Source organism: Canis lupus, chromosome 23 (assembly GCF_048164855.1).
Source record: "Canis lupus baileyi chromosome 23, mCanLup2.hap1, whole genome shotgun sequence".
NCBI lineage: Eukaryota > Metazoa > Chordata > Mammalia > Carnivora > Canidae > Canis > Canis lupus.
In genome coordinates this window covers 2,772,826-2,917,004 of record NC_132860.1, presented here as the reverse complement: position 1 = coordinate 2,917,004, position 144,179 = coordinate 2,772,826, and the positions used below count along the sequence as shown (strand labels likewise).

Here is a 144,179-nt window from a genome sequence, read left to right as displayed (position 1 = left end):
AGCGAGCCCGACGTGGGGCTCGATCCCAGGACCCCTGGATCATGACCTGAGCTGAAGGCAGACACGTACCCGACTGAGCCGCCCGGAAGCCCCAGAGTAACTTGAGATTTACCAAAAAAATTGCAAAACCATAGTCCTGAGTTTTCCCATATACGTCTCGCCAGCCTTCCCTTAGCTATAACCGTAGAATATTTATACAACCCTTTATAAACATTTGTGTAGCCACGACATATATCAAAACTAAGAAATTAACACTGCTACAACACGATCAACTACACTGTAGATGGTCTTCGGGTTCCTGTTCCAGGATCCAATCCAGAGTACTTTGTTGCATTTAGTTTTTTCCATGGGTTCAATCTCGGCCTTTCCTTGTCTTTTTGTAACTTCGACTTGTTTTGAAGAGCGGTGATTAGCTGTTTTTGTACCATGTCTCTCCATTCCAGTTTGCCTGATGTTTTCTCAAGATCAGACCGAGGTTACGGGTTTGAGGGAAGACTCCAGAGGTCAAGTTGCCGTTTCAGTTGCATCACATCAGAAGCTTCTATCAACCCACGGTATTACCCTTGACTTGGTTCAGGGGCTGCCTGCCAGGTTTCTCTATATTCTCTTCCCTACAAGTGAGGCACTAAGGACGGCCTGCAGTTAATGGGACAGGAATTAACCCCCACCTCGGGGATTCGAGAATACAAAATATTTACAGCTATGGGAAAACCACTACAGCAGTGAATGGCTGTTTGGAGGGGAGACGGTTTGAATTTGAAACTATGCAAATACTCTGTTTTCCGTTAGAAAAATGCCTTTGGCATTCGTCAGGGGGATCCTGCCTGTAGCAGTTACTACCGTGGTGTTTTGGTTTTTTTTTTTTTTTTTTAAGATTTTATTTATGTATTCATGAGAGACACACAGAGAGGCAGAGACACAGGCAGAGGGAGAAGCAGGCTCCCTGCGGGGAGCCTGACACGGGACTCGATCCCAGGACCCCAGGATCACACCCTGGGCTGAAGGCAGACACTCAACCGCTGGGCCACCCAGGCGTCGTGGTGTTTTAATGGTGATTTCTACAGATTTCTATTTCCTTCCTTCCTTGTAGATAAGATTTGTCCCTCTCCACCCTGTACCTTTATTAACTTATTTATTAAACCTGTTATGGACATGAATCTATGGATATTTATTTTATTTTTTTAGATCACAGTCTAATGACTTCCATTTATTTTGTTACTCAAATTGTTCCAGCTTTGGCCAATGGCAGCTTCTTCTGGTTGGCCCCTTTGTCCTTATGACATGCCTTCATCCCATCTGCCCCCATCTTTACTTTCTGATACTCTAAAGACACTCCGGGCTCATCTTGTATCCTTCCTGCCCTAGTCCTAAAAACAATCAGCCATTTCTCCAGGGAATCCTGGCTCCTTTTATTGAAGACTAGTATTAAGAAAACAAGATCTTGGGTGTGCTTGCTGCTACTGGGTGCCATTGCTTCTCAGCCTTCCCAAGGAACAGAGCTGGGAAATATGTACACCACAGTAACCACTGTAAATATCCATGTTTTTATCTAAACATAAATATTTAGATATAACCTACTTATGTTGATTTATTCATATTATTTATTTCCTATTCTTATAGGTAACCCTAGCTCCCGCCCCATCCCATGTATTTGTCACTTGTTTTTCTCATAAATAAAGAACCTGGCACCTGATTCTTACCATCTACAATATATTTACATGTTTGTTCAACCCTAGAAAACATGAAAAATGGTGTTGGGAGTTGCTAAACTGTACCCCTAAGAGAAATAAATTTACCAGTGGTTTTGTACAGTTCTCTCTGCCTTTATCCTTACAGAATCTAGCCAAAACACTATTTTCCCTAGTTATTTGGGTCAATTCCTTTCTGTCCCATCCCCTTCAGAGAGACTATGCCCTATGTTTGTAATATAGTTAGGTTCATTTGTCACAGTCTGCATTTCATCCTGAATTCCCTGGCATCCTGTGTGTTTTCTGTAGGCAGTAAAAGCTACTCTTGTGGTAAACAATTCTATGAGTTTTGAGAAATGTATACGGTTATGTAATTCAACACCACAGGACCATACGGACCAGGCCCATCATCCTAAAAATCTCATTGTGCAGTGGGGGCAGCATTTTCAATGACATATTCAGACTCATACCCCTTTAAAAATCCAATATACAATTGACTAAAATAATCATTTCTAGACTAATATTTTTCACACTCTTTTTACTTTTTTTATCCAAAGTTCATGTTCCACTTTAAGAAAGCACTATTATTTATCAAACTCTAAAATTCTCTCTTGAGTAGATATCTAGTTCCCATTATCAACATGTACGAGTCAACCAAAGTACATGTTGTATCCCAGGGCAACTTCCCAATGTGTCCACTTCCATTCTCCATCTAGTTATTGTGAAAACATTTCTCTCTCCTTTTCCAAGATTTTATTTATTTGAGAGAGAGATGGAGTAAGAGTGAAAGCACAAAGTGGGGGGAGAGCCACAAGCAGACTCCCCCCTGAGCAGGGAGCTCGATGTGGGGCTCCGTCCCAGGACCCTGAGATCATGACCTGAGCTGAAGTCAGACACTTAACTGACTGAGCCACAGAGGGAACTCCCCGTTATTGTGGCATTTCTAAGAAAAGCAGAAAAAAATAGGTACAAAAAAACCTTCCATAATATAAGTCACAAATTTAGGATTTTTAAAAATTGTCCAATGCTTTGAATTTTCCATGTCACTGCAATCCTATTGGACTGAGATTGGCAAAGGTTGGCTGTAACTCTGCTCCCTTTCCCATAAAAATTTAAACAATTTTTCTATTTCTGCAAGCCAGAATATTTTCATTGCCTCTCTAAGATCTTTAATTTGAAAAGGGAATAAACGAGGGTGAGTCATTTAAAAGAAGTGGAAGTCAGAAGCCAGACAGGTGGAAATGAGCTAAGTCATGATCACTGGTTAAAATTCACAAGGAGGCCTTTTCAAAAGCCAAAGCACAGTGGCTAGCAAGCCTAAGTGAGTGACATGGTTAGTCAACAGACAGGAATCCAGGAAAATGGGCAATCTGCATACTGGGCAGTCTGGGGAGCGCCTAAGAATACCTCTACTCAGTCTAGTGCTCCTTAGAACGGTAAAGCAAAACAGAATTTCTAAGGCCCCTACAGGTTCAGTGCAGCTAAGATTTGAGCAGGGGGAAATAGTTCTTAATCCTCAAGCATCACCCATCCTCATCACCCAAGCAAGCCTTGGGACCTACAGCAGAACAATGTGTGCTACCGTGAGGGTCCCTGGAGAAGCTTGAGTAGCAACAGCTTGGGTCGGGTAATAGAACTATGAAAAATTGTATATAAAACTGTATATGGGGGGACCCTGGGTGGCTCAGCAGTTTAGTGCCTGCAGCTCAGGGCGTGATCCTGGAGACCCGGGATCGAGTCCCACATCGGGCTCCCTGCGTGGAGCCTGCTTCTCCCTCTGCCTGCGTCTCTGCCTCTCTGTGTTTCTCATGAATCAATAAATAAATATTTAAGAAAAAAAAACTGTATATGTATGTGCGCTTATATGCATTTTTCTGAGGACAGAGTGAGTAGATTTTATTCAATTGTCTTCCGGGTCCCAAAAAACAGGAAAGAGCTACTTAATTTTAGGTTCTGGCTGGAGGGATAAATTTGTCCAGTCTGATTTCTTGGAGGTTCAAATTCTTCCTCAGTGGATATTGCTTCCTAAGAGCAGGTATCTCATCCGAAAGGAACTTTATGGAACCACTGCTGTCTGAGCCTCTCTGAGTACTAGCCCCACAGCCACTTCCTGCTTCTTAAAATACTCCTTTCTCTGTTTTTTATAAGACCACATTGCTTTTCCTTCTGGAAATCTTCTGTCTCCTGAACTGGCATCTGTTAATCGCTTCATGCTTTCTGAGCAGGTGTTGCCCAATGATGGGTCACCTGTCCTTTGTCTTCTATCTCTTTCCCTTGGAGGCTTCCTCCCTTCTTTTCTGTTAATTTCTCCAGCATGTACTATAATTTTGTATTCCCAAAATATGCTGGGATATTTCCATTTGGATAAATAGCACCCTCTTCCAATTTATTAAATGTAAAACAAAACCTTTGTGATTGAACAAAATTACCTTTAAAAGTCCCTTCAAATGATTCTAGTTTCTGTTAATCATAATGCACTGCTCCAAATTATGTGGATTCAAAAATCTCAGAGTAAATGAAATCAAAGAATTAGAAAACTGTAATTCTAGAGAAAGAGAACAGTGAACCTAGATCCCTTAAAACAGCTAACACCAGTACAACACTGCAAAATTAATAAAACGAGTACACAGCGTCCTTGATAATGAAAGGAGGGTCCCAGGCTGGCTGGAGCAGTGAGTCAGAGAAGGCTTTGCGGAGGTAACCACAGAGTTGAGACTTACTGGTTGCTTTTAAAAACTTCAAGTTAGTTTAAAAGGGAAAGCGCTGCAGAAGAAGGTAAAAGGGGAGGCATTCCAGAAATGGGGGGAAGAAAAAAAAGCAAAGGCATAAAAGATGGGAACAACATGGTTTATACCACGAATTTTCAGAAGTTGGGAACATACGTACTCAGTAACAAGGCGAAAGATGAGATCAGGGAGGTAGAACCAGATCCAAAGGTGGTCTTGTGTTCCGTATTAGGGGTTAAGCCCTTTAGCAGGAGATCACACATCAGGAATGGGGGAGGGGGGAGAAAAAGGGGGAGGGAGAAAAAGTGTTTTCCAAGTTGCCCAGTCTATGAGGCTTTCTCCAATGTTCAGACACTCCTCCCCCAGGGGGAACGTAACATATCCGAATAGGTTGAAAACCACCATGTCTAGTACGCTCTGAGGACGTGTGTTATGCTGGTGGATGCTGTGGAGGCAGGAGGAAGCAAGGGTTCAGGAGTAGTACCTCAGATATGAGGGGCCGTGGAGCAGAATAGGGACATAGTAAGAGCTGCATTTCTGGGAAGTCAATAGGTTCTGTGGATGGAAGAGATGAGCACAGAGACTAAGTAGGAAGCTGGTCAAGTCATTCATCCAAGTGAGGAAGACTAGGGCCGTGGTAGGTGGGATGGAGAGAAGTCAGATTTGAAAATATTTGAGACACTGGTTTCCAAAGTTATCTGGAGTCATTTGAAAAGCTTAAAAAACAAACAAACTTGTGATTTAATTGATCTTGATGTGGCCTGGCCTTTGAAATTTTTTAAAGATCCCCACGTGATTCTGAAGTGCAGACCTGTAGGGGGAATCACCGGCGTGGGGGATGAAAGCAGCAGAACTCAGTTGCTGATTGGCTGGAGTTGAAAATGTGGGAGGAGGATGTCCAGGATGCATGAAGCCCATGTCTCCAGCACCGGACAACACCGTCAGGTGTATCTCGGTGCAGCATTACGTGTTCCTCTTCAATCATCTTGTGACAAATACTTGAGGGAAACATGAACCGGGCAGGTCATAAAGCTTCACAACACGGGCTATAGAAGTGCAGGGAAGTGTGGAGGCCACGGAAATGGGCCTGTCAGATTTATCATCAGAAGCACAAGTGACCAAGGGCCCCAGATACTGTGCTCTGCGTCTGCCTCCGAGTTCTAACCAAGGCCGCTCTTCCCAGCCAATGACAGCAGCAGAGGCTCTGGGCCAGGTCACAACTACAAGAGGTGGGCTCTCTGAGGGGCAGCGGGGTTGGGGGCCTCACTGGCGCTGCACTCTTCTTAGAACTTCGCTGCTCCTAAGCCTCTTCCTACCAGCCTTCCTTCCTTCTGTCCCCCACATGTGGGTCAGACCTACACCATGGTCTGACGGCTCTCCCCGCTCCTGGCTCCCTCCCCGTACGCCTCTCAGGCTACCACTCAAGCAATCTCTTGCATGACTAATCCTGTCTTGGTGTCTGTTTCTCGTGGGATCCAAACTAACATACAAGGTTTTAACTTTTTTAAAAATTAGTTTTCCTATTTGATTCTTATGAAATATGGGAAACAACTCCCTGTAATTTCAGCCAAAGATAAATTAAATGAGCTTCCAAGAAGCATACTAGCAAAACTTCAAATTCAAAGCCCACATATGCCTGAATTTCCCTCATCAAATTCATATGGAAGATTTCTGCACAATCTTAACAAAGAGACCCATTACATTAAAAGCACCCCAAAAGCATACACCTTACCTGAAAATGCTACTGCTACTTTCAAAGGCCAGATGTTTTAAGAAAAAAATTACAAACTGGCATCACAACGAAGAAAACACAACAGTAGCATGAGTTAGTAATTCTCCTTAATTGTACCACTGGTTGGAAAATATGTATCCTCATGTCATCTACTGCCAGGAAGTAAAATATTACTTCCATTATCAAAAAATACACAAGACGATATATAAAGCGTCTTCTATGTGTCACACATTGTGTACCGGGCACTTTATTTACATGGTATGTTAATCTTTGCAACCATCATCTGGACAAAGTATTATTGGGTCCATCTTTTAGAAGAATAAACTGAGGCTAGGGAGGTCTCAGACACCTGTCTCGTTCCCACAGCAGAGGGAGCAGAGCACATACACAAACTCCGGGAGTCTGCTGCTCCCGAGCAAGGCTGCCTCCTGGCCTGGGCCAGAGGAAGGCTTCCTCAAGTCAGTCGTTTTTGTCACACTCTAAGAGGGAGAGGATGTTGCCCTCATCATCCTCACTAGGTGTAAGCAGTGACCAAGTCCTCATTTCACAAATGCAAACATGAACTACATAGAATAACAGAAACAGTGCAGGAAGGGACTGTCACGATCATCTAGTCTCGTCTTCTTTCGACAGCTAAATAACGGGGTGCCTGGTGGCTCCGTTGGTTAGGCATACGATTCTTGGTCTTAGCTTAGGACTTGATCTTGGGGTTGTGAGTTCAACCCCACACCAGGCTCTGCACTGGGCTCCATGCTGGGCATGGAGTCTACTTAGAAAAAAAAAAAAAATCTAATCTGGTCAGCTAAATAAATTGGTGAGAATTTCCTCTATTTTATTAAGAAACATACACCTTTTAAGATTTGTCTCTTAGATTTACCTCTGTGGGCACTGTGCATCTCAGCCCACACCAGTAGAGGAAAGCCCTGGGCTGAGAGTCGTAGACAGGCCCCTAGACAGTGGTTTTGGTAAATTTATTCAAACTAGAGTTGAAAACATTCCGCTCCCACACCACCAAAGAGAAACAAAGATTGCTTGCATCTCCCTCTGGCCCTCAGGTGGTTCCCAGGACCATGAAGCTGGTGGGAAGGGAGAGGCTCCTCCTTTTTTTCCAAGTTCCTGTGCTAGTTCCATCAGCTTAGGGCAGGTGAGTGAGAAAGGAAAAGCAGGAGGCTCTGGTTTCTGGGGGGAAAAAAAGGGCAGTGCTCCTTGCCAACTTTTTTCTCCTGCACATAAAATACAACTTTCTCCCTATTGACAGATAATTGAGTATTTTCCCTTCTCAAGTGTTCCTACGCCCTTCCAATTTTAGGGAGAAAATTCAAGACACTACTGCCCTTTCTGAAAAATTTTCTCTCTCAGGCAGACTGCCATTATCAACAGTAGGTAAATATTCACTGCAAAGTAACTTCGTCTGTTTTATTTCTTCTCAAGCCAACATATTAATTTAATTTAGAATACTAATGGGCACGGTAAACACTTGAATATTATTTGGTATGTTTCTCTTTTTTTTGAGTAAAGAAAAATTAGTTTTTAGTTTAAGTCATAAAGTGCAATTTGCTAGTATAATATAAACTACTCTATACTTTGTTCTTCATCTGGGTCCTGGGTATCACACTAAGCAAATCAGTGAGAGTCCAACCTGTGAATTGCTAATTAGATCACTAGCAGTTTATTTTTTAAATAAAGTCCCATATTTAAATAAATAGACCCTGAAGCCATAGATGGTGTGTTCTTAATCATCAAATTTCAAGGTTTACTTTCCCATGGAATATTTATGATTTGTCTATAGAAATGACTAAGATTCTAGAAATTTCCCTTGTAACTCTATAGAGTATGTCAATGTATAAAAGCCATCTGAAAGGCCCTCTGATGTTCAAAAGCCGTCATATTACCTATCAGTGGTCTTCCCTGTTCTAGGCCCATTCTTTCCTCTCCAGCCTCCAAAATGATTAAATGCTAAGTGTCGTTTATTCAGGGCTCAAAACTGGGTCTCAGCTTAATCAATTCTATTTGAAAGCATTTCCTGACCCCCCCCCCCATAAAAAAAAAAGTTAACTTCCTCCTCATGTGCCCCATAGCTCATGCTTTACCATAGGTCCTGGTTTACCTCTATCCTCACTAGAATGTAAGCTCTAACGGATCAAAGATCAGCTCAGTCTTGTTGATCACTCCATCCCCAGAATCTAGCACCACGCTACAAATTCAATAAATATGAATGGAATACTCAAAGAGAAGGCTTCCCTCATTCCATCTGAACCCTTATGTAGCACTTGATATTATGGAAAACATCTGTGCTCCCTTCCCTAAAGTTCCCTCCCCGGTGGGAGTACGGTCCTCTCATCCCCTTCCAACCTTTCCTATTGCTCTTCCAATGGCTTCTTTCCTACTGCCTTACCTTTATGTGGGCTCCCTACATTCCAGCCTAGTCCATCTTCTCCCTGCCAGCAATGATAGGCACTTAATAAATTTGTGTGGAATGAATGAATGAATGAATGCCATGCTTCAAACTCTCGTGGGGAAATGTTATCCATCTCCGTGGCTTCCATAATTATGTTAAACTGAGGAGATCTAAATATCTATCCCCAAACTAAATTTCTCACCTGGGCAACAAACCTGTGTCTCCACAAGAACCCTTATGTCAATATGCTCACAACTAAACTTAGGATTTCCAATTAAAAAGATTAATTAAAATACAATTACCCCTGTTCCCTCTCCAACCTCTGCTAAAATGACAGCAAAGGAGTTTCTTTTAGAAAAAAGAAAAGGTACAGATCCACAAGAGCAAGGCGAACAGAAGAGAATACAATAGTTAACTGAAGGTTTCAATGCATTGTTGGAAGACAGGAAGTGGATGGAGGTGAAATAACCAAGTTAGGACGGTATGGATGTGGCATTTTTTAAAAATCACCTCTAAGAATACTAATAATGGTTGCATTTTTTGCTTCTTTTTAAATTGGCTCTGTTTCCTCCAGGGGCCTTTTTTCCTGTTCTCTTTTACTGTTTAAAGGTTTCTAAAAGCTAAAATAGATCCTGGGGTGGGGGAGAGGGCGGGGGGTGGGGGGAGAACGGATTCAGCCTCCAGAAGCTGCACTAGGAGAGCTCATGCCCTAGCTGGGCTGAAACACCCTGAAGTGATAGTTTACATAATGAACAATGATACACAGAGCTGCCTTCCAAACTCTACTCAGGAAAACTGGCAGCTGGCTTATATCCCCAGGAAGATTAGAAGATTCTTCTCTTAGAAACTGAATAGCCTGAGGAGAAGACTTCCAAGTATTTGGAGGTTTCCTCAACAACAAATAAAATCCACCATCAACAAGCCCTGCCTGTGCCCACACAGCTTCCACTCAGCCTTTTTAATGCCCTATTCTTAAGTTTGAACAGACAGGGATTGATAGTATGAACATAAATGTCAGACAGGGATTAACAAACATCTGAGGACTAAAAAAGAGAATATGAAGGGGGAAAAAAAGCACCCGATGGAAACACAGCCAATTAAGAAGGGGAAAAAAATGGAACTAATGTCCTTGGAGATGAGAAAGATATTACATCCATAAAATAAGTATAGGATGCTATGAAAAAGGAATAAATGGAAGAAAGCATGCTTGGAATTTAAAATGAGGTAGCTATAAAAAACTTATATAAGAACTAGAAGATGACATCAAAGACATCTCGATCCCTCCCCTGGGGGCACAGAGATTCAAGCAGAAAAAAAAAAAAAAAGGTTAGAGAATCGATTCAAAAACACTAATAACTGCCTAAACAAACTGCAGAAAAAAGTAACAGAGAATGTTGTGGGGAGGAAATTATCGAGGAAAAAAAACAAGTAAATATCCCCCCAGAGCTCAGGATCGTGAAGGTAGTGTGAAGTGAGGCAAAAGAGTTTTCTATCAAAAAATTTTTAGTACTATTTGATTTTTTTTTTTTTTTTGAGAGAGAGAGAGAGGAGGTGGAGGGGCAGAGGGAGAGAACCTTCAAGCAGATTCCCCGCTAAGCACAGAGATTCCCCGCGCTCCACCCTGAGATCATGACCTGAGCCAAAATCAAGAGTCGGACATTTAACAGACTGAGCCACCTGGGCGCCCCAGTGCTATTTGATTTTTGCACCATGTGTATATATTACCCTCATTATCAAGTTAGTAGAAGGAAAAAAAAAAATCCTCCATTTCTTACCCCTACATCTGTCCTACTTTTCCGTATTCCCTTTCTCCACTAATACTATCAACATCAGTTAGCTCTGAAACAACCCTTTCCAGTTCTACTTTGGATAGATTTTTCATACGTTCCCCCTCTCTATCCCTACTGTCCTTATCTGATCTTGCCACCTGTCCCGGGACTGGCTCCACAATACCATTACTAATGTCCCTCTACACCCTGCCCACCCCACCCACCCTGCCAAAGCCATCCTGCTATTGCCATGCTTTTAGCAGCTTCGCATGCCTGCAGTGGGGGCCTGACATTGCTCTCTCTTTACAGTCCCCCAGGTTCAGGGCATACCTCAAGGCTTGGAGGCAGTGGGTGGGTGTTTGCCCTACCTACCCGGATCCCCACTGCCACTTTCAAACCACTTTATCTCCTAACCACTTCGAAACTCCCAGTTCTTCTGACCGTCACCTGACCACACAACCCAATACTGCTCTTTCTGACTGTCATAAGGCTAAGTCACCCTAGTTACTGAAATCCTAGCACCCAGCTCACCATCTTCTACTACTACCGTCATAATTCTTGGCAATTTGAATATCCATATAAAAAAGTCTTCCCAAATCCTTGCCTGTCAGGTTGGTTTTTTTGTTGTTTTTTTTTTATCTTCTCAATTCCATCAATATATTTCATCTGGGCCACCCACTGCTGTGGTCATAGCCAGGATCCTGTCACACCATCATCTGACCACAACGCCTACCACTCCAACTTCCCTCAAGCGCCTCCAACCCCGCATTCTGCAGGAGCACTGGGAACAGTCATCAACCGAAAACCTCTTCCTCACTATCCTCAATCCATGGTTAAATACCATGTTTCAGTGCTATAATCACTCCTTGGAAAACATTCTTTAAATGCATTGTTCTGTTCTCCCTCCCATCCTACTTGCCCTACTTGTCCAACCCTAATAAATAAAGCCTCACTCTGCTCCTAATCCCAAGTAGCTAAATTATCCTCAGAAACAGAGTAAAACATGACAGAGTCCTGCTCATTGGTCCCATTTTGCCAAACAACATCGCCCATCATCTCATTATTTTCTCTGGTACGTTTGCTTTCCTCCTGGCAAGAGGCTCATTCTCTTGACCTCTCCCTCTTCTCTCCTACCTGCAGTAACTTCTTCTATCCCTCTACTTGCCTCCCTTTCACACTTCACTGAGAACCCAGTGCGACAAGAACTACGTCTCTCATCCTCCTACCACCAATGCTACGAATCCAGCTACACCTGAACCCACGTACTGTGTTTTCTCCTGTCAACATGGAGGAAACTTCCTTCCACTTAAGAACTTAAGTTCCATTTAAGAACTACATTCCTAAAACCATCCTTGATCTCTCCTAACTCTTCAAGTCCCCTCTTTTACCTGGATCATCAACATCAGCACAGAAGCATGTTTAATATCATCGATCTTAAGCAAAACAAACAAACAATGTCCTTGACCTATGCCCTCGGCCAGGTTCCATCCCATTTATCTCCTCTCCACCAAAACTTCTCCCAAGAGCTGTCTTCACGTATAGTCTCCACATTCTCATTCAATGGAAGTATTTATTGAATCAATTTGAAGAAAATGAAAACAGTATTCACTCTTTACTTTTAGCAGACGGGTAAATGAAAGCATGTCCCAGGCTCTGACGAGTTAACTTACTGTCGGGATGTCCTCAGCCAAGACCAGTATGTTAACCGAAGTCAATTATTATGCAAATCAATTATCACTATAGAAAAAGAATATTGGTACATCTTATCAGAATTATCATACGAAAAACAAACTAACCTGCATTTTTAGGTACTTCCACTTATTATTTTGTAATCCTGTGATAAGTTTCTAAATTGGATAAGATACTGAAAACTGAAAAAAAAACTGAGGCATCTTCCAGGTAAGTAGACATAAAGAAAGGACTCACAGACCCAGGTCTGCAAGACCTATGTTCTTTCTATCGGAACATGATTTTGTGGGTATTATCTAGCTATTTCAGAGCAATTCCAATCAAAGCGAAAGAAGTCAGAGATATTTTCAAAACCTCAGCAGAGATTTCAAATGTTACGCTTCTAATGCCTAAAATATCAAGTATCCTGACATCAAGAAAAATGGATTTATGGGATCCCTGGGTGGCGCAGCGGTTTGGCGCCTGCCTTTGGCCCAGGGCGTGATCCTGGAGACCCGGGATCGAATCCCACGTCGGGCTCCCGATGCATGGAGCCTGCTTCTCCCTCTGCCTATGTCTCTGCCTCTCTCTCTCTCTCTCTCTTTGACTATCATAAATAAATAAAAATTTTTAAAAAATGGATTTAGGTTAAAAACACTAACCTCCTGGTAATCAGGTAAACTGAAGTATTTGATTAATAAAATGGGATTTTAATAATAAATGGGTTTGGTAGTCAAAATCTTTTTACAACAGATCTTTGGAGTAGAAAACAGGACATCACATGTCCATAAGATCAAGATTCTGCAAGCGTCCAAATTCTGCAGCGTACACAGATGCTTTTTACTCTTACCTCTACGTCTCCCCCAGCTACTTCTTGCCGTGTGTCCATGAGTATGGTCAGCCTCACAACCATTTGGAAAATCCCTGCTTATCTTTTACCAGCTCAAATGTCACCTCCTCTTTGTAAACTTTCTTAATCCCTTCACAGGCTGAACTATCTCTCCTCTATGTTCCCAGATGAAACTTTGAACTTGGCTTTAAGGAGTATAATATCACAGCACTTAGTCTGACACAGGTTTTCCTGACTAGGCTGTAAATGATGACTGAATTAAAGAAATATGCCATTTAAATTCCTAAATCAAAACGCAAAACATCTGTCACAGAGTAAACGTTCAATTAGAGTACTCCCTCCCTTATCTGTGGGGATATGTTCCAAGACCCCTCCCCTAGTGGATTCCTGAAACCACAGATAGTACCAAACCCCATATATACCTATATATCCATACCTATGATGACGTTTAACTCATATATTAAGCACACTAAGAGATTAACGACAATTCAGAACAATTACAATATACTATACTAAGTTATGTGAATGTGGTCTCTCTCTCAAAATACTCATTGTACCGTACTTACCCTTCTTTGAGACTGTGGTTGACCACAGCTTAACTAAAACCACGGAAATCAAAACTGCAGATAAGAGGGGACTACTGTAATACTGGGTAAACTACTGATTGAACAAAGTCTTATTAGAATTAGAGTTATAGTTACAAGTTATCTAAATGACTTAATCAACTGTGTGAAATTAAAGATTTCTTAAATGTAACACACATCGAAAACCCCCAGGAATTCAGGCCTATGTATGCTTTGTTTTTAATACACGAGTTTATCACTAGCCTGGCTAATTGTACATTCTCCCTACACAGGTAAATTTGTTCAAGTAGAATGATCACCTAGAAATATCGCTGTGTCTGAGAGGTTCTGAGGATGGTCAGGCCTCTAAATCTCACCAATATTCTGACCCAATGAACCCTACTGACTCCTCCTAAACTGTTCTTTGCTTAGAAGTGGATTTTCCTAGATCTCTGATGACATGAATACCCTTCAAAGAACCTACTGTTGTTTATGTTGGTCAACACCACTGTACATTCATCACCAGAAGCCTAACAGATGACCAATTTAGCAGAAACATGGAATATGCTCTAAATAGGAATCACTTCTAAATGAACTTACTGAACTTTGTATTGTCACAACAAATCTTCTTTTCTTGACGGTTCCTAAAAAAAGATAAAAACTTGTAAAATTTAGTAAAAAGTGCTGAACGCTATTTTACTAATGTTTTGAACTACTTTACTTATGTATTTACTAATAAGATCTGTTTCAATAAAATCTCACTTAATCTTTAACATTAAAAAATAATGTACTAGGGGATCCCTGGGTGGCTCAGCAGTTTGGCGCCTGCCTTTGGCCCAGTGCGCAATCCTGGAGTCCTGGGATCGAGTCCCACGTCAGGCTCCCGGCATGGAGCCTGCTTCTCCCTCCTCCTGTGTCTCTGCCTCTCTCTCTCTCTCTGTCTATCATAAATAAAAATAAATAAATAACTCTTAAAAATTTTTAAAAAATAATGTACTGATCTTAATTTCAAAAATTTAACACCTAATTATAATTAATGTATGTGTTGTACAAAGTGTAGCAAAATATTAGTAGTGTCTCAAGATTGCTATCTAAGATCCAGAGCATATAAAATTTCCCTTTCAAGAACTCAAAAAAAAATTAAAAAAAATAAATAAATAAAAATAAAAAAAAGAACTCAACCTTATTTCCTTGTTATAAAACATGCCTCTAGTTATTTGAAAATATTTACAGAGGAAAAAATACACCAAAAGTTATCAACAAAGACTGTTATTGATTACTCTAGGAATCTAACCCATTTAAATACTTCTAAGAGTTATCTTGGTGATACAGTTTGGAAATGCTTGTTTGAACAATTTAAGCTTAATCTTACTATGCTCGTAAACATAAACACAGAATACGAAAGAACACAACACAAACTGTTGGTTTTATTGGTATTACAGTGTAGTTTTAATACAAGCGAAATATAAACACAACAGTTAGATATTCAGTCGTTTATCCTGTGAAACAAAATGTCAAGATCAACGTTGAAGCACTTATAAAAATGAAAATGTATAAAACACCTTCTTCAATTAACTCTAAGGACAACATATACAAATGCAAAATGTGAAAGTGTCAATAATCACATCAAATGTGGAGCTGTTGACTGAGGAGTCAAAAATGATTCTACTTTTAAAATTAAATAGCTCCAGGTAAAAGCATGTAATGTCCTACACCCACTATCTCTGTATTCTGCATAGAGTTCCAAGGCAAAGATTGCTTCTGGCTTTCTGAGCCACCAGAGACGACGATGACCTGTGTGGCTGACTTATCACAGGCCTTTTAGTCTTCTTTCCCGATAGGTCCTTAGCTTCTTTGGAAGGAGGCATATGAATGGGTTTCCATGGAATTGGATTATAAAAGGCTGGTTCTGGATAAGAATTTCCACTGTAAAAATCTAAAATTATTAAAAAGAACAAAACAAACCAGAAATAACTCCTTGAGATCAAATAAACTATTTTTAAATTCCTAGAAAAATGTTACAGTATCAAAACAGCAAAAACATCACTGACAAGCCAATTTAATACAATTAAAATTTGAACTCTACAATAGGTTCAAACAAGTAACATTTTTCAAAGACAGCAAGTATTGCAGTAAAAATTAAAATATAAATAACTAAGAAAGTCCAAAGAGTGCTGTAAAATCTACATAAATAAAAAATAGAAAAATTTTACTAAGAAATTACTTTTAGAACCCTTAAACTGATCAAAATCTTCATTTTCTTAACTCAGTCTGGGAAACCAGATTGCATACTAGTTTTCCCTCATCAGACACTGAACTTTAGAGAAAAAAAAGCTATGATGTATATATAGCTAAAGTGAATCAAAACTCTTATTCAGAATCACTGAAATATTATATTACTATCACTCAATCAGATTTCAAAGTACCACTGTAATTTTGATTATTAAGAGCCGTAAAGCACTTGCAGACAAATGTTTACTTGAACAAAATATTAAAGTGGAAAAAAGTTAATAAAATAATCCATTACTGTAACAAACAACTTCTAACCGATATATATTATATATATTCCCACCTGAAGTTCTAACTTTACTATCCAATTGGTTGGTTAAAATCACTACTTACTCCTTTTTTCAAACAGAAAAAGAGACAGAAACAAGCAGACCATGTCTAGTGCCTAGTAGCTGTAATGGATGGCTTTTGTGACACGTAGGAGCGGCCTAAACCCTGACAGCAGGAATGTGTCGTTCCGACACTGGCAACCCACTTTGACTGCATAGATATGTCAACACACACTTCACCAAGACGGTCAAAACAAAGTCTGGAATATGTTCTATTGTGTGAACAGAACAGAATGGGAGTATTTTTAATAATAAATCACTTAAACAAGTGAAGGCAGCTGTCAGCAAGGTATGAGCTTCCAACATGAAGTACAAAGAAAAACATGCACTGCCATTTATAATCAGAGCGAGCCTAAAGGCCAACCAGTTCTGTGTGGGGTTCATGTGCTGCCTAGTATTCCATCCTGCAAAAGGAATGTGCCAAAGACACTGATTGGAAGCTCTGGCTCAGAGACAGTTAGAAGAAGGGGAAGAAAAATGACCTCTTAAATATATCCTCATTAAAGCTTCAAAAACCAAAAATGTAAGAAAGTTTTATGTGTTTCTTAAAGTTAGAAATCATTACTTTACAGTTTTGCAACTACTGCCTATAAAATCAGATTTATAAGAGAATAACAAAAAAGTTTGTAGTATTTCTATAGAAACATAGTATGCTATAATCTTCCAGAAAATAGTAATTTGAAAGAAAAATGATTTTTACACATTTCTATTTCTGTCAAAAGGAAACATAATGTACAATATTTGCTCCTGCAAGCCATATTTATGTAAGCCACATAACATAACAACCAACCTGTAAGTTTTCCATTGGCATAACCATAGCTCTTTGCAGCTGGACGAGGTTTATTTTTTGCATTTTCCAACCATTCCTTAAACTTTTTCTCTGCTATTTCCTTTTTTTCCTGTAATTCAGCTTGCCGTTGTTTTTCTTTTTCCTTAAAATGACAAGACCAAAGAACTTCTAGTGGTGTTCTGTAGCTAAAAATTCTATTCATATTCTACTGACTCTTTTCCCCAAGAGCTTCCCACCCCAATGGCTTACTGATCATAAATATTAAATCTTATTTCTATAATTTGATAGTAAAATTTAACATGATCAGGGATGTGATCTAAAAATGATTATTTCTAAACAGTAAGCCATCAGACCCAAGAAGAAAAAAGCAATTTGCTATTTTAAAATAGAACAGTAATTTACAATAAATAAGACTTTTGTAAAAGTGCATCAAAAAATATTTAAAAGCATAAACGATGAAAAAAAGTTTGAACCTGACTGAAAATACATCAACAGGCTTGTTAATATTTCTCAACCTAAGAAAACCACAAATGCATATTCATTTCTGAAACTTACACATAGTATAAATAAGTAGGAATAGCTTCACATATTTATTTCTGTGCTAAGGTGGTGCAAATTTTCTATTGGAAACTTTCTATACAATATAGTTGGCACATATGAACACCAGAGCCATACATTCCCATTGTCCACTTTAGTAAAAATACCTTTTCTTTCTTCTTTTTCTCACATTCTTGAGCATTTTTCTTCTTTAGCCATTCTTGATATTTTTCTTTTGCCTTTTCTTGTAAATGTTCTTTCTCCAATTCTTTTGCTGCTTTTTCCTCCATTTCCTTATTAATTTTTTGTTCTCTTTCTTTTCTTTGCTGAAATAAAAATGAATAAATTTTAATTGGAGTCTGTAATAATGCTCATATAAGCAAGGAGTGCTATATGCAGTAATTTTCTAAGTTTCAGTTATTTCTTAAAATAGGTGGTTAACACAGTGGTTGACACAATGTGGGCTTATGAAAATATATAAAACATACCTGTAATCCCCTGGTCAATTTTAGTCTAGTAGCTCAGCTAGAAGTTTCTTCATGATAGTAACAAAGACCCTGCTCACCAAAGTATACTCGGAGCCTGTGACAGTGCTACGTAAACAGTAGTTGCTCAATAAAGATTTGCTGATTAGTGAACAGAAATCACAACCTGTTAGAGTGTTCTGAATCTGGTGTTTTTTAGTAATGTTTACCTTTACTCTAAAATAGCTGCCATATATGTACATTTCCTGACAGTTTGCCAATACAAATGCTTAGATAAAATCTTCACTATCTGTAAGCTACAGAGGACAAAAAAATAACATTTTGGACCATTAAACACTGTTATAAGGGCACATACAGTCAAATCTCTAGCTACATAATTCTTATACATCTTACCCAGGCCAGAGCTTGGCAAACTATGGTCCACAGACCTGCATTTGTAAGTAAAGTTTTATTGAAACATGGCCACACCCATTTATTATACATTTGTTGTCTATGGCTGTTTTTGCACTACAATAGCAAAACTGAGTAGCTACAACAGCGACTGTATGGCCTGGAAAGACAACTATTTATCTGGCCCTTTACAGAAAAAAATTGACTATGACTCAATTTTTTTTTTTTTCCTTTTCATTCTGAAGATAACTTACCGACCCACCTACATTCTAAACCAATGACATGGCCTACTCTCTTTATCAAAGGTTTAGAAAATAATCTGTAAGGCATAACTGTATGCAATACAAATGCCAGATTCATTACCCTTCACAAGCAAAAGATACATGAGCAAAGAAAAAAATTCTTCCTTTGAAAGCATCTTATAGAATAATACGAGCAATTCAATTAACACCCAAGTAACAAACATCAGTTACATAGAATATATGTCAGGGGGGCCGTACAAGAAAGACAGGTCTTAAAATTCAAAGCCCAGAGTGCCTGGGTGGCTCAGTTGGCTGAACAACCAACTCTTGGTTTCAGCTCAGATCACGATCTCAGGATCATGGGCCCTCAGGGTCATGGAGCTCACGTGGGCTCCTCAAATAAATATATAAATCTTAAAAAAAAAAAAAAAGAAAGAAAATCAAGCCTGAGTCATTCCCTGAGATACTATGTGTACTTCTGTCTTGCTGGGCTGTCAACAGCTACAAAAAGGAATCCTTCCTTGCTGAAAATCTAATTTCCATTGAAACAATACTGGATTTTAAGTACTTCATACTGTCAGAAAAGTTACAAGATTAAAAAGGATGTCACAGCATATGTCATTCACTCTGACTCACGAGACTCCTCCACAACCTCACCAACAAGCAGTCATCCCTATGCTGTCTTCAATTGTAACAGCTAATATTTATTGAGTGCGGACTCTTCCTGTTACTTTTCCATATACTTTATACATATGTACTGTGTCAATTCTTGCAACCACAGTATGAGGTAGGCACTGTTATATTCTCGACTTACAAATGAGGAAATGAGGCACAATGAAGTCATTTGCCTAAAGTCATACAGATGGTAAGTGGCAGATCACATGCAGATATTGAAATGAATGTTAAAAATAATTTTACGTCAATTAATTTGATTTAAATGAAATGTCAAAATTCCTTAAAATATCATTTTCCAAAACTGATTCAAAAAGAAAACAGAGTACGTACAAATAACTCAGAATTTAAAACTTTCCCACACAGAAAACCCCAGCCTCTAATACCTTCACTGCCAGATTCCATTGCACACTTAAGGAAGAAATAATACCAATTACTACACAAAGAATTTCAGAAAATAAAGAAAAAGGGAGCACACCCAGACTCGTTTTAAGAGCCTAGTATTACTCTGATATCAAAACCAGGCATGGAAGTCATAATTTACGATGAGGAATAAGGCAAGATAACTGTTCTCATCATCAAAAACATGAAATTCTTACAGATACATTTAACAAGAGATGTATAATAGCATTGTACCTTGAAAACTAAAAAACATTACTGAGAGAAATTAATGATGACCTCAACAAATAGAAAGAAAAATGATGTTTATAGATTTAGAATTTGGTATTATCAAGATGGCCATTTTCCCCCAAATGATCTATATTTTTAATGAAATCACAATACTGTCAGGCACTATTAAAGCAAACATGATCAGAGAAACTCATAAGCTGATTCTAAATCGTATAGGGAAAGATACAGAGTAACTAAAAACAATTTTGAAAAAGAAGAAAAAAGGTAGAAGATTTATACTGATTAGAATAATTATAAATTCAATAATTATAAAGCTATAGTAACAGGCTCCTGTGGTACTGGCTCAGGATTAGATCAAAGGGAGAGAATAGAGTCAGAAACAGACCCATGCTTATATGGTCAATTGATTTTAAACAAAAGTGCCAAGGTAATTAAATGGGGAAAAGATTATCTTTTCAACAAATAGTGTTAGAACAATTGGACCTCCATACACAAAAGAATGAACCTTGACCCTTAACTCATACCACACATTAAAATGAACTCAATTACACACACAGGTAAAAACTAAAGTTACACAAATCCCCAAAGAAAACAATGGAGAATATTTATAAATGCTTGATGAAGGCAAATGTTTCTTAACTAGGACACAAAACCCACAAGCTATATAAAATGTTTTTAAATATGGAACTTTATCAAAATTTAAGACTTCTCTTAAAAAAATACCATTAAGGAAAATTAAATGGGAAGAAATACTTGCAATACATACATGTGACAGGAAAAGAATATATAATCATACAACTTATAAAAAAGACATACAATCTTTCCACAAAATGGGAAAAACTTAAGCATAAAACAAAACAAAAACAGGAAAAGTGATTGTAGACATGGTTGACAGTGTTATAGACTGAATTGTGTCCCCCCAAATTTTTATGTTGAGGTTTTAACCTTCAAAGTGACTATATTTGGAGACAAGACCTTTAAAGAGTTAATGAAGGAGATTAAAGTCAGAAGGGCAGAGCCCTAATTCCATGGGATTGGTGTCCTTATAAGAAGAAGAAGAGGGATCCCTGGGTGGCGCAGCGGTTTGGCGCCTGCCTTTGGCCCAGGGCGCGATCCTGGAGACCCGGGATCGAATCCCACGTCACGCTCCCGGTGCGTGGAGCCTGCTTCTCCCTCTGCCTGTGTCTCTGCCTCTCTCTCTCTCTCTCTCTCTGTGACTATCATAAATAAGTTTAAAAAAAAAAAAAAAAGAAGAAGAAGAGACATCGGGGATATTCATGTTGAGAAAAGGGCATGTGAGGGTATGGAGAGAAGGAATCTTGCAAGTCAAGGAGAGGGGCCTCAGGAGAAACCTTCACTGATAACCTGCATTTTAGACTTCCGGCCTCCAGAACTGGAAGAAAATAAATTTCTGTTGTTTAAGTCACCCAGACTGTGGTATTTTGTTATGGCAGCCCTGGTAGACTAATACAGTTAAGCTTATGAAAGATGCTAAATATCCTTAGATCTCAGGGAAACGACAATTAGAACAATGACATACTACCACATGTTTACTAGAATTACTTAAATGAAAAAGACAGACAACACCAAGTTGGGCAAGGATGTGGTGCAACTGCAACTTTCCTACCACAGTCCCGAAAATATAAAATGACACAAGCACATTAAAAAACAGTTTGGCAATTTCTTTTGAATATACTCACCATACAACTTGGCAATTCAGGGCCTAAGTATTTACCCAAGAGATGAAAACAAATATCCACACAAAGGCTTATACATAAGTGGTCAGAAAATTTTATTCATAATAACCCAAAACTGGAAACAACCCATTTTTCCATCAATTGGTAAATGGATATATAATTTGTGGTACTGCACAGAATAGAGTACTACTCAACAATAAAAAGGTACAATCTTAATAGTAGGACATTTTAAAAACAAAAGAGGCCCAATGCAGAAGAAGATATATATTCTACAATTCCATTTATATGAAATTCTGGAAAAGGCAAATCTATAATCTAAGGGACAGAAAACAGACTAATGGTTTCCTTGTAGCTGGGGCTAGTTGGAGGTGCGGGGCAGGTGGTTATATGCAAAGGGGCACAAGGGAACTTTTTGGAGAGACGGGAATATTCTATTATCTTGAGTGTGGTGCTGTTTATTATACAGGTACGTAAGTTTGTCAAACCTCATCCAACTTAAGATGGGTTTATTTTATTGTATGTAAATTACAGCTCAATGAAGTTTCTTTTAAACATCAATCAAAAGGACTTTCTGTAGAATCTAAACTAGAAAAGAGAACATGGAATGCCTTTAGTTAGCTAAAGGAGAACAGAGCAGGCACTCAGAGGGATGCACGAGGAGAGAGCAGCCCACTGCTAAGTGACTTCAGATTTTCTGGCACTCCAGCGCTAGACCACAGAGCACAACAATAAATCTTCCCTTTTTTAAGATGGGCCCCCCAGAGAACCTTTGTTTCTTGCAACTAAAGGAAACAAACAAAATGACTGGCTACTTAAAGTTTCTAACTTCTACTTTGGTTCCTTCAGTATTATCTGGAAAGTGCTGAATGCATGAATGATGCCTGGATAATAGTGTTATCATATGCTTTATTGATCTGAACTAATTTTTTGTACTAAAAAGTCAGTTCCATCTTTTGAGAATTAAAAGTAATTTTATTTCTAAATATTTTTTAAAACAATGAAGGTAAATAAGGCCCTTTTACAACACGTGTGATATGGCCACACAAATGTAAGAGTACCAGATGAGCCATTTATTTGAAAAGGATTTAACAATTTAGTGTCGTATTAGAAGAAACTAACTTTGCTAATAGATAACATAAATTCTTTTTGTCTGATTTTTTGATAGAACACAGCAAAAATGACTTCAAGAAAATTATGCCACAGATATAACTAAAATGTGAATGAAGCTTGAGGCAGTGGAGGACCACACACCAAGAAATGTAAACAGAGATGCCAGACGGGACGAGAAGAACCAGGAGAGCAGTCTTTACAAAGAGAGGTAAATCTAAGACTGCATAGGAAATCTGATAGGCCTAAAAGGAAAAAAAAGGACAGAGTAATCAATTATTCCTTAACTTGCACAAGAGTTCTACAGAATAAATAAATTTAATTTCTCAGAGCTTATTTTTGAACCATTCTCATACTTATGGAATTTTGCTTTCAATAATTGGTGATTTATGTCAGGACAAGCCATTTCCCTCCAAAAGAAAAAAAAAATTCTTTCTCAAATAACTCGATTAGATCTACTGACACTAATTAAAATAGAGACTATATCATCTCTCAGCAGTATCTTACATTCTTAGACAAACAACAACTATATTTGACTGGCATGGTAAAATGAGCTTAATGGAGCCAGAAGATAAGAGAAGCTTTTAGAGGAGAGAGGATACTACTCTGTACATGTAAAACTGTTTAGTTTTATGGCTACAGACTGCACAAAATATCACACAGACTTTGCAAATAGTCACACTGACTTAATCGGATTTGGGCACTGATTCACAAAGGACTTTCTTGTTGTATTATGGAATGAAGCAAACTTAAAAATAATAATAATTTACTTCTTAAATAAAGAACATTTATGGTATAACACACAGACATCCAGCCAATTTCCTTCTTACAACAGCTGAATGACAAAAGCTATGCCATCTTCAACCTACTGAAATTATTGACGAGTACTCTTATTAATCCCACTGAGCATTACATTCAACAATAGTTAAGGACAATTAGAATTAAAAATTTAAAATCCATATAAAATTGAATCAAATAATAAAAACAATACCATTCTAAATATGTGAAAATCATAATAGAAAACAGACAAAAAATAGGTATTTTCAAAATTTCTAATTTGTGATCCAGTAAAAGAATGTATTAAAAATGAAAGATGAGGCATCCCAGGTGGCTCAGTGGTTTAGCGCTGCCTTCAGCCCAGGGCGTGATCCTGGAGACCTGGGGATTGAGTCCCACGTCAGGCATCCTGCAGGGAGCCTGCTTCTCCCTCTGCCTATGTCTCTGCCTCTCTCTCCCTCTCTCTTTCTGTGTCTCTCATGAATAAATAAGTAAAATCTTAAAAAAAAAAAAAAAAAAAACCTGAAAGAGAAAAGATTTATTCATTCATTCCAATAACAAATGCTTACTGTATTACAAAGCATGATGCTAGATCCTATAATAGATAAAAAGTAACATAAAAAATAATTCCTGGGATGCCTGAGTGGCTCAGAGGTTGAGCGTTGCCTTTGGCTCAGGTCATAACCTTGGAGTCCTGGGATCGAGTCCTGCATCGGGCTCCCTGCAGGGAGCCTGCATCTCCTTCCGCCTATGTCTCTGACTCTCTCTGTCTCTCAGGAATAAATAAAAATCTTTAAAAAATAAAAATAAATAATTCCTACCCTTAAGTCTTAAAATTACAAGGAAGCAAGGACATATGCATAACCCAAAATAGCAACAAAATATATACAAAATACAAAGTGATATAAATTGAACAAGGATTCAGAGAAGGAAAGATTTTCTATTTCTAGCATGTGATCAGTGAATGATTCATGTAGGATATACTTTGAGTAGGATAATAAAGGGAAAGGTAGGGTGGGGGATATGAAGAGATTCCATGCTGATGAAGTATAATATAAAAAGATAAGGAGGTGAGAAACAGAAGTGTTCTCAAGATTTCTCATGAATACATATCCTTGGGGGGTGGGGAGCACAGTCTATTGCTTGAGATTTCTCTGAAATCTACCGTGTTCTTAAAAATAATATAAAATTTATATTCTATCTCCACTAAATATCTATGCCTGCTTTAACATGAAAATAATATTGTTCCTCCCCCAAATTTCCAGTATAAATAAGATGAGCCATGATTATCCTATGTTTGCTTTCAAAAGAATTCTGGTACAAAGCAATGAAGGGAACCACGGATGGAAGAAGATATGGCTCAGAGAGCAGAGAGTGGTGGATCTTTAACCAGCACGCTAGAATTGTTAAAACATTATTCAGAGGGATTTAGGGAATCATAAAAAAATATATTTTGAATTGGGGAATGATATTCAACTTTTTCAGCAAGATGAGTCTGGCGAAGCCACAGAGGATGGCTTCGTTCACTCAACACGTATTTTCGGGCATCTGTTATGTCGGGCACTGATCTAGCTGCTGGAGAACTGAATAACAGGGACAAAAATCTCTGGTCTTAGGGAGCTTACATCAAGTATGGGGAAATAAACAGTAAATAAGTTGAAAGATGTAACCAGACCAGACAGGAAGAGATTGGAAACAGCAGAGTGGTGACTATAAAGGAAATGAGGGGTGAAGGGAGGTCACAAACAATAGAATAACTCTGATGATGCCTGGCTAATTGATATGAGTCATACTATAGCAGAAATCAAAGGAGAATAGATAAAAATGGATAAGTGTTATAGATTTGCAGGCTCGGAGGTGTCTGCCAACCTAAGATGCGGAACTCTAAGACTCCAGGAAGTCAGGCCTCGAGATACAGACTCATGACTACCTGCTGCAAGATACAAGGAAGCCACATGAGGGGAAAGGGAGAGAAGCAGAGAACAAAGGGTAAAGACAGAGATCTCATAAATGTCCACGAAGGTAGGGGGCAAAAATATCAGGCCAAAGAATCTGACAGATTCTTCAAAAACCTAGGTTATGAGGAGGTAATGAAAAAAAAAGACTTTGCAAAAGAGCTGTCAGTATGTGGGTCCTTACCTGTTTGTTCTTTTTCTGAACCCATTCCTTGTGCTTTTCTTCAGCAATTGCCTTTCTTTTTTCACGTTCTTCCATTTCTTTTCTTTTTTCTAGCTGTTGATTTAATTCCTACGGATTTTTATTCAAATAAAGGCAGCATTTAATAGAAGTACTAAAATCACATATCAAAAACAAGGCTGACATTAACCAAATTAAACAAGAATATAATTTCCTTTATAGAAAATACACCATTAGTAACAATAACTTAAGTAAGTAGCCTATGATGAAAAGAAAGCATTGGTAAAAACTATAAGTCATTTTTTAGAAATGCAAATAATTGCTTGGCAGCAAAACACTAGTTTCTTAGACTAAACTTCAGCTAAATTACCCTCATTGAAATCAACTTTCCCACACATAAATTTTGGCATCATTGTACGCTATTGGCAGAAGCTCAAGAGAACTGCAACTTTTTTAGTTATAAAAAGTTTCTAGATCTTAATGCAGATAAAGGATCGGAATTAAATAATCCCTAAATTAAAATTTTGATTCAGATTTAACCAAAGAAATGTAAAGAAGTGATTCCATTTTCTTAAGGAAAAAAAAAAAAAAAAGAATCCAGATTTTTCTTCACTGATTTTATAGCTGCTGGAGTGTAAAACAAAACCACATTCATATCCCAGATTATTTAACTGCCTTGCTGTCACTCGAATCTACACGTTTGGGCATTTCCTCAGGAGAAAGAATGTAGAAGGTATAGCCAAATAAAACTTTGAGCTGAATGCCACCACTCTGTCACTCATCAGTTAAATTACTGCATTAGTTGAGAATGCTGTTCAAACTAGACTCCTAGGACTCCACTGCCATAATTACTGGTTATTTTTCTTCTCCCTCCTTAGATACTAATAATCGGAAACTTTTATTTATCTTTCGGTGGACCTCACTCCTCCCCATCCCTCCCTTTCCCAAAGACCTCCCCACCTGAGCATGGGTGCTAGTGGGAAGGCCAATTTTTCAACTCTCAGACAATTCCAGTTTGTTAAATGAAATGAAGATAAAACCTGACACCGAGAACATATCTTTTAGACTTCAGAACAACTGGTCGTGGGACACCTGTCCTCCGCGACCTCTCATCCTAAAATCCTGCTGCACAGAAAATAGCTGCCCTCACTCATTCAGAGAGTCTTCCAACTTTTAAACGCTGTATACTCCTCACCCCCCCACACACAGAGTAAAACATCCATCTGGGTTTTAAAGGGATTCCTCATGACCTCTGCAGAGGCCGTGCCTTGCTCATTCACTCCACGCTTTTTCGATGCAGCTCCTGCTGTAAAGATGGCAAGCACAGATACAGATGCCATTCCAGGTGTCACGGATCTACTGTGACTCTGAAGGCACCACATTGGGAGGGGCTGTGCATACCACCTCAGGAAAGGGAAAGGGAAAGGGAGGGGAGGGAAGAGAAGATGAGAGGAGAAGCAGTGTGGACCAGGGCAGTCAGAAATGCGTACCATTAGAGAGACACAACGAGGAGATGCTGGGACTAGGTGGGGCGGCGGGGTGACGGCTAGAAGACGAGAGTGCAGGACCAACCAGATTGGTAAAGGTCCTTCGAGACAGGCAGAGGAAACTGAGGACCATAAGGCTGGGACACAGGGCCAAGGGGAGGATTCTGAACGTGTAAAGGCTGCAGATGCATCGGAAGGAGTGGACCGGGAGGCTGGCGCGGTGGAGGAGCTGCGAGGGGCAGAAGAGCTGAGGACTGTGTGACAGGCCGGACACAGATCCGACAACTACAGACCCAAAGTTTTCAAAACCAGTCTTATTTTCAAGGAAAGTAATTGTTTAAACATACAACTTACAGTGACTGATTGTATCTATGTACCCTTTTAAGATTCCTCACATAACTAAATTCAAAAATCAGGGGGAGAAAAAGCAGACGTTGTGTCCCAACCTTTAGTTGACACAAGAATTAAAGATGAGGGCAGCCCGGGTGGCTCGGCGGTTTAGCACCGCCATTGGCCCGGGGCGTGATCCTGGAGACCCGGGATCGAGTCCCACGTCGGGCTCCCTGCGTGGAGCCTGCTTCCCCCTCTGCCTGTGTCTCTGCCTCTCTCTCTCTCTCTATCTCTCACGAATAAATAAATAAAATCTTTAGAAAAAAAATTAAAGATGAAAGGTGAAAAGTACCTGGAAAATGCAAAGCAGACCCAAACTGTGCTCTACTCTCATGATGTCTGTTCAGGGAACTTGCTACCCCAGAACACACATCCCTTTCTGAGACACAACCTCGCTCCCAAACACACACAAGGCTGCCCCTCTCAGAATCCCGCCAGAATGCCCCCACCTGTTTACCACCAGGGCACACACCTCCTCTGGACACAACAGGGTCCTCTCCCCCTGGGGCTCCTACCATGTCTTCTGGGAGACCACTGAGTTTCAACATGATTATAGCAATTTTCCCACACAGTGAACATTTGGTTGTGGAAAACCAAAATCCAAAGAGGATTTTAAACAATACATTTTTATTTCAATAGCTTTTGCTGACTTTCAAAGACCTTTTTACCACTAAGGGTAACAATCAGGAAAAGTGGCAGTTTTGAGTTTCACCAACTCTAAATCCTGACCTATTTCTTTGTTGAAGGCTGATGAGTAAAATGGTCATAGGCACATGGGGGGGGGGGGGGAGACAAAAGCACCTGGGTTATTCACAAACTACCTCATATTTTGTAATTTAGAACAGACTTTATTAAAATGTTAAAGCAAATGTTAAAAATTAGAATTAAACCAAAGGTTATAGAGAATTTACAGGATTCTGCTAAAGAATTTTTTTATAATAAAAATTTAAATATAGAATGTAAATGATCTATAAAACCGATATGCTAGTTTTTCATGATACTAATGTTCAACATTTACTATATTTTTCAACATCAGTTACAAATGTAAAAAATTTCGTAAGCAGGTAATTTTGTGTCTACATGTCTGCTGCTGAAATAGAATTTATGAGAAGAGATGATCTTTTTAATGAGTCAATTATCCTTTAAACTTCCCTTTAAGTTTTCAAGGAAGAAAATAAGACCACCGGGGTAAGTTTGAAATTGAATACAAAGTCTGACCCATTTATTTCTACAATAGATCTTGATATTATGGGGGGGGGGATAAAAAACCCACAAGCACTTATTACATTAAAAGTTGAAAGAACCAGGACCCAGTCCCAGCTTTGCCATAAAATGAAACATTGGCAAAGTTACTTTCTGGCCCTCAATAGGAATCTGAGATGAACTGTTTCTGTGGTGAATAATCTAGGCTTTTAATGATAGGATCTGTAAACAAATTAAAGAATGCAGTAAATTAGAACAGAAAAATAAGAAAAGCATCACTTAGAAAATAGAACAAGGAAAAGGCATGAAAAATGTGCCTACCACAACAGCACAAAATAAACTTACAAAGTAAGTAGCTGGCCTATATGTTATGATATCCCTGGCGTGACTGATACACTAAGATTTATTCTAAAATATTTTTAATTGCTTTAGAGTTAAGTAATGAGATAGCCATAAGAAATTTCAAACTGCAAAATACATGAAGAGATTTTAATCTTTCAACTAATTATACTCTGCTACATGCTTAATCATTGTGATAGGGACTTTACATTCATTATTCTAATCTGTTCTCCAAACATAGCTTCAGTAGTTATTATTACCATCTGCTTTAACGTGTGACAACAATGAACTTTCATTGAATGTTTCCTATACACTAGGCTATATCCTTACGTTCACTTAGCCCTCATGACAACACTAGGAGGTGAATATTATTCTTCTCCCTCTCATTGATAAAGAAGTTGAGGCACAGCTAGGTTAAGCATATGCCCAAGATCCAAGTTTTGAATCCAGGAAGCTCAAGCATTTCTGCTTTTAGCCACTTCACAATTGCCTAACATCTGGTTTATAGATAAAGAGCCTGGGGCTCAGAGAAGTTGGGTAACTTTCTCAAGGTCACAGAATGGCAAGGATAACTTCAGCCTTCTTCTGTGTGACTCCAAAGCCCAGACTCCCTTATGAATTTTTTGTAATTTAATTAACTTTTTATTGTATGCCGACTCTAAAAATGACTTAAAGTGGTCCTCTTATCCTTATTATAACAAGTGAATTCTAGTGAGGTTAGAGATAAAGCTAACTACAATAAACTGAACTCCACTTTATCCATGGCTCACTGTATCAGTGTTTTCCAAACTGTAAGTCTAAAGCCAATTTAGTTGGGACACCTGGGGGGCTCAGCAGTTAAGCGCCTGCCTTCCGCCCAGGGAGTGATCCTGCAGTCTCAGGATCGGGATCGAGTCCCACATGGTGCTCCCTGCAGGGAGCCTGCTTCTCCCTCTGCCTGTGTCTCCACCTCTCTCTCTCTCTCTCTCTCTCTTTCTCTGTGTCTCTCATGAATAAATAAATAAATCTTTAAAAAAAAATAAAACCAATTTAGTGGGTTATGATTGGCCTTTAAAAACAAAACATAAAAGGAAAGAAAGAATAGCATACCAGGTTTTGCACAAAATTAAGACATTTCAGATACGTACATGTATGGATTTGTGTGTGACATGAAACAAAGCAGATTTTTCACCATGAACAAAATGTTTTGAAAGCTACTACACTAAATAATGTAATTGGTAATGTTGAAACTTGAGGCTAAGATAGGAGTCTGGGGTCTCAATAATACACACTAATTCTGAAAATAAAAAACCTTCAAGAAGGCTATGAATAACAATGATATCAGTAACAACACTAATAAAACACCACCAGTCACCATATTTCGTCTCATTTAAACCTCACAAAAATCCTGTGACATAGGTATTATTTTTATTCTTATTATACAGAAAGGAAATTGAAGCAAAAAAGCTTACACAAGCCTGCCTGGCATCAAATCTTAAGGTCTTTCTCAAGCCCTGTGCCCTTCCAAAGGAAAGGAGTTCTGTGCACTTTTCCAGGAACATATTTTTTTAGAATGCAAATATCATGCAATAAGGGAAATAGAATGCACTGACTTCTACAATCATTTGAATCATGCCAAGCCTCCTAAATATGTGACTGCCTATCTGGTTCAAAATCCATCCCAGAAATAACTAGTTTCAAAACTGATATGAAAAATTTATTTCAAGGAAGATCATGAATGGCAAGGCTTTTAGATCTAAGGATTTTTATGGCAACATAATTACTAACAGATTAACTTAAATATATGAAAATAGGGAACCAATTAACTATATTCTAATATACATCTGATACATTTTTAAAAGGTTCTATTTATTTAATTGAGAGGGAGGGAGAGAGAGTGCGGGGGGAGTGTGGGGGGAGGGGCAGAGAAAGAGGGAGAGGGAAAGAGTCTCAAGCTTACTCTACTCCCAGTAAGGAAGCGTGATGTGAGGCTCCATCCCGCAACCCTGAGATCAGGACCTGAGCCGAAATCAAGAGTCGGACACTTAACCGACCAGGCCACTCAGGCACCCTCTATCTAATACATTTAAAATATATTTTAATAGTCTTAGCCAGCCACTCAGAAATAATGTTGTAAAAATATTTAATGATATAGAAATATATTAACAGTGTTACAGGCAGGAAAAAGTTACCAAAAAGTTTGATCCTTGTTTCATTAGAAATAAGACCTACTCCTCACCATTCAAATCTACTTGGTTCCTGTGATCAGATAGGAAGAATTCAGAGAGTGAGTCTGGATACTAGGGGACGCCAAATCATCCCAATCTACTCAGTTGCTAGGTTCCCAACAGTAAATATAAGAGTTAAAAAAATGAAGGATTCATGTGATAATGTATCTCACACTACTTTTTGAGTTTCGAGAGTGAGAGTTCAGAGACAATCACAAACACAGAGATGTCCATCAGCGAGACACAGCGGCACAGAGAACTGAAAAACCCTGAAAGCCCAGCAGATTCCCATCCCCCCACACTCACCCGCTCTAGGGCTCAGCCTCTGAGTAATATGGGGGTAGATTCCAGTCTCTATTTCAACTTTGGTTTCTCTTTCTTAGGAATTTTACCAAGTAAATATAGTTGCATTTACTTTAGTTAAATATACATATGGTGAAGCTCCATTTTATGTGTCTTCGTATAACGTTTATAGATGTTTTTTAATATACACAAAAGAAAATCTGGAAGGAAGCCTATATGCAATAATAGTAACCATTTTTATCTTTAGGTGGTGAAATCAGAGATTCTAATGTTCTTAATTATGCTTAGTTGTATTTCCCAAATGTGCTTACAGTGAACATATGTTATTTCTACTAGAGGAGTTATTAAAATGGATCTAGCAAACTAATACAAACAAATGGAAAAATTTTGTTTTGAGGGATAATAACATTAACATTTTAATTCTGACAGCAGCTCTAATATGTGAACTCATAAATTAAGCAAAAAAGGATTCTGCCTAGTTTTACCTCCAGTGCCTTCTGTTGCAGACGGTCACGTTCTTCTTTTTCTTTGCCAACAAACCACACTTCCCATGGTGTCAGGCGGCTCTCTGGTAGGTGCACCTGTTTCTGTTCTTCTTGATTATCTTCTGATTCAACCACACTATTCCAAAACAGGGGACACAAAGCATTTGTACTCAAAACTCTTTGGCTTCACAGTCAAAATCACTTAACCAGGCAGCAAAAGCAAAATTTAATAACAGATTTACAATACTGTGATTTTTATAAATGCATATGTATGAATTATACACAAACATACACTTGGAAAATCATAAACAGGAAGTCCAATATTTGAATTGGTTTATCTATCAAACTGCCTTGGAATTCCTTCATCTTCTAAAATCACATTACTTAAAAAGTCATTGGGATAACTCACACCCAGTCCATTTGCCTCAATGACAATAATTTTTTATTCTTAAAAATTTCTTGTCTGGACAACTAATTACAACGCATGATCCTAATCATACCCTGGAGCAGACTTTTCCCTTTTCCTCAAATAAATAGTTCAGGGGGAAAAAAAGAATATATATATATATATATATATATATATATATACACACAGAATAATAAAGCAAATATGTTAACAATTAAGGATTCTGGGTGAAGGGTGAACAAAAATTCCATTTTTTTTAAGATTTTATTTTTAAGTAATCTCTACACCCAGCGTGGGGCTCAAACCCCGAGATTAAGAGCGCCATGCTCTGCGGACTGAGCCAGCCAGGTGCCCCAGAAATTCTCAACTTTTCTGTAAGTTTTAAATGGTCTTGAAATAAAGTCACAAAAAAATTTATGGCTCTTGTATTTTAATGTTTTAGTTGACTGCCTTTCGCCAATTCTTCAGACACGGGGTCCACGACTCCCCGTTTCTGTTCCCTCATCTCCACTATGCACCTGCTGGTTGTCGCTTCTGGGCACGCGGATAACCACTCACTCAAGCTCAGGAGAAGGGCGGGTGCGGGGAGATACTGGGCCTCAGCCAGACACACAAGCCTCATAAAACTGAGCAAAAGCAGAACCATTAGGACCCAAGAAAAGAAAGGTTGTTCAGGGCCCAAGGTAGCTCTAAAGACTAGGTGTTTATAAACTCAGCTCCTCTGCCTCTTTAACATTCCTGCTTCAGGCAACCAACAGCCTTTCCCACTGCTCGGCATGACTTTTCCTACCTCGTAGCTTCAGCTTAGTCACTTTCTTTTGCTGCTCTTTCTCCACCCATCCATGTCCTTCTGCAACTTCTATTCCGGTGGAAAGGGGACACTGTCGATGTGTTGTTTCTCGCAGGTATCTTCCCTTCCCCAGACTTTATCTGCTCCCCCTGTCTCAACAACTATCACCAGGTGCTGATGATCAGTCATTCCAGGGCAGCTCTTTCTCCCTGAGCTCTAAACTTATTTCCAACTGCTTGATAGACAGCTCCACTTAAATATCAACCAGTGACAACTGAGCCTAATCATCTTCTACCCCCTACCCACTACCTTGTCCACCAAGAAAAATTTTACTCTTCCTCTTATAACCCTACATCAGTGAAGAGTACCCATACCCACCCAGCTAGCCGTGCCAGAAACCCAGCCCTGCGACTCCTCCGGTGCCCTCTCCACTTTGACTCCCCCTACCACCCACGGCCACATGACTACTAGTCGGGTCTCTTCTACTTCTTTCCATTTTCTCAAGCCATTCTCCTCATCTCCAACCTTACAACCACTGTCTGGACGTAACTGGCCTTTCTTCCTGTTTCAAGCCATTTTCCACAACTGTTGCCACATCCACCTTTCAAATGCATCCTTCTATCATGTCACTCTCTACCTCAAAGTTCTTCTGTGGCTCCTCTGCCCACAAGATGAAGCCTAAACCCCACGGCCTGACACCCACGAATTAGCTGCTGCCTATTTTCCCGGCTTCTTCCTATGCCACTGGCTGATCTGGACTATTTCAGTTTTGTTGAACTTAAGCAGACTGATGAAGGGCCATGCCCTCCGCAGCTTTGTCTAAAACTGAACTGCTTCGACCTCCTTATGTATCCGTGCGAGAACTTAGGTTTGGGAGTAAAACATTCAGGGTAAATCCTTACATGCTTCCTCCTGGCTAAGTCCATTTCTAAACCTAGTTGGGCCTCTGTTGTCACCTGTAATAATGGTGTAGCAGCGGAGGCTACCTCACAGGCAGTACTGCACAAGACAATCTACGCTAAAGTACGCAGAGGGATTCTGGGCACTTAGTAAGCATCTGACACACGTCATTTAGTAGGAGGAGGAGGACGATGGCTAATTGCTATTCTCCCTTCCAGATTCAACTCAGGCATTAATCTTTATTGCCTCACAGTAAAACTCTGCAAAAAAAATCTGGACTAAGTGCCTCAGTCTTTCCATAGTTTGTTCATCTCTGCCATAGGCTTTGAATCTGTACAAACAGAAAGCATGTTTTAACTCATTTTTTTATTTCAAGAGCCTAGCTTAGGGCCTAGAATATATTAACCTCCTAAAAAATATTTGTTGAAAGAACGTAAGTGTTTTATGTTTTTTTTTTTTTTTCAAATGACCTTTTAGGGGCACCTGAGCGGCTCAGTTGGTTAAGTGTCTGCCTCCTGCTCAGGTCATGATCTCGAGGTCCTGGGATCAAGCCCGGCTTTGGGCTCCCTGCTCAGCTGGGAGTTGTTTCTCCCTCTCTCTCTGCCCCTCCTCTCTCCCTCTCTAATAAATAAACAAAATCTTTAGAAAATGACATTTAAAAATTTAAAAAAAGATTTCATATATTTATTTGACAGAATTAAAGAGAGTGCAAGCAGGGGGACCAGCTGGCAGAAGAAGAGGGAGAAAGTGGCTCGATTCGGGGCTCAATCCCAGGACCCTGAGATCATGAACTGAGCCGAAGGCAGAAGCTTAACCAGCTGAGCCACCCAGGCATCCCTAAAAAACGACATTTTAAATATTAGACTCCTTAACATTTTTAACAAATGACAACATATACACAACCAAACGTATAGCATATACACTACAGCTCTAGCCATAATCAAGAGAGGCTTGATAAGCAGCTTTTTATGACTAAGATACTTATTAAAGCACGGTCTTCCTAATGGATACAGTGATATAAAAACCAGGAGAGAGCTGAATAAACAGAAGGCCCAAGGCATATTATAAAAGACTCTAGGAAAATACTTGTCATCCCCTCTGAAGTCAACGGTGAGCTTCGTCTCCGTCCTTTCCGACACACCTGAAGGTCCATGCATCCTCTCAGCATGGCTCTATGTGCACCTCAAACACCCGGAGCTCACATCACCATGAGCCCCTGATGCCTGCCTGCGTCTGTCTTTGTGGCAGATGAAGAGCGCACAGAAGGCGTAAAGTCCCACACGGCTCTGCATGTATTCCCGGTCCCCGGAGAGCACGCTCACCACCGGGGACTGGGACTAGGACTGCAGCCGAGGCCGCTGGCCGCCTCCTCTCATCATGCCCCAACCGTCCAGGGCGCCAACTAAAGGTGAGAGGAAGGGAGGGCCACTGAGGAAATTCTGTGAATGTGGATCTTCCCTGCAAGGAAATGCTAGGTTTCGTGAAGCACCTGGAGACAACGGCTGCATGTATCTGTTCTCCAGGAGCAGGAAGGACCCAGGCATCTGCACTCGCTGCACAGAAGGCCGGTCACTCCTTCACTCTTTCCGGGCTGCATCCTACCTGTTCCCTTGGATTCACAGCGGATGACCCGGGATAAGGCAGTGGTGAGGAAGGCAGCCTGAGCCCTGGGATGCCACCAGCTTACTGGGCGACAGACAGTGAGACCAGAAATCTGTTTGGCTCTTCTCCTGAGCTCTGTCTGGTTAGGGCTTTGGCTCCTGGAAGCTCATGCAAGGTCTCGGCGGCTGAGCTGTGGTTTTGACAGCCATCGTGCCAGGGACTGATAGCTCAGCAGGGTCCAGGCTGCTCAGTCCTGTTGGTCGGGCTCAGGAGGTATGTTCCAAAGCCTTAAAATAATTCTAAGAATCTTTGGGACCAACTTGATCCTGAAGAATGCCTGTGAAGACCCACATGAAAATGGACTCCCGCAGCCCCATCATCGAGCTCTCCTACCAGGCTGATCAGAGGCCTGTTGCTGTTGCTACAACAAGTCCGGCCGGTGGCTTGCGTGGTTACCCCTACCGACCTCCATTCCCATCAAGGGACCTACTTTTACTTTTCACTGTTAAGAGGCTCCCTGCTGTCGCTGAGTCGCTTCACATGGCTCTGGCCACTCGCTCCGGGTAGGAACGCTTGGCACCGGAGGCGCTATGTTGCTGCTTGCACACGCAGCCCGGGCTCTGCGCTCCGTACGTCTGTGGTCTCCTGTCCTGTGCCTTGCACCGCGGGACAGTCAGAAACCCGGCACTGCGCGGATGCCTTCCGGAGGTGGCGAAGGAGTCCCGGGCACTAGGGACCTACCTTACCAGGCCCCGCTCCGAAAGCCACTCCCGCAGGGGCAGCCCTGGTTCTCACGTCTCCGTACCCAGGCCCGGGCATGGAGCGCGGGGAGGAGAGGGGGCAGGGTCAGCAGGCCTCACTGCTAGGCCCGGCCCTGCTAGAACCAGCCACGTGTTGGGGGCAGCCCGGGGCGAGGAGCAGCAGGCACCCGCAGGTACCTGGGCGCAGGGTGCACAGAGGTGCCCGAGGTGCCCGGGGGCGGGGCGCACGCGGAGGCCCACAGGTGCCCACAGGTGCCCGAGGTGCCCGGGGACCGAGCGCACGCGGTGGCCCGCAGGTGCCCGGGGGGCGGGGTGCACGCAGGTGCCCGCAGACGCCCGCAGGTGCCCGAGGCGCCCGGGTCGGGGTGCACGAGGAGGCCCACAGGTGCCCGCAGATGCTCGCAGGTGCCCGAGGTGCCCGGGGAGGGGTAGGGGGTGGGAGCACGCGGAGGCCGCAGCCGGGCGGTTACCTGGCGCTCCCGCGGAACCGCAGGCCTCGCAGGGCGGCCACCTCCACCTCCAGCTCCACCTGCACCCCCGCCTCCGCCTCCGCGCCGGCCCCATCCTCCGCGTCGCCGTCGTCCGAGTCCAGCGGGCAGCTCTGGTGGCCGAGGGGCGACAGGAGCGACAGCGTGGAGTCGCTGCGGCTCGGCGGGCCCTGCCCCCCGCCGCCCGCCCCCAGCACGGCCGCGGCGCGGGAGGACGGAGGCGGCGAGCCAGGCCCCCAGCGTCCGGCCGCCCACATCGGGGCCGCCACCTCCAGGCCGGCGGGGCGGCGGGCGGGCGCTCCCAGCAGGCTCCGCGCGCCGGCCGGCGTCAGGGGGCGGGGCGCGCTGCCATGGCGACGCGTGCGGGCCGCGGGGCTTTGTGGGGCGGCGGCGGGCGGCGGGCGGCGGCTCCCTCGGCCCGCGCCTCGCTCCACCGCGCCGCCCGACTTTCCCCGCGCTGCGCCGGGCACCCGGGGTGCACGTGGGGGACGGGCTTCCGCTGCTGCGCGGCCCCGCAGGGTGACGGCCCGAGTGCGCCCTGGGCTCTGCGGCCAAGGGGCCCTGCAGCTGCGGGAGCGGCCGCCCCGCCGGCGACCCTGCCCGCCTCCCGCACCTGCCCAACCCCCGCACTGTGCCCACCTCCCGCACCTGCCCGCCTCCCGCACCTGCCCGCCTCCCGCACGTGCCCGCCTCCCGCACTGTGCCCGCCTCCCGCACTGTGCCCGCCTCCCGCACCTGCCCGCCTCCCGCACCTGCCCGCCTCCCGCACCTGCCCGCGTCCCGCACCTGCCCGCCTCCCGCACGTGCCCGCCTCCCGCACGTGCCCGCCCCCCCGCACCTGCCCGCCCCCCGCACCTGCCCGCCCCCCGCACGTGCCCGCCCCCCGCACCTGCCCGCCTCCCGCACGTGCCCGCCCCCCCCGCACGTCCCCGCCCCCCCGCACGTCCCCGCCCCCCGCACCGTGCCCGCCCCCCGCACCGTGTGCACAGTGCCCACCTCCCGCACCGTGCCCGCCCCCCGCACCGTGTGCACAGTGCCCACCTCCCGCACCGTGCCCGCCCCCCGCACCGTGTGCACAGTGCCCGCCTCCCGCACCGTGCCCGCCCCCCGCACCGTGTGCACAGTGCCCGCCTCCCGCACCGTGCCCGCCCCCCGCACCGTGTGCACAGTGCCCGCCTCCCGCACGTGCCCGCCCCCCGCACCGTGTGCACAGTGCCCGCCTCCCACACCTGCCCGCCCCCCGCACGGCGCGCAGCCGCAGTACTGTGTGACCCCGGGGGGGCCTCGGGAGGAGCGTGTGCCCCCAGGTCCTGGGCCAGGCACGCAGGCAGGCGGGAGGAGGCGGCGGACCACGAAGCCGGTGCCTTCCTCCAGCGCCCGAACTGCGGCTTCTGCGCAGCCCGAATGCGCGCTCCCGGGGCCCGGAGCGGCGCGGACGCAGGCGGGGGTCGCGCCCAGCCCCCGCGGCTGACCCGCCTTGCGAAGCCCCGGCTGCCGTCTACACCCGCAGAACCGGACGCAGGACGACGAGATGCGCGGGAGGCGCAGCGGCCCGCAGCGCTGTGGAGCAGCACGTGGCTGACACGGTCTCGGTGCGCCCTTAATTTGGTGAAGATCGGCAATCACGACAAAATGAAAACGGGAGGAAATTGGACCAGTTTCACCGAGTGATAAAATCGATGAAGAAATGAAATGCCTTCGTGGGTCACATTCTCTCCCCCAGTTACTCGGTTTTGGCAAATCTGGCTAAAACCGCTTGGGAGAACCTTCCCGGAATCAGTAACAGCATCGAAAGGCCAAGGGCCCCTCCAGGGCTTCATAGGAAACTTAACGTGGGCTCTTCCCAAAGACAGGCCCGAAGCAAAATAGGAAGGAGCACAAGTCCTAGTTTAAAAAAGGACCTGGAAAAAATAAATACAATAAAATAAAAATAAAAATAAAAAAAAATAATAATAAAGGACCAGGATTCGAACCAGTGATTTTCCTCTTACTCACTGGGTCTCCTTAAACAAGTGTTCAGAAGCTGTGAGAATTAATGCGATAATAGGACTGGGAGGCAGGTTCTTCCCCTGTTGCAAAGCAGTGAGTCAGGACTTAGGAAAGCCAAAGTTTCTGGCACAGGACGTGACCGAGAAAACAGTAAATGATAAATTGGGTCGTTTAAACTCCCAAACTTGCACTTCTCACCCTCTTGGTGTAGGAAGCTAAGAGGTCGTGCACCTCTCTGCCTCCTCAAAATGTCTCACAAAACAAAGGATGTCCTCTCCTTGATGCCTCAGCATCCTCGTGATGACCAAGCCCTGCACTAGCTGTGGCAGCACTGGGACTCCCCACGCAGCAGTGCATGGGCCTGGTGCTGCTGCTGGAACACGATGGAGTCCCACGGTCTCCCTTCTTGCAGGGCCTTGTCATTGCTGAGACGCCGAGGCCATAATCAAGTTGGGTAGAATTTTTTTTTAAAATTTCTTCTTTTGTTTATTTGAGAGACAGTACGAGGGTGGGGGGCTTGAGGAGAGGGACAACAGACTCCCCGCTGAGCCGAGGTAGGGGGGCTGGATCCCAGGACCCTGAGATCATGACCCGAGCTAAAGGCAGACACTTTACAAACTGAGCCACCCAGGCGCCCCTCAAGTTTGGTAGAATTATATATAAACGTATAAATAAGCTTAAAAGGAGGCCTCTCCCCTTAAGTTTGTGGATATTAATTTAGTAACTTCTCACTACTCATTTTTTTTTTTACTTTGACAGTATATATTTGAGATGAATTTATATTTTTTGCTAGCTTTGTAAAACCTTGTATAGAGTAACTTTGGCTTAAAAATCCCTGACTTTGTTACAAAAATAACACCGTTAGCCTTGTAGCAATATATTAAGCAACTTAAAAATTTGTCCCTGGACATATTGAAATATTTACAGATGAAACATGTCTTAAGTCCACTTCAAAATAATTCAAGGGGCATGTGCCCCCTGAGTAGCGCGGTGGGTGGGGCGTCAAATCTCAGTTTCGGCTCAGGTCATGGTTTCAAAGGTCTGGGCCCGGGCCTGTGTCTGGCTTTGTGCTCAGCAGGGACCCTGCTTAAAACTGCCCCCCCCCCCCAAATAAATAAGTAAATCTTTAAAAAATAATACTAATCCAAGGGGGCATACGAATTAGAAGGAGCTAGTGAATGGGGTGGAGTTGAAACAAGACTTACCCTGTGCTGTTGATAATTGCCACATTTGGGTGATGGGTACCTGGGCTGAAGGCCGAAGGGATGGGAGGAGTAATTATACTATTCTCCTTTTTGTTATGGGAATTCCAGACATATACTTAAGTTTAAAACAAATGAACGAAACCAAAAAGCTAGGTCTCAAATTAAGAGGCACTGGGTGCTGATTTGGTTTCTAATTTGTTGTGTGTGACTTAGGTATTCACTTAAATTTCATCAAGCTGCCTATTTTCTCATCTGTAAAACAAGGGCTTCATGATTGTGAATATTTAGATCTAAGCATTTGGGCAACTGACTACATTTGGTAACAAGTGGGATTTTAAATTGTTTGCTTTTATCTATTATTTATTTTTTAAAAGAGGATTTTTTTAAAGATTTATTATTATTATTTTTATTTTATGATAGTCACAGAGAGAGAGAGAGAGAGAGGCAGAGACACAGGCAGAGGGAGAAGCAGGCTCCATGCACCGGGAGCCCGATGTGGGATTCGATCCTGGGTCCCCAGGATCGCGCCCTGGGCCGAAGGCAGGCGCCAAACCGCTGTGCCACCCAGGGATCCCCTATCTATTATTTATTTTTAGGTAATTGCTACATTCAACATGGGGCTGGAACTTACAACCCAAGATCGCCAGTCGCACACTCCACCCACTAAGCCAGCCGGGAGCCCCAATCATTTATTGTTGTTGTTTTTAAGATTTTATTTCTAAGTAATCTCTACACCCAATGTGGGGCTCAGACCCAAGACCCTGAGATCGAGAGTGGCACGCACCGCCTACTGAGCCAGTCAGCCCCCTCCTCCCTCCGTCCAATCACTTGCTTTTCAATAAAGATCTGTTCTCTTAAATTTCACAATTTGTTTTCCATGTGTAGGGTTCAGACTTATCTCTAAATTTCAGCAAAGTGTTCTTCAAACATTTCTTCTAATACTCTTCACTCAAAAAATGTTTTAATTTGCTTACTTTAACGTTAAGCAGATTCATGATCATACCTCGTTACACATTAAGGCAAAACAGATTGCCAGATTTCTAGAACTTCAGTAATTCAAAACACTGCGTATCATAGTGTATCTCCCACTACGTCTACAGCACAATTTACCACATAGTTTACGTATCTGCTATTCTATATTTTAAATGAATGCAAAGTTTTATGTGACTTGACTTTTGGAGAAAGAAAAACCTTTAGTTACATTTTTTTTACCAAGTTATGATTTAATATTTATCAGATGTGTAAATATACAAACATGATAGCAACTTTAAAAACTTGTGAATAGTTGGCCTTACAAAATTACAACACACTGTAAATAAATCCCTCCCGCATTTTATACAAACTACATGATTTTGATATACAAAGATTCTGTTTTTATTACACGGACAATGTACAACCAAGACTATTTACAATGCAAAAAAGTATATAAACCACAATTTAACATTCTGCTACTGGCAGCCACTATAGTTTAGGAGGTAGCTTTAATTAAACGAAATGAACAGAAGCCACATTTCCCAACTTGTGTTCTAAAAATAATTTACATAAGATAAAAATTCATTATATGCACAGTATATACAGTTTAATTATTAAACTGCAATCTAGCTTAATGTCTTTTAGTATATCCTGAATAACTAATATGGCAGTGGGTTTGCTATCGATTTAGCATATTGTTCAAAAAACATACTGAACATTTATGACTTTAAGACTCCACATAGCGACATGTCAAAAGTCCGTAGATAAGAATCAAGTAAAAATTCTAATTGCTGAAGACACAGGCCTAAGCTTATTCATTTTTTTCTTTAATAAAACATTTGTTTTGTCTCGCAAGAACACAGCATCTGAACTGTTGCATAGGCTCTTCTGTATTTAAATCACAGTAAGGAAAAACTATATGGAAGCTACCTTGTAATAGCACAGGTTCCGGAGAATCCAGCTCACTAAGAAATAATTATAAGTGCTTTGCGTCATAATTACTCCCAATTTCTTCCAAACTGATACAATAATTTACCACTGTTTACCTTCTGTGTAGTTCACACTCTACGTAGACAACATACCAACAAAATTGGAAGATGTTGGTACAGCCAATGACATTAAGAAATGTTTATTCATGAGAACATCCCACCGAGCCATCAAATCCCTCAGATACTACTGAAATCCCATATTAGTTAGTAGCTTATCCAAATCTCTACCAAACCCACACAACAATTAGTCCTTTACTTTTTTCTAGTGTGGTCACAAGACATAGAGAAAAAAAAATCATTGTGATCTCACCAAAGAAATGTGTAATGACTGAAAACAAAAGTTGAGCTATTCTTTAAGAATCTAACAGTTGTTAATATTGTTTTAAAAACATCTCCAGGTTTTAGGTTTATAAGTCAAACAAAATTTATGATTCTATTATGTCAAAGATGGGACCAGAAAATGCAATAAGGTGACGATGCCTATTCCTCTACTCTCACAGCTCTACCTGGGAGACAATCCCTTTTTTTTGGCCCTGCAGTAAGTTGTCCTGAGATTAATAATGCAACATTAGGTAAAATGAGCAGGATTTTTTTCTTAGTTACATAAAATCACATTTTAAAATATTCTTAAAAAAATATTAACAGCTGTTCTTCATCTTGTGCTTAATTCAGAGATAGGTATCAATTTGCTCCTTATGGATCAGGAAAGCCTAATGTTATATTGCTACGATACACACAAAATCTTTTCAAGTTACAAATTGGTTCCAAAGAGACCACACATTGCTTGGACATTGCATTTTTTTTTTTTCATCGATTGACAGTTTAGGCACTTGTTCTTCGAAAACGTCTGGTTTAAGAAATAAACTGCCACCCTCTCCTCCTTCTAAGTGACACACCAGGCAGTGATCACAGAAGTGCTTCCCAGATGAAAGATGAGACTAGGGTTCAGTCTATAAATGCTGGGATTTTGGTTCATGGGGGGGGAAACAGTTACAGACACATCAGTTCAGTCTTTAACTCGTGGTAGATTGTAAGCATAGCGCACCAAAGGGAATCCTCGACTCTGATAGAAGCAGGCTCGTCCACAGGCCTGCACCTGGTCAGAACTGTCGGAGACGAAGGAGTCTTCTTCATCCGCATAATCGGAGTGGGCCGATTGCGTGCCACAGTCAGACCAATAGCTGTCTGGTCTTTGGCAAGAACCCACGGCCAACGCAGGACAGCTGTGTGATTTTATTAAGTGTTTGCAGGACACTGGCTTTGTCAAAAGAAAGGATTCACAGCAGTCACACACAGTCAGGTTACCCTGCAAATGCGAGTACATGCCACAGTCATAGTAGAAATCCTGGTCCACACAGCCTGCTTGGCTACTGATGGAGACTGACACCGAGCCGCTTTTCTTGGTGATGTGTCGCTTCAGTAACTTCCAGTCTTCTTTAAACTTTGGGTTGAAGAAAACATAGAGGACTGGGTTCAGGCAAGCGGGCAACGGGAAAAATATCAGCGTAACAGACTTCATTATTTCAGGGCTGATGGAGATTGCAGTGATCAACGGCGCAAATGAGAAAAACGCAACGGGGCAGAAAAAGATGCAATTGGTGAAGATGAGCCAGGCGACATGCTTAATCATGCTAGAATGCGAGTTCTCTGAAAGGTCCTCTTTTTCCAGGTTGCAGTAAAGTTTTGTGTAGATAATGGCCATTAATAAAAATGCTAACGAGTTTAATAGCACTAAGGTTACAGTAAATCCTAACGAGGGCGTTTCTCCTGTGGGGAATGGCAAGCACAGGGGTGATGCAGAGTATTCCCCTCTATGGAAAAGTGGAAAACAGCCTGCCGCTGCAGCTCCCAGAAAAGCAAAAAGGGCAGCAATCCGGAACTGTTTCAGATGATTGCTTTTCCCATTTTTCATCATATCTTTGACAGATAAGCTTCTTTCCACAGCTGCCAACATCAATAGAAATATGGCACTTTCTGAGGAGAAAATAGCAAGGAACCCCGCTATTCTGCACCCACTGCCGATCTCCCACCAAATGCCAAATTCAGCAAACCTGCCCCAGGACACGGCATCCAGAAAAGTTAGGATGCCGGTGTAAGCTCCCATGAATAAGTTGGATACAGAAATCAGGCCTATGAACAATTTGGAGGAAGGCAGAGATGAACAAGAGGCAAATGTGGTTATAATGACAAGCAGGTTGAAAGACAATGCGACCAAGAAAATGAACCACACAGTAAGACGGATCATCCAACTTCCCAGTAAATATTCACAGGGCTTAAAAGCACCTAAAACAAGAGAGAGAAATAAAAGACAATTTAGAAAACACCATATTCCCATATGCTATAGGTTCAGAGAAAAACTAAAGGCAGTCCATTTAGGATAATTAAATCTGCTACCAAAACTGAATTGAACCAAATTTTTAAAATTACTGTTTCTTAGCTATTCTAGTCATTGGACTAGGCTATTTATTAAATATTCAGTAAAGCCATACAGGGATATGCATATATATATATATATAGTACAGTGTCTTATACGTGAAAAGTACTTGGTAAACTGAAGGCGTGGAATCACATAAACTAGGGTTTTTTTTTTTTAATTTTTAAAAAGATTTTATTCATTTATTCATGAGAGACACCCAGAGAGAGGCAGAGACACAGGCCGAGGGAGAAGCAGGCTCCCTACAGGGAACCCGATGGGGGGACTCGATCCCAGGACCCCGGGGTCACGCCCTCGGCTGAAGGCAGGTGCCAAACCGCTGAGCCACCCAGGTGACCCTAAACGAGGGTTTTAATTTAGGGTTCATAACTTGCTGCTCTTGAGAAAGCAGCTTAACCCTCTACATTTCATTTTCTCGCTCCTGGATAATAATGCCTAATTCACAGCACCATGTAGCTTAAGTAAAATTATATACATGAGGTACCTAAGCAGGTCACTAGGTACATTGTTGGCCTTCAATGAATACGAGGTCCTTTTCTTCCTCCTTCCTAGTGCTGATACAGCTTTTAAAAACTATTAATCTACACATATGTATGTATATGACTATTTTTTCCCACATTTCTTATGACTTTCAAGGGCAACCTGATGAAGTAGGTGAAGATAGACATTATTATACCCACTTTTCATCCAGAGAAACTGAGATGTCAAAGTGTTCGATTGACCTGATAAAGGTTATTCAATAAGACAGTGGAGGGAGGGCAAAACCACGCTGGATGTTAAATGCATACGAAGCTATATCCACTGAGGCCCCGTGCAACTTACACTAGGATTGCAGGAACTAATTTAGTAACTAAATTGTATGTTCTAGTAACGGACTCCGGCAGGCTAGTTATGTCACAAATGACAGCTATTTTATTTTAAAATTAGTAAAGAAAAACGAAATGTTGTTTACAGAGCACAAGAAAACTATGTGTTACAGTTGCCTAAACACATGTTCTGATTTATCCTTCGGAACTGTCATGACCCTGGAGCCGTCCCATAAAACCATTTAGATCACTGAAACATTCACAGACCTAGCGAGCCAGCTCTGTAACGCCTATATCCCTGATTTCCAAATATCACAAGAACCTTTAAAAAAAATTCTTTTGATCAAGTAATTAATATTTTTATTCCTCCCTCAGGGAATGTTAAGAGGAAGCTTTTGCTTTTCTCTCTGTATCTGAATTCATCCTCCTTCGAGGAAGGAGGGAGTAGGCTCCTCTGGCTTGAGAACAGGACACCCTTCTGCAAGTGTTTGGCAGGTGGAGGTACTTTCCCCTACAAGCCTGGAAAGCAGGCTCCACCCAGGTCTCTGTCTTTGAAAAGCTGCTGCGTCCTCTTGTTCTAACAGGAGGACCCCACGCGTCACTACCTCCTGCTTCTGACTGAGCCCGTGGGTGTCTGTGCGTAGTTACAACCGAGTGGGGAGGCAGGCCTGCCGCGGATCTCTCGGCTGCAGCCCCTTCAGGACTAGTCTCCCCTGTAACCAAGCTCTTCCCTTCCCATTGGGATTTCGGGTCCTTAGGCACATTCTCCAACACAAGGACCCCAGGAAGGCCAGGGAGGCAGCGAGCTGCACCCTCTTAACTTCCAACAATTCATTCAGAGACCAAATACATTGCCTAAACTGAAATGATCTTGCCAATTCCATTCGCTCATCTGGTCACCTTAAGCTCATTCTCCACAAGGCACTGTCCTAAGTATTAAAAAGAATACAAACACAGCCCCTTAAAAAGCTCACGATTCAGGGAGGCCAGGGGGCTCAGCTGGTTAAGCGTCTGCCTTTGGCTCAAGTGATGACCTTAGAGTCCTGGGATCCAGCCCCACATCAGGCTCCCTGCTCAGCAGGGGGTCTGCTTCTCCCTCTCCCTCTGCCCCTCCCCCTGCCTGTGCTCTCTCACTCGCTCTCTCTCAAATAAGTAAATAAATAAAATCTTAAAAAAAAAAAAAAGACTCTACTTCATAGCACACAAGGTGGCCAATTATTTTTCTTTCACAGTAGAATTCCAAATCCATCTTCCCTGAGAGATGAGTCATAATCCAACGTTACGTCACAACCAAATATGCGGTCTCATTTTCGTAACTTTCCCAAGCCTACTAAAGTTCAATGAAATAGAGTAGAAAGAAAAGGAAAAGCAAGGTTGCATTAAAAGATATATATATAACACTAAAAATCCTTGCAGGTAGTAACTTTCAGAACTAGCCCTAGAGTTCAAGAAGCGCTCAGAAACTGCCTCTCCGTTTTGAATGCACACAACCTGCTGGAGAGCTTATGAACACCGAGACCCCAAGTCAGTGAGCCTGGGACCGAGCTTCTGTAAGAGATGCCTGAGCTCCTGGTACACAGACCACGCTTCAAGGCAGAGGCCTTATGACATCATCCAGTCCCACTCCTGTTACAAAGATCACATCTCTCCCCACAACTTTCAGATATGTTTGCCTAACATTCACTGAAAGCAAGAAACTGCGGTAAGATGTGCAGGGCATACCTGTGGAGGGCGTACAGTGGATAATTATTTGACTATGTTCTTCATTTTCTGCACTGCTCGTGACACCGGCTACATCGGTGGGACCTGAATAGATGACATGAACTGTGTTTAATTCAAGCTTTATGCAATCGAAAAGAACCACACTTTTCTGCAGTCTTCTCTCTTGTCCATGACCTAAGGTCAGCCTCCATGAGGCTTTGTAACATATTAAGGATGCCAGTAACACAGCAAATGCCATTTTCTCACGTATTTCATATCTGTCCTTCACAAACGATTACAATAGGAGAGACTTTAATCAGCGGCATCGAGAGTGTTCTGTTCTTAAAAGTACATGCACTTGCCTTTCTCCTTTGCCACACTGTGGTCTTGGAGGCTGGTATCTTCCGTGTTTGAATGTGCATACGAGTCACAACCCCAAAATGCACAACACTGATAAGCATATGGTACTGATAAAGACCTGGAAAAAATGGTAAGACCTACATTGAATAACAACCTCACACAGATGCTTTTGTTTTGTAGAAAGTACTTCCAGCTTTAAGAGCCCCGGGAGTCAGAAAGACCTGTCACATGCTTTAAACGCTGGCCACTAGCCTCTCTGGGGCCTCAGTATCCCCATCTGTGAAAAGACTCTGGTGTCAGATGACAACCCTGACTTCCTCTCTTCATCTGATATAAGCTTTTAAAAACTGATTTTAAAACAACCCATATTTAAAATTTAGCAGTAAAAAAAATAAAAAATAAAAATAAAATAAAATTTAGCAGTAATACAGCAGTTTAAAGTGAAATCTTATCAGACTCCTTTAACCCATGAATAAACCATGCCTAATTTATCATATGATACTCGTAGTTTCAGTTAAAAGTAATGTCTCAGATCATTTACAACTTTTTACCATTAAATGAATTTATTCTGTTCACAAAGTATAGTAAAAATATTTATTCTCTTCTCCCACAGTACTATCCGCAAGTCCTGTCTCTATTATATCAAAATGTCTTTGTGAAATATAGCATTGTGTCAGTTTTCTGTAGGTTCACATTTATGTGGTTCCTGCTACAGTGTTAGTGACAAATCTGCTGTAAAAAGTTAAAAAAAAAAAAAAAAAAGCCAGTCTGATGAATGGCTATGTTATCTCCCTGACAGTCTCAAGGGCTCCAATTCATGATCTCAAAATCTAGGAAATAATGCTTGTGTTCTACTTTTTACCAAATTTGTGAGGACTGAGGTAGAAAATACTCTTAAATTATAGCCTCCCAGAAAATCTGGGAACCACAGCAAAAAACCAGCATACTCTATAATTTAGGGGCTCGCCATAGGTTCAACAAAAAAGAAAAATAAGCAAAAACACACCTGAGATTAACAAAATCTTTTGCTGCCAAGGCTTCTTTTAGCTTCAAGTTGCCAACAAGTTTCAGCTGATTTAGTCCACTGAGGCCTTCCGTAGGAAATGAAGTTAATTCATTGAAACTTATATCTCTGAAATGTGAATGAGAGCTCACATTAACTCCTAAGATGCAAGAACATCTGTACGTGTGTAAACATCATAAATATTAGAGCCCCAAGAGGAAGTTCAGCTGTGCTGAAACAACAGGCCTGGCATTCATCTTGCCATCTAAGAAGGCATTACCCTATCAATGCAGGTTCGCATTTACGCAAGGGAGCAACCGAACAGGAAAATACTTCCGTAGGACAATGTTAAGACACAAGTTTCTGTAGATTATGCATCACCTTCACGGTATGACTGCATAAAATCATCAACTTACAGGTTAGTTATTGACCCAAGCTTGGCAAAAGCTCTGTTGTGAATTTCATGGATCTGGTTCCTACTCAGATCTCTGCAAGGGCAAGAGGAGCATGTTAATCTTTCCAAATAAATTCAAATTGCAGTTAGTTTGACTATACTTTGGAATCTGAAGTAGTCACAGTATCCCTGATAAGATAACAAATCTTATTAATCTTGTCCAACAACTTCGTGTTTATGTTCAATCCCTCCCCCCCTTCACAAAAATCTATTTCTTGGAATGGGTTCCGCGGCTCAGTAATTCTAGCTGGCATCTGTTTTAAAACAGTTGTGAATTTTCTCCACCTTATCATTCTGGTACCAGTTCAAAAATATAAATGATGTGATATAACCTTTGGCACTATTTAGTAGGCGAAGAAAAACTCAGCTCCTGACAAAGCTGAAAATAAAAACAGGTTTCATACTATTTGCCTTCTCAAAGGTCAGTGATAAGGCCCCCACGGAAGACAAACAATCAATATGTAAACAAGAGCATTCCAGAAGGGCTTCAGATATCATTCTTTTCCCCCCTGAGCAGGAAATAAAAATCATATCAACACCAGAGCTGTACTATATTCAAAAACACACCCTGAGAAATTAGTAACACAGAGAAATAATCTGCAACCACACTTAGACGGAGCCTTGATGGAAATTCAGAGGCTGGATAAAGTCATTCCATTACGCATCTCCCAGATAACAGACAGCCGGACAAACTTGGTTCCGAATCATGGAAAGGCCAGCTTTTCATTGTTGTCGCTTATCAGCGCTCCAGAAGTGATGGCAGCTAGGAGCCAGCCCCCTTCCTCGCTACTGCCCAGACCCACACACGGCAAGCCTGTCAGGCACAAGGAAGGATCCCAACCTCTAACAAAATATTTTCTAGTAGAAAGCATTTTCAATGTCTTACTGGAGAGCTACTGGAAGATAGGATTCAATACATGTAATTTCACTCCATCTTCACATTTCCAAATTTGCTCTGTTATTTTAAAAATGCTCACTGTATTTCAGTGTGTTGTGTTTCCTGCACTGAGGTTCTGTGAAGGCGGGGACAAGGCCTGTCTTAGCCACCTCTCTATCTCCAAGTGCTTAATAGAGTATTTGGCACAAATACACACTCAAATACAAATACATTTTTTCCAATGAGTGCTTCTGCTGCATATTATTAGCCATATTTGTTATGATACATACCCCGGTGCAAGGGTCAGCAAATTTCTTGTGTGGAGGGCCAGGGGGTAAATATTTTCACCATTAGGTCATATGGCCCCTTACTAGTCAACTCTGCCACAGTATGGTAAAAGCAGCCCTGGACAACGCTTACACGAAAGGGCAAGGCTGTGTTCCAATAAAACCTAACTTGCCAAAATCGGAGGCAGGCTGGACCCTTTGCCTCTCGCTGCCCTAATGCACTTGCAAACCTCATTAGTACCACGAGAAAACAAACAAGCTCCATTTCTCAGGTTATACACACATTACGCTTTTTCACCTACCAATGTACGGTATCATAAATCAGCTAAGGTAAAAATTACTAAATAAAAAGTGAAAGGTTAAAAAAAAATACTGAAAGCAGATTATTGATAAAGCACCACGTGGTATAATTTGAACAATACTTATACATAATAAATTGCATCTTTAAGTGTATCACTTATGGGAATTATAATGTATTAATTTATAGGTGGACAAAAATTGTATTTGTTTCTAAATAATCAAAGAGAAACTTACAGGATCCGCAGAGAGACCAGGCCTTGAAAAGTACCTTCTTTTATTTGGTGGATCTGATTACGTTGCAGAGAACTAAAAAAATATATATATATATATATTTTTTGAATTTGAAAGAGAACATCTCTTCAACATTTTCTCAGTTTAAATTCCTGATTAACACTGATTGATCTCGTTGAAAGTAAAGAGAACTGCCATTTCCTCGGTTGTAACACCAAAGGGTTGGACTAATTGGTATTCCATCCCAATGGATACTGGGAATTAACGTGTACTAACTAAATTCCTTAGCAACCTCACTCAGGAGAGCAGGAAGGCCACATGGTAAAAAAAAAAAAAAAAAAAGGGGGACTCAGGACAAGACAACCATACTAAATGCTGTAGGAAGAAAGGGATCAGGAAAGGGAGAATGAACCCCCCTCCTCTCCCTGCTCCAAACCAACTTCCACCAGAGCTTATAGGTACACAGTAGGTGTCCACGTTTGGTTTCCCTCAATAGCCAAGAACAGGTTTTATTTGTGTGTTTTTTGGTGTACACAGCCCTCCGCCCATGAAATCTCACAGAATGCCCGATAAGTACCCAATATACGCTGGCTGCACGACCATACCTAGTACGATTTGACATTTATTCACAGGAACACTTGACTATACGCATGTCTTTCCTTAATATTTCTGAATTCTTAATAGTAAAGCCATTACTTAAAATAGAACATGTTCATTCGATGAATCAACAATAAACCACAGCAAAAAGAGTATATATCAAAGACCCACTTACATTTCTTCCAGAGCATGGCAACCATCAAAGCTTGGAAGGTCTTTTATACTGTTGTAAGACAAGTCCCTTAAAACAACGAAAATTAACAAATTAATTTCTACGTTATCAGAATACTAAGTTAAAAGAGCTATACTCAGGAGTATCAAAGTATCAAATACTATACTTAGTATTTAGTAACAGAATACTAAATTAAAAGAGCTATACTCAGAGAGTCCAGGTAAGAAGATCTAAAATAAAGAGAGCGCTGAAAAAAAGCAACTATTTTTTTTTTCTTGTAACCTTCTAGAGTACCTTAGTGATAGAACAGGCTTAAGATTTGCAAACTTCATGTACATAATATTGAGTATAGACAATATAAAATATATTAAAAACACTTAAATTTTTTAAAAATTTTTAAATAAAATTAAAAAACATTAAGCATAGAAAAGAAATACATAAACATATAATATGGAAAATCCATAAAAATAATGTCTCAGTGGTAATTTATGTGGTTTTTAATTTATATCTTTATAGTACTGTTTATATGATAAATAATTTCTCTGTTGTTATTTAATAATAAAGCTGTGAAGAGTGGTATGCAGAGCTCGCATTTTCAGAAAAATTTTCTTAAATTTGAAGACTCAATAACTCAGCTAATCCCACTGCAGTGTTTCCTCAGTAGTGATCACGATGCTCGATGCTCCAGAGCATTTAATGATTTGCCTAATCAATCAGTCACTTATTTCGTTACTCTCTCCGCTGAATGCTTGTTAACAACTTAGTAACTTCATTGTTTGTTCTTGTGACATTTTGACATCCTTTATTTACTTTTAATTTCCAGGAGAGTTTAAAGTTTTTGGAAAGCTCCATGCTTAGCTGGTTCCTGACCCAAGAAAGATTTGGGCTCTGCTTAGGCTATGGATGAGAGAGAAAATTGTGGAGAGCTGACTCTCCTGAGGCATCTCGAAGAAGGACAGGGAGTCCAGGTAAGAAAAATACCAAGGAAGAGCCTGTCTGGTTTTACTCTGTTCAAAGTAAAAGTCACAAGATGTGTGACATCCATATAACCTTAAAACCAAATTGAAATATACATGACCGACCCTAAGGTCACTAAAAAGCTGCTCATTTACATAAAGGGAACAAAGAAGACATAATTCTACCTTAAAATCAGCCAATGAAAACAGCTTATCAAAAATAAAACTCGGTATAAAAAGAAAAGGTATGGGAAGGGAAGAGGGACCCGACTTACAAAGTCCTAAGCATCTTTTGTTCTTGGCACAAGTTACTGGATATGCTGCTTATCTTTGTGCCTGTCAAGGTCCTGTGGAAAAACATTGTTCATCTAAGAAATGGTCCCAAGTTGAGATGGTAAACAAAACGCGATTCTCACGTACACAAAGACACCCATGATTGCAGATGAACCAGAGTCTGTATCCCACCACCTACCGACTCCTTGAGGTCAGGCATGTGGGATTAGCCCTCCTTTATGGGTCTCATTTGCATAGGAAGGCCGAAAAGCTTGTGACACAAGATGTTGATATTGCCCAGACGACGAGACAAGACTGCCTTCTCACGTGGGCCAACGACAACGGTAATCCACGGCCACAGCCTGACTACAATCCCCTGCAACACGGCCTCACACCCAAACAGCCAAGGCAACTTAGCATCCTGCGCCCCGGACTTTGTTTCTGTGTTTTCAGGCAACCCAACTCACCATTCGGAAATGTCCTCTCTTCCCCGCTCCCTTTCCATGATCCCACCTGCGGTCAACACCGAGTCCTGTGCTTTCCCCTTGGGGCTGCTTCCAGCATCTGACCCCCTCTTCACTGCTACTGCGGCTGCGCAGATCACGCGTGAAATGATGCACAGAGGGGTGGAGGGGTCTCAGGCCACACAGGGGGAACGCCAGTGGTGGTGAAGGTGTTCGCTTAGCAAGGGGATTATTCCCAGGGCCTCCTTGTGGTTCTTCCCATCTCGGGTCCCTGCTACCCTCCTCACGCCACCTGCTATAACATACTCAACACATCCTGAACAATCAAGTCTAAACCCCTGAGCCCTGTGTTCCTGACCTCTTTCTCTTTACCTCTTGGCATACGTGAAAACTGTAACATTAATGTGACCCCCTCTGCTAAGGCTCCTTGTGGCTGGAGACCCTTAGCCACCTCGTGCTTCTCCTGGCTGCCTGCAAGGTCAGCAAACGCTCGGACCCATACGTACCCCATTCACAGACCATCCACTGGGAAGATCTGCCATAACCACGTGTTCAATGTTCAAAGGCTGCCATTTTAACTGTGACCCAAATGATCTCCCCGACGTCTCCAGGTCACACCGCATTCCATTAAACACGTGCAAGTCTAGCTCTATACGATCCCTGAGGAAATGCTCAGTATTCCCCATTTTGCCTTTCTAATAGAAGACCCAACTCTGGGAAACCTGAGAGTATTCAATTTTGAAAATGTTACCCTTCCTGGGGATCCCTGGGTGGCTCAGTGGTTTAGCCCTTGCCTTCAGCCCAGGGTGTGATCCTGGAGTCCGGGATCGAGTCCCACATCAGGCTCCTTGCATGGAGCCTGCTTCTCCCTCTGCCTGTGTCTTTGCCTCTCTCTCTGTCTCTCTCTCTCTCTCTCTCTCTCTCTCTCTCTGTATCTCATGAATAAATAAATAAAAATCTTAAAATAAAATAAAATAAAATAAAATAAAATAAAATAAAATAAAATAAAATAAAATAAAATAAAACGTCACCCTTCCTCCCTAAAGCTTCCTCGGACACCCTACATCAGCTGCGCCACTTGTGAGTTCCCAAAGCACTGCCTCAAATCTGGTGTTTGCTTACTGCCTTGTATTTTCAGTGAACTCCTCAGATCTAATATCCATATATATCCATCTCTATGCATGCCATTCACAGAGAGTGCAGGAACCAACGCAAACCCATCATCATCATCAAAAAGCACTGGCACCCCACGAGGAGGCCCGCGTGTTATTTTCTTCCTACCCCTCTTCAAACAGCCACACTTACAGACTCTCCAGATGGACAGTTCCAGTCAGGTTGGGGAACTGCTGCACCATGCTTGCACCCCGAATGACTCTTCAAGAAATTAGGAAAGAAAAGGGAATTTAAAATAAAGGACTTTCATAGATAATGTTTTCATTTTGTTTTTTAAACAGTTCAATATTATAGTACTACTATACCCAAAAACAAAATCAGTTTCAATTCTTGAATGTACCTGAAACTGTGATAATGAGGCTAAGTGTTCACATAAATAAGCCTCACAAATCTTCAGAATTGTCCTTTGGACTTTCATCCAAGGGAAAAAAAATAAATAAAAGATTTTTGTCTTCTGGAGCAACAATGAGATAGTGATACATCCTAGTTTTCCATTAAAGAAACTGCATAAATATTAAGAAACTGCATAATATTAAAATTTGTATAATGCTAAAAAAAAGAATAAAAATAAAAAAATAAAATTTGTGTAATACTTACAAGGAATGCAGATCAGATAAATTGTGAAATGCTGAGTTCCCCACAAAAGACAGAGGATTATCATACAAATGTCTGTAAAAATATCCAAAAAAAGTAAAGTTTTCCTATGTTCGCAAGCCATCCAACACTACCTTTATGGTCACAAAGTCCATATATCTAAAAGCCTGAATTTTCATTTTTCACTGAGATGTCTGGCATCATACAGACATGCTTTACATGATTTTATAGTGAAGCAAAACTACTTACATCGTTCTTAAGAGTGGATTGCCATCAAAGGCTCCATCGGGGATAACAGAAATAGAATTACTATGAAATAACCTAAACAGGGAGGAGAAGAACATCTTGAAATGCATGTCCTGTTGTGAGGTGAGCTAAAACCCGAGTGTCTAGCCCCGCTCAGCAAGATGTGGAACACATGAGAGTCCCAGAAGCGTGAGGAAACAGAAGTTTCAATTCCATCTCATACTTTCCGGGGCCATATACCTAATTCTTCTTCAACCCAGGCTTACCCCGGTATCGCTCAGGGCTCTCTTACGCGCTGAGCAGTTGCTGTGTCAACGAAGAACTTCAGACCATGAGTGAGAATCTTAAGGGGTTTTGACCTCTATATTCCTCTGGCACCTGCATTTAATCCTTAAGCAAAGAGCTTCAGAGGACTTGCCACCAACGCAGGACACACAAGCCCTGTGAGGCCATGGGTATTCCTGCCTCTGCCCTTGACAGAGCCAATGTCTAAAATGCCCCCTTAGCCTTTCATTTATTTAAATATTTCCACCCTTTTGGGGCACGTGGGAGGCTCAGTCTGTTAAATGTCAGAGTGTCGACTTCAGCTCAGGTCATGATTTCAGGACATGTGGTCGAGCCCTGTAACCAGGCTCTGCACCAGGCGTGGAGTCTGCTTGAGAGTCTCGCTCTCCCTCTGCCCCTTCCCCGCTGCTCGAACTCCCTCTCTCACTAAAATAAATAAATAAAATCTTTACAATAAATAAACGAATAAATACACACACACACACATCTACCCTTTTAACTCTAGTCAAATTCTTTCTCTTTAACGCTACCTTTTCTGATGACCCCGGTTCTCAGGGAGGCCTTTTTCTGGAATGATTCATTTACCCTCTTCATTTAGCGCTTATTTCTACCGAGGAAGTGTTCTCTGTCCTACACAGTAGGCCTCCCCAGTGCCCCCAAGACGCCAGGCTTCTAGCTGGCAAGGACCATACATTATGGCTCTTGTTTCAGAGATCCAAGCCCAAAACCGTCTGCGCTAACGTCATCCAGTCTGTATGAGCCTATGTGTGTTTGTGTGTGTTTGTGTATTGTGTCATATGGAGCAAAGAGGTTTTCAAATCTCACTGCTGGAACATCAGGTGGTGAATTCTAAGGATATGAAAATACAGAGAGAGCAAAACAATACTCACAGCTCTTTTAGGCTAGGAAGGGCTTTAATAGCCTGAGGAAATTCCCCCAAGTTGTTATAATTCAAGTCCCTAGGAAAAAAATGGGGGAAACATATAAGAACACTGAAGAGTAGTCATAATTTTTAAGGCATTTGGTATGAATGTATTCCTTAAAAAAACACATCCTCTGCAGGGTAGTCTCTCCTTCCCAACCATAGTGCCATTTCAAACTCTGTGGTTTAACTTGCACCTTCTCTTAGAATTCTGAATAGAAAAAAAGAATCATAATTCATCATTCATGATAGTTTTGAGTTAATTTCACAAGGTCAAGGAATTCCCAATCACACATGGCTGGTGCATTAAATAAACAATTCTGAATGACATTTCTCAGGAAAGTTACCATAAAACAAAATCTATGGAATATCCATTTCTAAATGAATATTTAGAACTTTGGTCTGAAACCAAAGTTTCTGTTTGGGGTTTAGAATGGCTTCCTGAAATTCTAGCATGAGGGCAGAGGACCTCAGCCCTCCTATCGGGTGGATGACCTGACAGAAGTACGAACAAGGGGAAGGTCGATAATGGCTCCACAGCACTATTGCCGTGAAGTAGGTTATAAAATGTTGAAAACGTTACATTAATTAGCGCAGAGAAAAGCTACAATGATCTGTACTTAAAAGTCTTAATTCTGAGGGTTTAAGTTTTCGTTTCTTTTATAACCTTAAGAGAATGTTGGCCTATGATTATCATGGTCGATTTCAGAATGAGAGTAACATAAAATCAAAAGTCCAGCTCTTGAGGGACCTATTTTATTTTCCTTTTCTACATAGGAAGAGAAGTGGCAAATAAAAAATTCAGCCGGGAAGAAGAGTCTCCATGGCAATATAATTGGAAGAGTATACGCGGTCCAGCATCCGAAGATCCATCTGGTCTTCTGTTACGCTGACATTTACATACTTAGTAAAGGATAACTGAGCTTGGAACTATCTTCTTCAAGAACTTCCACCTTCAAATATCCACTGGTGCTCACTATCCTTCCGTGGTTTAGACAGGAAAGTAGATTAATAAGGAACTAAAAGATTCTACGTCTTCTCGTTAACTGACAGCTAACCAGAACGTTCACCTAAACAAAATATTACAAACGCTGAGCATTCCAATCAAATGTCATTAACCCAACTAACGGGGACATATTCTGACTTATTTACTATACCACAATAGCAAATCCTATAAATCTTCTAATGAAGACAACTAAAATAAGCTAAAACAACAAAAATAAAGACGCCTCCTCTTAATTACACATAGCTGTCCGATGCCTTTGGCTCAAACGGTGGTGCAATGTACGTACAATTCAAATACTTTAACAGGAACAACAATAAAAGTATCCCAATGGAAAGCTTTACTTCATTTAGCATACAAGAAAGCAGAGAAAATATTCAAACCCAGGGTTAATAACCAGGTAAGATTTTTTTCCAGAATTAATTTTATAAGGTTCAGTGTTCCAAAACTGTCTCTCATATATTTTAACAAAACTAACATTTTTTTTAGAAAGTAGACATACCAGCAGAGTGAGCTGCTTTTTACATGTATTTTTGAAAGAAATACCAAATTCAAACTGGTGCAACATTTTTAACCATGCGCGAGATTAGTATTCCTAACCGTGTTACTTGATGGCAAGATTTTAATCACGTATTAAAGCCAGTTAATAAAAAAACAAAAAAGCCAATTCATAGTGAGCCAAACTCAAGACCATCATTTTCCCCTTTTCTGAAACGAAATACAAAAGCACATCATCCATATCGCAATGTAACCACCTGAAACAGGAATCAACTTACAAGGTCTCCAGGTTATCTAGTCCATCGAAACAGTGCTGACCCAGGTTTTTAATTTTATTGTTATGAAGATGCCTATGGAAAAAAAGCACCGAAGTGACTTTTACATCAACCAGTAGCAACTACGATAATATTTTTTAAGCCTAAATAGCCTCTTAAAGGAACCATGTAGGTAAGCATTTCAACCCTTGACTGGTGGAAACAGCAAATAGCACCTCTCTTGACATTGCTGCACAGACTCGGCCTCGCCAAACACAGAATGCCAAAGAAGAGGGAAAGCATCTCTGGCGGGAAAATGGTACACACATTGAAAATTCTTTAATATTTACCCATATCAGAACCAAAGCTCTGATGAGCCTTTCATGATCTAAAGTGAAATTCTGGCGAGCTCCCCTTGGGAGGAGGTGGGAAGTAGCCCGGAGGGAGCGCATCGCCTCCCACCACTGACAGCCAGTGTCAGATTTTAAAAGAAATGCCGTTTTTTAATGTCCACGTTTTCAAAGATTAAAAACACAGAGAATCATATATATTCTTTGAACAGACAAGTTGGTCGAAACCTGAAATATCACTGAAGCTTCTCTTCTGTGAGTGCCTCAAACAATGCGGCTTCTCCTCACGCCGAGGACATCACTGGTACGTAAGTAAAAGCTGTCCAAGCATTTGCTAAACGTCCCCATTTCTCCTTATGGTTACAAAAGGCCACGTGGTTTAGAACGATTCAACAGTGAGCAGACGTTGGTTTTTTAATTAGCCTACCTTGTGTTTTTAAGAAGTCAGCATGTTTAATTTCGTAAAAAAGAAAAAGCAACTCCCCCAGACCAAGTATCTCTTCAACAGCACCCTCAAAGGTGAGGTGCTTTCATAATAATGTGTCACGAGAAATCTGTGCCTGCCCCCCCCCAATATACGGTGTTTAAGGGGGTGATACTTACAGAACCACCAGGCTCGAGAGGTTGGTAAACGCATAGTCGGGGATGCTCGAGATTTTGTTGAGAGCCAGGGTGAGGGCCTGCAGGGTGGGCAGGTTGCTGAGAGGATGCACAGGCACCTCCGTCAAGCTGTTGTCGTCCAGCCACAGGTGTCGTAACTGAGCGAGCCCCTCAAAACTGTCCTCGGGGACTGAGGTAATATGGTTGGCATCTAGACGCCTGACAGAGACAGAAACAACCTCGTTCGAGAACGGATTCTAGCAGCACGAGCCAAGTCCCACACACCTCCCAGTTTCCAAAACAGAAGGGAGTTACAAAAATGACCAGAGTCGTGGCATTCCTTCTTTCTTCAATTTCTCTAGAAAGTCTCATAAAATCGAGCCGCTTTTCCGAGACCACAGTGTGGAAGTCTGTTCTTTCCCTTCTTACATAACAAAGGGATGAATGCAAATCTCAATCTTTCGAGAATCTCTGGCTAAACTAACTTTACAGTAAAATGAGGTTTCTTAAAAAAAAAAAAAAAAAAAAAAAAAGGAAGAAAATTCTCAGGAAGGCCAAGCTAGAATTTCATGTTTTGGAATCTATTTCAAGGAAAGGAAAAAAAAAGGAAAAAGGAAAAAGGAAAAAGGAAAGGAAAAGAAAGGAAAGGAGGAAGAAAGAAGAAAGAAAGAAAGAAAGAAAGAAAGAAAGAAAGAAAGAAAGAAAGAAAGAAAGAAAGAAAGAAAGAAAGAAAGAAAAAGAGAGAAAGAAAGAAAGAGAAAGAGAAGGAAGGTAGGAAGGAAGGAGAAGAAAGAAAGAAAGAAAGAAAGAAAGAAAGAAAGAAAGAAAGAAAGAAAGAAAGAAAGAAAAGAAAAGAAAGAGAAAGAAAGAAAAAAACCTAAGCTGAGTAAATAAGCTACTATACTTAAAATTTTACATCACAACCAATATCTGACATTAATTGCTATTTAGACTTGTACCAAAGGAGGGGAAAATAAGGAAATATTTACCCCCAAAAAATGTTTACAGCAATAGATCATTTCAAGAGATTTTTAACGATCCTTCTTGCCACCAACCAAGTTAAAACTGTAAGTGTCATGTCCCGGTCAAATAACCTTCTCCTCCTCTCTTAGCACTAAGTTCAAAATTAACAGTTACTAAGAAAAGAACAAACCGTCCACAGGAAAAACTCAACAGCTCCCTCCGATCGATGTCATTTTGGCCTTAAGGCTTCTTTTAATTCTCCCAAAATTCTAGAATGAAAGACACCTTGCCAATAGGATTACCCAAACTTAAAAAAATTAGTCTCCATCTAAAAATCTGGGAAAATTCTGTCCTGAGTGTTGCTGGCTGCACCACGAGGCGTAATTGTTGGGATGATCGCTTCCTGACACGGGGACAACCTGACCGTGTGCGCCGGGCAAATCCCAGCTGTGTGCGCGAATCCCTTGCTGACACAGCTTCACCACTTAGACTCCTACCTTCCAGGCGTGGACCCCCTTGGAGAAAACAGGGAACACGAAAAACGTGAAAAGTCAAAATGACAGCCTGCTTTTAAAGACATGGATTGCGGCAGCTGTCGAGTTCAGGAATTTCGGACTTTGAGAGGGGTGCCTGTGCCTCCCGTTTCCCGGCCGCCTGGGCTCAGGCCTGCCATATAATTGCCCCTTTCCCCTGCAGGCAAATGCTGCGCCTGGGTCCAACCACCTGCTCCCGGCCCGGATTAGCGGGGGTTAAGGACCCTTGGTCCTGGTGAGGATCTGATGGTAGCTGCTTTTTGATAAAGTCGAGATAAGCACTAAAGAGTAACAGGGCAGGAACTGAGCAGCTGCCGTAAGAATCCCTTTAGAAACAGGCATTTTCCATCCTGTTTATTCCTTAGACTCTCTCGCACCAACCCCGGAGAAGAGACAGGCATCGTCGACATACAGACGCACAGTCCTGGCTGTGGAGCGGCTTAGGAGATGGGCTGTAATAGGTAGATAGCATTCTCTCTCTCCCTCTCTGTCTCTGTCTCACACACACACAGACACACACACACACACACACACACACACACACACACTCCACAACCTTCCGGAGTTTCCACTTAGGGGAAGAGAGACACTGGACATATAATCATATAATCAACCATATAATGTAACTACATAGTTAATGCAATTACATTCCACTTGTCGTTAATTTAAGCTTCTGCACTTTATTCAAAGCATCTAACCTGTGCATCTTGTCAGGCACAAAAGATAAAAAAAAAATGGTCAATTCAGACATGAGGCCTGTCCCTCACGAGATGGGCATTCCAATGGAGAATGGCCCACAAAAGTGACTACAGAATGCCTACGGAGCGCTATGAAATAAATAAATAGACTCATAAGGCTATTACTGGGGGGAGGGTAGCTCCTTCAAATGCACTGGTCAGGAAAAGCATCTCTACGAAGGAGCTACTCCAACTGCAACCCAGAGGGCGGAGACTCCGTGGAAACCAGTGGGCTGTGGTCCCAGCAAGTCCCAGAAGGTCAGCGTGACGCGAACACACAAGGAAGGTGTGGAGGGTCCAGGGCAGACCTAGCTGGAGGTGCAAATGGGGGACCAAGTCATATAGACCCCATGAGGCCAGGCAAGGGACTTAGATTGTATCTTAATTGTACAAATGGAAGTGCCTTTCCAGTTTCTCAGCATTGGAGCAGCTTAAAAGTTTAAATTGCCTATGCCGTGGTATTGATGATCACGTGCATTCCTATGCAACAGGATAATGAGCAAGGCTCACCGCCTTTCGCATACAACTCTCCACCAGAACGAAGCCCTAAAGGGAGAAAGGCCTTCAATTCAGTGGAGTGCCAAAACACTACACTTTCATTAAGACGTGGCAAAGTCTTGTAAGGAGGGCCATCCCCACCCTTCCAGCCTGATTTCAGTATTCGGTACACCATTTACCCTCCTGCAGGACACTGTGCCATGTGCCGCCGTAGAAAGAGATGGCCTTGGCTCAGGGCAAGATACCCACGCAGGTTCTGAGCTCGGATAGCAAGGAAATTATCTCCTGTGCAAGACAGTGATACAACAGCCCATGCACTGGCACAATTTCCTCTGTGCTAAAAACGTCCCCAAATGGTAAAGTTGCATCTAAGGAAGAATTCTGGGAAAATGAGGCACGTAAATAAGGAGCTAAGTGAGGTAAAAAGGATGGGTGGTGATCCCATGGTCAAGCCTTACACCTAAATCCACATGCGGATGTTGGGGGCACATTCATAAATGTAAAGAGTCGGGGCAGCCCGGGTGGCTCAGCAGTTTAGCGCCGCCTTCAGCCCAGGTGTGATCCTGGAGTCCCAGGATCGAGTCCCACGTCAGGCTCCCTGCCTGGAGCCTGCTTCTCCCTCTGCCTGTGTCTCCGCCTCTCTCTCTCTCTCTCCCTGTGTGTCTCTCGTGAATAAATAAATTTTTTTTTTTAAAATGTAGTCTGCGGCTCCACCAAGATCAGTGTTTCACAGAGACACCGTCTTAGAATCAGGACTTTGTACCCATGACCTGCATATTTAATATTCATCCTAAGAGACAAGAAAATACCACCACTGATTCACGAGATGCACAGCAGCAGCCGGTATGTCACCGGTCGGGGGGTGACGTGGGCCGGTCCCCTGGCAGCAGAGAACGATTACTGAAGTGTACCTCAGGTGTTAAAGGGTTAACATTGCCCTAACTGAATTCCCTTACCATTTCTGTCTTTAAAATGTGCTTCTATTCCCTATTCTCAAAAGCCTGTTTCTTATCCTACCGAGACTCACACGCTTTTTTTTTTTCGTGCCTTAAATGAAGTGACAACAAGTCCATATGCAGATTTTGCGGACGAATGTCTGTTACCAACATCCATCCTGTGTCATCAAGAGCTTTCCCTATAGAGTGGTGTATTTTGTTACCGGTTTCAAGTACAAATTGTCAGGATAACACATTATTGTGGAAAACCTAGGAATTTCAGTCCTTGAAATCCTCCTTTACTGTTCAATGTACGCGTAACCTAACTTAAGGGGCAAAAAAACAAATCCGGTGGAGCCAATCCGGACACACTTCCACAGCGTGCTCCACAGGCCCTTTGCACGAGCTCCGCCAGCTCCCTTTGAGGGTTCCTGGTGCTCGTCGTGCACAAGCACCTCAGGTTGGTTTCAGCCCCGCGACCTTTGCTCCCTGAAAGCACTGCTTGGAACCACAAGGAAATCTTTCATGTAATTCAGGTCTGAAGATCAGATTTGCAAACTGAACTCGAGGGGCCGATAAGACTGTTTGACACCACGACAAAATTTCAATTGTATCTGACTTGACTGCTACACCCACTAAGCTAACAAACCCGAGTGTGTTTCCTTCTTGGGTGAAACAGGCCTGACACGGCTCCCTGTGTTTCTGATGCAGATAAAGGTCCCCGTGCCCCCCCCCCTTTTTTTAAATAGTTTGCTTTGACTCCTCTCCACCTCTACCCCTCTCCCAATTTTGGAGAGAATTTAAACCACGCAATTCACTCAACAAGTGATGCGCACAACGTGCTTTTTAAAACTATTACAGGGAGAAAACTACCGTGAAAAGCACTTCAAGATCATCTCCACGATCAACAAATGTCACGTGGGCTTTACGCGCTTCTCGTCCACAGTCTATTTGTATGTTTTCCTGGTAGTTTTTCTGTTCTAAAACTCAAAGATTTAAAAAATAAAAAATAAAAAAATAAAATAAAATAAAATAAAATAAAACTCAAAGATTTTAGCTTTGCCTTTCTCAGCCTTCCAAACCAGGCCAAACGAGCGAATATTTTGATCCTTTAGTCTTGGGAAATAAGAACAATTCTGCATGAAGTTCTTGAAGTGAAATGAACTCTGAAGAAGCACAAGAAAATGACTATTTGAAACGTCTAATGAATTCAGGTCTGAGGGGGTAGGATGGTTCCCTCTGGGTACATGTGTCCAAGGTCACAAAGTGTGTAGAGGTGACAAAGTCACATGTCTCAATGGATTCACTGAAGGAGTCTCCTCAGAGTCTACGCACATGGTTATGGCAAATAACAAATCCTACGCTCCGTAACTTGGCACTGTGGCAAAATTAGCGACTTAATATATTTGTGCCTTTAATTAGACTTCTATTTAAACTTGAAATTAAATGGTGAATACCTTGGATACTCCTTTTTGATGACATTAGATACATTTTAAAGTTTGACCTTTACAGCGTAGGATATGTTTTATTGGCACATATATTTTTGAAAGGTTTACTTATTTGAGAGAGAGGGAGAGAGCAAGCAGGGGAGGGGAGAGGGACAGGGAGAGATTCTCCAGCACACTGCCCTGAGCTTGGAACCCAACACAGGACTGGAGCTCATGACCCTCAGATCACGACCGGAGCCAAAATCAAGGGTCAGACGCACAATCAACTGAGCCCCTCAGGCACCCCTGTATTAGTCCACATTTTAATTTCACGTTCATTTCTCATTAACCAGGAGATTATCTAATCTAAATGATAAGGTCGTCTAATTTCCAGTGATGTGTTTTGGGGGGGGGGGGGTGGTTAAAAATGGTTTTATATCAGCAAGCAGATGAGACAAGCAGTTCAAACATTTTCAATCAAATCTTCTACTACAGGCGTTTCCTACAAAAGCCTACATTCGAAGTTATTTCAAAGGGCAATAAAAAGAAAGACGTGGGCAGCCCAGGTGGCCCAGCAGTTTAGCGCCACCTTTGGCCCAGGGCATGATCCTGGAGACCCGGGATCGAGTCCCACGTCAAGCTCCCTGCATGGAGCCTGCTTCTCCCTCTGCCTGGGTCTCTGGCTCTTTCTCTCTGTGTGTCTCTCATGAATAAATAAATAAAGCCTTTTAAAAAAAAAAAGAATAGTACATAGGGCAGCAGTATACCCTTTAAAAAAAAAAAAAGACGTATGGGGCAGATTAGAATACACGACTACATGATATAGTTAAAATCTAATTGTGTAACCCAGAACATATACGTGTGAATTAAATTCTGTTTTAATTCAGAGTGATTCCATGTACATAAGAATTACCTGGGGAAATTTTTTTAAATCAGCTTCCTATAGCGTCCTACCTTTAAAGAGAAAATACCATTACTTCGAGGAGATGGCGTAGGGGTCTGCATTTTAACAGAAGCTGGTACTTCCGATGCAAGTGGACAAAGTGCCACACTTTGAGAAACTACGCCTCCCTCCCGCTGTACATGGAATCGGGACACGCGCCGATGCAGTGTACGCGGGCGTTCCTTACTCTGGTACAATGACAGGCTAAGGAACCAAGCTCCTCGTTTAAAAGAATACTTTTCCAAAGAAATAAAAACAAATTAATGAATACTTTTTCGTTACTTTCAGCCATCCCCGTCACCTGGTTTATATAAATTGGATAAACTAATAACCAAAAGGAAGCACCAATAAAATATTTCATTATTATCATCAGTAGATGCCACACGTCAGATATTGCTATAAGTGCTGTTCGTGCATGAAAGTATATGGCAAGTAACGAACACACTACTGTATGGAGAACTTTAGGTAACTTGCACAACCTCCCACAGCTAGCAAGTGGCAAAGTGGAGATCCAAACCCAGACGAGCCCGATAAAGACGCTAATGGCTTTTCTTAATCTTGGCAGGAAACGAACCGCAATCCCCACATGCATCAGTTCAGCGCTCCTCACTCTCTTCTGTTAAGATGCCCCTGGAGATAGAGGGGTTGGGTCTTCTAGTCCCAAACATGAGAAAAACTATAAAGTTGTAGCCTTAACAACACTAGCTTATAATATTCATTCTAGTCATTAAGAAATGTTGGTTTAATATAAAAACAGTTGCTTCTTCAAAGTCTTCTATGGATGTTGCATGGCCGCTGGGACGCCACTGCTGCCTACTGGATCGCCCCACCGGAGGGGGAAGGGAGGGGTGGGGTAGGGGCATCAGAACAGCGGGAGCAGCGATTACTGTTCTCGGATCATGTACGTACGTACATACATATGGGAAACGATGCAAAAAAGAACAAAGTGAAGTGCTATATGAAAAAGCGTTTACGAAAAAAATAAAAACAAAATAAATAAAATAAATAAAATAAATAAAAAGAGAAAAAGCGTTTAGGGCGCCTGTGTGGCTCAGTCAGTTGAGCGTCTGACTCTTGATGTCCGCTCAGGTCATGATCTCAGGGTCATGGAACCGAGCCCCGTGTAGGGCTCTGGGCTCAGCAGAGTCTCCCTAGGCTCGCTCGCTCTCTCTCTCCCTCCCTCTGCCCCTGACCCCGCTCACTCTCACCTGCTTGCACGCACGCTCTCTCCCTAAAAAAAATCTTAAAAAGAAAAAAAAAAAAAAAAGCTTTTGAAATGAACGAAAACCAAGCTTTTGAACATGGTAAAAACCAAAAGTTAAAATCTTGAACACTCCACTTAAAACCAAACCCTCTTCAAAAAGAAAAACTTGGGAAGAAGGCAGTGCAAGAGACTAAGTTACCACGTCCAATGTGAGTGCAAGGCCCACGGATGGGGAATTATAATCAGTTGGTTCTGATTATCGGGGCTGCCCAAAACAGAAACGTCTCTGTGGCTGTTGGCGTTTCCCGACCATCACGGCACAAGACGCTTAGACCTTCTGTACACACGTAACTCTGGTCCTGGAGGGGTGGCCATCCCTGGCCATGCACAAGCTCCGGGAATCATACCTGGGGGTGTATGGTGGTAACGTCTCTCCCAGCACCTGAGACGAGGGGGGGGGTCAACGGAACCATGTCCTTGTCCCTCACCATATGGCATTTTGATAGCAGCACCTGGCCATCCCCAGTTTCATCCCAGATGAGAGAATAAATCTCCCCTTTTCCTGGGACTGCACGTCTTTTCACCGTTAGCAGCCAGAGGGGTCTACTAATGATCTAAGAATGCAGGAAACCAAAAAAGCTTACTTACAAAGACTGCAAAGCACTCAGTCCTCGAATGGCTTCACTGGGTACTGTTTTCAACTGATTGTTCTGCAGGGTTCTGGAAGGAAATTTTTGGTTAGTGAATAACAAGCAATTGTTACTATTTTTTTTTCTTAGAAGAATTCAAAGCCCTTTCTATCCAAAAAAATATTTCCAAAGGCAGGAAAGGAGGAGAGGTCAAGGTGGAAAGCACCCAAGGAAAGAGAAGTGCAAAAAAAAGCAAGAAGCATTTGCTATAAAGCCCGCAATGAAACCGAAGCCGCTATCCCAAGCCATCTCTGGACACAGACCTACTGGTAATACACGTTTCCAGGGATCTTTCACTCTCAGGAACTAAGACACCCTAATTAATATTCATCACCCTAGGGACGGTTAAGGTTAATTAGGAAGTGTAACAAGTTAACTGGGAGGTAGAACAAGCAAACCGGCTGGAGCCCCTAGTGCCTTTTCAAGCTCAAATAAAGCAGAGCCCAGAAACACGGGCATTAGGTAAAGCCAATTTTTCCAAGAAGACTGCAGACCCTGAGCTCTTAGGGAGCAGCAGACACGTCCTTAGTGAATGGAGGGCCCGGAGCAGAAAAAAAGAGCTTCAACTCTATGTAACGGTTAGAGAGAAGAGAGGCATTTACTGGTACTGAAAATGAGGTCTTCACTGCTGTTGTCTAAGCCTCTTCTAGTCATACTAATACAGTGACTGCTTGACAGGAATCACGACCACAGAATGGAAGGGTAAAAGCCACAGAACTCACCGAACCAGAGAGGTCCAGTGACTTGCAGAGGATTGCCCAGCAAGGTAGTGGCAGTCAGTTCACCTGTTCATCTGCCATGGTCCAAACCCCTACCCACTGCCAGGAATTTATTTCCTGGTCCCTCACAGACTCTGTGAATTATAGACGTCTTAATTCCTTTTGGCTTTAAAAAACTATTTTAACATTTCGAGCTTTTGTAAGCCTTTTTTTCCCTTTGGGGTCAGCTAATTCAAAGTTCTTACAGCTATCCGGTAAGTAGAAACAGCTCTACCAGTAAAGCTTAAATATGATTTTGATTCAATCCATTAGCCCCACAAAAAGCCTAATACATTCAACTGTAATGCACTGAAGGTCAGAACACCTATTATTTAGAGTTTTAACTTTTGTTATCTAGACCCAAGGTTGCCTAAATCAGCCCTCGCCTCCCACACTACCCATTGGCCACTCCTTAAATCTTTTAATCCTGAACTAAAAGAAACTGTGCTTACCCTAGCTCCAAGCATGTTGACTATGCAAAAAGAAAATACACAGCCAGCTGTGAAACTCTAAAATTGCATTACTTACAGAACTTTGAGTTCTTTCAACCCAGACAAGGCCTTTGGGTGGATAAAAGAAAGGTCGTTGCCAGCCAATCGTCTAGGGGGAAAAAAGTAGCAAGAAAAAAAAAAATTGTAATTCAGGCTCTTAAAATTCAGAACTCACAATAAACTAATCTGTGATTAAAGCTCTATGTTAAACATTTCTCAAGTCTGTCTGACATTCAACATGGACTTAAACCTTTGCTAAAGCGATCCCAAGATTCTCCCAATGAGATAAATGTCTCTAGAATTTTTTTTTTTTTTAGACTCCCAATACAATAATTCAAACAGGCACATTTTTATTCTGGTGAGGTCAAGCAAGCCAAAACACATTAAACCAAATTAAGTTTGCTATTCATGGTCACTCTCTGCAGCTTGCAGTGTTTTCCAAGTGCCTCATAAATACAGACCACTGGTCAGCAGGCAGGAGTGTTTATACAGATCAGAGCAAACCAGTCTGTTAAGGAGGAATGCCTCCCGGAGGCAAGTCAGCCTGTTATCTCTCCATTACCAAGGGCGGCGTACTCTGTGCAAAAGGGAAGCGAAAAGTGAAAGTCACTATAAGCAGGATTTTCCAAGCAAAGGCCTATGTGTGTGTGTATAAGATTCTCCCAATGAGATAAATGTCTGCAATTTTTTCTTTTAACTCCCACCACAATAATTCAAACAGGCACATTCGGGGGCGGGGGGGTGTGCACCCGTGTGTATGCACACACAGACGTGTATGTATGTATGGGGTGTTTTTGAGAAAGGTTTTCCTAAAGAAATTCTAAAGTGACAAATGTAACAGGGAGTAAGGGTGAGTAAGGAAAAGACCAGAATTCCTGGGGTCCTTTTGTAAGACAGTCTGAGCCCACAGTTCCTGCCGTGCCCCACTTCCCAGGCACACAGAAACGGGAGGAGAAGCTGCACAGGACTTTAGGGACAAGGAGCGGGACGTAAGGCAGCAGCTCGAGTGAGTAACCTGTACACAGGTGGGCTGGAGGGAGGTCTCCAAGCCGGACTTAGGAACGAGGGCCGTGTGCCTGGACGTTAAGCACAGGACCACACCCCCCGCCCCATCCCTCAACATGGCCTGGTTTCACCAGGGGCACTTCCCCCAGCAACAGGTTTCGTATCTGTAAGTTGCTTTTTTTTAAAGTGCTCTCCCTCCCTGTGCCCTAGCATCACGTGCCCTAGCATCATCAAGTCCTAGTAATCCCTCCTTTATTTTTTTTAATTTCTTTTTATTGGACTTCGATTTGCCAACATACAGCATAACACCCAGTGCTCATCCCGTCAAGTGCCCCCCTCAGTGCCCGTCACCCAGTCACCCCACCCCCGCCCACCTCCCCTTCCACCACCCCTTGTTCGTGTGCCAGAGTTAGGAGTCTCTAATCCCTCCTTTAAAGGTTCCGTTTTCATCCCTCCCTCTCCTCCCTGCAAGCAGCCTGCACCTCAGAGCCACCTTCATCGAGTCACTCGTTCACTGAAAAGTTTCGTTCGTTCATCAACAAACATGAGGGTCTACTAAGCACCAGGGGTACGACATGCTCCTCCTAGACCTCTGGTCCCCCTCGCCTTCCAATCCACCCCTCTAGTACTCCCTGATTTTAGGGACACAAGAAACGCTCCTTCATCTGAAGTCACTGAGGCCTGAAACTACTTTGTAGACGCGTTATTTTCTCTAGAACTCTTTGTCCCAGTTAAAATGCAAATAGCCCTGGAAAGGACCCCGCTTGGTCCTTACCTAGCCTTACCGTAGGGATGTGGCCTGAAGGTGTGTGTTGGGCAACGGGACGGTGCCGGTGCGGGTGGAGAACCAGGGGACTCAGAAACCAAGAGTGACTACGTAAAATTACTTCTTCGGTAGCAAGGATCACGACACTGGCTTCTCAGGCAACACCACAGGTGTCGCACAGGGTCGACCTGAACTAAATTCCTCCTAAAAAGCCCTCTCACCACACACCGGGCACCCTCATACCTTTCAAGGCTTCCCAAGATCCAGACTCAAAATTGCTTACTTTGTACCATCAGGCTCTCGGCCTTTTACCTCCCAAGGTTCACCATATGTAAAGTGAGAGACTGAAAAAGACAGTCTTAATACCTCCTGAAGGTTAAAAATATTTAAAGTGATTTGTCCTCAGCAACCCTCTGGGTTCTAGCCTAGCCAGCGCCACCGCTGGTCTTCCCGTGCTTTACCCCCCAACCTCCCCTTCGCTCCTCGAATACCCGACTCCAGGGTTACTTCCCGCGAAGACTTCAGTTTTCGTGAACACGCCTAGAACTCGTAAACACAGGCTACAACCTACTGGTTGTTCCTTGCACATTGGCCTTTTAGGTCAAGCACAAGCAGTGCCCCGATCGGGCATGCATCTCACACTTGTGTTACTACCCACCAACACGCCAACTCATCAGTCAGAAACCGTTTTCTGAGAATTTTCCCCATTGAAAATACTCGCCATTCCGATGCCACAGCCCCCGGCCCCCACTGTCTACCCTAATGCACACTTGGTGCAAGCTCTCTCTATATCTGAGATATAGAAGAGGCCTTTCTATATCTCAGATTTACTAATTAAGATTCAATTAATAATGTTCATGCCGTAAAGGGAATATTTAAAAGATCACATTTCTGGGGGCCTGGGTGGCTCAGTCGGCTAAGCATCTGCCTTCGGTTCAGGCATATCCCGGGGTCCTGGGAGCCCGCTTCTCCCTCTGCCCCTCCTCCCTGCTTGTGATCTCCCTCTCTCTCTCTCTCAAATAAATAAATAAAATCTTTAAATAAGTAAAAAAAAAAAAAAAAAGATCACATTTCAAAAAAAAAAAAAATCAAATCGTACCGTACGGGGCCATAGCCTTCTTTCCCCGCAGGGCTGCAAGTAATCATGTGACTATGGCTGCTGCCCGGGTTATCTCAAAGATCTGCCTTAAACAGCTTGGGTCTGGGGCACCCGGCTGGCTCCGTCAGTAGAGCATACTATTCTTGATCTCGGGGTTGTAAGTTCAAGCCCCGTGTTGGCTGTAGAGATTATACTCAAAAATAAAATCTTAAAAAAAAAAAAAAAAGGCGGGGGGGGGGGTAGTGGGTGGCACACGGCGGGCCCAGTTGGAAGCACAGGAGACTACTGATCTCAGGGCTGTAAGTTTGAACCCCGCCAAACACTGCATGCAGAGATTACTTAAATATAATTTTTTAAAAGATCAAAAAAAGAAAAGCTCAGGTCCAGTAAAAGACAAACACCATAAACAGACTGACGTTGTTACAGGATTCGTGATTTTTCTCTCTAACATTAGTTTTTAATGTCCCCGTATCTATGAGCTTTCCTTGAGCTCAATCTATTACACTAGGGCCGCATGAAAGAGTGTTTTAAAAAATAACAAAATGCAGAGCACCTGATTACCTTTACTTGTCAACAAAAAAGACTGTTTACCACCTCAGCCAAGATCCTTGCTCCCTCTTCCCAAATCCCTGCCCCCTTTATAGGCCAAGGGAAAACTAGAGTAACTGAGCTTCAAGAAGTAGCCTCTCTTCCTCCACTACTTATCGTTAACAGAAATGACCAAATGAGCTCCCTTCGTGTGGTTTTTGCCGAAATACAGGCCCACTCTCCGGAGATAAACCCTTGGAGGATGCAGTGGATGGTGCCAACGGAGCCGAGAGGGGACCCTACCGCACACTGCCGCGGCGGTCCCATTTCTTAACTACAGTAAACGTATCATGTGGAGCCTGTAGGGCCGCATCAACACACGCTTCCCGAGCTGTCGCGTTCATGAATCCTAAACACGACAGCTTGGAGAAGGCTCTCCAGATCCAGCAGCCGCGTGCCCCAAAGTCCCATCCCATTTTGCTTCTTTCGTGAGCCAGAATTTCTTGCAGTAGACGCTGGGGACGCCTCGCATCAAAACCTCAGATCCGGGGAGAGCGAAGTGAATAAGTAACAGGGTTAGGGACAAAGTCCCAAGAGCTCTGAAAGGAAAGAGGCCTATGGAATGAGCCCACAGGAGTCGCAGGCCCGGAGATCCACGGCTTACGGACATTCTTCCATTTTAATCATCTCATTGCCGTGGCCCCGTTTCCCCGAGTCCCTGGGGGGCTAGGTGACTTGGCAGACGGCGCACGGAGGGGAGGCGGAGGAGCCAGCATTCCAGCGCCACTGCTTATTCACGTCAATGCCCCTGGTGTGTCACCAAGAAGTTGGGAAATACCTCCCCGAGAGGTGGAACAGAGTGGACTTGGGCAATAGCCTTGCTCTGAGCATCAACGCTCTCCCCTGGTAGCCTGGAGCCCCGAGTAGGGCCTGTGGACCTAAGAGCTCCCGAATGCAGCCACGGAGGAATTTCCAACAGACCACCAGTGCCATCCTTTCCACAGCCAGAGATGAGCAGTGGGAAAGGGGCTAAGGATGGGATCCCAGGGTGAGGGGGGGCCCTAAAACTCACTGGGACTTTATTTGGGACGTAGAGGAGTCTTGGTTGTGCTTCTTTTAATGCAAACTCTCATGGAAAAAGAGAGGATGTATTGGCTGGCCCCAGAAAACCCGTTTAATTCGCTAAGTGAGGATACACAGATATCCATTATTACTACTGTTCCAATGGGAGCAGTGTAAGAACAGAAAGGTGGACATGGTACAATTTTCTGCATGCTAAGGGGACAAGGTCCCAGGCATCACTTCCTTCCCCTCTGCGCCCTGAAGCTCCTCTCTCCAAAGACCAAGAGCCTCCTTGCAAGGTTTCAATCCATTCACTCTTCCTCTTCCTGCCGTCACCTGAGTCTAAGCCCCCAATTCCCCTCCACCCTCCACCAGATTACTGCCATGAACCTCCGCAAGACTCCTGCCTCAACCACTTAATTATAACACTGTGGGAGCTACATCTTAAAAAAACACAACTCTGAGCATTTTCCCAAAGGCTTTTTTTTCCCTGCTGACTTAGCTGGAATTCCACCGTGGATCGTCTCTGCCTTGCTTACCTGATCCCACAACGCGCCCCGTGTCCTACGGCTTAGCACGCCATGCCTTCCCATCTCTGATTCTTTGCTCATGACACTTCCTTCGCCTGAAATACCCTGACTCCGGTCTCTGCCAAGTGAAACATTACTCATCAGTACTGTCCAAGTTGGATACTGCCACAAATACGAAACCATCGTGCTAGCAGCTTCCTTTGATTCCACCGGTATTAGACGAAGCTCTCACGGGGCACACATCTTATTCTGCCTCTCGTTACTACAAACTGGCCACATCCCCTCAAGCCGTACTATATGTCCCTTATGGGCAGGGACCGAGTCGTACTCATTTTGTCTTCCCTTGCACGGGGCCCTACGCGCTGCAGACACTTGGTATTTGCCGTAATGCCGCAACTAAGCCCCAGCAGGACTCGGGACTCGACTGCTACTGAAAGGGTAGGGAAAGCTTCCTGTTTATCTTCTCTTTTCTGCAAGTTTTCTCCTCTCGTTTCATTTCTGCTCCCCTACTGCCCCCCAGTCTCCCGACATGAAAGAACCACTTGGCTAGATTTTAAAGTGCTATGGCAACAATTTTCCTTCTTAACATATTCCGGGAGTGCACTTTCTTAGGGAAGTGGAGGGTGGGCCCGAAACACGGGAACGCCAGTCCACAGGTCAACAGGATCATCTGGACACACTCTGGGCCGTGCACATGATCACACAGAGCTGGAACAAGTCTAGCAGGACTTCAAATGGGGACACAGTCTACCTCAAGGCAACTCCTATTTATTCTGCTTGTTGCAACAGTCTCAGAAGCAGAGAGAGCAACGACAGGGAGGGGAGAGACAGAGAAAGGGCGGAGGATGGGGAAAGGGCAAGCCGTCAGACTTCCGCTCTCCCACTGGATTTGGAGCCATTCCAGGAAGCAGGATACAAGTGGCTCAGTGTGTAATGTCTTTATGAATCTGTTTCGTACGCATTTATTATTCATAAGGTCCACGGGCTCACATTAGCGGCTCTTTCCAGGGGAAGCTAGGGTCTTCGATTATATCCTCTCTTCTTAATGCATATGCTACATGATATTTTCTGTCTGCCGTCGGTCCCAGGAGGGGGAAGCAGGGACAGCGCTGGCTAAGTGGGCACAGATTAACGGTGGGTACGAACAAGCAGGCCACATTCTACTATGTCATCTGCACCAGACGGTTCATACTTTCGAGAAATGTGCGGAATCAGGCTGGCATTTCTTCACTTGGGAAGCAATTTAAAGGAACGAGAGAGGCAAGTGTGAAACAGATTAAAAAAAAAAAACAAAAAACACAGTTGGTGTTATTTCTCTAAGAAATGCCTGGATTTGGGTTTCTTCTGGCCTGCCACAGAAACTTCACTGTAGCCATTTGGCTGGAATTCTGGCCAAGACCCAGTGACTCAGGACTACAATGTACACACTGACTGGACATATGGACCGAGCCAGGAGGAGGGCGGATGAGGGCGCAGCAGCTTCCAGCAGCTGTTGTGAGGAGCCTGGCGTGGAGAAGGCGGGAGTTAGGCAACTGCAGCAGCCAGGCCCCGGCCCCGAGCTCGCTCGCGTCCCAACAACAGAGAGCTTCACTCAGGGCAATCCCTCTAGCACACTGGGAGACGTCAGGGTCGAGGGTGCCAAAGCCCCCACCCCCCGCGCCCGCTGCCTTCCTCGGGCAGAGGAGGTGACCAGGGCCCGGCGCCCCGCTGCCCTCGAGCCCTGACCGAAAAGCGCGGTAAGCACCACCCTTCCCTTCCGGGGCCTCCTCTCCCCCCTCGGCACTCCGTCCGACACCTACCTTTCCCCACCTGGCACACGGGACCTGCACATGGGAACTACCGCAGGCTGCGCCCCAATACGTCCGGCCGCCCGGCCTGCCCTGCCGCCGAGCCCTGTGAGGCAGGTGGGCGCCCCAGACACAACCCCGGGCGGCCTGCGCCTCCACAGGAGGCATTTCTAGGCCAAGGCTGACCGGGCGAGCACGGCCGCAGGGAGTGTCTAACCGGAGGCGAGGGGCACCCCCTCATGAAAGAGAACCCGAAACCTGCAGGCCCTACCATGTCGGCAACCGTATTAAAGTACAAGCAAAAACCATGGTCATGCACACCCCTCACCCAAGTCCCCAACCATGTATTTATGTGTTAAGGCCCCGCTATGTGCTTGGAACTCTGCGGCCTCCTGTGAAAGACCCCAAGAGGTACACTGGTTTCCAGTTAGAGATATTTAGTATCAATATATATTGACAAAAAGTTGGGGCAGCTCAGTTGGTTGAACGTCTGACTCTTGGTTTTGACTCAGGTCATGATCTCAGGGTCATGAGATGGAGCCCTTGCAACTGGCTCCGTACCCAGGGCAGAGTCTGCTTCAGATTCTCTCCCTCTCCCTCTGCACTTCCTACCGTGCTCTCTCTAAAATAAATATGTAAATGTGAAATATATAGACAAAAAGTGACGTCACCTTAGCACCCTTTCATTTTAATTATCCTATATACTCACCCTCGTTATCACATCCCTCCGCTGTTTTTTTTTATTTGTTAAATATTTTATTTATTTATTTATTTATTCATGAGAGAGAGAGAGAGAGAGGCAGAGACACAGGCAGAGGGAGAAGCAGGCTCCATGCAGGGAGCCCGACGTGGGACGCAATCCTGAAGGCAGGCAGTCAACCGCTGAGCCACCCAGGGACCCCCAGCTCTGCTGTCTTTTAAAACAGAACAAAGTGTCTCTGTTTCCTTCGTGCCTTGCCCAAGGTCCTATACCACAGCTAAATAATGTAAATCCTAGAAATAAAACAAGGTGAATAAGGTAAAATAATGCAAATTCCAGAAACAGAACACTGTTGCTTTGTGTATTTTCTATGAATGGCTTTAAGAGAACCAAAGGATGTAGTTATTTTCTTAGTAAATAGAAGGGCTAACAAGTAAATAGCTCCCCTTGGACATTCTTCTTATCAAGGTTAAATAAACTTCATCTGATACCGTGTATCAGAGTCCTGAGTCAGCTAACAGTGTTTTACTCACCCTATTTCTTCACAAACCAGGAAGAGTTTTATATCTTCATATAACTTTTATGTAAGTGCACGTAAAAACTGAATATGTTTTAAGAACACACAGGTATTAAGAACCCTTCTTAAATTCCCAAGGTTTTTAAAGTAGATTTGCTTGAGAAGGGGGAAATTATTTCATTTATCTATTTGAATATACCCACATATATCACAGGTAGATCAATAAAACCCCTGGCAATGGTTACATTTCCTGGGCAAAGTTATCCTGACAACCTCTGGCAATAAACACACGCAATATCCACCCAGATGAGGAAATATGTTACCGCTTTTAAGAAGTTTTACAACTAAAAAAAAAAAAAAGAAGTTTTACAACTAACATCTACCAGCAAATATTGACCTTTGACTCTAGGCGAAGCACCATAGGTTTGGCAAAGTAAGTACTGTGCTTTCCCAGGAAACGTCCCATTTCATTTCTTTTAAATAAGGATAATTCATTAACCATAAAACTTCAGGAGAATTTAGTTTTTATATAGTCTGGTAGTTTCTAACATCAATAAATTCAAAATGAAGAAGAAATCCTGTCTTAACTCCTGCCTCAATTTCAAGCTCAAAAAATGCGGTTACCTTCACCAGGTCATACTGGAGTGGGTGATAACAGGCCCCAAATAGGAGCCCTCAGAGGAAAGGCAGAGGAGTTGCCGAGACACGTGCACACTGACGCACCTTGAGCACCGAGTAACAGGGCACGCACTCCAGCGCTTCATAGAGAGGAGCAAAGAAAAGTGCAAGAGGAACTTGGAAAAGCAAGACCAGGAAGGCTCCCTATGGCAGAAAGGGCTCAAAATGGACCCTATGAAATGGGTAAGACGTGAAGAGGAGAGAGAGGAATCATGCTTAGCAAATATCCATGCCTTCCTGGCATAGCCTGGGTTCATTCGAAAAGATCACCTCCTTCACATGACACCGCTCAATGAGTAAATTTCGACTGCTTTTAATCAATGATACTGATCCCATTCCAGTGGCTGGTTTAGGGTTGGACCTGTGACCCCAGCTCTGGCTACAGGAAGTCAGCTGGGGGTTTCTGGGAAAGGTAGCTTTCCTCCTAAATGGGGATACAATAGAAGGGATGACTCTCTTCTCTTTCTGGATGCTACCCCGTCTAAATAGACTTTGTGAAGTGACTGCAACCCCGGTGCTACCTGAACCAGAGGAGCAGAGTAGGAAGGCAAAGAAACTGGGTTCCTGAGGATGTGACCTAACTCCATTAACCAGCTCAAGGGGAGGTCTTCTCGTTATGCAAGATAGTACATTTCCTTACTGTTGAAGCTACTCCAAATTTAATTTGTTTCTTGCAGCCAAACGTACTTTAACCAACTGCCCAACCAATGACCATTCTTCCCTTCTTACCTAGTAATAGAACCTTGAGATTTTGGTCTAGACAGCAATATGCCCAGTTCAAAAGCCATACTTCCCCGCATCCCATAGTTAGTCTGCCCACGTAACTAAGTCCTAGCCAATGAGATGTGAGCAGAAGTTTATATGGGAGGCTTAAGATGGCTTCTTGAAGCTGACTACTGGGAAATATTCCCCTCTTTCTTTCCTCCTTCATCTTTCCTATTGTTGAGAACTGGGTCATGATGGCTACAGCGTATGTAGACAGTCATTTTGTGATCTTGAGATGGTAGCTATAGAATGAATGAGAAATGCAGAGCATCAGAACCTCCATCCCTGATGACTTTGCAATGCACCAAAATAGTTCCATAGATACGTGTGTGTGTGCGTGCATGCACGTGCACCTTAGGTGTGTAAACCATTTACGTTGGAGATAATGGGTACTTACTTTTTCCTCTCTTCTCTTTCTACCTTATTTTTATAAGGATCCAGATTTTAAAAATTGAGTATCTGTTAATTTTATGAACATTTTATTAAAAAGTTCAGTGTGCCTATAATACAGACTTTTTAGCACCTCCAACATTATCTATGATATAAACATAATCCAAACTAAGAGGAAGTGAAAATACCTATTAGAAGAAAATAATACACAAATTCTGAATTAAAGGTTCCACTAAAGCATATAATACTGTGTTAAACAAGCATGGATTGATTAAGAATGGACAATACATGGAAGAAATGACTTAGCCTATTTCCTCACTGGGAAATTAAATTATGCTAGTAGAAAACCAAATATATGTTCACTTACTTCAAGTCATTACTATTTTTAATCAAAGGACAAAAAAATAGCCTTGATTAAAATACATAAGTAGGGACGCCTGGGTGGCTCAGCGGTTTAGCACCTGCCTTCGGCCCAAGGCACGATCCTGGAGTCCCGGGATCGAGTCCCACATCAGGCTCCCTGCATGGAGCCTGCTTCTCCCTCTGCCTGTGTCTCTGCCTCTCTCTCTCTGTCTCTCATGAATAAATAAATAAAATATTTTTTAGATTTTTTTTAAATTTTAAAAATACATAAGTAAACCAACAAACCGGTTTCTAGTTGCGTCTCTACACGTTCGGAATCCCATGTCAAGTCTTTTAACAATGAACTGCTTGAATTCTCCTGGTTGATTTCCCCTACTCCCCTATGAAGTCCTGACTTATCAAATCCAAAATCTGAGTACACCCCACGTTTCATCACCTCTACTGCTGAACTGCAAAGCACTGGAGGACAAAGCTACAGAACCCATTGGTTCCACTATAATATTACCTAGGCTTTAACTGAGACCTTTCTATATTCTTCACTGATCCTTTGTTCATTTCGGATTGACCCAATTAAACAAACATTTCCAACAATGTGTCTAGTTACTAGATTCTAATCGGCTGAGATAACTATGCTTTCTTTCTGCCAGTCTTTCTTCTCCCTTCTGCTTCCTCCGGGAGGACTGTCCACCTCAAGTAGTCCCAGTGGGTGGGGGGGAGCAATTCATAAGCCACACTGGACCCTGCCATCCCAAACAGAGTAACTGGTTCAAGGACAAGCACATGAGGTAAGTCTGGCTAACCAGAGTCCTCCTACGATTTTTCTGCTGAAAGCACAAGGAAGACTTTAGAAAACTCATTTTGGATCTCAAGATGCAAAGACGTGCTTAGGGCTGCCACTTGGTCTTCTTCCTACACCTGGGTTTCCCTCCATATGGAGACAGCCTATTTGCAACAGGAAAGAATGAAGCCAAAACACAAAATTAGAGACAAAGTTAAGAAATGGAGAGCATGAGAAGACTCTCATGACTTTTAAACCTTGAGATCCAGTACCATCTGTAGCCAACTCCACCTCTGGAATTTCTAGTTCTACATGAAACAATGAATCCTCTATTATGCCTCAGCTGGGTTTCTGTCTCTTAACCCCTGGGGACTCCTGTCAAATACAGTACATATCCCAAGCTTTAGCTATTCTCCCAAAACCAAAACCACCTACAGCAGGCCCCAAATGTCTGCCTCTTCATGCACTTCCTGACCCCAAAGTCAATCTCACAACCCCACTGAAATGATTCTTTAAAAAACTTAAATTCAAGGCCTTTTCTCAATATCTGGCCACAGGCACCTTTCTCCAGCCTGTCAATGTTGATCCTTCTTTTCTTGTGAAAAATCTCTCCTCCCACAGCTCCTGGGGCACAGTTCTGCCCTAGTTCTCCTGCTCCTCTGGCACTTGGTCTTCTTCCCACACCCGGATTCAAGTGTTTCCCAAGGAGTTGTCTTTGGCTTCCTTCCCTTTTCTTTTACCCTCGCTCTCTTGGCAAGCTCTTTCAATCTCATGTTTCCAGTAATCACCTTAAAATAAAAGACTCCCAAATATATACCCATAGTACTCTAATTCTATAATCTATACCCACGAATCTCTATTCTGGACTCCATGCCTATATCTCCAGAGACCCCCTACTCATATCCCACCTAAATTCCATATGTGTATTCAAGGATAATAGCTTCTCTTCCAAGACAATTGCCCTTTCTATAACGTCTGAATGTTGTATCTTTTATCAAAGCACACCAGACTCCTGGGAATCCTATGTGAAAGTGTTACAGATGTCACCCCATCATTCCAGATGAGATGTCCTCTTGATTCTATTTCCATGCATCTTTTGCAGAGGTTCCCTAGGTGCCCTAATTCAGATTCCCCTCATTCTCATCTGGACCATTGCCATCAGCATCTCCATTTGTCTCTCTGCACTGTCTCAATCACAAACATCCTACTGGGTGTGGTGAGATCACCTTTACTGAAAGTCATATCTGGTCAAGTCATTTCTTAGCTCAAAAAGCTTCAATAGTCATGCAAAAGTTGAATCTCCTCATTAGACTGCCAGGAAAGAGGCACAGGATTGGAGCTTCAGTCTGGCCCCTAACTCCTTTCTAGGTTTCTTTCTCCTAACTTCCTTTCAGGAACTCAGCCCTACAAGCAAGCCAATCGCCATTCCTAACACCTGTACCAGTCTTTATATCTTTGCTCACACTCCCTCTTCCACATCTCCTTAGGAATTAATTCCTACCATCCCTCAAGACTCCCCAGAAATACCAACTCTTGGATGAAGTCTTCCCTAATCTTTTTTAATAAGAGAGACTTTGTTTCTTCTCTGAACTCCCCAAACTCTAATACACCACTCATCTCCCTCGAAGGCAAGGATCCCATTTAATTTAACACTGAACACCCTGCTCTACCTAACAAAAGTTTGTTGAATTAACAAATTGCCTTACAAGTCTTTCCCCATGCTCTCCACATCCACAGAGGCATAGCCTGGGAGGAGAGCCAGGTCCATGACTAACGTGCTATGTAACCTCGGCAAGTTACTTAACCTCTCGGAGGAAAACCTCCGCTTCCTCATCAGCAAAATGGGACTGAATACAGCTCAGCAGTTTATGAATAAAAACAAAACAACATCTGTTCTGGGGGAAGCTGGCCCAATTAGTGCAAGTTCTCTTCTTATTTTTCTTTTTACACCCTTACTCCCTAATCTGAGAGTTTTCCAAGTGACACTCGGAATTTACATGAACCAGAGAAGCAGTGTCCCTCTGAGAGCTCACTGCGTACTTCCCAACAGTAAGAGCAATTATCTTTCCTACCAAACCATCCCAACAGAGCACTATAAGGTGGAGCAAGAGAATGCTACCAAGAACAGAGTATTTTTTTAACTATCAAATACCGCCAGAGCCACTGAGAAACTCACATTTTCTGGGGGAAAAAAATGATTTTTGAAACTTAAAATAAATTATCAAGACACAACAATCAGATATAACTTGTGGCTCTCGATCGTATAATGGACCAGAATTTTATTTTTCTTCTGCTATAGAGAATTATCTATGGAACAGCTGTTAAACTTGAATGAGAATTACAGATCAGATAATAATAGACATCAACGCTATTTTTCTGAGTTTGGCAACTGTACTGCAGTCATTTAAATGAATATCTTTGTGTTTGGAGTAACAATGCCGTATGCAGTGGTAAAGGGGAATTATGACCGCAACTTACTCTCAAATGGTTTAGGGGTAAAAAACGTACATATGTATTTTAGCTCTCCTATTGTGTGCGTGTATATGGAAAGAGAATGTTAACATTTGGGGAATTTGGGAACTCTGACTAAATGGTACACGCGAACATTCTTTACGCTTGCAACAGTTCATAAGTCTGAAATGTTAACGTGTGTGTGCGCGCATATGCACATATTTACACATACATACCTATATAAAAGCACGTTCGATATGTAAATAGGCCAGATTAAACTATTTGAAACTATGGGGTTTTGACCCACTGCTTGTACCGGATTTGAAATCTCCCTGTTCAAATTACTCACTAGTCCTCTTCTTGCACGGTAATGCCCTAATTTAGAATTAACTGTCCTACCGATGAGAAAGATGATGAGTGAGCTTGAACAGTGCTCGGAGACCTAAGTCTTACTTTAGCATTGTGAGCCTTCCAAAGTCAAAGCGCTTCTTGAAGCAAATGGAATTATCCTCATCTTCTAGAATGTATTAAACAATACACTGTGCAAGCGCCAAAGCTGGCAACGGTTTCTAACTGCTTTTTCAACATCTAAACTCAAAGTAACATCCATGGACTTTTTGGTGGCAGCCTATGGAAAAGCGGTTGGATATTCCCCCCTCTGTTGTTTCTAATTAAATCATGTTCACGACTCCACATTTCAGCCATTCCCCAAATGCCTACCAGTGCCCTGCAGGTCTGAAGGAAAGCTGAAAATAGTTGTGCTCATAATCACATCAGACTAGATTCTGTGAATGCTAAGTGAATATTTTCTAAGAACTCTGGCTTTTTCCTTTGACGTTGCTAACAGAAACCTATACTGACCCATTCCAATGTCCATCCCCAAGCAAAATAACCTCCCCCTGAAATACTTCAAGAAAAACAAAGATTGCAATGTTTATGAAGATTACTGAACTCGCCCTTCCTCCTGTGGATATAGCACTTTGTAAGGCCACAAAGCACTTTTACATAAATTATTCCATTTTCCGTTTAAAACACTCCTGTGAGGAGTTCCATGCTAGAGTAGGAAACCAGGAGGCAAAAATCAAGAGACTGTTCCAAAGTTTCTGATGTTGGATTAGAATATTTTTGTATTCCCAGAAAGGGGTGGGGGGGATCTGTGAATGGCATCTAGTCTTTTCCCTACTGCTCGCCCCATATCCAATTTCGTTCCTTCAGGATTAAGTCTAAACTGTTTGGCTTAAAAAGTCCCTTTATGATCTGACCACATATCCTGATACTTCTCTATCTTTCAATATATCACACTTCTGTCCATTTCATTAAGAGTAACTGTTACTACGGATGTTTTAACACTTCTGAAATGTCTACGTCTATGGTCTATGTCTTTGCACACATTACACGGTTCTTCCTGGGGCATCCATCCTTATTCCCATCTGAGAATTCAAGCCTTTCAAGTCTTTCAAGACTCTGCTGAAGCTATTCGAGGAAGCTTTGCCCAAATCCTACAAACTCGAGTAAACATATTACTTTAGGCTTTCGCTGACCTTACACACACTTCTCTGTCTTCATCACGCTATACCAAGTGTTACTTCCATATCTTCCTCTAGACCAATGTTGTACAACTGAACTTTCTGCAGTGCTCTGAATGCTCTATTGTCTATACTGTCAAATACAATAGCCCCTACCCCCGGGGGGCTACTGAGTACTCGAAAGATGGCTAGCTTAGCTAAGGAACTGGACTTTTTATTTAATTTTAATAATTTTAAATCTAAAACTAAATAGCTACTTATGGCTAATGGCTATGGCATTAGGCAGCAAGGCCACAGACCTACTGTCACCTCCAAGGACAGAGACCATACTTAATTATCTCTGTACCCCTGGTACCTACTACAGAACCTGGCACAGAGCAGGATACAATATTTGTTGAAAGAATAAGTAGATGTTTAAGTATCTATAAACACTTCTTATGTATTATTGGGAAATGATTCCACCTACTAGTCCAAGCATTCTGTATCAACATATAAAATGTGGCCAACCCAGTCACATCTTGTAAAATGCGCCCCATTAATTATAATGGGAAAAAAAAAAAAAACTAAACTAAAAACTAAAAACGTCAGCAAATCATTCATTTCGACTCAGGGCACTTCAGCTTCACAATCACTCTTAAATGACTTCCAGATGACTTCTGGATAAATGGTTACACTGTTTATGAAATATTACAATAGTCATGGCAGCATCATTTTGGAATGTCAAAATCAACTACAATGTTTTATAAAGGAAAAAATGGGCTCTTTACCATGCTTTTATTAACATGGAAAAAAAATTCCTTTAAATGCCTGAAGTATTCCCAGAGTATTAAAGACTATTCTGAAGTATTCTTCAAAAACACCCATTAGCTCTCCTAACTTAAATCATTTTTGAAATCCCATCCAATATTTGGATAAGATGTACTGGCTAGATTTGATGGGCTCCGTCACTGCCAAAGCAGAATATAGAAAGGATGTGACCTACCTACAAAGAACTCGCAGTCAAATGCAATTTGGTTCCAATGAAAAGTCTCAATTAACAGAATTCATGAGCTTGACATTTGAGATTTTAAGAAATCCAAGATGTGAACTTCACAAAGTGGAGACTAAGCATGTTTCACTCGATATCCAGGCCCTCACTGCAAAATCCCTCAGAATGGAGCTGGCACTCCACGGCATCAATGAAGGTGGTCTGCACCCAATCGCTGCACCTAGAGCAAGGAGAGCCTCTCCGTCTCCTATCTGGTGCATCACACATCCCACAGTGGTTACACAACAGATGAACAGCCACTTGTAAATGTCCTTTCGTTGCATAATTCTGCAAAGGGAGACTAATCCTGAAGTCTAAAACTCTATAAATAAATAAATATATTTATATAGTAAATACTTATAAAGATATAAATAATAAGGAAAAAATAAATAGGTAAAGCATCTTGAACAGCTCAGCTGGTGGGAGTGAGGAGGTGGGGGCTTCAAACACATAGTTCACTCCTTCTTAATTTAAAATTTAATTAAAAATGAATAATTAGGAAGTGTGGTGGGCAAAATGGATGAAGAGGGTCAAAAGGAGCCAACTTCCAATTACAAAATAAATAAGTCATGGGGATGTAAGGTACAGCACATTGTCTACAGTTAATAATACTGTATTACATATTTGAAAGTGGTTAAGAAAGTAAATCTTGAAAGTTCTCATCACAAGAATAAAGGTGTAACTAATGGTGATGGACATAAACTAGACTGATTGTGGTGATAATTTCATAGTATACACAAATCATTATGTTGAACACCTGAAGTTAGTCAACTGCATCTCAATAAGAAAATGAATAACCATTTACTACAAAATAACTAATGTTCACTGTAAGAAAAAAAGGGAGGCAAAAATAAAATATACACTTAATTTTTTTACCCAAAGGTAACATTTAGTATTATATATTCCACTGCTTTTCTTTCTTTTCTTGCGCCCTTTTAAAATAGTAAAATAAATACTGGCTATTTACATAACACTTGCTCTGTTTCATGCACTGTCCCAAGCATTTAACATCTATTAATTCATTCTGTCTTCACCAGAATACTATGAGGGGGACTGTTGCTATCTGTACCTTATAGACAAAGAAACTGAGCAGAGGGAGGTTAAGTAACTTGACCCAGTTCACAAGCTTAGAAAGTGGCAAATAATCTCTGTTCAGTTTTTGCTGTGGGAACATGGTGTTCAGCTAAGTAGTGTGGGAAGAAAAATTTCACCTAAACTTTATTAAATCCTTAACTGCTATTTCAATGCTCTTGTCAGAAGCAATGGAGCACATCTAACCTGTGTGGCTTATATTTGATTCCTGTTCCCCATGTTGGGGGAGAGGCTGAGCTTGGTAGGAAGCATTCACTGACGTGGATCTACTATTCAACAGCTGGGCTGTAGGATACAATCTGTGAGATGAATTTAGATTCCTTCAGGGCTGTATGTCTTTGATGTTCTTAGTATCAAACTGTCACCTTCTTACGTACACATATTATATAATCCATTAGCCTGGCCACTAAAAAAACTTGTATTTAACTTGATTTAAATCTGATTTTATTTTTTTTTCACCTGGAATCTTAATATAATGCATAATCTCCAAAATAAATAAATAAATAAATAAATAAATAAATAAATAAATAAATAAATAAATAAAACAAAAACATTGAAATTAAAAATAATGCATCATTTCCAATTACTTTAAAATGTAATTGTGACTATTTTGATCACAAAATTTCAAAAAAAAAAAAAAAGTGTGGAAAGCAAAATGAAATGGAGGTTAAAACAGATGGGAAGAATTTTTCCACAATGTAAATTGTTCAACTGGAAGTGTGAGCTGCACCTGACAAGTCCAGAAACATTCTTAAAGGTGTCCTAAGAGACTGAGATGATTTTCCATGCCTTCTCCCCATCCTTAAAAGTCATGTGCAAATGTCTAAGGGGACTTACACTCTCAGTTTTCTGCTCACTTGCAACAATACCATCTCCTGCATCATGACCCGAAAATTCCACGTATTATTTTTTTTATGGTTGTGTTACCCACACAGCAACTCCTTTGGCAACAATGGTAATTACCCCAGCTTGTTATCTCAGGATAACACTGTAATTAACTTGTGTCACTGTAGCATTCATGGTTATAATAATTGTAGCAAAAAATTCCTATGAAAGTAATATTTTTAGTTCTGGCTTTCAAAAATAACTTCAGCAATTACACCGCTTGAAAAAAAAAATCAAGTTTCTTTCCCCGAAAAAAAAAAAGAAAAGAAAAAAGAAAAAAAGAAAAACATGATTTCCTCTGCGCAAAGCTCACTGAAAGTAAGCTATCTGAATGCCCCCGAAGAAACATTAGACTCTCTCTCTTGTAAGAGCTTCCAAAGAGATTGAGAGAAACAAACACATAAATAAAATACATTTTTCAAAACATTACTTACAGCTCCTCTAGAAAAGGGAAGTTCTTAAATGCATCTTCTGGTAATTGAGTAATGTTGTTCATACTGATATCCCTGGAAAACACAAAGTTAAGAAGATTTTTGACTCAGTGATATTAGACTTAAGGAACTTAATTCAACAGAAAAATAATTAGATGCTGACATTCTGTAAAGAAATGAGAAACATGAGCACACAAGTCAGACACAGGGATAGTCAAAACGTGACTTCCCAATGCAAAGTTAAACCTTTACTTATAGATGATGTTCCACAATTTAGTAATGAACATAGAAATGTACCCAGATACTGGGTTTTCCTTTCCCACCTTAAGTTTTCTTGGAGAAAAAAGAAAGAAAGAAAGAAAGAAAAATGCCTCCAACTGCCTCCAACGAGTGGGCTAGTTTGACTTCACAGTGCTCTGGGATTCAAAGTGCTGTACCTGATAAAAATAAACAAATGCATACCCCGGGGTATGATCAAAGATTTGCAGGCAAGGGTGGCTTCTTAAGGCGCTGTCAGGGACAATAAAACAGGTCCTAGCTGTATTCCAGTCATATTTTCTGCAAAACCTATAAAAGTCCTCCAGGTAATAGCTGTAAGGGGATTTCATTTTTGGCCTACACACAGATGCAGCCTAGAGACATGTGCGTACACGACAGGTATGCTGTCCAGTTCCAGTTTTTCCCTCGAGAAGCAGCAGAAAGGAGAGAACTCGCTGGATGATAGGACTTGACAATTAACTAGTTCAAACAGCTTAAAAAATACTTCGTTAACCATTTCCTTCTTCCCTGGCAACTGCCTTCTCAACCGGTTTTCTCTTCCCACACGCCGTGGTAGGGGGACCCCGGGAAAAGGCTGATCAAGGCGGCCTCAGCGGGGAAGGCCTGGGAGCCCTGGGCCACCTGGGCCACCGCCTCCCCGCGGGTGCCTCTGGCCCTTGTCTGCAGCTGGGCCGGCGGGTCTCTCCTCTCTCAAAACCACCAAGAAAAGTCACCACGGGGATGGCCTCATCACTAGGTTAGACACATGGACGTAGGAAGGTAGAAGAGAAATCAGCTAACAATAAAGCACCGAAAATCAGCTAACAGCCACACACAAACCACTGTGATGTTGATTAATTTGGTCACCTGGAATTTTTTTTTTTTTTTAAGTGGACACCTGCAGTACCAAGGTAGGTGAACTGCTTCTCCCCATCTTTCCCACTCACTAAACCTTGGAAATGGAATCTGCTCCCCTCTTTCGGAGCCCTTCCCATGGCATGACTGGAAACCTGCCTGGCTGGGGAATGACAGCGACAGCAGGCACAAAACCAGCCCCAGCAGTAGCAGCTAGGGGCAAAGAACACTGAAACCGTGGTGACGACCCCATATGGGATCTCCCTTTTCAAATGGGAAAACTGGGGCTTCCTGGGCTACGGGACCTCCCCAAGGCACCCAACGGATGGTGTCACAGGTAACGTGAACTCCAGAGTCCCTGATTTTGACTGTCCACTGAGTCTTCCCAAGTATCATGCAGATCCAGTTACTTCTCTCCAGTGATAGTCAAGATACAAAGCAAACCCACGGTCCTACCAAGGATAAAAGCCAGAGGGATGCTGCCCCCAAGATCTTGCTATGATCATCCGCGAATCTCGGTGAGAGCACTTTTGCTCATTCAAAAAAAAAAAAAAAAAAACGAATTATAAATAGCTTTAGAAAGGGAGGGACCAAATTCATATAAATGTCTTTGAGCATGAAACTGTTCGAGAGGTGAATCCAATGTCCACAGAGATTCCCATGCACTCTAAAATTTTACCATTGAACACAGCTCAAATTCTGATAAAGATAACTTATAAGAAAAACAAAATTACTATACATCTCAAAAAATTATTTTTGAACACAGGCCCTGCATGGTACTTTAATCAGGGATCGATCTCCTTGGGCAGGGGAAGGAAAACCCTTTGTTTTTCATAAGCACTCAAGCAAGATACTGATGAAACAGTACCAAAATGGGAGTCTGAGGAAGCAGGCTCAGCTCCTGGTACCGCCACCTAGCCACTGTGTAGTCTTGGGCCTCAGTTTACTCATCTGTAAAATGAGAGCACTGAGCTGATGGGTTGAGGGGCTTCCCAGCCTCAAACTGTATACTTCTATGATTCACATTTTCCCATAGTTTTCACGGAGGGGACCATCCTCCCTGATGAAAATATATGAGGCTCATTTTTGTTGGAAAAGGTATGTTTCGGAAAAATTTACCATAACACGAAATTTAAAGACTTATTAGTTTGCCATCATAAAACCACTGAGTCATTCCCGCTGGAAACCCATTTACCCTTAGCCAATAAAATCATTCTTAAGAATACAACAAAACGTTTAGTCACACTGTAAGGCAAAATAATAATCTGAGTAAGCAGTGACTCTGTAAAATATCACACAACTTTGAGGCTCTTTAGCCATTTCAATAAATGGAGAAAGGAGGGCAACCACAATTTATTACTTGACAGAAGGCGGCACTCCATACAGTTTTCCAAAGTTTGGCACACCTGAATTCAGGTGAATAGCGTAGTAACAGAAAAACTGATTACTCGCGTCACCATAAAAAGGCACATAATTAGAAATTACACCACACTATTCTCTGCGTTCCAATTTTTTAAAACATATACACCTATGCAATTCTCTCATTTTTACCCCTCAGAGTAACAAGACATGACAGGTAGTTTTGCTGGGAGCTATAAATGCAATTAGTAGGGTTCCATATTTACACACTAATATGTTTTAAACATGTGGTGAGGTTTTGTTTCAAAGCTTCGAATTCGGGGGTTAACACTTATTTCCAAAATGTTCTGAATTTCACACACCTAGAGAGGTTCTATCCTTATAGGTGTTTCCCCTCATATTTTCTGGGCATTAAACAAAACATCTGGGAATAAGGAAGAAGAAGAAGAAGAAGAAGGGGGAGCCTACAAGATGTTATCTCCAGAGAAGCTCTGAAAACATGTGGTTACAGATTATAAGGTGGGTGGGTACTCATTTAAAATAATGAGGGCTAATGGTGATAAACAACCTACAGAGAAGCCTTAGAGAAGATTCCAGACCTGACATCACCGACACCGACAACAGAGCTTATGGTTGGAAAGGATGCTTGGGATGATAAGTTAACCGTCACCATTTGCAGATGGAAGCCCTATGCCATCATTACAAACATCTCAGCCTCACAAGTCATATGAATTTTTATTTTATATTTTATTTTATTTTTAAGATTTTATTTATTTATTCATGACAGACACAGAGAGAGAGAGGCAGAGACACAGGCAGAGGGAGAAGCAGGCTCCACGCAGGGAGCCCGATGCAGGACTCGATCCCGGGTCTCCAGGATCACACCCCAGGCCAAAGGCGGCGCTAAACTGCTGAGCCACTGGGGCTGCCCCATTTGAAGTTTTAAAACACATAAGTCAAAAATATTTTGTACAGAAAATGTTCGGCTAAAAGATAAGCCTCGAGATCGGTGGTTTGACATTCACAGGAGCAACGCAATCTTAGCAGTAACCTCTGAAAATCAAACCCACTGATGTGCCGTCCTGGGGCCCCATGAAGAACATAAATATCACCTAGAAAACAAACCAAGCAAGGTCAGAGCACCACCAGCTCACAAACGCCTCCGAGGGCACTTCCGAGAGAGCGGATGGCCTTGTCTGGAGTCAGCCTGATGGAGCTGGAAGTGCACAGGCCACGCACCACACAGACCAAGATCTACCTACTGGGTGACCTTGGGCAAGCTGTTCATCTTTCCTAAGCCCTAGCTTCTTCATTTGGGAAAAGAAAAGAGAGAGAGAGAGAGAGAGAGAGAGGCAGGAATAACTAAAACCTTGTAGACCGCTCAAGATCAGAAAATGTCAAGCTACACGCAAGAAACGAGGTAAGTGATGAGGTACCAGCTACTATCATCCGTATGTTTGCTGCTCCTGGAGGCTGGCGGAGTCGGGAGCAGCGGAGGCTGGCAGGCCAAGCATCACACCACCTGGTGGACCTAGAACCGGGAGTCATTCCAACTACAGAACTAGACTCTACACTCCAGAACTCCGGGAGTCCAGGATTTTTGAGCCAGAAGAGCCCTTTGAAGTCAAATACTTCATTTTAAAAGAAAAGAGTTGAGGCCCAGGTGTTGACAGGTTCAAGCACCCAAAAGAAAGGGGAGGGGTGGGGGGGAGGGTGCAGGAAAGGAAATTATATTCTTACAGGAAATTTTTGGAAGGACAAGGGAAGAGGAGCCATGTTCAAAAAGCCGAAGATGACTTCACACGGTTTAGTGATAACCAGGGAAGAGAACCCAGAACCTCCAATGGGGAGCTTGACTCTATGTTTCTACGCGTACTTGTTCCGTAACCGACTTCTTCATACGTCGCTCTCTCCAAGTACACCAACCGGAACAGGACATCTGTCTGCATGTTACACCGACACCGTGCAACACTCCCAAGCTCTTACCACAGAGATCAGAAACCCAAAAGCACATGGCCTCACTAGAAAAATAAAGCTGAATGCTCCGATGCCAGCAGTCACTGGCTTCAACGTTAAAATTTAAAGGGTACAATTGTTTAATTGAAACTGCTACATCTCCCTAGTGGTTAAACTCTCATCTTTTCTCCCCTCATAAAATTCACTACTTCTAAAGTACCTACAGAGTAAAGAGGAACATCATGTTTCAACAAGGTACCTTTTTAAAATCCCCGTAAAATGCTCCAGAAGCCACCTAACCTGTTTGCTGACGGCCAAGCGTGTACCACCAGGGACTCCGCCATTGCATGCTCGCTGGGCCTGGGCCTCCTGCCATAGGATTATTTAATTTTCAATAGACTGTGATTGACCCAATGTTATCTACATTTGAATAAGCCCTCCTATTTGTACTAGATAAAACCGTACTGCTACTACCACACTGTTGATCATATCTCAGACGCTACCCGGCAGTTTAAAGTCACTAAACGACACACAGGTGCCAGAGAACACGGGGCTCCCCTACGTGTTCTCTAGGAGATGGTTGTGTCTTTAAACTCGACAAACATATATTGACAGCGAATACCATCCCAAGGACTTCTCTAGGGTCTTTTGGAGGTAAGCAAACGTTTCAGGTCCATCTTTGGTCCATCACGGATGTCTCCAGTATGGACAGAAACAAAAAAAACTAAAGGTGAAAAATGCTTCTGGTGGAACAAATTTGAAGGGAAGGTCTCTCTGGTGTCCACCAGTAGTGCCGACACACATAGAACACCAAGGTTCTACTCAAAGCCTATGAAGGTTCATTCCTTTTCTGACACGATTCCATATCCTTAGGCAAGCAATCTCCTGCTCTCGCTCTCCCTCTCTTTATAACAAAAGTGATCTACGTTATTAGTTTTTTTTCCAAACTGAAATACAGAGAAGGACACCCACAGTATCCACTCAGCTCCCCAGACCTAACTGCTGCCATATTTCATCGGTATCATCACAGGGTTTTTTCTATGTTTGGTGCATATTTTTACAAATATCGTATAGTTCTGGACATGTTTACCTACTGGCACCTAAGATGGACTCTTCATGTGCAAAATGAAATTAAAACTTTTCTGAAGTTTTACATTTTAATAAGAGTACACACATTATTATTTGACATATCTTGATGCTGTTTTTGGCACGCCATATACATGGGATGAGAAAGTCTTTGCTAGTGAAAGCCAGCATGCCAAAAGGGAAAAAAAAAAAAAAAAAAGGTTAATTAGAAATTTTCCTGTAAAAGGAGATACATGCCACCCATTTAACATTAGCCACGTATGTACAAGGCAATGTGCTAGGGTGGTGAGGTTTTTGTATCAAAAGATGTGTTCACAGTTATTTTCTTTTTCTTGATTGTGTGCATCTTGAAAATATGCATTATTGCACCATGAAAGCAATCCGAGCAGCTATGGATATGTGAAGATGCTGCTGTTTGCACTGTAGAAATGAGGCCAAAACAGTTTCTATGCCATTTCACTCAGATTTTGCTCCAGAGATATTTTCCTGACCTTACATGTTTTAGCACTACTAGAGTCCAAGTAGATATCACAATAGACACCCTTCTCATGCCATGTGGAACATTTCTACTACAGTTTTAGGCAGGAAGAGAAATTGGCTCCATGTGATCTGGAGCCTTCCTTGGTGTTGCAAATACAAAGACACAGTGCTTTCCAGCAGAAAGAATCCAAAACTTGCTTCCCTGCAGGCCTGCAGTCCTTAAGAAGGTATCTGCTACAATCCACCATAGTGGTTAAACTATGACACTGAAAAATAAATTTTAATTACTGCAGAGAAAAGCTATCACCTTGTAAAGTCCTTATCTATTTAAAGTACTTGAATATCCTGGCATATAACCTTCCTAATAATATAGAAAGTCTAGAGAAAATGCCAACCTCAAATCTTAAAAAAAAAGGCAAACTTTGTGCTATTGGAGATAGAAGAATGAGTAATTCATTTTATGATCATCTATTCCAGTGGATTACAACTTCCACTTCAGGCTCTTTTAGAATTTTTCGATTAATGATTATACTGCCATTGCTAAGAAAATGAAAAAGACATGAAACAGACTGAAGGAAAAGACTTGCAAAACACTCGCGAAAAAGGGATTTACAATACAGAAAGAGCTCTCAAAACTCATTGAGAAAATAAACGTGATTTTTAGGTGGGCAAAAAAAGATTTGAACTGACACTTCGTCAGAGATGATGATACCAACGTCAAAAAGCACATTAAAAACAAGATGTTCAGGGATCCCTGGGTGGCGCAGCGGTTTGGCGCCTGCCTTTGGCCCAGGGCGCGATCCTGGAGACCCGGGATCGAATCCCACGTCGGGCTCCCGGTGCATGGAGCCTGCTTCTCTCTCTGCCTCCCTCTCTCTCTCTCTCTGTGACTATCATAAATAAATAAAAATTAAAAAAAAAAAAAAAAGATGTTCAGGATCCCTGGGTGGCGCAGAGGTTTAGCGCCTGCCTTTGGCCCAGGGCGCGATCCTAGAGACCCGGGATCAAATCCCACGTTGGGATCCCAGTGCATGGAGCCTGCTTCTCCCTCTGCTTGTGTCTCTGCCTCTCTCTCTCTCTCTCTCTCTGTGACTATCATAAATAAATTAAAAAAAAAAAAAAGATGTTCAACATTAGCCAGTAGAGAAATGCAAAATAAATCACAAGATACACACCACATAATTATCAGAATGGCTAAAATATAGGGGAAAAAAAAAAAGGAAAGAAAGTTGAAAATGCCGAGTGGTGACAAGGATATGGAACAGCGGGAACTCTCCTACGCTGCTGCTGGTGGGCATGCAAAATGGTACCACCACTTTGGAAAACAGTTTGGCAGTTTCTTATAAAATTAAACATGTCCTTATGACCATCTGACTCAGCAACGCTGTCAGATGGTATGACATATGACTGTCAAAACTGGAAACACCCCAAGGAGCCTTCAACGGGTGAATGGATAAAGAAACTCTGGTGGATCTACACGACGGAATAACACGAGCAACGAGGAGACTACTGATACAAGCAGGAGCATGGATGCATCTCAAATACCTTACGTGAAATCAAAGCCTGCCTCCAAAGGCTACGCACTGCATTCCACTCATATGGCGTACGGGAAACGGCGAACTTGTAGAGACAGAAAGCGGGTCGCTGGTGGCCAAGAGCTGGGATGATGGAGTGGGAGAAAATGGGCACAGGAGAACTTTCTGGCGTGGTGGAAAAGCTCTGCATCTTGGTTTCCATGATGGTCGTATGATCATATGCATCACAACTCTTAGAACTGTTTATTAAAACGTGAGAGTTTGCTGGGTGTAGCTTAAACCTCAACACCTGCCTTTGATAAATAAGGGCAAATATATCACCCCCTTACATTTCTCCCACAGGAAAAAGAACTAATTCTGTGGCCAGAGGTCCTCTTTGCCAGCTTCATCCAAAATGTCACGCACAGAGCTGGCTTCAGAGTCAGGAAAGACGCGGTTTTGTGGTGTTGCTTTTTCATTCGCTTTGTTTTTCCAATCTCTGCTATCCACTTACAGCGGGACATTGGGCCAAACCTCTTCATTCTCTCTTTACTAAGCGCCCAGTAGGTCTGTGCCTGTGTGCTGGGTCCCGGGTATATGAAGACAAGACAGCGTTTACCCGAAGAGCACTCTGAGACAGTAGAAAGGCAACACTAAACGACAAGTAAACATTGTGGTATGTGTGGCGCAGCACGGGAAGATGATCAACCAAACTTGGAACTGGAGAAAGGCTTCCAAAGGCAAGGCTGTTGTGCCAAGGTGCAAAGGCCAGATATTACTCTATCGAGGGCTGCTATTTCAATCTGTGCTCTCACTCATTAGGTTGGCACTGCTTCTCAGCAGAGACGCAACTGGCATGTCGAGCAGGATAATTCTTCATTATTCAAGACAACCTTGCTCACTATAGGGCACTTGGCAACCCTGTTCACGCCAGCGCACTAATTAGTGCAACTAAAAACATTCCCCAAACACTTCTAACCTTCCCAAAGCAAGCTGGTAGCGCAAAGAGGGAGATGGAATCTATTTAGCAAGGGGAATATGGCATCTAAAAAAATATAATGAAGAGTGAGTATCAAGTCAATACATCACACAGAAGAACCAGTATTGTTTCACAACAATCATTTGGATTTTTGCACATATACTGGTTCACGGTGTAAGATGTAGTCTTCACTGGATTCATGGGGAAAAGGAAAAAAAAACCTTAAGACTCTGAACTAGATGATTGTCTGTTGGGGTGGAGGTGCCTTCCAGGCTCAGGGACGATGACACCTGAAAGCACGGTCTACTGAGACAAAGCCAGAGTGGTCAAAGAGAGAACCCTCTCCAGGAACTTGAACATTAAAAGCATGGCTGCAGGTGGCGAGAGAGGCTACCAAGACGAGCAGAAAGTCCAACCCCAAAAGCCTCGTGGATGTGACCTCCAGAACTCGTTGCTGCCAGAGGAAGCTTAAGCAGGTCACGTCTGCTGCAGAAAGATCACTCTGGCAGCCGTAGAGGACAGTGGAAGGAAAGGAGGGAAAGAAGAAATTCAGCCCTTCTGGAACGTGGTTTCCCTGACTCTAAAATAACGTGCACTCACTAGTTCTCAGGTCCTTTCCGAATCTATCATTACGACGCCTACTTTGGCATTCCTGATTCTGCACATTCCATGCATAATCAGTAGAAAATAAGCAACTCTTAGATTCATGTTTTTCCTATATGCGCAGGCACATTTGCTTGTGTTAGCAAGTGTGTGAATGAGCACAGACTTTTAAAACATACCCCCTTCAGAATTACAAGGGTTCAGCAATTAAGAAAGACGCATGACTTCATTTCCAAAGGTAATATTTTATGCTGTAATTGTTTATGCTCTCAATGAAGCAATGCAGCCTAGGAGACATTTAAGGGTGTGTTCTTCAAGGAGATGCTAACCCAACGAGTTGGTAAAGAGACAGCACAAAACGCTGGTGTGAAAATACCACACCACGACGAAAGGCAGGTGTGGCTGAAATTATACATCCTTCAAGGGGTAACTTTACAAAATAAAAAATAGTTAGGCTAATTCAATATTTTCTAATATCGAAACAAGTTGTTCCACTTGTTTCTGGAGGGTTTGTTTTTGTTTTTGCCTTTTTAAACGCAGCCTGGTTTTCGAGTGTAAAGAGAAAAATGTAAAACGCTTGAAATCTGGAAGTTAACGTTTACTAAATGGCCAAGAAAAAAATGAATGCCAAAGAGAAAAAGAACATTTCTTTCTATAGCTTGATCAAGTATACTAGCATCTGGCATCCCATGGAACCGACAAGGGTTAACCTCTAATATTCCTTGTTTTCTTGCTACTTAACGGGTGTTCTCAGGCATTCTTCGGGTGTCAACAGCTGTTCTGGTAACCCTAACGATGACAAAACAGTGCTCATTACCAGCCAAGACACACAGACAGAATGGTATTTCAATAGTCCATTTAACTCCAACAAGAAGTATTGTACGGATTGTCAGCTGGGCAGATTGGAAACACTCAATTACTTCATCCTAGCAGACAAAATGCACTATTCATAAAGAAATCAATCCAACAGCATTTATTATGGTAAATATTCTAATTAACTAAACGGTTTATGTTTTATTATGGCTACACTTATTAACACCACTGATAGGAAAACATTACTTCATGGCCCTGCCTTCAAACGCGCACACCCACGAAAACTTCTGTTTAGACGCGCATTTTTTTTGAACTTCAACTCACAACCAATTAATGGGTTATGAAATCATTTTAATGGACCATAGCCAACTTTTTTTTTCCACATTTAAATAGGAAAGACTAGAATAGGATAGAAAAAAAAAATCAGAATACATCAAATGTAATAACAGTAAGTACTGTTTCGGGAAATTCTGGTTTCAGCGTGTGTTTCTGCCTTACTGACTGCCACGTCTCAAGTTCACATATATCGTCTGTGAAATATAGTCAGAACCACGAATTCAAGGGTTTGGCTATTAAAGCCAAATACTTATTTTTTTTAATAATAAATTTATTTTTTATTGGTGTTCAATTTGCCAACATACAGAACACCCAGTGCTCATCCCGTCAAGTAATTTTTATTCTCCACCCGCCCCTCGATGGAGTCACAACTACAGCTGCTTTCCCAGCACAAGATCGGCTCAATGCATTTAGCAAACTTGAAAGTCTTCCTTCACCTATAAACTTCCCTCTTGGAATTGCTTTGCTATATACTCCATAGATTTTGGACCATTGTGTTTTCAATTTTCTCTGGTCTCATGGCATTTTTGTTTGTTTGTTTGTTTTTAATTTCTTCTTTGATCCCTTCATCGACCCATTGGTGGTTCAGCAGCAATGCTGTTTACTCTCTACATGTTTGCGTCTCTTCCAGTTTTCTCCTTGTAATCGATTTCTAGTTTCATTCTGTTGTGGTAGGAAAAGATGCTGGAGATGTCTTCAACCTTCTTAGATTTACTGAGGCTTGTTTTCTGACCTAACATGCGGTCTATCCTGGGAAATGGTTCGTGTGCACTTAAGAAGTTTTTGAACACAAGGCTCTGTACATAGCTACTCAGTCCGTCTGGGTTAAGGCCAGTGTTTCCTTATGAATTTTGTCATATTATCCTCCATTGATGTAAGTGGGCTGTTGAGGTGTCTACTATGACTGTACTACTGTCACTCTCTCCCTTTGTGTCTGCTAATATTGCTTCATATGCTATATTGACATGTGTCACATACTCTGGTTGGATTAGTCCTTTTATTTTTTTTTTAATTTTTTTTATTTATTTATGATAGTCACACACAGAGAGAGAGAGAGAGAGAGGCAGAGACATAGGCAGAAGGAGAAGCAGGCTCCATGCACCGGGAGCCCGACGTGGGATTCGATCCCGGGTCTCCAGGATCGCGCCCTGGGCCAAAGGCAGGCGCCAAACCGCTGCGCCACCCAGGGATCCCAGATTAGTCCTTTTATTATGTAATTCCCTTGTCTCTTGCTATTTTGTCTGATACACGTATTACTATCCCAGCTTTATTTTTGTTTCTGATTACATGAAATATCTTTTTCCATCCCCTTACTTCCAGCCTGTGTGTCTTTAGATCTCAGGTGAGTCTCTGGTAGGGAGCATACAGATGGGACTTGTTTTTTATCCATTCAGCCTCCCTGTGTCTTTCGATTAAAGCAATTAGTCCACTTATAATAAATAAATAAACTATAGGGTGCCTGGCTGGTTCAGTTGGAAGAATATGAGATCTTGATCTCTTGATCTCAGAGTCATGAGTTCAAGCCCCACATTGGGTGTAGAGGTTACTTTAAAAATAAATAAACTTTTTTTTAAAAGGCATTTAGTCCACTTTTTAATTTTTTAATTTTTATTTTTTTTTAAGAGAGAGAGTATATGTGCACGAGTGAGGAAAAGGCAGAGAGAGACTCTTAGGCTGAGCATGGAACCTGACGCGGGGCTCAATCTCACGACCCTGAGATCATGACCTGAACTGAAACTGAGAGTTGGATGCTAGTCCACTTACATTTAAAGTAATTATTGATAGGTATGTATATGTTTTTATTTGGGGCAGTATATTTTACATCTTTTTGTGTATCCCTTATTGTGATAATGGTGATTATGCCAATTTTGTCATTGTTTGAACTTCATACTAGCTTTTTAAGTGACTGATCCACTATCTTTGCTATATATTTGCTTCACCGATGAGATTGTTTTCTTTCACATATTCTCTTTTTTCTATTTATGGCCTTTCTGTTTCCACTTAAAGAAGTCCCTTCTAATATTTCTTGTAAAGCTGGGTTAGTAGTGATGAACTGCTTCAGCCTTTGCTTGTCTGGGAAACTCTTGATCTTCCCTTCAATTCTGAATGATAACCTGCTGGGTAGAGTATTCTTGACTTTAAGTTTTTTCCTTTCAGCACGTTTAATATATCATGCCACTCCCTCTGGCCTGCATTTGAGCTGAAAAACTGGCTGATGGCCCATCATGGGGTTCCCTTATACGTAACTAACTACTTTCTCTTCATGCTTTCAGAATTATTTTTAGTTGTTTTTTTTTTGTTTTTGTTTTTGTTTTTACATTTTGACTATAATGTATTTTGGTGTAGATCTCTTTGGGTTCATCTTGTTTGGGGCTCTCTGTGATTCCTGGACGCAAATGTCTGTTTCCTTCCTCAAACTAAGGAAGTTTTCAGAACTACTGTTTCTCCAAATAAGTTTTCTGCCCCTTTCCCTCGCTCTTCTTCTGGGTCCCTGTGGTATGAATGTTAATATGCTTCATGTTGTCCCGGAAGACTCTTAAACTATCTTCCTTTTTAAAAATTCTTTTTTCTTTTTGAAGTTCAGTTTGGGTGATTTCTATTAACCTGCCTTCCAGATCATTAGTCCAGCTTCTGTATCATCTACCCAGTTATTTATTCCCCGTGGCGTATTTCTCACTTCTGTTATTGTATTCTTCGGCTCTAATTGGCACTTAAATATTGTCTAGCTTTCTTGAAACTCTGTGTTCATCCATTCTTCTCTCTATGGGGATTTCTACAAGCACATGATAAATCAGTGTTTGTACATTCAACAATCATCCTAAGCAAGAAAAGCTCTAATTTCTAAGACACTGAGGCACTGACCTCATAATAATGAAACAAGAAAATTCTAAAAGATGAGGTCTAGGCCTAAACTCAGAGACAGGCTGAGATTTCAGCAACCCTTTAATGCAGGCCTTGTGGGGCAAGTGCTTCCCTTCAGGTTATGAGGCATGAAATAAATACCCCTCACAAACACACATACCACATACTCTCCTTTCTCCCCTCTGATGGCCATTTTTAAAAAGGCTTATAAAACATATTCTATCCTTAAAGGAATGACTCAAAATTGTAACTGAGATGACTCAATCATTTCTGTTGACTATAAGACAACAGACATTGATAATGATGGTTTATAAAAAGTTATTCAAGATATTCCCTTGGGAATGACTTAACAAGTCATTACAGCCACTAATGATCTATTCACTATAGGAGAAGCTATGCCATCCAATCTGAGGTAGTCCTCAATCTTTGAGCAAAGATCCTCAAATTTGGTTTTATAATACTCCTGGACAGCTCCATTTGTAGCAAGTCTTTAAGTTCTAAACAATCTCGGAAACAAAACTTAAATTCTTTTTATTTTCTGCAATCAACATGGATCATACGGTTCTTTATTTTTTACCTTGGACAGAGAACAATGGGCTACCCTGAAATTTGGTTATTAAAAAAGAGAGAGAGACACTCACAGATATACTCTAGGAACTCCAAAATACATTCAGATTAATTGCTTTAGGTTGTTTGTTGAAGATTATCCGTCAGTTCTAAGGTTGACAATGTTTGTTGGAAGAGTTATTAATTGGTAAGGAGAGAAGAAATAATATCTTAGAAAATAAACTCCTATAAGAAAGAGAACACTTAATACCTTAACCCCCAGTGAAACCAGATACACACTTCTGACTTCACACACACACACACACACACACACACACACTCCAAAAAGAGCTTGACCTATAATAAAAGATTGTTGGGATCCCTGGGTGGCTCAGCGGTTGAGTGCCTCCCTTCGGCTCAGGGCGTGGCCCCAGGGCCTGGGATCGAGTCCCATATCGGGCTCCCTGCATGGAGCCTGCTTCTCCCTCTGCCTCTGTCTCTGCCTCTCTCTGTGTCTCTCATGAATAAATAAATAAAATATTTTTTAAATAAAGATTGTAAGATTGGAAAGTCAATTCAGATACCAATAAGCAAGATGCCAATAAACCCCAGCCTGCCTGGGACAACCCCAGTTTACAACCATTGTCTCAGCACACTATTCATGGTACTCCTTTTCCCTCTCAGAGGTACAGTCATTGGGATGATATATGAAATGATCATCCCACTAACAGCAGTAGGTTTGAGTGAATGATGTCGAATGGTTTGTGATGGGAAGAAGTGGAAATCTTGGTTTGGATTGGGGAAGGTTTGAATAAAAAGCTAATTCCTCCTCTATATAATACTATATGGATAATAATATGAAAAACAAGTTATCAAACTTCTGTAGAGTTTGTAAATATTGCTGTGATCAACTTGCTGTTCCTCCAGCTGGACCATATGCTCTACTAGGGCAGGGTGTGTGCTTTGCTCACTACTGTGCCCAAGCCTGTGGCATACTGTGTGGCCACAGTTGAGTGAATGGCATGCCAGACACTGTGTTAAATGCTTTAATGGTCATGGTAGCAAATACATACTTAGCATTTCCAAAAAAATAAATTTTAAAAAAGACTTAATTTTCCAGTAATCTAAAGGAAGTCAATGCCCTGGTTGTGAGAGGGAAGAAAGAAAGAACACAGAACATACCCTCTTTTTTACAAATTTTATAATTGACTCGATTATGGAACAATCAGGAACACAATATTTCTTATGGAGAGCAAAGAGTGTTAATGACAGATTTCCTCCCAAAGCCTATTGCTGTAACCAAATAATAACCCTACATGCAAACACATTTGGGAAAAGGCAAGAAAGAGAGAAAAACATTCATTTAAATACAAGTTCCGGGACTTAAAAATAGCTTGGGAGGAATGATGTAAATTTGGATTTCAGTAAAACTAATTTTTCTTCCTCAAAATTTTAAAATACAGGCTGTGTCCTAAAAATAGCATCTCATGGAACCACTGAACTAGAAAGCATAGTGGTTAAATGCTTCCCCAGAAGCCAAACCAAATGCCCTAGGTTTGAACACAGCTCTGCTCACTCATCAGCTATATAACCCTGGGCAAGTCCCTTAATCTCTATACGTGCCTCAGTTTCCTCAACGAAATGGTGATAACACTTCTGATTTCAGAACATCGTTGTGAGGGTTAGATGATGTGACTTCAGCCAGTGCCCAGCCTAGCAACAACTAGCCCACAGCCAAAACTCAATCAAACTCTGCAATTATTATTTTGTGATTACATCACCTGATCACCATCTAATCTCACCATCTCATTTTAATAATGAGGCAACTAAGGCCCAGGAGGGTTAAATAATTAAAGAACCAAGGTCAAAATCAAAAAGATAAATTCTAAGGGCGCCTGGGTGGCTCAGTCCGTTGAGCGTCCAGCTCTTGATTTTGGCTGAGGTCATGATCTCAAGGTCGGGGGGTCGAGCCCCGTGTTTGGCTCCACACTTAGCAGGGACTCTGCTGGGGATTCTCTCTCTCCCTCTCCCTCTGCCCTTCCCCCAACTCTCATGCTTACGTGCTCTCTCTCAAAAATAAATAATCTTTAAAAAAATAAGAAGGATAAATCCAAGTCCAGGGATCTTTCTACTCTCCCAAGCTGGAGCATGCGGCAGTGACGCTTTCGGCAATATGCCCTTGATCTTGGGAAAACAACTTCCCCAGGAGCAATGTGTTCAATGGTGCTTAGATTCTGAGGTTAATGGGTAAGCAGTCGGCAGAGCCCCTCGCTGTAGTTCAACTGATGAACGAATGTCACAAACAAAACACAGAAACAAATAAACCGATACTACCTGTACTCAACCAAGCACATGGATGAAAAATCTCTTCTTACTTATTAAGAATATTGGTCCTTGAAGTTGTAAGTTTAAAATGAGGCAAACTGCTAAAGTGGAATTCTAGATACCTCTACAAGATGTGGATGCATCAGTGGTGATACATCAGTCGAACTTAAAGAATTTGTACCTATTGCTCTTATTGATGCACAAATCTTTGTTGGCAGGATGGATAAACTGTCCCTGTGATCTTAAAAAAATAATAAAAATAAAAGGGGAAGGGGAGCTGAATGCAAACCAGGTAAAAAGGTAGAGAAGGGCCTCCAAAGCTAAAGGAACAGCCTGCATGCAGGTGGATTCGAGAGGACAGACCAGTCAGGAAGCGGCAAGTGCCCTGGGCCGGCCGGGACGCAGAGCTGAGGTGGGGGGCAAACCCAGAATGACAGCGCAGGCCCAGACTACGAGGACACGACCACGTAAGAACGAGTTTGAGGCAGAAACAAGAGGCTCTGGAACACTTTTTTTAAAGGAACATAAGGAAGGCGGATTTACCCATCCCTGGTGGATGGGTACGTTGTCTACAGTCGGACCCCCCCTTACTGAGATGGCAGGCGGCATCCTCCACTGGCTGGCGGAGGGGCGGCGGCACTGGGGACACCAGCCAGGGACACTGTAGGAGGGCGCGAAGGTCACAGCGTGCGGGGCCGCGCCACACTCCCTTTCCCGGGGCCCTTGGGGGAACAGCTCCTCCGACCAGTCCGAGACAGCTGTGTTCCTCCCGCAGGCGTGGCCTTTCCCCCCCGAGGACCATGTGGACCCACGCCCTGCCTACCGGGTACCCCAACCCGTACCCTGGCCCTTCTCGCCATGAGCATCACGGGAGCAGCTGCCGGGGCTCCAGTGTGCCGGGGTCAGTTCCTATCCGGATGGGACTCTGGGATGCTCCTGGCCCGGGATGCTCCTAGCCCGTGATGCTTTTAGCCCAGGACACTCTTAGCCCACGATGCTCCTGGCCCGCCATGCTCCTAGCTCAGGACACTCCTACCTGGGACGCTCCTACCTGGGACACTCTTAGCCCACAATGTTCCTGGCCCTTGAAGCTTCTGGCCTGCGATGCTCCTGGCCCGGGTTGCTCCTAGCCCAGGGCGCTCCAAGCCTACGATGCTCCTGGCCTGAGATGCTCCTAACCCAGGATGCTCCTGGCCCCAGGTGCTCCTAGCCTGCGATGCTCCTGGTCTTCTCAGGCACCGATTCTGTATTTTATGCTCCACCCTTAGAGGCGATCTTAAATTCCTTTTTAGAATAAGGTAAGATCACGCTGGCATTGTGTGAGCACCCCCTGGGGGCCTGGCACTCCCAGGGGACAGACACGGGTGGCCCGAGGGGGCCTGCGGAGGAGCGGTGCTGAGGCCTGGAGGCAAGGCCGTCGCCCGGGGGCAGAGGGGAAAGGAAGGGAAGAGCCCTCGAGAGGCAGGGCAGCGGGGCCTCGCGACTAGGGCCCGAGAACCAAGGGACCAAGGGTGACCGTGGCAGGGAGCCGGTGCTTGGTCCGCAGCGCGGGGCAGGGATGCCCGGGCCCGGCCCAGCGAGGGGGGCGCACAGCCAAGAGGACGCGAGGGCCCAGCAGGGAGGGACGGTCAGGGAGGGCGGCGCAGTCCGGGGACGCGTCGCCGAGCCGGGCACTCCCCTGTCCCAGGCTGCCAAGTCATCAGCAACTATATTAGCCACGGGATTTGGTAATTAGATCATTTGTCAATAGGCTTATCGCGGCGTGAATCTCATGAATATTAACCATAACTAGAATTCTGCCCCCCTTTTATTCGGGCTCTGGGAAGAGAACAAAGGGAGAGAATCTCCTTAGGTAACTGGGCAAGATTTAAAAGAGAAAAGGAAAAGGAACAGGAGGTTTAAAGAGGATGTGTGTAAACATGTGAGCAAGAGCCCGCCTGAGGTGGAACCGCCTGGGCTGGGACCCGACGCACAGGGACACACGGCGCGAGGGCGACGGCGCGCCTGGGCCTCCCGCAGGGGCCCCCGGGGGTGGGGGGGCTCCGAGCACAGGGCACCCCTCGGGTCCCTCCACCCGCCTCCAACCCCGGCTCACTCCCACCTCGCATGTGTTCCTTCCACCCCTCGTCACAACTATCTATTTTGTTCCTAATGTGTTTTCCCAGCTCCGGCTCAGCTACAGTAATTAATTCAAATACACCATCACTTAAGTGCCAATCAAAGCTCCATCGAGATCTAAGAAGAACAATAGTGTGCTTATAGGCACCGTCTATTAATTCAAATTACCAGTTGAGTCACTACATGCCAACAATTAAGCAATGACACACACACAGATTATGCTCCACGGTAATGCAGCTAAACCAGAGCTCTCAGGACGAGCTGTCCCGGTGGCTAAGTGCCCCAGCGGGCGAGGGGTCCCCCGGCCGGACAGAGGGCCAGGCATCCGAGCAGCTCTTGATAACAGCTCGTTTTCTTTCTTTCTTTTTTTTTTTTTTTTTAAGATTTATTTATTTATTCATTCATGGGAGACACAGAGAGGCAGAGACCCAGGCAGAGGGAGAAGCAGGCTCCATGCGGGGAGCCCGACGCAGGACTTGATCCCAGGTCTCCAGGATGCCCTGGGCCGAAGGCAGGCGCTAAACCGCCGAGCCACCCCGGGGATCCCCAATAGCTCTTTTTCACTGTGCTGGGCCCCCACGAGGAGCTCCAACACTGTGGTAAACAGCACAACAGCTCCGTCCTTCCCTCCCCACCCTAATCCCTCATCCACGCCCACCCTCTCTCCCCACCAGAGCGGCCACCAAGCGGGTCTCCCTGCTGCCATCCTTATCCCTTCCACTTGCTCCCTACACGTGGGCTGTCAACATCATGCCCGTGTCCTATGGCTCATTAGCCTCAGGTCTTGGGCGAATTCTCGGTCACGGTGGTTCAAGACCAAAATAACACTCTATATAGCAAAGCTCTGTCCCTCCGTCGAGCACAAATAGGAAGGCGCTCCGTGCATCAGGAGATCTGATGCTACCCCAGATGGGCTGTCTCTACAGTCCCCTAATTACCCCCGTCCACACAGCCTTTTCCTCCCAATCCCCATGTTTGACCTTGCTTTCCAAGTGCTCAGCAACAAAACAAGTACAGTTGACCCTAAAACAACACAGGGGTTAGTTAGGGGCACCAACCTCCCCCCCTGCTCCCCACACAAAGATCCAAGAACGACGTCGGACACCCCACTTGACGGCTAATAGCCTCCTGTTGACCAGAGCTTTACCAGTAGCATAAACAGTCAAGTTTAAAAACACAGTTTTTATGTTACATGTAGTAAATACTTTATTCTTACAATAAAGGAAGCCAGAGAAGAGAAAACATCATGGGGGGTGGGGATAGAGAGGCAGAGGGAGACGGAGAACCTTAAGCAGGCTCCGCTCCCGGCACGGACCCCGAATCGGGGCTCGATCTCACAACCCCGTGATCATGGCCTGAGCCAAAATCAAGAGTCGGCCACTTAATCAACTGAGCCACCCAGGCGCCTTGAAGAGAGAACATTATTAAGAAAATCGTAAGGAAGAAAAAAATGCCTTTTCATGAAAATACAACCAGTGTTGTTCAGGGATCAACCGTATTTTGCCTAGAAAGTTACACGCCTCCCAGAAGCCTCGTGCGGTGGAATGCACCTGCACAGACGGTGGGAAAGCAGCGGGACGGGGGCGTGCGGAAAGGGCCAGCCTGCTCTGCCCAGGAGCGTCCGGCCCGGCCAAGGCCCCGGCAAATGCAAGGCGGCCACTGCTGCTACCTGAGTGACACCAACAGAGGGAAACGAAGAAAACCAGAAACCACGGAAGAGTAGTGGACAGGAAACAAGGGAGTTTATTTCATTATTTTATTTTTATTTTATTTTATATTTTATTTTATTTTATTAATTTTATTCTATTCTATTTTTGAAGATTTTATGTATTTATTCATGAGAGACACAGAGAGAGAGAGAGGGACAGAGACACAGGCAGAGGGAGAAGCAGGCTCCCTGCAGGGAGCCCGATGGGGGACTCGATCCCAGGACTCTAGGATCACGCCCTGGGCCGCAGGCAGTCCTAAACCGCTGGGCCCCCCAGGGTCCCCACAAAGGAGTTTTAGATACAGAAGAGCTCACACAGGAGCCAGTATGTGGACGCCCCAGGAGCAGCCTACAGCGCGGCACAGGCCTGCAAGGGCTCCCGCCGCTCACGGTGCCAAAGCTAAGCTTCCCCCCCAGGGTCGAGACACCCTCTCAGTCACCACCCCCTCGACCCCGCTGTGCGCCCAGACCCGGGTGGCCCCCCCGTCCCCGCACCCCAGCCCAGGTGTCCCCACTTCTGCGCACCTAGACCAGCGCCACTCAACACGGGGACGGGTCCATGAACTGCTCACGTGCCCCGAGAGACCAGCAGATACCGAAGAGTTCACATCTGAGCAACTCCATAAAGTCATTTTATGCCCCCCCCCCCCCAAAAAAGAAGAAAACTTTGGGTTGGTATTTTTCCATTGTATTTTTTTTTCTTTTTTTCCCACTTTATTTTCCTAAAAGTTAATCTGCATCGTGTTTACAGACCCATCAAACCACACGGGTCCAGGTAAACGCACTGGCCCGCCAGCCAGGTACTGTGAGGCACACCGCCCTCGACCCCTCACGTGGGACGCCCCTCTGCTGCTTCCCCCACAACCCAACCTAATTCTCCTCGACGTGGACTTTCCCCCAAGACGTGTACCTGTCATCCCTGTGGCTGCTGAGGCCTCTTAGGGAACGAGACAGCGCCGGCCCGGGGAATCTGGTACCGCCCGCCAATACAGCCCCGAATCCCACACACCTGGGGAAACCATGTTCTAAAACATGTGCAACACACCCATCAACTTATTTTAAAAGGAGGCACAGGGGATCCCTGGGTGGCTCAGCAGTTTAGCACCTGCCTTGGGCCCGGGGCATGACCCTGGGGTCCTGGGATCGAGTCCCCCATCGGGGACTGTGTCTCTGTGTCTCTGCCTCTCTCTCTGTGCCCCTCATGAATAAATAAACAAACACTTAAAAAAAAAAAAAACTGTCAAGCACTAAAAAATTATTCTAAGAAATGTTCTAAAACCATCTACGTACCCAGGAAATTTATCTTCTAAGAATGGGAGTTTCATTCGTTTTGGTGAAAAGCGAAGTCACTTACATAACTACAATATGTATGGCACAGTTTTTCCTCCATAATTTTTCATCCTGGGTCAGGGGTGGGGGGTGGAGAAAAGAAAATCTCAGGAAAATGTCTGATAGCAGTAAAGATGTTTCCTAGGAGCCCTACAATTTTCATAATTATAGTTTACAACACGGTAGTGAAAAATCACTACTAGACCGCTTACCCTTGTCGCGGGTATTAACGATGTTGTTTGTTCCCAATGCTATCCTGCAACCGTCACACACTTGAGAAAGGACCATAAACATCCAGGCCTAAATATCATGTGTTTGCAAACCCTGTATCTGTATGATGTACCCGAGTCTTTGCACTATAACCAGGAGGGGGGCGGGTGTGGGGGCGGGTGGAGGTGTTTGGGAGGCTGAGGGGGAGACACTAAAAAACCTGGCACATCTGCAGATTTGGTTACTAACTAGTTTTAATTTCAAATACCAGCCCCCCTCCCCCATTTTATTTTGGTTCTTCCCTCGTTTCCACCCAATATTTAAGCAGCAACATGAGCCATAGAAGTTGGAATGGCTCTTCAATTTGGGGGATGGCCAGGCTAAAATGTTTGGCCCAGAGTGCAAACTGCCACTTATGTGGCTGAGCCAGGACAACCAATGTAAACATGTAAGTTAGTCCAAATATACACACACTCGTTCTTTATTTTAAAACTGATTTTGCATCTTAGTAATGTCTTCCTTAAAAAAATAGCCAAGGAACCCTACTGTTTGGGCCTTTTTTTTTTTCTTTAATCAATTGCTGTTTTGAAAAAAAATCATGATTATCCATGCATGGTGCACAGACCAATGACAAGCTATGACATGCTATTTTCTAGCATTGAAAAAAGTTTCAAAATGGTACCTAGGAGCAATCATTAAAAGCAATGTGTCTCCATAAAAATGCACTCTCTACAGAGTGCTTTTAAATAAACAGTGAGTTAAAACTGAGAAAGAGTGGCTGTTTTTACTGAATGTCACCTGGGCAGGTATTTCCTGCAAAGAAGAGCAATGAAGTCTGTCCTTCCAGTCCTCGTCACGCTAGGCACGGGGAAAAGATGCTCCCACCGCTCAAGTCTATGGATTTTTACCTAAATCTCCTCTGAGTCGGATGTTTTGTGTGTGTTGATGCTAAATGAAGCCACAGAGATGACCTAGCTCATCCAACCCCACCCCTGCCCCCAGAGCTTGTACTGATGAATAAATCTAAGCCCCAAAATGAGACAATTGCTTTTTTCAAAGCCCACACCCCCAGAATCGAAACCAGAATCTAGGTCTCAGCATTTCCTACATTCCTTCCACAACAAACTGGTAACTAATGTGTATCACACACAAAATCTAAATCAGAAGACGACGAGAAAGATAGCCAAACAAATGCAAATCTACAAAGAACATCGATTTTCCTTACCTAAGATCTGAAGAATGGAGAGCGATGATTCTCAACCAAGGGCAATGTTGTTGTCCCCTGGGGAGACATGGGGCAGGGTCTGGAGATATTTTTAGTTATCCCCACAACTGGAGAGGTGGGGTTGTTACTGGCATCTGGTGAATGGAGGCGAGGGATGGTGCTAAACCTCGTACAATGCACGGACGGGCCCTGTGACGGTTAACTGTGTGTGTCGATGTGACTAGGCCCCGGGGTGCCCGGAGAGGTAGTTACACATTATTCTGGATTTGAATCTGCGGATTGAACAAAGTTGCTTGCTCTGCCCAGAGTGGGTGGGCCTCACCTTAGCTGTCGAAGGCCTGAACAGAACAGGAATGTAGAGTAAGGGTCAACGGTTGCCTCCGCCCAACTTCACACTGGGACATCGGTCTCCTCCTGCCCCGGAATGCAGACTCAGACTGGACCTATGCTGTTAGCTCTCCTGCATCTCTAGCTTGGCAACTGCGTCTCTTGGGACTTCTCAGCCTCTAGAGAAGAGTCAGTCTCTCATAAAGTCATATCCTCCTGGGTTCTGTTTCTCGGGAGAACTCCCATAATACAGACTCCCACGATAAAGATCACCTAGTGCAAAATGCCAAGGCTAAGGCTGAAAGGCTCTGGCAGCCAAATCCTGACGTTTTCATGGTAAAGATGTTGTATGTACCATACATGGCATCATTTTAACCGTTTCTAAGCATGCCGTAGAGTGGCACGAAGCAAATTCCCGCTGCCGTGCAACCGCCACCACCATCCATCCACAAAACTTTTTTTCACCTTTCCAAACTGAAACTCCGTACTCCTTCGATAATAATCCTCCGTTCCCTACTACCTACCACCCCCAGCCCCTGACAACCACCGTCCTACCGGCGCTGGGAATCTGACTCCTCTAGGCACCCTCATATGAATGGAACCATCCAGAATTTGTCCTTTTGTGACTGGCTTGCTTCACTGAACAGAAAGTCCTCAGAGTTCATCCACGCAAGAATACGTGCCAGGATTTGAGGCTGGATGCGATCCCACTGTGCGTACACGCCACATTTGGTTTATCCATCTGGATCGATGGGCACTTGGGTGGCTTCTGCTTCTGACTATTGTGAACAAGGCTCCCATGAATACGTGTGCAAATATCTCTTCAGGGCTCTGCTTTCAAATCTTTGGGGTACATTTGCAGGAGAACTGCTGGATCATATGGTTCGTTTTAAAATTTTTGAGGAACTAGCATAGTAGCTGCACCATTTTACGTTCCTTCAAGTGCATTCTGACCACCAGTTTCTGAAGTCTTCCTCTGTCTACCTCTCTCTGCTCTCCTTCTTTCCTATACCCTGGCCCTTTCATGAAGCAGGTAGCGAACCAATACTTTTAAAATCAGAGAACTCTTTTTTTAAAAAAAAAAAAAGATTTTATTTATTTATTCATGATAGTCACACAGAGAGAGACAGAGAGGCAGAGACACAGGCAGAGGGAGAAGCAGGCTCCATGCACCGGGAGCCCGACGTGGGATTCGATCCCGGGTCTCCAGGATTGCGCCCCGGGCCAAAGGCAGGCGCCAAACCGCTGCGCCACCCAGGGATCCCAAATCAGAGTACTCTTAAAGAAACCCTAGGGAATGATTTTTTTAAAAAATCTGAATAGTAAAAAAATATATAAATAGATAAACAAAAATTTTTTAAAAATCTGAATAGTCACCTATTTTCCTTGAGGAACAATTTCTACAATGCATCTTAACCAGGGTGAAGGGGTGTGAAGAGCATACAAAGAAATACATCTGCATGCCCAGCAGATGACCATTCCCTAAATCCATTCTTTTAAAAAATAATATTTAAAAAAAATTAAATACATAAATAAAGATTTTAAGTTAAAAAAATTAAATAAAATCAATCTCGGGGTACCCTGGTGGTTCAGTTGGTTAAGCATCTGCCTTTAGCTCAGTCAGGCCTGGCATCGAGCTGAGCAGGGAGCCTGCTTCTCCCTCTGCTTCCTCCTGCTCGTTGTCGTTTTCACTGGTTCTTTCTCTCTCAAATAAATAAATCTTTTTAAAAATTTTAAAGTACTCTCTGCCCCCGACATGGGGCTTGAACGTACAACCCCAAGACCAAGACTCACATGCTCTACCGACTACGCCTGCCAGGCACACCACTCCAAACCCACTCTGAAAGCCACCTGACTCCAGTCTGTGAAACCTGATAGAGATAATCCCACATAACATTTGGAGTTTTCTCTGTGGTACCTTCTTCCAGAAAAAAGAGTTTTAGGATTTTTGCAATCCTGTATTTATGGAAAAGATTCTGGTATTAACAGGGGACAGTGAATATTTGGCCCAAACTCAGTCATTTCTAGGAGTTAATTCTTGGAGAAATGTAGCTTGACATACTTACCTACAGGACAAGCAGCCCAAGACACTCAGAAAGAGTCTGAATTCCAATTAATGTGTCCTTGATCCCACAAAGAACTTTAGGCTTCTCCTGATTTTTAACTAAGAAGTACTACATAAAGCTGTGCAAGAGGGTGATGAGGCAATTTTTCACAAACCTAGGACTCCTGAAAGCAGTGGTTCTCAAAGTGGGCTCTCAGGATGGGCAGCATAGTATCGCCTATGAATTTTATTTTTTTTAAAGATTTTATTTATTTATTCATGAGAGAGACACACACACACACACAGAGAGAGAGAGAGAGAGAGAGGCAGAGGGAGAAGCAGGCTCCATGCAGGGAGCCCGATGTGGGACTCGATCCCAGGACTCCAGGATCATGCCCTGGGGTGAAGGCAGGCACTAAACTGCTGGGCCACCCAGGGATCCCCTTGCCTAGGAATTTATTAGAAGTGCATGTTATCAGGCCCTACCCCAGGTCTACTGAATCAAAAACCTGGGCAGAGGGTGGCTATCTGAGTTATACTTAGCCCTTCTCCTGGTGATTCAAATACACATTACAGGGACCCAACTGCCTATAGACCTTACAAAAAAGCAGTTTTATCCTCCTGCTATTGCTTGTATTTCTCCACGACCTTGTGAAGCAGGAAGAGCTAGGCAGCGTCCCTTTTTAAAAGTGAGGAAACCAAGGCCCAGATCACCTGACTTGTCTAAAGTGACATAACTAAGGAAATGGAGAATTAGAACAAATTAGTTTTAGTATTATGTAATGTGTAGGGCTAGAAAAAAAAATGGGTATCACATAGCCAAGCAGTGTCATTATCTAGAGGAGGCAGCCAGAAGCCCAGAAGGCTCCACGATCTGAGTAAGACCACACAGCATCATCATGGGAAGCTCATTCCCCAACAAAGCACTTCTCTAACAGTAAGTACCTCCTCAAACGATGAGTCGCCTTGTATTCCCCTGCGGCGTGGGTGGTAAGTACTCAGCTTGGGACCAACTGGGTACTTCACCAAAAAAGTAGCAAAGATGACTAAGCAGGGCTCCCCAGCACAACGGAGAGAAACAGGCTCCCCAGCACGATGGAGACACACAGGCTCCCCAGCACAACGGAGAGAAACAGGCTCCCCAGCACGATGGAGACACACAGGCTCCCCAGCACGATGGAGACACACAGGCCCCCCAGCACGACGGAGACACACAGGCCCCCCAGCACGATGGAGACACACAGGCCCCCCAGCACAACGGAGACACACAGGCCCCCCAGCACGATGGAGACACACAGGCCCCCCAGCACGATGGAGACACACAGGCCCCCCAGCACGATGGAGACACACAGGCCCCCCAGCACGATGGAGACACACAGGCCCCCCAGCACGATGGAGACACACAGCCTCCCCAGCACAACAGAGAGACACAGGCTCCCCAGCACGACAGAGACACACGGGCTCCCCAGCACGATGGAGACACACAGGCTCCCCAGCACGGTGGAGACACACAGGCTCCCCAGCACGGTGGAGACACACAGGCTCCCCAGCACGACAGAGACACACAGGCCCCCCAGCACGATGGAGACACACAGGCTCCCCAGCATGATGGAGACACACAGGCCCCCCAGCACGGTGGAGACACACAGGCTCCCCAGCACAACAGAGAGAAATGAACCGAGAGGGAGAGCATCGAGAAGATTACCCATGTGGGGTAAATAATACAACTCATGGTCCTGTAGGGGCAGCAGAAATGAGAAGACCGTGAGCTAGGACCTAATTCTTTTCTTTTTCCTTTTAAAGATTGATTGGCTGATTGACCTCTCTTATTAAATAGAGAGGGGGGAAAGAGTAAGAGAGAGTCTCCAAGCAGATTCCCTGCTCAATGAGGAGCCTGACACGGGGCTCCATCCCAGGACTCCAAGATCGTGACCTGGGCTGAAATCAAGAGTGGGACGCGTAACCAACTGAGCCACCCAGGTGCCCCCAAGTCTTTCCTGCCGGGGACCAACAGAGAAGCCAGTAGATGACAGTACTAGTGAGGGGTCGCACACCGCAGGAGGGACAGAGGTTGTACGAGAAGAGGGGAGCTTAGGGACCTACAGGCAGCGGTGAGGAGTGGCAAAAACTCCAATGCTAAGATTTTAATGGCATGAGAAAATGAGCAACACATAACCCAAAGGCTGCAGGGAAGCAGTGTCCTCAAGGAAGAACCAGTGAAGAGGCTGTGGGGGTAGGAGAGAGCATCAGCCCAAGGAGAGTTTTGGAGAACATGGGGCACGGATTTGGCATGGAGAGGAGGAATGAGAAGTCAAGTCAGGAGATAAGAGGCACAAACCAGCTCCAACACCACGTCTTCCGGGAAGTCTACAATCCTAGCAAAATGACTCACTTTCCCCGGGGGATGAAAATGCTTCTGCAGACTCCAGGAGCTAACAAACTGAACCTCAGTAAACGCCGTGCTCAGCTGAAACTGAATCCCATGCAGCTACACAACTCACTTACGTAGTGAGTCACAAACACGTATTTTGCGGACCTCACCTCTCCATTTTAATGCAGTGGCTTCTATAAAGTCCTTTAAAAACTGCCTATGACGTCATCATCTTTCAAAACATACCTGAGAGCAGGTAACGAGTTCAGTGTTATTACTGCTATGCTGCCCATAAAGAAACGCAGAAGTTGAGCTTTCCCAGGATTACGGAGCAAGACAGAGCCAGGCCTGAGAAGACCTGAACTGTGACCTGTGACAACGGCTCTCAAAGACCAAGTCAATATTGCAGGCTGTTGGCAGATGCTCCACGATGCACGGCGGGGTCATGATGGTTGCGTCCTAGGCCAAAGAGGAAGAGAAGGCTGCAGGGGGAAACCATTTAATCTCATTAAATTATCCCTGGAACCTCAGCCCTCTGCTACTTGGAAATCTGGTAAGAACAAAACTAATTGGGTAAGAAGCCAAGTTCTTAGATTCTTGCCCCTTGGCTTCAGATGTAGGAATTAGGAGCCACCTTGCAAAAGAGGAAGGGAATTCACGCACATCACACGTTTTCCGCATGCACGGCACGGTGCTAGACACACACACACACACACACACACTCAGTCATTGAATCCTCACAATCGCTAGGAAAGACGGGCATTTTAAACACCAACTAAGGGGATAGGCTGAAGAAGGAGAAGAAACTTGCCCAAGGAGACTGGACAGGGTGCTTTGTCCACGGCACCAGCATAAAAAGCAAAACGTGGAGTCTTACAGAGGGAAAGTCCTGGCTGACCCCTGGGACCCCAAAAGCCCACCCCCTGCCCCACACTAGGAGCATATCAGAGTAGGGTGGATCTGAGAGCCCCTGGGGCCCTCCCCCAGCTACACCCCGTTACTACACATTCATCCAACGCCAGAGTCCTCTCCCGTTACATTCCTACCACAGAGGGGGAGAGGCCAGAAGTCTGCAGGAAGGGGTAGGTGTCTCTGAGACCCATCTGTCCCACCTAAACAGTCCACGCATCAAAACCTGGAGACCCAGGCAACAGCACTCTGTCTTCTACTAATTACGCCGCAACTTGAACGAGCAGTGGGGGAAACGCTGAAGCAGCTTACAGATGTGCATACTAACACGTCGATGACCATCACGTTGTGATCTCAGACATAAAAAGCCGTCTAAGCATGTGTGCAGATGTGTATTACACGCACACACACACATAGACGTTATCGTGGAAAAGAGAACTGTGGCGCAGCGAGAACATTAAAATCACCCTTTCATGATAAATTCCAGGGCATATTCATAACAGGAGTCAGACAGATTTTGTTTTCCACCACATAGTTCTATAAAAATAAACTGTCATCACAACATCCTTGTGGTAGTAAAAGGCCATATTTGCCTGCAGTTAAATCCAACAGCAGCTGCTCTATGGAAAAAGACGGCCCAATAATTGGCTTCTTTCACCTCTGTTAATCACGAACAAAAGTGTCATTCAGTTTCAAAATGGACAAAATGCTCCAATGGATGGTCAGCTAGCTGAGCCAATGGGGTGGAATAACAATAACCCTGTAGCATTTTCCTTTTTCCTTTTGTTTGGTCTTTCAAAGCCCTTAATTAAGACCTGCACAAAGCACCCCTACAGGCTTTTTTCAATGAGGCATTACACGCCTGTTTTCTTGTATTTAAAGAAAAAAAAAATAGCAGGGATTTTCTGAAACACATTAAACAGAATACACAATTTCCATTTATTTGCAACTGAAATACTGTTAAAATTTTAGAGCTTAAATATTATCATCAGTAACAAAGCAAGTTCTTTCCATTTCGGGCTTGGGGAGCGGAGGGTGAATAAGGGCTTGTGCGGAAGGGAGGTGGGGAAAGCGGGGTGGGGGAGGAGAGGAGTGCCAACTCCAAGAAGCGTCACACAACCATCTCCCCAGAAATAAAACTGTTAGCGGACATAATTTAGAAAGACCTCGACGGGTCTCTCAAGCCCCTCAATAGCTTAACACACACACACACATTCAAAGAAACCGCACAACGCGGGAGACAAGTTTTTGAGCAAACAACTAGACAACAGGGACGAGGGGTAACGCGAGTCATGACTGAACCTACTTCGTACACATTCCTTAAAAATCGTAGAAAAAGATCAAGCATTTTCCCTTTAGACAATCTCTAAAAACTTTGTACAGTTCTAGAACTGATTTCTGCCTCCAAGATCCCACCGCCCCCGCCCCCCATCCTGGCCCTTCCCAAAGCTTCACATAATTACGGTGGATAAGAATCAGAATGTCTAGCTTTAAAAATATCCATAGCCTAATTAAGTTTTCATTATTCAATCTTCTTTTTTGCACGACTTAAAAAAGGCTGTTGTGTTCGCTTTCAAATGCTCTGAAATACAATCTTTCCGGGTTTTAGGCCGTTCTGAAAATATCTAGTTCTGCCCATAATTTGTTCCTCCCTCCCCCTCTTGCAAATATCCTGAGTGACGGCTTAATGTGACAGCTTTCTTGCCACAATTCACCAAAGGGGAGTGGCAGGTAGGGTTCTCGGAGAATAAATACCTAACAAAGCCATCATTCTGGGGAGTTACTTCCAAACTGTCAATCCAATCCATCAAGTGGAATGTGCTCTACTATTCTCTTGTAAATGTGCTTATTTCAAACGAGGCGGCCTGGGCAGCTGCCCCGCAGAAGACTGAATGACCCAGCTCAAATGTCACCTCTGCTGCGAAGCCTCCCAGCTCCCCACAGCACTGCAGTCCCTTTCCTCTTTGCTCCCACGGGCTTTGTTCACCCCGCCCCCCGGCAGGCCGCCCCGTGGGTGGGTCTAGGGCCGTCTTCCCCAGCACAGCACATCAGCACGGTCCGTGGGAGCCAGCGTGGTGGACTGCAGGATCACGGGCTCTGCAGTAAGGCCACTGGGGTTCCCGCCCTGCTTACAGACCATAAAACATGCGGCCTGCCACGTACAGTTGTCAGCTTAAAATGAGGATAAAGAGTACAGCTGATGTGACGATCCGGCCACAATGTAATCGTAAAGCTCTTTGCCCGACGCCAGGTGCATATCGAGAGTGTGACCAGTGTTGGGGCGCCTGGGTGGCTCGGTCAGCTAAGCGTCTAATTCCTGATTTCGCTGAGGTCACGATCCCAGCGTCCTGAGATCGAGCCAGGCCTACGGCTCCACACACTCAGCAAAGAGTCTACTTGGGTTTCTCTCCTCCTGCCCCTCCCCCAAGCTGTGCAAGCACGTGCACACTCTCTCTCAAATACATAAATCTTAAAAAAAAAAAAAAAAAAAAAAAAAAGGACGGTATGACCCATGTTTAAAAATGGAAGCAGAGGGATCGCTGGGGGAGCTCAGCGGTTTAGCGCCTGCTCTCGGCCCAGGGCGTGATCCTGGAGTCCTGGGATCGAGTCTCACGTCGGGCTCCCTGCATGGAGCCTGCTTCTCCCTCTGCCTGTGTCTCTACCTCTCTCTCTCTATGTCTATCATGAATAAATAAATAAAATCTTTAAAAAAAAATGGAAGCAGAATCTGTATCTTTTCTCCCCCAGTGAACAAGGGAGCACAGCTGGAGGGATAACAGGTACTCCATGTTCATGGTAACAACTTCTGCTAAGCGAGTTTAGTTTTAATAAAAAGTCATGAGTAAAATACAATCCCCAAAGGTAATCTTTCCACATCCTTCAATTTAGGTGACATTGAAGAGTATGCTTCATGCGAGGGGTGCCTGGGTGACCCAGTTAAGCATCTGACTCTTGATTTCAGCTCAGGTCCTGATCTCAGGGTCGTGACACGGAGCCCCGCTTGGGTCTCCGCACTCAGCAGGGAGCCTGCTCCAGAATCTGTCTCCTTCTGGGTGCTGGGCGGCTCAGCCGGTTAGGCGGTTAGGCATCTGCTTTCAGCTCAGGTCCTGATCTCACAGACTCAGGGCTCAGCAGGGAGTCTGCTTCTACCTCTCCCTCTGCCCCTCCCAACCCCCCTCTCTCGCTCTCTTAAAAAAAAAAAAAAAAAGGCATGTTTCATGCCAAGCACAAATATAGGCAAGGGAATAGCTAAAGACATGTTGGATGAGATCTGATTCCCGCCCTCAAAAAGCTTACCAGCAATTCTGAGCATGCGGCACTAGAAATATAGGACCATTACATCCATGGCTGATTGTGTTTCACAACGTGCATTTTTCTCAACAGTATATTAAACCATCAAATATTTTATTTTTTTTAATTTTTATTTATTTATGATAGTCACACAGAGAGAGAGAGAGAGAGAGGCGGAGACATAGGCAGAGGGAGAAGCAGGCTCCATGCACCAGGAGCCCGATATGGGATTCAATCCCGGGTCTCCAGGATCGCGCCCTGGGCCAAAGGCAGGCGCTAAACCGCTGCGCCACCCAGGGATCCCTAAACCATCAAATATTTTAAAGACTATGTACAACCAATGTGGCTCATTTAGCTAAAGGAAGTAAGAGTTTAAGGATGTTATATTTTATAGACCTCGATGAACCCTGTAACGCTTACTACTGCTCCATGTTAATATAGCGCAAGCGATGGTTACAGGTCCATGCCCTCTGGTTCTGGGAGAACAGTTATTGCTGTCTGGAGCACTGTAAGAATCTAAACTACTTACGCATGAAATTTTAAAATCTGGGTCATGAACAAATGTGTAGCAAAATCATTGTTTCCATTATGCTCTTTTCAAAGATTTTATCATGAAGTACAGAAATCACTTGTTTAAAATGTTGCAAACTTAGTTAATTTAATTTAGTTAATGTTGCAAGTTTAGTCAGTTAAGACTGACTTCAACGAAATCACTACTGATTTTAAAAACCCTTACTGATTTAAAATAAATTATCCAGAGTTTCAGTTATTCTTTAGTTAAAAAGAATGTCATGGAACCAAAATGATTTTGCTACACACTTGTTCATGACCCAAATCCTTTTGTCATAAAACACTTATTTCATGAGATTCTTAATCTACATCTACTTGCATTTGCCAACATCAAGACAGATTTACTGCATCCCATTCTCTTTAGGGGCGAGTAGCCACAGACCAACAGAAATGGTCTCCTTAAGCCAACAACTGGAGCAAGCCCCCCGAAGACAAGCAGGGACGCGCGGCCTCTTACCTCCTCTCACCAGACTAGATCACCAACAAGCATCCTTTGCCGTCTCTCATGGATATTTCAAATTCAAACAAAACCAAGAAACCCCACCATGATAAATTTCGGTTGCTTTTCTTATTTTCTTAGTTTTTCTTATTTTCTTATTTTTGCTTTTCTTATTATTTTTCTTATTTTTCCATTTCCATTTAACAAACGGAGGGAGGCTATCTCACCTAGGTGGCAATATCTAATGACTGTAGGTTAACTACGCTGTAACAACAAATCGATCTATGTCAAGAGTCTGATTATCCTCATCCAAGAAAGTGGCATCCATCCTCTTAACAGTGTCCAAATATTTAATTAGCTGTCTGTAAAATAATCAATGCCTACTTAAATATACTGAATCTTCAAACCATCGCTGAGACTTTAAAAAGGATAATATTGAATTTATTATTGTATCAGAATAGAGTTTAACAGAAATCTATTTCCATCATTGTGTGAAATTTTGAAAGTGTCATTTATGAGCGAAATGCTATTACTGGAGATAGTCTTTACAGATATCAAAGGGCAAATCTCTGGATTATGCTGAGTATTTTAAACTCTAAAACTATGGCAGGTAATACATTACGGAAGGGCTTCGATGGTTTCTGTTGTGCATCCCGAACAATTTTTCAACAATTACAACCGTTTCGTTACCTACATCTCTCAAGCGCTCCTTTATTTCTTATGTTAACACAATGAGTTGTTTTCCTAAAAACTGGTCATTTAAGCCAAAAACGTCTTATAAAGCATGGAAATGAAAAGGTGGAACCTGGCTACTACATAAGACACCTCCTGTAGAAACATTTCTAATTAGTGTGATGAATCTGATAGTTTACTTTCTAATGAATCAGCTGTACCTCCAACAACAGAAGGGCACGTAAGTATTTTTATTATAGAATATCCAATTACCCTATGATGCCATTGTTGTTCTAGAACTTCTCTGGGAAACGTGGAGCGGTTAATATTGTTTAAGGAATGCAAAGGGATAGAATTTTAAAGCTGGGTGACAGAGGCTTTAGGAGTAAGGTGCTGAAACTATGCTGTCCCCCTCCGCACCCCCAGGGATTTTAAAAGGAGCCTCAAACTGCCTATAGAGACATGGGAATTTTACTCTACTTGACATAAGGCCCTGGGCAGAATTAATACTTTCAACTTCTCCTGGCAGAGGGTTTTCAATTCCTTGCAGAAAATAGACACTTTCAATTCCACAAACCTCTACTTGGAAAATGAAACAGAATTTCCCGTAATGTTGTTGCCGTGAAATAAAAAATACTCTCACGGAAACTTGTCCTCTCATCTCCACTCCTTGCTGTAGGGCTCCAGATGCAACGCCTATAGCAAAAACCAAAGGGAAACGAAGACCCGTCTTTGCCAACCCTGCTTAGACCTTTCCATTTCATCCAGCAGGCCTGATGCTCACGTGGACAGGGACAGTGATCCCTTCTACACCAGGACTGCGTGGGGCTGCCTTGCAAAAACATTTCTTTCAAACACTAAAGCTTTTTTTTGTTTTTTTTTTTTTTAGAATCTAATGTTATTTCCAAAGTTGGCATAAGTGCTCAGTTAAAATAAGGAAATGTTAAATTGAGAAAGAGAGACCGCAAGAGAACTCTTCAGTGTCGTTCAGTCATGAGCTTGGTTGGCTTCCTGCAACCTCAGGCCCACGTATCACCCCCCTGCTCTAACGAAGAGCATCCCCCAGTCACACTGCGCGAGAACGGAGACCTAAGCCATTACGTCAAAGGTATAAATTATGGCTCAGAGACAGCTCCAGGCACTGCTGGGCATGGAAATGCTTTCTGAGCAACCATGTTGTTCCAAACAAACTAAATGCTTAAGAGGCTAAAGGACAGTGGAGGCAATTATTGGAAGGAAATTTCTCACTAGGCCAGAAAGGAATAATTAAGTCTTTGCACGCTAAATCACATCACTGGGGTTAACAATGAAGTAATCAAGTGTAAATGGTGACAAAGCCCATCTATAGGACTCATGAAAGGAAATTAAGGTTGTGGGTAATCTAGACTATTGTTGCTTAAATACCACAAAAATTAGTCCCTAAAACTTCATTCATGTACCCTCTCTTTACACAAATGTGTGTGCTTTTTGTGGGAGGCAAGAAATTGGTTAATCCAGCAATTAAGGCAAATATACTGAATCATCAGAAGTAAAACACCACTCAGCTACTAATTCACAGGCAGAGATCCAACATCATCCCCATGCTACTTGGACTATACCAAGTGCTCCGAAACCAAATCCCTCAATGGGACAGGCATCGGGGCTTTACTCCAATATATGGCTAAAACCACTTAAATGATAAACCCAATGCATACTTTCTATCTTATCTTACACTTTTCTAAGCTGCAGGTCATAGAAGAGAATTCTCTCACACACACACACACACACACACACACACACACACACACGGAGGGGACTTAAGGAAGCTGGGGAGAAAGATGGCACATGCATAATGTCCCAACAACTGCTCAATAGCAATTAAAACTGGCTGTGTTCTAAGGGAGCAAAATAATGTTGACCTAAAAGCCAAAAAGTCTGGATTCACTTGCCATTTGCAACAACGTAGATGGAACTAGAGGGTATTATGCTAAGTGAAATAAGTCAGTCAGAGAAAGACAAATACCATGATTTCACTCATATGTGGAATTTCAAAAAACAGATGAACATATGGAAAGGGGGAAAAGAAAAAAAAAAGGAGAGAAGGAAACAAGCCATAAGAGACTCTTAAGGATAGAGAACAAACTGAGGGTTCACGGCGGGAGGTGGGTGGGGGTGGGCTAGATGGGGTGGGTGTTAAGGAGGGCACTTGTGATGAGCGCTGGCTGCTGTAGGTTAGTGACGAATCCCTGAGTTCCACCCCTGAAGCCAGTACTGCATGTCTGTTCACTGACAAAACTTAAAAATAAACATATAAAAAATCTAGATTCAGACTTTTTATTCTGCAACCTCAGTTTATCGTCTCACTTCAGAGACTCCGTTTTCCCCTGTTATTTAAGGAGTGAGGCCGGGGGCCCCTGGGGGGCTCAGTGGTTGAGCATCTGCCTTCAGGTCCCGGGATCGAGTCCCAGGTCGGGCTCCCCACAGGGAGCCTGCTTCTCCCTCTGCCTATGCCTCTGCCTCTCTCTGTGTCTCTCATGAATAAATAAATAAAATCTTTAAAAAAAAAAAATGAGTGAGGCCAAGACAAAGATTTCTCAAGACCTAAATTGATTTGGTGTATCTGTTGTTGTTATTGTTATTTTTAAAGATTTTATCTGAGAGAGAGAGGGTGAGCACATGTGCACAAGTGGGGGAGGGGGGGAGAAGCGGACTCCCCACTGAGCTGAGAGCCTGACTCAGCTGCTCCCAGGGCCCTGAGATCATGACTTGAGCCAAAGGTAGATGCTTAACCGACTGAGCCACCCAGGCACCCTGTTGCTGTTTTTAAACGCCTTCAGACTCATCAAAATTTACAAAACCAGTATAGAGTTCCTGTGCATCTTTGAGCCAGCTTTTCCGAACGGCAGCATCTTACATAAGCATAATACATTAGCTAAACCAGGAAATTTACTTTGGTTCACTATTAACTACTGACCCTACTCAGATTTCACCACTTTTTACGTGCACTCATTTCTTAATCACACGTACGGATTCACGCGGTCACCACTATAATCACAAGGAACCGCTCCACTGCCACAACGGCAACGCGGGCATATGGCTCTACCTGAAATGAAGCCCTGGGTGGAATGAATGCCTCCAATTCCTCCCGGCAGAATGTTTTCGATTCCTCGAAGAAAACAGACACTTTCAATTCCACAAACTTCCACTTGGAAAAGGAAATAGAACTTCCCATCATGTGCTGCCGTGAAATCAAAAAAAAAAAAAAATACTCTCAGGGAACATGTTGTCCCCCCCTCCGTTCCTTGCTGTAGGCTGCAGATCTACTGTACCTACATAAAAATGAAGCAAAATGAAACAGAGACACGCCTTTGCCATTGCTCCTGCACCACTCCCTCCTGCTCCCGCTTTAGGTCACACCGCTGCCCTCCCACCTCTAACCCTAGCAACCCCTGACCTTTCTCCATTTATAGAATTTTGTCATTTCTATAGTGTTTTAAATGAAAACATCCAGCATATGCAACCTACTGAGATTGGCTTTTCCACTCAGCGTAAGATCTTTGCAATCCACCCCCAAGAGCCTTGTAATCTACCCCCAAGAGCCTTGCAATCTACCCATAAGATCCTTGCAATCTACCCCCAAGAGCCTTGTAATCTACCCATAAGATCCTTGCAATCTAACCATAAGATCCTTGCAATCTACCCCCAAGAGCCTTGTAATCTACCCCCAAGAGCCTTGTAATCTACCCATAAAATCCTTGTAATCTACCCATAAAATCCTTGCAATCTACCCCGAAGAGCCTTGTAATCTACCCATAAGATCCTTGCAATCTACCCATAAGATCCTTGCAATCTACCCATAAGATCCTTGCAATCTACCCCCAAGAGCCTTGTAATCTACCCCCAAGAGCCTTGTAATCTACCCATAAAATCCTTGTAATCTACCCATAAAATCCTTGCAATCTACCCCGAAGAGCCTTGTAATCTACCCATAAGATCCTTGCAATCTACCCATAAGATCCTTGCAATCTACCCCCAAGAGCCTTGTAATCTACCCCCAAGAGCCTTGTAATCTACCCATAAAATCCTTGTAATCTACCCATAAAATCCTTGCAATCTACCCCCAAGAGCCTTGTAATCTATCCATAAGATCCTTGCAATCCATCCCCAAGAGCCTTGCAATCTACCCCCAAGGGCCTTGCAATCTACCCACAATATCCTTGCAATCTACTCCTAAGAGCCTTGTAATCTACCCATAAGATCCTTGCAATCTACCCATAAGATCCTTGCAATCTACCCCCAAGAGCCTTGTAATCTATCCATAAAATCCTTGCAATCCATCCCCAAGAGCCTTGCAATCTACCCCCAAGGGCCTTGCAATCTACCCACAATATCCTTGCAATCTACTCCTAAGATCCTTGCAATCTACCCATAAGATCCTTGCAATCTACCCCCCAAGAGCCTTGTAATCTATCCATAAGATCTTTGCAATCCATCCCCAAGAGCCTTGCAATCTACCCCCAAAAGCCTTGTAATCTACCCATAAGATCCTTGCAATCTACCCCCCAAGAGCCTTGTAATCTACCCATAAGATCCTTGCAATCTACCCCCAAGAGCCTTGTAATCTACCCATAAGATCCTTGCAATCTATCCATGGCATGTCGCAATAATCTCATCTTTTACCGCTGTGTACTATTCCATGGCATTGATATACCAGTTGATGATGGCATATCGATTTTATTCTTTTTGTGTTTTAATCATCACGATGGGGTGAGGAGGAACTTTTATGTCTTGTTTTGCCATTGCTTAAGATGGTTCACATTCCAATAAATGGCATCTTAATCAGTAATTATCTTAATCATCCCGTTCAAGCCTTCTCTGACGGCCCTACTTAAATAGCGAGTCCCCTTCACCCCCCGTTATTTTTTTCACAGTACTTAATACTACCTGACCTCAGGTTTATCGTATTTATCCCTTAACGGTCCACCACCACTATCCCATCCCAAGCTAGGTAAATTACATGAGGGCAGGTGTGCGGTCTCATCACTGTCTCCAGCACCAAGAACAGTTCCTAACACATGAAGCACTCAGTCAAGGTTAAATTAATTAATTTTTTGAATATTGACTTATCTCAATAATTACCATTTTAAAGTTGAAAGACCACTGATCTCATGAGCCATTACACAAATAGTGGGTCTCAAAAAACAGTGTTGAACTGGTAAAATTACTTGTATGAAACCTTTTAATTCACCTCCACAAAACAACCATCTCCTACAATTTCAACAAAGTACTGGACCCATGAAAGACCGTACAAAAACACAAGGAAAGAGCACAGAAAATTTTACATTTGCCAAGTGCAAGCCACAAGCAACTCAAGTCAAAAGTCTTTTTAAATGTTAAATGTTTAGGGCCACCTGAGGGGCTCAGTGATTAAGCATCTGCCTTTGGCTCAGGGTGTGACCCCCGGGGGCCTGGGATCCAGTCCCATCAGGCTTCCTGCAAGGAGCCTGCTTCTCCCTCTGCCTCGGTCTCTGCCTCTCTCTCTCTCTCTCTCTCTCTCTGTCGCTCATGAATAAATAAATAAAATCTTTACAAATAAAAAGTAAATGCTAAAGGTTTATATACTCAAAGAAAAGACCGTCTTTCGTGTTAATGTGCTTTATTTTGTTAATTTTGTACTTTGTTTTAACATACCCCGGAGGGTTACCAAGTTCTAGGTAAGTCATACAATTAAATATAAGTGGACTTCTGCTCTGTTACACAAAGAATTTAAATGAGATCAACTGTTTTCAACTGGTCTTTTTTTTTTTAAAGATTTTATTTACTTGCGAGAGCAAGCAGCACGCACAAGCAGGGGGAGGGGCAGAGGGAGAATCAGACTGCCAGGGGAGCAGGGAGCCTGACACCCTGGCTCTTGGTCCCAGAACCCCAGGAACATGACCTGAGCCAAAGGCAGACGCTCAACCAACTGAGCCACCCAGGGGCTCCTGTTCTCGATTAGTCTTAAAAGAAGTAGACTGAGGAGGGAGGGAGAGTCTGAAAAACATATGCAAGCATTTGGTGTTACGATTTACGTAACTGAAAGGTTTAGCAAATAATAAATAGGTATGGAGCCTATAAACATGTAAATGTATGTCCTGGGATTGGGGAAGAGATGGACTTTTTGTTTCCTAAATCGAAAGAAAGACCTCGCCTCTTTGCTGAGTGGCCCATCACACACAGAAGCGCGTTAGCACCACTGTAGCGATGCCCCGTAAGATTTGGAAGGGTGCACGTCTATATTCCCAGGGGCTGAGAACACTTCAGGCTGAGAACAAACCACACCTAACCTCTCCAGACCTAATTCGTCATCTGTAAAATGGGCAGTTCATGATATCCTTGACACACAAGACGGATGGATGCCTACATCCAGAAGGAACACCAAAGAACACTAGCATACAACCCACTTGACCGCATAATCCCGCTCTGAAAAACTGAGATCCAATAATACCTCATCTACAAAACCCTGTTCGTGACCTGTGTGCCCTCTCTCCTGCAGTTTCTTCATCTCTAAAATGGAGCGAGCAACAGCGTGTGCTTTAGAGGGCCATTAAGAATATCCATAAAAACAAAAATAAAAACATTTCTTAAAAGCATTCAACAGATAGCATGTAAAGCACTTCCCATAGAATACCTGGTAACTCAATAGCATTTATTATTATTAGCATCGAAGTTAATAACAAGATGACAATGACGGTTTATCTGAATGGAAAGACAGATCACAAGGAAGACCAAGACCACACTGTGAATGGAATGAAAAAGGGAAAAAATGCTTCCAAGAGAAAACCTTTAGAGTCACCAAATAACTGTCCAGCGTGGGGCTGGCCGTCACCCCATTCAAAGTCAAAACTGTGGCCACAGAGTCCATCATGAGCAGCCCTGCTGGTAAAGAAAAGGGCACAGAGATCCAAAGAGGAGCCCATCCAGTCTGTAAAATATTAACAGCTTAATAAACATCAGCTCACACAATCAACAAACACAGTGTTCAAGTCAACTAAAGAGTACCAACTAAATTAATACCAAGTTGACTAAATGAAATGCCTCGGGGGGAAAAAGGCTCATGGGTGATTCACTTTTATGCTGACTTCCCTATAAAAACATCTTCAACAGGAGAGGCAGGAAATTCCAGTGAGTGCAGGGGAGCACTATATGGAAACCATCATAGTGCACACTTCACTTTTTCATTTACTCCAGGGTTTTGGTTCAAAGCAGCATATTCAGAAATTTGTGCTTTAAGAAGCAGAAAAGTGAGCATGCTAATGGATCCTCATAGGCCATGTAAGCGGACGCCACAGAAGAAAGAAAAGGTAAGCCAAAATGCACACAACTGCTATTTATTTTGCTGACATAGAAAAACACCATCAACAGAGAAAATGCGAAAGCTTTTAAACGAATAAGTACAAAAAGCAGAGATGGAGATGTACTTTTCAAAAAAAAAAAAAAAATTCTGCCCTGAGTAAAAGGTAATTTTATGCAGTAAATAGTATTTTTTGTAAGCTTCTCCTAAATCAACTCCGTCTCCCACTATCCATACACACGTGGATGCTTTTGCTGGATGCTTTCCCTTCCTTCCGATCTGATCCTTCCCCCCTGTGAAAACCTGTAGCTTCGCCCCATTTTGCTTCTCTTTTTACCTTCCCCTCTCCTAGTAAACTTGTCAACTAGCCAAGCAAACTGCAGGAGGCACAAACAAAAAGCCAACACCTGAGCTCCACAAACTCCCACCCACGAGCTGTGGGACGCTGGAGCACGTCACTGAGCCCTTTCACATCTCCGTATACGCAGCTCTCAGGCGGGATCCACGCCAGGGGCCTGGAATGATCACCCCGGAAATTATACTTCACACGTGGAACACGCCCGATACACAAGGAAGGAAGCCCAGCAATTCCTCACCAAATTCCCATTTTTTGAGTCAGACTTTTCCAAACATGGACATGCTAAAAAATGCAAACTTTCGTCACCATGAGCACAGCGCTCCACGTCGGGGGCATTTCTCCGCAAGGCCTCCACCGGGGGAAGCACAGCAGCTGTCGGATACCAAGAAGGGAGCCAAGGATTCTCCTCCGGGGCACCTGGCTGGCTAGGTCGGTGCCTGGTCTTGGAGTTTTGAGCTCAAGCCCCACGTCGGGAGGAGAGCTTACTTTAAAAAATTACAATAATAATTCTACTCCTTTAAAACTTACAGGCATTTAAACAAATTCGGTTTTTAACACCTTTTGCTATTATTTCATACATATCACACTAACAATAGGTTGAAACCGTAAGTAATTAGTAATATCAAACCTTGCTCCAGCTCTAAGTCATCAACACCTAGGCCAACATTTTATTAACATACACTTACCCTCTGACCCAGGATCTCACTCCTAGGTATTTACAAAAGTGAAACAAAAACCTATGTTCACACGAAATCTCTATGTGAATATTAATATTGGCTTTATTTATAATTGCCCAAAACTAGGGACGCCTGGGTGGCTCAGTGGTTGAGCATCTGCCTTCAGCCCAGGGTGTGACCCCAGGGTCCTGGGATCGAGTCCCACGTCGGGCTCCCTGCAGGGGAGCTTCTCCCTCTGCCTGTGTCTCTCGTGAATAAATAAATTAATTAATTAAATATTTTTAAAAATAATAATTGCCAAAAACTAGAAAACAAAGCAAGTGTTTCTCAAATGGGGAATGGGCAAATAAATTGTGGCACGGCTGTATCATGGAATGCTGCTCAGCGATGAAAAGGACTATTACATAATAGCATATGTCCCACACGGTGCAATCTTAAAAGCACCATGGTAAGGAAAGGAAGCCAGACACACAAGACTACATCCTGTTTCACTCAATCTATAGGACGTTCTGATAAATGCAAAACAATGTAAGAGACCCAAGGTAGAAAACAGTTCACCAGCTGCCAAGGGCTAGGCGAGGGGAGGATGACCAAGGACATGGATGGAGAGGAGGAATGGAAATGTTCCAGATCTTGACTGTGATAGTGCTTACGTTACTTTGTGCGCTTCAATATTAGCAGAGCTGTACACTAAAAAAGGGTATATACTGGGGCCCCTGGGTGGCTCAGCGGTTGAGCATCTGCCTTCGCCCCACGGGGTGACCCCGGGGTCCTGGGATCGAGTCCCGCATCAGGCTCCCTGCATGGAGCCTGCTTCTCCCTCTGCCTGTGTCTCTGCCTCTCTCTCTCTCTGTGTCTCTCATGAATAAATAAATAAAATCTTAAAAAAAAGAAAGAGAGTGCATTTTAAAATTGAGAGATTTGGGAGACTTTTCCTATGAATTCAAAGTTATGAAAAGTGAGTTAAATAGTCAAAGAAGGAAGATGAAACACCGATGATCAAACTAATTGTTTATGATAAAAACAGGAAGGCACTAAAAGAAAAGGGAGGACCTCAAAAAGACTCACTTGTGAAGAGCCATGAAACCTAAGGTTTTGAAAATGTAACCTTCCTAGAGACAAATAAAATGTAAAGATAAATCAAGACTACGATGATCAAGAACTAAAGGAATTACACTTAATAAGAAAATGTGAAAGGCAATGATTGCTCTTAGCACATTGTTTTTACAGCTAATGTTCAGTAATGACACCAAGAACCATCAGAAATACCTTCTAGGGGATCCCTGGGTAGCGCAGCGGTTTGGCGCCTGCCTTTGGCCCAGGGCGCGATCCTGGAGACCCGGGATCGAATCCCACGTCGGGCTCCCGGTGCATGGAGCCTGCTTCTCCCTCTGCCTATGTCTCTGCCTCTCTCTCTCTCTCTCTCTCTCTCTCTCTCTGTGTGACTATCATAAATAAATAAAAATTAAAAAAAAAAAAAAAGAAATACCTTCTAGATAAGATGCACGTTGACATTTAAGTATTTGGCTCTATCTGGGATAATACAGGAGCTCATTTCCTTTTCGGTAAATCAACTCTTGTCAAAACCAGCCCTCATGTCTGAGAAACAATGAAACTAGAATTTCAGGCTGGGGTAACTTGGTTGGAAAGGACCCTGACGATATATATGGCATTATCTCCACCAAAGTCATGCATCTTCTCATCCTGAGACGTCACAGGCTTTAGTTTTTCCTCCTTCCGGAATGCCACCTTGGCCAGGGTGGTGCCAAGGGCAAACTCCTTTAACAAAGAAGACCTGAAAAAGACAACAGTGGATTCACCCCTCTTTTTCACGTTCTCGGCCTCTCCTGCCACACCTGCGGGCCCACACCAGGCCTCTGCGCCCTGGACCCAGATGCCACAAGGCAGAGCTGCCAACGCCCAACAGAGTGCCCGGTGGAAGGCCGGTCCTAGGCACAGAAGCCCCGGGGGCCGCCGAGCGTGGTTACTAGAAAGTGCTCCGTTGGGCTGGAGCTGACAAGAAGGCACACGCGGAGGCAGACGGTCCTCGAGGCCCGCTCCACTGGGAACCGAGCCCGCGTGCCCAGCACGCACATCCATCGCGGACACAGCATCCACATGTCCTGCACTCACACTCACCCGCGGCCACGCAAGTTCCCCCGGGGAAATCCGTGATCGAGTCGGAAACCCACCACGGAACCAGCTCACACAACCTTCATTCACGCTGGTGTTAGAAACTGATTTATCCGAAACACAAGATTCGCCTTTCTAGAATGCAACAGGGCTTTGGAAAGCACAGTCGGCCGGCTGGCAGCACATCCCGCGGGGAGCACACGACGTGCCAGGCTGCCGTGAAGCACGAAGCCTTCTGCTGCACGCCCTCACGGCCCCAGACTGTTCGCGAAGGACAGGAATGAAATATTCCATATGTTTTCTTTGTCAGTGACACGGCTATTGAAAGCAAGGCCACGGCAGTCTCCCCGCGGCGGGCCTGGGTCAAGCTATTCATGTGTAACCAGGCAGATGTCAAGATGGTAATGGGAAAAACATCTCAAACATTTTTTTTTTGTTTAAAGAAAGAGAGACCCAGGGTAGAAAATGCACAACTGTATTGGAGACACTCGGCCCATCTAAAGCGGCCGTGAGCGCCGCTACCCGCTGGAGCCGCCGTTGGGGCTTTATCGTTCGCTCTCAAATCAGGTCTCGGTCAAAGCCCAGGAAAGTTCTTAAAGTTCCTGGGAATGATCTGACTGTGCTTATTAGCAAGAATGCTGTGTAACTTCTTAAAAATACAGAAGATCTTAAAGAATGGACTTCAGTTCCCAAATTATCCACAAAACTTGAGCATTAATCTCAAATGCAAAAAAAAAAAAAAAAAGACAGAGGTATCTAAATATCCAATAAAATATCTTCTTTTTTAAATTTATTTATTTGTGAGAGACACACACACACAGAGAGAGAGAGAGAGAGAGGCAGAGACAAGGCAGAGGGAGAAGCAGGCTCCATGCACCGGGAGCCCAACGTGGGACTCGATCCTGGGTCTCCAGGATCAGGCCCTGGGCTAAAGGCAGCACTAAACCACTGAGTCATTCGGGCTGCCCTAAAACACCATTTTTAAAGTACTTAAAAAGTTGTCTCATAATCTGAATATTTCTAGAAATGAAGTGATATGGAGAAACAAGAACGCGCCTAAACTGTCAATCACGAGAGTCAATCTTACATCCCCAAAATGGGGAAGGCTCCGAGAAAGTAGGGCAGGCAGTCGTTGGCATGAGGCTTAATGAGAATCCCCACTGTTCCAAAGGCTGGAAGGAGAGAATTCGTACCTTAAGATCACACTGACGGGGAGCCTGGGTGGATCCACCGGTCGAGCACCCGACCCTTGGCTTTGGCTCAGGCGGTGATCTCTGGGTCCTGAGATCGAGCCCCTCCTCAGGCTCAGCACGGAGTCTGCTTGGGATTCTCTCCCCGTCTCCCTCTGCGCCTCTCCATCCCCAAACAAAATAAGACATTCTTAAAGATCACCCTGCCGCTGCCTAAGGTCGCACGCCTGTTTGCTCTGGGCAGACCCGCCGTGTGCCCTGTCAGGGCAGCACCCTTGCCCTTGACCAGCCGCCTCAGGAAGACACGGCCAACCGCAGAGATGCAGGATGCAGAGAGCAAACACAATTTCCCCTGAGCTCCCTCCTCCGCAGAAACTGTAACTGCCCCCCCACCCCCGGGCTTTCCTGGTAAAAGGGGAATAGCCCCTCCTCTGAGAAGGTATTTTGGCGAGAGTGTATATACTACTCTTTCATGGGTTTCTGAATGAAAAAAATCTGCCAGCTAAGTAGACTGTTTGCTATTAGCACAAGGGCTCACTTGTCAAGTCGACAACAGGCTTTGGACCTGGCATACATTCCAGGAACCAGAGAAACAGGCTTCACACACACACACAACTGCTTAATCACTCCCGAAAGAAATGACCACCAGTTGGGTCCTTGCTGTCACTCAAACGGGTCATGCTGCGGTTTCCTAGGTGTGACCCTCAGGGACAAAGTAAAGTCACCTCTTTTTGCAGATGGAAAAGCCAATGTTCAAAGTGCTTACATTACAGTGTGGTGCCCACACTGATTTGGGAACTCAGGGGGTCTTGAGTCTTTGGGCCGGACTCTCAAAAACAAGACCATTTTGGAAGGCCTGCTCCTAAAGATAGGCCTATAAAAAAAAAGACTCGAGAATAGCGACAGAAAAAGCTGGATTACGTGACCATGGACTCAAAGTGACCTTGAAAAGAACAGAAGGCCAACAAGAAAATCTTTCTTTGTTACAAAGATAGGAAAAATGTTAAGATTTAAAAAAAAAAACAAAAAAAAACTAATCAAATGAGATGAACTAGTAGAAGCAGCACAGAAAGGATAAAAACTGAGATCGTGAGAAACTGCTAAATATCAGCAAAAACACAATGTCTAGTTCTGAAAACATGATACTAAGGTATTTGAAGTGGATTAAATTTACTTGATAGTCCCTTAATTTTTTTTTTTTAAGTTGTATTTATTTGAGAGAGCGGGCGAGCACAAGCAAGGAGGAGGGACAGAGGGAGAAGCGGGCTCCCCACTGAGCATGGAGCCTGACGTGGGACTGGATCCCAGGCCCGGATCGTGACCTGAGCCGAAGGCAGACGCCCAGTCTACTGAGCCACCCAGGGGCCCCATTCTCTTCATTTTGATCATATTTTGTAAGAATTCTGTGTATGCTTCCATTTATGTGAAGAAAGGAGAACCTGCAGAGGATCAAAGGGCAATTATCACTTTGGAAAATGCAAAGACTACGTGAATCAAGTGCCGAAAACACCAGAACGTATGAACAGTCCTCAAGAACATCAAGAAACTGAAAGGTCAGTCGACATAGTTCTCTCTCCCTCCAACTCCAAAAAGGCTTGGCAGGCTTCATTTTTTATTTTTTTAAGCAAACTCTATGCCCAACATGGGGCTTAAACTCCCCACCCTGAGGTCAAGGGTCGCACGGTTGGCCAACTGGGCCAGGCTGGTCCCCCAAGAGTTGGCCGACTTCAGAACAGAGATCCTCCAGTATAAATTACTCAAGAAGAGCACGTGACCTTTTCCGGAGAATTCCCCCACAGAGAAGCAGCCCTCCGGGATGGCTCCCACACAAGCAGGGTGACGCTCTAGGAACAGAGCGGTGGCCACCGGGCTCCTCTCTCCTGGGCAAATCCTGTCTGCCAAGCCCTTCTTGGATAACCCACATGGTTTCTCCAAGGCCCTCTTGACATTTTCTCTTAGGAAAATGGGGAAAACCCAGAAGTCAATCAACAACACAGCCCAATCCCTAGAGTTTCTGAGTAAAGATAGCCCACTTGGAAGCGAACGCCCTAGCCTGCACCTTTAAAACGGGAATCATGGGATCCCTGGGTGGCGCAGCGGTTTAGCGCCTGCTACCTTTGGCCCAGGGCAGGATCCTGGAGACCCGGGATCGAATCCCACATCGGGCTCCCGGTGCATGGAGCCTGCTTCTCCCTCTGCCTGTGTCTCTGCCTCTCTCTCTCTCTCTGTGTCTCTCATGAATAAATAAAAATTAAAAAAAATAAATAAATAAAAAATAAAAAAATAAAAATAAAAATAAAACGGGAATCATGGGGCACCTGAGTGACTCAGTCGGTTAAGCATCAAACTCTTGATTTTGGCTCCGGTCATGATCTCGGTCATGATTTTGGGGTCACAGGGTTGTGAGATCCAGCCCCCCATCGGGTACTCTGCTTGCGAATCTCTCCTTGACATTCATTCTCTCTCTCTCTCTCTCTCTCTCTTCCCTTCTCTGTGCTCCACACACCCCCAGCCCCCACCCTGTGCTTGAGCTCTCTCTCTCTCTCTCACACACAAATAAAAAGTAAATCTTTACAAATAACAAGAACCATGATGAAAGTGAGAATTGGCACATCCACCTATCTCCCTAGGAAAGCAGTTGTAATCAAGTTCAGGGAGGCTTTGATGTCACCCACATGTACTAAGTCACCGCCTGCAGCTCACACTAGGAACGACCTGTAGGAACTTCACAGCCTGAGGGGGAATGGGGAAGTGGGACCCAAGTAAACTGGGCTCATTCCTTGGCCCCGCCTAGTACAGCTCCAAGATAAAGTTACCATCCCCCAGCCAAATTTATGTCCCTCTTCTCGGAGGGAAAATTTCCCCAAATAAAACCTTAAAAATGTACAGGACTGGGGAAATTTTAATTCCTGAATTTTCTGTGTGAGGTTCTGAAATCTGATTCAAGCATCAAAAATATTTTGTTGTCAGCGTACACTAAGATTTCCATTCGTTCAATGGTCAACTTTATGTTTATATGTAAGACTCTGTTAAAAGAAAAAAAAAAGGCTACATTCCATTGTAAAAATAGAGGAAAAGAAAAAACTAGCTAAAGGGGCTTATATAACCTTTCATTTCTCTTGATTTCTAATACTCAAATACAAATTAAATATAAAGGATAAAGCATCATTAAATAAGTTGAAATATATTAGATATGCCTCCCCCCACCCCCCCACCCCACACACACACACGTTTCTCACTCGAACAGACATCAGACCAGCCTGGGATCTAAATGGCCCAGCTGCCTCCCAAAATATCTATGGTTTATATTTCCATACAAGGCTATTCTTATATTCTTATGGGCCAACATGTTGCCACAGGGAGGAGAGGGGGGTGATTCAATGCTTTCCCTGTATGGCCTTTCGGTACAGAAAAGCTGGGAAAACCAGAAAAATACATTTTTTAAAGATGTTCGCTTCTTGGACCTGGACTGTTGGAAGGGCAGTCCTGAACCTCGACCACTTGCATCTCAAAAAAGAGATGCCCAATGCCAAACCTTGCTGCCGGCTTAGTGCAGAGCCAGAGGACTTGCCTACCGTGTTCGGCAATTAAAATATATAATGGTATCAAAACAAGCTTTAGAGGGTATAAACAACCAAGCCAAACATTCAGAGTTTTAACTGCTTGTACATGACACAACACACCTCGCGACACTTTAAGAACCTTGCTAAAAAAACAATGCCAGCCATATGCAGTGTTTAAGAACAAATACTTGGTTGGGGGCACACACCTGGGTGGCAGGTACCTTTGGCTCAGGTCATGATCCTGGGGTCCTGGGACAGAGCCCCGCACGGGGAGGGAGTCTGCGTCTCTCTCTACCCCTCACCCAGCTCTCTCTCGATCTAATAAATTAATTAATTAAAAAAAAAAAAAGGAACAAGTATCTGTGGAGGGAGTGAATCCAGCGTACACTACTACATAATTACGTCTTGCCATTTAAAAGGGGTATTTGAGTACTAACTTGCTAAAGTCTTCAGAAATTGAGGTTATTAAATGTCTATGAACTATAAAATCATGATCTGTCTCTTGCTAAGACTGATTTCTAAACTCATTTTGGAACTCACCCAATTTCAGACCATAAAGGTGCTACGTGGCCTTCAGTTTGACCATCAAGAATTCAACACAAAAGGAACGCCTAGAAAGGCAGATAAATCGGACACTCTTCCTGTAAGAGTACTGATTTGCTAAATGCCCTAGTATTTTCCTTTTATTCTCCGGCAGAACTTAAAAACGAAGCTCTGAAAAGAAAACTACAGTTCACTTAACAAAGCTAGGGAGGGAAAGGAAAAAGTCATCCATAGTCTTTCATATATAAGAAAAGCTGCTGGCATTGCCAAAACCCTAAGCTGCCCGAGACAGTTAAGGCGAGCTGGCTAACACCTTCCTAAAGCCAAAACCTTGAGATCTAGCTTAGAAAATTAAAAGAGCAAAGCTGTCTTATCAAGAACACTGGGTTATAATAGTCACATTTTTTAGAGTGAAAGGCACATCTGGCAGGGTTTAACTTTTAACCCAAGTACACCAACAAATAGTGCACTTTTATGGAAATTTGTATATTTTTTATAGAGAAACAGTGACAGCCAGTCTTAGGAAAAAATTTCAATAAATCACCAAAGGATTCTAGAACCTTACCTGCTTAACCGTTTACACAGGTTCAGAGAAACTCAAAGCAGTGAGGGACATTTGCCATCATCTAACCCAATATCCATCATTTATTGATAAGAAAAAGTGGGAATGAAAGGATAGGCACAAACACGGAGACCAGAAAGCAAAATCCAAACTTGTAGCTGTTGGTACTTTCACTATTTTAAAGATGACTAAAATAAGAATTTGAGAGAGAGAGACTAAAAGAGGCCAAGAAAATGCCTAAACTTGCCTGGATCCACCTACCAGTACAAAACTTTGATCTTCCCTAAGAGATTAAGCTGTCAAACGTTACCTTACAATTCTAAAGGTAAGAGCCAAGGGCCTGGACACTAAATGCTTGTGATACCGTAACTGTCACTAGCATTTAATTCGATTGGAAATCATAAAACATTAGCGGTTATTGCGAAATCTTAAGGAGCCTCGAATAAGAGATTTATGGGTTCAAGTCCTGGGTTTTGTTCAGATCACACCCGGCACACTGCTGCCTTGTGAGGCAGTGAGCTCCCCATTCAATGGAAATATTCCAGTAGAGCTGGACGGCTGGAGAAGTCTCCTGGGTGGGTGACACATTCCATAATTCAGACTATGCTTCCCTTAAGCAACCGAGAGGATGCAAGAAATGTATAAGAAAAAAAAAATCTAATTCAAGAGAAAGGAAACTCTTGGCAGTTAGAGTTGTTTACTTCCTTGTGGTACAGGTGAAGAAACCCAGACCCCGAGGGGTTAAGCATGTCACCCACTCAAGGTCACTTGTGTGATTTATTGACAGGTCAGGAAATCAGCTCTCCAAGTCCCAGCAGAACGCTCTTTCCTTTGTATTTAAAGAGAACCCAGCCAGTAGTTCAGCTGGCTTGCAGAATAAAGGATCTAAACGTAAAGATATGGGATGCCTGGGTGGCTCAGCGGTTTGGCGCCGCCTTCGGCCCAGGGCGTGATCCTGGAGTCCCAGGATCAAGTCCCACGTCGGGCTCCCTGCATGGAGCCTGCTTCTCCCTCTGCCTGTGTCTCTGCCTCGTTCTCTCTCTCTCTCTCTCTTTGGGTCTCTCATGAATAAATAAATAAAATCCTATAAATAAATAAATAAATAAATAAATAAATAAATAAATAAATAAATAAATGTAAAGATATTCAAATATTGGCCTAACTTAGCACAAAATGCACTTGTCTGTGATATTAATGATCTCTAGAAAGACACACTACACACTGACATTGAAACTTGAAGATTCTAATTCAGAAATCAAGAGATGTCAAAATCGTATCCCCAAAAACTGGTGCAGACCCTTAGCCACTGATGACTGACCGGCCAGAGAATACAGCAGAGGGTGAAGGAAGCAGAGGAAAATGCTGGCAAATGATACTATGAAGGGAAGAAAAACGTGTCTGGGGTAGTGAAAAAAATACATCTTGAGGAAGAATCTGAGATGCTGCTTCCAAAAGAAGAAAACAGAAGAGATCATTTTTTAAAAAAGACCTCGGAGCCTCTCGGGCGACCCTCAGTTCTTTACAGAGGGCTCGGCCACCCGCCCCAGTGCACGGGACCCACGCGCGGTGAAGGTGGGAGAGATCATGACTAATTACATGGAAGTGAGGACGTTGAGTAACTTTCTGTACAGTGTCCAAATTACTGAAACAGAATGATTTTCTTTTCCGAGCGTTAAGCCATACCCACAGGAAACAAGCGGGGCTTTCTACCCTAGGAAGCGCCTTAGCTAGTCATGCATTCTGCAACAAGTCTCCATGGCAAATTTCCTAACACACACTTCTAAACACAAAGAACTCCTCCTCCAAGTGAGTGGTAATGAAGAGGCTTGTGCAACCTCACCCAGAACGAAATTCTGTGCTCCTGGGATCTTTGACGAGAGGATCGTGACACGATCGTCACCTTGCCATCCTAAAATTATTAAGAATCATAAAAATCATAGAACTTCTGGAAGCTACAGGCAGGCGGCCTTAGATATAATCTTGTGAATCCAACTACTTCATTTTTCAGACGAGAAAATCGTTAACGCTCCCCTCCGCCCCCCCCAATAAAAGGGACAATAACTTGCCCGAGGCCACAAAATTACTTCGTGGCTGGTAAGGACCATGACCACGGCTCAGACCCACCATGGTCTCCATGAAGCCACAGGCACAGCCTGTAATAATTGTAAAACTGGTCATGAGACATGCTCCAGGGTGTGGAGACCTGTGCTCCGGATCCACGGCACCCCACGGCGAGGCAGCAACACACACACCAGGGGCCACGCGTGCACAATCCTCTCCCCGCGCCTCATCTCTTTCTCTCAAGACTCTGGGCGCGCAGGTGACCAAGAGTGACCTGTTACCATTACTATAGGAATAACCTTGAATCTCTCTGATAAAATAAACTTTGGAATTTTAATACCAGTGAGATTACTTCCCTTAAAACACCCCAGGGTGGACTGTGACAAGCCAGCGTATTGTGACACAGGACTGAGAACTGCTCTTGCAAAATATAAATAATCAGTACAGGTGCAGCCACCAGTGTGAACACGGGAATCCCGTCAACAATGCTGGGGATTACGTCTGACTCTGCCCCCAGACTCGGATAAAGCAGCTTTCAGCAGGAAACAGACACTGTTGGACTGAACAAGTTTAAACGAGCCTACAGGAGGAGCAGCAGTATCCTCTCTCTGGGGCTTTCTCAAATCTGGACAAAAGACTAAATGCTGAGAATGCTGGATTTGGCAATCCTGTGTGGGAATGGCGTCTGAATTCCAAGCCCCGAGTCTGCCTTCGGTGTGGCCTCCAGTTATTCTCTCTTCACTGCAACGTTTTCAAGGGCCTCCTGTGTACCAGGCCCCGTGGACCCCAAGCTGAGCAAAAGCAAATCTGTGCTCTTGCTCGGTCCCAGGGTCTCCAAGGTGGGATGCAGACATCCCCAGGGGAGCTGAAGAAACCCCATCTACCACTGAGCCAAGAGAAGCAAATAAAAGAACTTTGATTCATCAGCCTCATCTTTTTTGACGTGTATCTGCGTCTGTAGTCTTCCGTGTAACAGGCACGGGTGCGCAGGCTCCGGAAATTAGGAATCGGCGAACAAAAGTCCGGGACCATGGGTCTAGCCCCTTGGTGTGTCACTGTGGCTCACTAAAGCTATAATGGGGCAGCAGGTCAGAAGTACTTGGAACAAGATCCCAGGTGATCCCAAAGCAATCGGAGGGTGCACACCCACGGCCCCTGCCCGGCCTCATCTCGGCTTTGGAGATTCAGCAAACTAGCTGCTTTCTCAAAATGCAAACCCACTGCCCTTGAAACGCCCTTTAGGTGGGGCAGTCCCATAATACATGCTCTTGAGAATGAAGAGTGCTGAGATGCAGTAAGGATCATGGGGATGTCCGCTCGCTGCAGCTGCAGGTCACAGAGAGCACACCTGCTCCCCGCAGCGGGCACTCTAACCTGCAGGGCGCCGACCACGGGTTTCCCAAGCCTCCAACACTGAGTTCTGTTAGGCGCCCAGCGGACACCGTGGCCCTGTACTACCCCCAGTGCGTCCTAAAGATGCTCTGCAGACAGGAGCGCGCGGTCATCGACGTGTGGTTATTTCACCGTGGTTTTAGGTATGGGTGTAAAAGAGCCCTTTTAATCACCGGACAAGTCTCCTCATCAAAACCGGAGGAATCGGCTAGACAAGGTCTCTACTCCTGGTCACGACAGTAAAAACATGCTTTTCTAGGACTCGAGAGGCTTGAGGGACGTCAGGTAGAGGCACCTCTTCCTGCATGAATTCCTTAAGCTTCAGGAGACAGGAAGAAACAGCCCGGTCTCCCCTACCCCGTCCTCCCTGCCTCGCTTTTCCCCACTCCCAGTCCCACCTGCCCACTTGCAATGTACCTTCGGGGGGGGGGGGGGGGTAAGTTGCTCTTTGCCGCAAAAGCGATTTTCTTTGGTAAAAAGTCAATTTCACTCTACGGGAGGAGAAGGACTTGAAGCCCCTAAGTGACAGGGGAGGCAGGAAAAATGAAGGGGGGGAGCTGGAGGCCGAGGGTGAGGCAGAGTCGCGGGCCGGGCTGCAGCGCAGCAGAGGGAGGCCTCGGCGCAGCCGCCGGGAGGCGCAGCGAGGCCCGGGCCGCACCACAAGGACCCGGGCGGCACCGCAAGGACCCGGGCGGCCGGCTGCTCCGGGGGTCCCCGCCTCGGCTGGGGGGGTGGGGAGGTCCCTGCACCCAGGACCCTTCGGAAGCCTCCGCTCCCGCGGCGAGGGCTCCGCGGCCCACAGCGCCCGGCCCGCACCTGCCCGCCCGCGGCCCCCAGCGCTGCTTCCCTCTGGGTGGCTCCGCCGAGGCCGCCCCCACCTGCTCGGGCTCCTCCCGCTTCTGGACCTCGGGCCTGGGGGGGCGGGGGGGGCAGGAGCGGGGTCTGGGCCGCCCCCCGCGGTGGAGGCCCCTGCGCCCTGGCCCGAGGGGGCGGCCCGGGGCCACCGGGCGGGGCTCGCCCTGGCGGGGGCAGGTGTCCCCCCGCGGCCGGGTCTGTGAGCCCGCGGCGGGGGGCTCGCGGGGGGCTCGCGGGGGGCTCCGGCTTCCTCCTCCCGGGCAGGCGGGGGCGCCGCCCAGCAGCCCCCACGCGGGTGGCCCCGCAGCCCGCCCCCGCCCCCGCCCGCAGCGCCCCGTCCCTGCAGCCCCGGCCTCCCGCACCCCGTGCCCGCACTCACAGCGCTTGGGTGAAGGCGCTCAGGCCCTCGGGCACGGCCGTCAGCCCCTTCCCCGAGCAGTCCACCCGACGGTCGCCGTCGCAGCTGCAGGGCGCCGCGCAGAGGGGGGGCGCCGCTCCGCTGGGCTCGGCCGCGCCGCGCAGCCCCAGGGCGAGGAGGCACAGCAGCCCCAGCGGGCCCGGCATCGCGGCGGCGGGGCGGCCGGGCGGGCTGCGGCTCCGGGTGCAGCTCGGGCTCCGGCTCTGGCTGCGGCTCCGGCTGCGGCTCCGGCTCTGGCTGCGGCTCCGGGTGCAGCTCGCGCTCCGGGTGCAGCTCGGGCTGCGGCTCTGGCTGCGGCTCCGGCTGCGGCTCCGGCTGCGGCTCCGGCTGCGGCTCCGGGTGCAGCCCGGGCTCGGCGGGGACTGGGGCTCCGGCGGCGGCTGCAGCCCGGGCTCGGGCCGGGGCGGGCGTGTGGTCGGCGGGCTCAGCGGCCCGCGGCAGCAGCGCAGGGACGCGGCGCTCCGGCGTGCGGCCCCCCCCGCCGCCCCATGGAAGCGCAGACGCAGCCCCGCTCCTCCCGCGGCTCAGGCCAGCCGGCCCGGCCGTGCGCAGCCGCGGGCGCCGCGCTCGGCCATGGCTCCCGCCCCGGCCCGGCCCCCGGGCCCCTCAGCGCCGCGCGGCGCCGCCCGCAGCCATCCCGCCCCGCCCCGCCCCGCCCCCCGCCCGGCTCCCGCGCAGACCCCCGGGCTCGCTCCCCGCCGCCGCCGCCGCCGCCGCCGCCGCCCCCGCCGCCTGGCGTCCCGCTCGGTGCAGGGCTGCGCGCCGCGGGCCCCGGGCCGCCGGGTTATGCAAATCACCCAGGTCGGTGCCGAGCGCCCGGGCCCGCGGAGCGCCATTGGCCGGCGGGCGCCGCGCTCATCGGCGGGCAGGGCCGGGGCAGGGCCGCGGGGGCGGGTCCCCGCGCGTGAGTGACAGCGGGGCCCCGGGACGCTCCTCCGCGAGGCCGGCCCGGGCGGGGCGGGGCGGGGCGGGGCGGGGCGGGGGGGATGGGGGGGATGGGGGGCTCCGGCCCGGCCCGGCCCGGCCCCGGGGCACGGCGGCAGCCCCTACAGCGGCGACCTGCGCGGCCCGGAGGGCGCGGACCCTGCGAGCTGTGCAAAGGGGAAGAAGGTCTCGAGGAGGAGGGGACAAGCCTCCCTTCTTGGGACACGCACGCGGGCTTGCTCCGAGGCTCCGGCTCTGCCCCGCAGCAAAGCAGCGCAGCCCGCGCATCCAGGCCCCTCCCTGCACCTGAGCTCTGTGCACCTCAGTGGAGAGGCACCGGGGAGCTAGGTCTTAGCAAGCAGTGAACCACCCAGGACACGGAGTTAGGGTGCTCTCCACCCAGAGTCCTTCTCAGGGACCTTAAAACCCTCAAACGCAGGAATCTCCTAAGAGGCCACGGGGCTGATGTTTCCAAACACTGCACACTTTTTGCAAAGGAGAAAACACTGAGAAGTCAGCAGCAACTTTGGGGGCGGGTAATGGTCAGCATCCCCTCCCCTTGTGGACTTCTGTGGCTTCGCAACCCCGTGGAAGTCATTATTCGCACCCAATACTGTCTTATGGGCGCCTCCCCTCTCCCTTTCCACTGCGCCTTTTGGGTTGTTTTATTATCTACGTCGAAGATGGTTTTCCTGAATGCTTTAAGGCAGGTGGGGTTGAAGATGCTACCGTGAAGTTTACCACTCACCTCACCTAGGTAAAATTAAAGAAAATGGAAATAAGTTGAAACAGACCTAAGAAGTTTGAAACGGAACACTGCCAATCAGCTTTGCATTTGAGAGTTTATCTTCAAAAAACAATGCCCCGTTGGGTCCATGACTAACATACAATAAAGTGATTTATACGCTAGAGAGTGGATAAATACAAACGTGCTTGGACTTACAGTTTTTAAGAATGACATGTTTCCTCTGATTGTGTGTCTGAAAGAGAACTTAAAGATATATGGACAAGCCCCTGGTTTCATAGATGAGAAATCTGAAGCCCTCAAGTCCTGTGCTCTGCCCAAGACCATCACAGGACGACTCCCGGTCTCCCGGCTCCTTGTCTTGTGCCCTCAGAGCCTTCCCTAAATTGGCGCCCATCACCTAAATCGTTTCTATTATTTTCTAGCAACTGCCATGAGAAAGTGAAGTGAGAAAACATTGTAAATTTGGTTTCTTTGATTCTTTTAAGACCGCTCCTTTATAACAACAATGAAAGAGGACAGAATTTCTCCTGCCAAGATACCACTTTCCTATGCTGCTTTAAAATGAGAATTATATATTAGGGTGATTTTTTTTTTTGCCCCAAATAACTTTTCTCTCTTCTAAAGTAGTGGTTTTTAGACTTCCAGAAGCTTGAGAGTCACATGCAAAGCTTGATTAAAAATGCAAAGTGATGTAATAGGCTTGGGGGGAGCCCAGAAATCAGCATTTTGATGCACATCGCGTGAAAGTGATATGGGTAGTCCATAAACCACATTTGTCCTTTGCTTCCAAGGAATGAGATATTAGGGCTGGCAACTTAGGTGAAAGGAGAGATTCAGATTTTGGAGAAAAGAGAGATGTAGATTGTACTGAAGGATGAGTTCCTATTGTCTATCAGGTGAAGAAGGTAAGAAAAGAGGGTTCCAATTTGCAGCTTGTCCAAGAAGACAAAATATCCACAGCAATGGCCTTGCTGTTAGCACGTTACTATCTCTTACAGTTCCTATATGTGCTTTACACTGAAGATAAATTGGCCAATTAATCTTCACTTTTTGGATAAGATGTCCTAAGAGAGCAAAACAAATTAATTTTTTAGAGCCTATACCCAGATAACTAGAGAAAAATGATCAGCTCTGGAACCGTAAGGACCTAGAAAGATACGAGGATGAGCCAACATGTGTTAGCAAGCAAACAGGCAGCAGAGTCTCTGTTTCCAGACAGGCTCCCCTTCCCCCCTTCCTCCCTGCGGTGGGTGAGGGCGTGCGTAGCCCCACAGGCTAAGCGAGAGCACGTGCGGCCTGGCTGCAGAGCTTCTGCACACTCCACAGGGCACGCGTGGGCAGGGGAAAGGCCCCCTTTTTGAGCGATGCTCACCTAGGGGCTCTTGGGCAACGGGCACAACAAGGTGACAGAGTAGTGGACAAGCCAGACTTTGGTCCCACTCACCTCCTCACCAGGCTGCATAAGTGTCTGCAAGAGGCTCTGGCTGCTGGGCCACGGGCTGCTGTGGAAATAAAAACCGGGAGGTCTTGGGGGGTCTCCTCTATGCCGTAATGATTAAAGGCCTCAAACATACAGAATTTCATTTTTATGACTTATTTCCAACTTATAGGAAAAACAAAAATCTGAGTTCACAGCCATCAGCTTAAGATACAAAAATGCCACAAACGTACGCGAAGCTCCCTTTGTACCTCTCTCCAATCTTTGTTGACTTCCCAAGTCAACTCAACCTGGTAGCTTTATGAAATACGTGTTCATGAAATATCTCATCGTCGTTAATTCATCGTTATTACATAGCATCTATTTTAAGGATGCACCCCGTATTTATTCATTCTGTTATTAATATTAAACTCATTTCTACTTTTTCTAAC

The 144,179-nt window shown here is 43.9% G+C and overlaps 1 protein-coding gene across 1 annotated transcript; it reads right to left on the bottom strand.

The window, feature by feature from the left end:
- Positions 1–41,232: 41,232 nt before the first annotated feature.
- On the bottom strand, positions 41,233–140,799 carry LGR4 (leucine rich repeat containing G protein-coupled receptor 4). The gene is made up of 18 exons (XM_072793732.1): positions 140,600–140,799; positions 86,393–86,464; positions 68,047–68,118; positions 66,720–66,791; positions 58,835–59,050; positions 57,906–57,977; positions 56,095–56,163; positions 54,923–54,994; positions 54,677–54,748; positions 54,212–54,280; positions 52,445–52,516; positions 51,217–51,282; positions 50,448–50,519; positions 48,712–48,783; positions 48,299–48,424; positions 47,295–47,410; positions 46,954–47,037; positions 41,233–44,274 (listed from the first exon to the last, which is right to left on the bottom strand). Exons 1-18 carry the CDS (start codon positions 140,782–140,784, stop codon positions 42,998–43,000), a joined length of 2,856 nt encoding a protein of 951 aa, XP_072649833.1. The 5' UTR covers positions 140,785–140,799; the 3' UTR covers positions 41,233–42,997.
- Positions 140,800–144,179: the final 3,380 nt, after the last annotated feature.

What these genes read in the sequence shown, in the direction of transcription:
- LGR4 (XM_072793732.1), bottom strand. Translation starts at nt 140,784, where the DNA reads ATGCCGGGCCCGCTGGGGCTGCTGTGCCTCCTCGCCCTGGGGCTGCGC. An exon ending in ACTGTCCATCTGGAGAGTCT is followed by an intron (nt 52,517 to 54,211) that starts GTAAGTGTGGCT and finishes GTTTTTCCACAG; the next exon opens with GACCTTGACAGGCACAAAGA. An exon ending in AAAGATTTTGTTAATCTCAG is followed by an intron (nt 47,411 to 48,298) that starts GTGTGTTTTTGC and finishes CATTTTTTCCAG; the next exon opens with GTCTTTATCAGTACCATATG.